General features: G+C 45.4%; 5 protein-coding genes across 15 annotated transcripts in view; 2 read left to right on the top strand and 3 right to left on the bottom strand.

Moving 5' to 3' along the window:
* INSYN1 (inhibitory synaptic factor 1) overlaps window positions 1–5,548 on the top strand; it is a 13,056-nt gene extending 7,508 nt beyond the window's left edge. For both annotated transcript variants that reach the window (XM_030016379.2, XM_030016380.2), the window contains exon 4: window positions 4,597–5,548. In XM_030016379.2, coding sequence (XP_029872239.1) covers window positions 4,597–5,277 — 681 coding nt within the window. In that variant the 3' untranslated portion in view covers window positions 5,278–5,548. The remainder of the gene's footprint in view (window positions 1–4,596) is intronic.
* A 13,158-nt stretch (window positions 5,549–18,706) lies between these two features.
* On the bottom strand, window positions 18,707–22,005 carry LOC115342285 (zona pellucida sperm-binding protein 3-like). The gene is made up of 9 exons (XM_041123987.1): window positions 21,598–22,005; window positions 20,655–20,773; window positions 20,467–20,570; window positions 20,082–20,259; window positions 19,886–20,006; window positions 19,691–19,782; window positions 19,476–19,621; window positions 19,074–19,193; window positions 18,707–18,837 (listed from the first exon to the last, which is right to left on the bottom strand). Exons 1-9 carry the CDS (start codon window positions 22,003–22,005, stop codon window positions 18,707–18,709), a joined length of 1,419 nt encoding a protein of 472 aa, XP_040979921.1.
* A 5,834-nt stretch (window positions 22,006–27,839) lies between these two features.
* CD276 (CD276 molecule) lies at window positions 27,840–38,754 on the bottom strand. Of its 6 annotated transcripts, none has more exons than XM_030016375.2 (8): window positions 38,705–38,754; window positions 36,016–36,163; window positions 34,273–34,623; window positions 33,581–33,877; window positions 32,586–32,726; window positions 30,885–30,926; window positions 30,369–30,404; window positions 27,840–28,978 (listed from the first exon to the last, which is right to left on the bottom strand). In XM_030016375.2, the coding sequence occupies exons 2-8, from the start codon at window positions 36,146–36,148 to the stop codon at window positions 28,956–28,958; spliced, it is 1,023 nt and encodes a 340-aa protein (XP_029872235.1). In that variant the 5' UTR covers window positions 36,149–36,163; window positions 38,705–38,754; the 3' UTR covers window positions 27,840–28,955. The 6 variants fall into 6 exon arrangements, with proteins under 6 accessions (XP_029872235.1, XP_029872233.1, XP_029872234.1 ...); XM_030016373.2 differs by lacking the exon at window positions 38,705–38,754 and adding an exon at window positions 38,568–38,644; XM_030016374.2 differs by lacking the exon at window positions 38,705–38,754 and adding an exon at window positions 38,613–38,637.
* Window positions 38,755–56,661: 17,907 nt separating this feature from the next.
* On the top strand, window positions 56,662–115,953 carry NPTN (neuroplastin). Of its 3 annotated transcripts, none has more exons than XM_030016369.2 (9): window positions 56,662–56,923; window positions 82,127–82,474; window positions 88,000–88,168; window positions 92,621–92,715; window positions 101,797–101,930; window positions 103,475–103,748; window positions 113,812–113,833; window positions 114,346–114,419; window positions 114,853–115,953. In XM_030016369.2, exons 1-8 carry the CDS (start codon window positions 56,836–56,838, stop codon window positions 114,404–114,406), a joined length of 1,191 nt encoding a protein of 396 aa, XP_029872229.1. In that variant the 5' UTR covers window positions 56,662–56,835; the 3' UTR covers window positions 114,407–114,419; window positions 114,853–115,953. The 3 variants fall into 3 exon arrangements, with proteins under 3 accessions (XP_029872229.1, XP_029872230.1, XP_029872231.1); XM_030016370.2 differs by having other exon boundaries at window positions 56,670–56,923; window positions 113,824–113,833; XM_030016371.2 differs by lacking the exon at window positions 82,127–82,474 and having other exon boundaries at window positions 56,675–56,923.
* Window positions 115,954–116,003: 50 nt separating this feature from the next.
* REC114 (REC114 meiotic recombination protein) lies at window positions 116,004–140,832 on the bottom strand. Of its 3 annotated transcripts, XM_030016382.2 has the most exons (6): window positions 140,425–140,832; window positions 139,810–139,899; window positions 125,397–125,480; window positions 121,078–121,290; window positions 119,141–119,209; window positions 116,015–116,224 (listed from the first exon to the last, which is right to left on the bottom strand). In XM_030016382.2, the coding sequence occupies exons 1-6, from the start codon at window positions 140,638–140,640 to the stop codon at window positions 116,063–116,065; spliced, it is 834 nt and encodes a 277-aa protein (XP_029872242.1). In that variant the 5' UTR covers window positions 140,641–140,832; the 3' UTR covers window positions 116,015–116,062. The 3 variants fall into 3 exon arrangements, with proteins under 3 accessions (XP_029872243.1, XP_029872242.1, XP_029872244.1); XM_030016383.2 differs by lacking the exon at window positions 119,141–119,209 and having other exon boundaries at window positions 116,004–116,224; window positions 140,425–140,829; XM_030016384.2 differs by lacking the exon at window positions 139,810–139,899 and having other exon boundaries at window positions 140,425–140,831.
* Window positions 140,833–141,548: the final 716 nt, after the last annotated feature.

Here is a 141,548-nt window from a genome sequence, read left to right as displayed (position 1 = left end):
GCCTTAGCTGGGGAGGTAAACACCCAATTTGGGGCACCCAGGCTTTTATCTGAAAAGCTTCTGGCTGCCGGCAACGGCCATGGGTGTGGGGGAACGTCCGCGAGGTGAGTAGAGCACCCAGCACTCCCAGTTGGGTTGAATGGTGCGAACTGGTTTTTTGGTGGGGGGATGAAATGGTCGTCGCCACGGTTTAGCGCATCACTGCTCGGTGCCCATCTCTGTGGGGTACCACAGGTACCTCAAAGCTCATCCCTTTGGGCGAGAGCTGAGCACCCTTGGCCACCCAGCACCTGCTTTCAGGGCACTTGGGCGCAGCAGGATGAGGCCCCTCAGTGACACCACACACGAGGTCAAGGGGAATTCTTTTTGCTCCTTATTTTCCCACTGCCAGGTATCCCTGGTTTGACCAGGGATGTTCTGCTGTCCCCAGAAAGGTGACCCTTTGCCACAAGGTGAAACTTAAAGGTGAGGGAGGATGGGGACACGTCCTCTCTCGGTCACCCCTCAGCACCTCCAGCACATGCCGGGGACACCTTGACCTTCATCGCCTGCTTGTAGGGAGACAGAGCCACCCTGGTTCCCGGGGGATGAGAGCATCACCAGGGTCTCACCCCAAACCACCCGATTCCAGGCAGCGGGATGGGATCTGGTCCATCCCTCCCTCCCCATTGCTCTCACCCTGGCTCCCGCTGCCAGCAGCGATGGCCTCAGCTAAAAAAGCTTTGACAACCTGTCTAAAGAAGGAGAAAAGGGGGGAGAAAACCCCAAATCCTACTTTACATTTAAATCCTTAGCGGGTACCAAGTGTCACATAGGTATTTAACATGTCCCCGCCCCGTGCCACCACCACCCGTTTAAAATAGAAAGCGTTCCTAAAAATAGCCCTGAGTGAGCCACTGCTGATGTGACACTAATCCCCATGTGCTGTGACGAGGACCGGGATGAGGACCAGGATGGGGATGTGCCTCCTCCTGGCACCGACCAAGCCCAAATCGCAGGAGGTGATGAGGATGAGCAGGGACCCTGGGTGACAGGGACCCAACTCAAAGCCCAGGGAGATGCTCGCCCTGAACCCAGTGTTGTAATCGCTGAGTCTTTGTGAAAACAGAGGTGATCTCATTTTAGCTGAGGCTTTCAGCAGAATCATTTGCTGCCTTATTAAAAAATAATAATAGCCGGGTGTTTCCCAAAGGCAGCTCTTTTCCTGCCCTTTTTCCTAATTCTTTCTTGTCACCGAGAAAGAAGAGGTCACATCATCTTTTTTTTTTTTTTCCTCTTTTCCTCAAGTTTCACCCTTTGTCCCCCAAAGAAAAGAGGAAAAAAAAAATGGTAAAAAAAGAAAAAAAAAAAGAAATGTGATGGTGCACTGGGAACAGAAGAAATCACCTTTTCTAATTTCAAGACACTCTTACAGATGCTGGTGCGGATGCTCCCAGCTTGCCCTCAGCACCTTTCAAAGCCAAAGCTTGAAGGATGGATGGGCCCCTACCCATCCTCCCTGGAGGTCTTGTGTGGGCAAGGAGGCAGGAAAAATAAGTCGGATATCACGGTTGAGGCGCTTAGGTAAAGCCCGTTGCCTTCTGCTGCCTGGGATGAGAACCATTCACCTCACTATCCCCGGCATTACCCTGCTTTGGGGACCCAAATTCCCCCCAGGGAGATGTAGGTCCGAGGTCCATCCCACAAGAAGGACCAGGGATGGGCTTCAAGAGCTCCATCCAGGAGAGAAACCATCTGTGGGGCCAGCATGTGGGGCTGGGGACAGGTGCTCATGCAGCACAGGAAAGCAGCTTATATTGGCTCCTGGGCCATGGGCAGAGTGGGGTGGGGGTCCCAGGTGGGGCTGATCAGGGCCATTAAGGTGTATTAGTGACCATCCCCATGGGCTCAGGTCCTTTTATTTCCAACCCACCCCTTTTTCTCTGGAAAGATGGTTTTTTTGGCGTCTTTCATTGCCAACGTGTCCAACGCGCTCCCAGGCAGCGCTCCCCAGCCCTTCAACCTGCGTTTTCCTGGTGGCATCAGCTGGTCCCATCAAGGAAAGGGTCTCCCCGTTCCCAGGTCTCCCCAGTTGCTCTGCTCTGTGTTTGCAGCAGGCAGCAAAAGCACACATCCAGCCCCATCAAACCCAAAAGCACACATCAAAGCCTTCACCCAAACCGTATCGGACCCCTATGCCCCTTGGGGCTGTGCCCCCGCACGGAGGTGACGCTATTTTGTCCTCTAGAGATGCTCATCCAGGTTGTCCCCAGGTTGTCACACAGGGTTTGGTAGCCCAAGAAATGGTCCTAGCTGAAGCCAGAGCCCGGAGATGTCCCATGGGGACCTGCAGCTGATTTAAAAGAGGGGGTGCTGCGTGCCCATGGCTGGATCCCCCCAACAAGCAACTGGGGGGTTGGGGTCCGTCATCCTTCGTGCCATCTCCTCAGGAGCTTGGCAGAGCGGGAGAGCTGCACGGGCAGGATTGTCAAAAAGTGAAATTTGGAGCTCGAATATGGGGATTTTATTAAAATTAGGTCAGCAGAATGTAATGGAGCCACTTCGGCTGCTGGCAGCGTAATCATCCCCCGGGCTCCTAGTTTCAGATGCCCACGCGTCCTCATCCACCGCGAGGCCTTTGCGAGGAGCCTGCCCTGCTGAGCTGTGGTTTATGGTGCATTTCTAGCGATTTACGGTGTTGACCCAAACCTCCGCGCGCCGGCATCTAACAAAGGGATGCAGAGACCGAGGGCAACCTGGCACCGTGACAGCAGCTTCGGGGTGCCCACCCTTGGCCACCCAACATGAGGGTGGGATGGGGTGTCTGAGCCCAAGGACTCAGTTTTCCCCACAAAAGCGCTCGAAAAAATGGAGTTATGGGATAACAGCAGCATAAAAATGTCAGAGAAATGTGCCATGGTTAATTACTCATTGTGGATGAGAGGTCCAACACCCATTGATGAACCTTGGGACCGGTGGAGATACGACAAGGTTTTTCAGTGGCGTGAGGAGAAGGAAAGGAAACATGTATTGCCCATTGATTTGTCTTCCCTCCCTTATTTTGGGAAATTTGGGGCTGATTTCCACCACGAAAGGGCATGCGGAAGGGCAGCGGACGGAAAAAGACGGGGAGAGAAAGGCAATAATGAAAAATAACCAGAAAAAAAAAACGTTTGTGCATGAAGAAACCACCTGGAAAAAGCCAAGCAAAGGGGGGGGGGGGTTTCGCTCCCAAATGCTCCATGTGCAGCACTGGGGGGGCCAGGGAGCAGCGGGAGGGACACAGCCCCGGGGTGCCGGGGGGCACCGATGCCCTCGGATGCCCGTGCTGGGGGCGGAGGGGGGGCACAAAATGCATCGACTAGATGCATAAAGAGGTACAAGGGGTATCGAGGGGTTCCCCCTAGCCCCCCCCCTTGTCTGCCGCTGCCCACCTCCTGCTTGGCAGCGCCGGGACCGGCCAGGCCCTCTGCCAGCTCCCCCGGAGAGGGGAGGGGAGGCGAGCCAGCAACCCTGCCAAAAATACGCACTTCCAACTGCTGCCGAGTTGAAATTTCACGTCGTGCTCTGCCTCCCACACAGACTAAAGCCACACACGCCCCCGCATGCGTATCTACGCGCAGAAACCACCAGCCGAGAAACACCACGATGCTCCTGCAGACGCGGCGATGGCTCCATCCGGATGCCACGGCAGCGGGCTGCTCGGCTGGGACTGGGGAGCCCTGGGCAGGATTAGCGCTGTGCTCAGCGCTGGGCAGCTCTTGAGCTGGATGGGATTAAGGACTCGAAGGTGGGTGGTGACCTTTTTGCTCCCAAAGGTCGTCAGATGGAGACCGTGGTCCATGGGAGCCATGGGAGCAAGGAGGTCTTCCCCTTCCACCCCTGCCAGTGGCTTGAACATCAGCTAGGACATTACATCTATTATTTTTAATCTTTTTAAGGGCTTGTTTTATTCATGCCCCATGTGGGGTCCGTCCCCTGGGGCGTGGCAGGGCTGTGACCCCATCCCTAAGCCACCACGGGTCTTGATATACTCAACACCTTGCAAGAGATGGAGGATTGGGGACCGAACCCATCAGCATCCCAGCCAGGGCAGGGGGTGACAGCACCGTCCCTGCAGCCCCCCCCCCCCCCCCACCTTCCCATGTATTTCATCACACCACCTTGGGACATTTTCCACCCTCTGCCTCAGTTTCCCCAACCACTGAGGTGCCTTTTCCAGGGGGAATAGGCGGCAGTCGCTGGTGGCTCCCCATGGTCAAGTGCGAGGGACCGAAGGGCACCACGTGCACGGGGATTTGGGGTGGTCCCAGGGGACAAGGCAGACCCCAGGGCCACCCTGGGAAGGGCCAACCCTGCTGCACCCAGCACCCAGGGGCACCCAAGGCTTCGCTGCCTGCCTGGGGCCCATGGGTGCTGTGCCACCGGGTGGGCTTTGGTCCCTGCTGAGGGGCTCCTGGAGCGGCTCCACTCGGGCTGAGACCTCCTAACTCATCACACCAGTGGTGCCGGGGGAAACGGCAGAGATTTCGGGACGTGCTGTTATTACGGAGCAAAAACGGGAGGGTCCCGTCCAGCAGCTCCTCTCCGCCCATCCGTCCGTCTGTCTGTCTCCAGGTGGTGAGCCAGATCGACCGACTGACGTCCGACTTCGAGTTCGAGCTGGAGCCGGACGACTGGACAACAGCAACGGCCAGCAGCACCTCCAGCAGCGAGAAGGGGGGAGGCGCCTTCGAGCTGGGACCCCTCGATTTTGTCGCCTCCGACATCCTCTCCGACAGCTGGGAATTCTGCTCCTTCCTGGATGCTTCCACCCCTTCCGACCCTGGCGACGGTCCCGAGCCCCCCCGTCCGCAGCCCCCGCCGGCTCGTCAGCCCGATTACCGGCTGATGAACGGGGGGATCCCCATCACCAACGGTCCCCGGGGTGGGGGGACCCCGGATTCATCCAGCGAGGAAGCCTTCGGCACAACGGCCGGCCAGAAGATCTCGCATCACCGGCCGGCTGGCACGCGGGAACGGGTCCGATTCAGCGACAAGGTGCTTTACCACGCTCTGTGCTGCGACGACGACCGGGACGGTGACAGCACGGTGTCTCCGGGGGATGATGGCACCGAGGAGCCCGGCCGTAAGGTGCTGGCGGGGCCACCCTCGAAGCATCCTTCCACCGGTGGTGGTGGTGGACCCCCGGCGCGGCGGCTGACGAGGAACAGCAGCACGCAGACCGTAGCCGATAAAAGCACCCAGACGGTGCTGCCTTATATCCCGGCCAAGCAGAAAATTAAAAATAAAAACTGACGCCGGCTCCGCCGCACGGATTTGGGGAGGGCGGGTGGACGGGGGGATTCCTGGGGAGGGACAGAAAAAAAAAAAATATATATATATATAAATATATATTTAAATAAATCAATACTAATAATAAAATCAACATGAAAAGGTGGCAAAGAAGACAAATGTCCCAACTACCTACCCGTCATTTTCGAGGCTCAGGGAATTTTCAAACTGTTTTTTTTGTGGACAGAAGCTTCAGATCAATAAACCGTCCATCATGGAGAAATAATAACAATAACATATATATATTATATGTATATATGTACCAAGAGAGGGAAGCCTATATGGCGGGGAAAGCCAGCACATCTGAGGTTGTGGCTGGGGGATGGATGGGGAGGTGGGGATGCTGGAGGGGGGAATGGCTGGACCAGGGAGGGCAAATGTCCCTCCCTGGGACATTTTATCCCTGTTTGGCTTAAGAAGAGCCCGTGTGATCTGCTTTGTCATATCCAATGTCTGAGTGGAGCGGGGATGTCCCCCCCCCCGGCCGGCACGTAGCCCAAGAGGGATGGAGAGGGGCTTGCGGAGAGCGAAACCACACCAGTGCTGAGGAGACAGGGTGGGGAACCACACACGCACCCCCCACACACAATTTCCATCCTTTCTACCAGGTGCAGGGGAAATATCAGTGACCTCCAAGTCTTGCGATCGTCTTAAAATGATGTGAGAAATGTCTCCAGCTTTCCTTTAGGTACCCGCTTCTAGTTTTGCATTTCAAAAGCCGCAGCCCTGATTTGGGAGGAAAAAAGCTGGATTTGCTCTAAAAAATGAAGGAATCTGGACCTCCAAATCCACCCTTGGCATTTTTTCCAGCTTCCAGGTTTTGCCGAAGAAAGGGGTCGGTGCAGCACCTGGTCCTGGCGACAAACACCCCGTGTCCTCCCCACCGGCTCTTCCTCCTGCAGAGATGCATTTGCATCGCCAGCCCTCGAGCATCCCCAGCATGACGGTGTTTTTTCCAAGCCTGGCAGCACAAAACCACCATCTTGACTCCTTGTTTTTAATCCAGGTCAGAGATGATCCGTTTCAAGCCTTTTCCCGGTGCCACCCTGAGTGTCACCCCAGAGCCAGTAGCATAGCTACTGCGGGCAAGGGACACTCATACAAAACACCCGTCAAAAGAGGAAGCGCCAGTGATCCAAACACTCTAAATCCAATCCAAATCGTAGCAGGAGAAAAGCCTTTCACCCAAATTATGTTGAATTACATGGGGTTTTTTTAGTTTTTAGGACCCAAGGGACATGGCATCACCTGGGGGATCAGCATATGTTCCCACCACGTGCAGAGCCTGGGAGGGTCCGGTGTCTCCCATCCATGGAGCATCCATCCAGGTTCCCACCAGGACATCCCAGCCCCTGGGAGAGGGAAGAGCCCTGTAGAGGGGACTATGGGGGGGAAGATAATGCTGATGATGCTGATGCATCATCTTCCTCCACGTCTGCCCCTACCCCCAAGGCTGGGACCCCGAGGGGAGCATCAGCTCCTGGTTTTTCACAACAAGGGATGGGATGTCCCCATCCCACGTCCCAGAGAGGGGACAGCCAGGCTCACCCAGCACCAGCACGGGAAGATGTGGGACTTTCCACTCCCTCCATTACTCGGCATGTCAACAGCTGGTTACTTATTTATTTTTATGAGCTTTTTACAGCCTGGCCCCATTGTAAAAGCATGATTAATAGATGTAGCTTTGTTCTTTAATAACTCCTCCCGAAGGATGCCAGGAAGAGCACGAGGCAAAAATTCAGAGCAGTCGGAGCTGCACGAGGAGATGCTTTCTGGCTGATCCGGATTTGGGGGCACCCGCATGGCCTGCAGCCCCAGAATGACCTGCAAAAGCAGCCAGAGGGGAAACTGAGGCACGACACAGGGATACAAAGCTCCAGCTCCTGCACAGCTCAGGGCAAAGCCGCTCACCTTGGGGCCGGGGATTTAAAGCCAATTGCTGCAGCCAGGGCCATACGGACAAGCGTAATAGCTTCTTCCCCCACATTTCTATTAGGAATGAATTTACAGCCGTGCAAGCTTTATTTCATGCTCTCTGATAAATCCAAGTGACGGCGGTGGTAAGCGCTGTATTAACCTTTCAGGCCCACAGATGGAAAACCTCCATAAAACAGGGGTAAACAGAGACGGGGGCAATTCCTCCGCTCCCCTTTGCTCGGTGTAAGGGGTAATAAAAGCCACCACTGATATATGGAGAACCACGGGCAATGTCCTTGCTGCTCCTCTGCACACCCAGAGGGGTTTTGCTATTATTATTATTTAGCTGGAAAACCTGCTGGGTTTGGGGTTTTTTAGGGTAAAATTCAAGAGGATGGGAATGATTATTAAGACGGATATGGAGAAACCATTCAAACTAGTAAAAATGGCTTTGTTACACCAGTAACAAGGTTATTAATGATGTTGTTAATTGCACCACCAACCTAGTTATTAATGATGTCGAATTAATGGACTTTGCTCTTGCTGGGACAACATCCAGCTCATCAGGGTTAGCCTGTGGCCACGAGGAGGGCGATGGGGGAACGCAGCCAGAGCCAGACTGGGAAAACACCTTGTCTTTCTCTTGACTTCATATATTAACAAATGAACGAACCTTTCCCCCACAGCATCCCGGCAATGTCCCTGTCCTCCATCCCCAACCTCTCCCTGGCCCCCAAAACCTGTTCAGGGACACCCAAAACAGCAACCAGAGAGTTGCCAGAGACGGCAAAGGAAGGGGCAAAGGGCTATGTTTCCTCCAAGAAGCAATAAAGAAACCATTAGCAAATAAAACGAGGACACAGACTGGCCAGCGATCCAGAATGGCGGATACCTCTGCCATGCATCCTGCTGATTTTTGGCTGGGAAGGATGCTCAGCGGCTGCTCTGGCCAGAGCCAGGGTTTGATAGGGTTTAAAGCAGAATTTCAGCTTCACGTTCGAATCCTCCAGTTCTGACCCTCCCCACGGCTCCTATTTATGTTGACCTGAATTACGAGAGGCTCTGCTGGGGCTTGTGTTTTGAAGAAACTCCTCCGAGCTCACCCAATCCCTCCGGCTCGTGAAATCCAGCTGAAAAGTTTCCTCCCAGAAGAAGACGTCTCGCTACGTCTCGCTTCGGCGAGGGCTGAAAATAGTCCCCAACTGCCTGGAGACTTCACTTCTGAGCTCGCTGACATGAAAGGCAACCATCAAAGTGGATAACAGGATATTTTCCAGCCTAAGGAAGAGCTCTGGCTTGGGGTCGGGCTTTGGGAAGGCCAGTTCTGCAGGGGATGGGAGCCCAAACTGCACCCACGGGCCCCTATACTCATCCCAACCACCGCTGGAAGCCCAAAACCCAAGCTCTCCCCATACCTAGGTGCAGCTTTTTTGCTCAAATCTATTACGATCCGCTCTCAGGGGACTGCAGCAACCTCTCCCCCCGCAGAGACGGGCTTTATTTCGCATAGCCCTGGCTCAGACCAGGCTAGAACCAGCCCCCTTGTAGCTCATCAGCTGGTAAAAGCATCCCTGGATTTTAGCTGGCCCCCACCCTGCACCGCTCGGGGCTGGTTGCTCGCTGCAGCTGGAAGACAAATGCTTTGTTTTCGAAGGAAGAGGCTTTGCCTCCTGCCTCTGCTAATGTACAGCATCTTGTCTTATTTGTTCCTCGCTGTTCTACAGCTGAATTACTACAAGTGATGTACCAGCGCTTCGTACAACGCTGCTTCTTTACAGCTGCAAGAGGAGCCCTCCTTCATCCTTGCTTTCCAGCTTTCAGGAGTTAAATCCGTCTTGTGCCCTGCGAGGAGATCATGAAGGCTCTTCCCTCCTCATCTTCACCTCTCCGGCCAGGGTGCTCCGCTCCCCGGGGAGAAAAGGAGCATCCCCCCAAAAGCTATGGTCCCCATGGGCCGGTGCAGCTCGGCTGCATCTTCCCAGCTTGATTTTGCTCCACGGTGCAGTGAGCCGGGGGTCGCATCCTCCCCACCTCTGCTTATCTCCAGCCTCAGAGCCAGATAACTGGCTGGCGGCTGTTATCTCCTCGCCAGAAAAGGCTGCATGGGGAGGAGGTAAGGAGCTCTGCACCGAGCAGAGCGTAACCACGCTGCTCACAGCACCCCGAAACTGTGCCCATCCCGAGCGCAAACCCAGCCTTCTCTCCCCGGGGCGTTATCGCAGCACCCTGCAGCATCCTGCCTCCCTTCACCTCCTCGCCCCCAGCCCAGGGCATCCCCATCGGAGGAGAAAGGCAGGTTCAAGGGCACCCCCAAGCCACGGATCAGGGCACCCAATGACTCAGCGCTGGGTTATGGATTCACCTCGATGCAGGTTGGCACGAAAACCCCAACCAGAGCAGCTCCCCTGCTCGCGCTCCCCCTCCGGGCTCTGCCAGCCAAGCCCTCCCGGCAGCTGCGGGATGGAGATGTATAAGCCGAGCCCGGCCAGACGTGGGCCTGAAATGGGTGCTCGTGGCCATGGCACACTAATTAATCCTCGTTTGCTCCTGGCGCTTGCCAGCCTGTAATTTCACAGCTTGCTGGAGGCCTCCATACCGCAGGACGGCTGCCAGTCACTTCGTGCCTGGGGGGGGGGGGGGCAGAACCTTCATCCCACCTTCAGCAAGAGACCGAGGGGAGATGAGGGGGAAACCGGTGTCACCAGGGAGCTCGGAGCATCAGGCAAGGCGGTGAGGATGAGGCAGGTCCAAGGCAAGGTGGGAATAAGTTTGTGGTCAATGGGCATGGCTGGAGAGCAGCATCCCTGCAGCACAGCTCAAGCAGGGACCGATAACCCCAGGCTGAGCTTAAATGGGCTCCTGAGCCCACGGGCAGGGTGCAGGGGTCCCTAGTTGAGCCTGCCCAGGCCATTTAATACCCTCAGGGTGGTGGGAGGCCAGACTCGAGGTGAGGGCTCCACCACCACCACCTCCAACCCAGCAAAACCCACTTCTCCAGTGGCCGCTGCTCCTGGAGCTCAACCCTCTGGTACCTGGATAGAGCCCTTACTACGTCAATGGGAACTGTATATTTATTTATGATGCTCTCTCGCCTTATAAAATGCGTTTTGCTGGGTGCTCTCCCACCACTGGGTGGCAGTGGGCACACACGCACACCCATGCACATGCACGCGTGTGCCCCCCACGCAGGGGCTGCCTCCATCCTCACCTCCCCTTCAGAGACCTGTGCCGGGTACCGACGCCGTGGTGGCCCCACATCACATCACCTCCGTGGGTGAATGTTGTCAGCACCCCACGCTTCGTCCCCGGTGGGGATGCGGGGAGCGGGCGGCTTCAGCCTGGCCGCATCCTGCTCTCAGGAGAAGAGCATCCTCCCCAAAGCGCAGCCAGAAAGGGCAAATTTGAGACCAAAAGTGCCTCTTACCTCCATATCCTGGAGGCAGCAGCAATGTAGGTCTTGTCTTGACCCTGGGACAAGGGGTGCTTGGCTGGGGCACCCCCCGTTTGCAGGGCAGCACCCCCCCAAAAGAGCCCCAGGCCGCCCAGAGCCATCGGGTCCAGCTGAGCCTGCCGAAATGCAGTCACGCCAGAGGAGCCCTGGAGGTACTTGTAAGACAAGGGATGACATGCTTGATGGGACTTCTTAATTAGATCTCGCTAAACCAAAATGTACCGGGGCTCCCCTGGCAGAACAACGTCAGACAAAACATTAATCACGCTCCAAATAAATAATTAAAACGCTGGGGCTCTTAGAAAGGAAAAAAAAAAAAACACAACAGGAAAAATCAAAGACGTCAGCGCCAGCCCATAATAAGGAGCACTGCTGCTGAGTCTGACGATGCCCTGGCCTCAGGGGGGAGCGGAGCTGTGTCCACAAGGCCACCTGAGCCAGGTGGGACCCACCGTGTTCATCAAAATCTGTGCCCAAAGTCCCAAGAGGTGTCAGGAGGAGGTTTGGAACCTCATAACCTCGTACGCGGAGTCATGGGATTACATCCCTATCTCAGCTTTACATTAAAGCGCGTCTTTTCACAACTAGCACCCATGGGCTCAAACGATAGATTAAAAAAATTATTTCCCCACTGGTTGGCTCATGCAAAGCCCCGGGACGTCATCCATGGTTCACCTCTGGGACATCATCCACGGTCACCTTTGGGATGCTGGACGATGCCCGGATCTCAGGCTCTGGCACGTGCCTGATGCAGCATGGGAAAATCTGTTCACCCAGCACTTAGGAAACACTTTGGGGAGAAAATAACAACAAAAAGGCTTGAAAAAAGAAAGCTCTCCCTCCCCATCCCCTCTTAGCCAGAGCAGAGATGATTACTCAGTGTAAGCAACACAGAGCTTAAATTATGCATGCAGCCGTTGCCATCAAAGAACATGATTGAGACGGAGCCGGTCCTGTCCCTCCCGGCTCCCCGGCCACGCAGGCGGGATGGTGGGAAGGCTCCTCAGGACCACGCATCCCCCATCCCGGCATCAGCCTCGGCCAAAGCCTCTGGTGCAAGTTTGGGGGGGAAGAAAATGCAAAAAGAAGGACGAGGGGCTGCAGAGTGATGTTTTCGCCTGCGTGGCCATCAAAGCCACTTGGGTACCAGGCTTCAGAAATAAATGTCACCTGGGCTCTGCTTTCTTCTTTTTTATCTTTCCTAGAATGTATTTATTAAAAAGCAAGCTATATTTAGTAAAAAGCAAAGCCAGGGCTGTGGTGGGATGGAGCTGCTCCCCTTGCTCCACCAATGAGCCCACAGTTGATGATGGGTTTAATGCAATAATCATATTTTTAGCTCTGGTTTTCCTCCCTGTAAGGTTGCGATGCTGCAGGGAAATGGGATGTTTTCCGCCAAAGGATTGGGCAACCCCATGCCCCTTGGATGTGGCCACCAAGAGATGATGCTGCTCACCCAGAAGCTGGTGGGCACCCATAAAGCCTCACTGGTGGGCAGCATCCCTGACCTTCCTCCTCCCAGCCCTTCCCCAACACGCCACCTGGGTACAAAGCTCGCTGGGAATGAAGGACTCCACCAAAACCCAGTTTACTACATTAATATTTGCCGGTAATGAAGCTAGCTAGCACTTAGAGCTCCAATCAAATTAGGAAAGCTATAATGAACAAGAAGTGGTGCATTAATTCATTAGCAGGGAATTACGCTAAATTATCTCAGCAAATACGGCAAAACTTTAATTTACCAGCGGTGTTTTCAAATAGCTTTTGCTCCTTTGTCTCCATTTACACCGCGGCACATTTTTTCTAGCAGCAAAAACACGAGAAGTGAATTAACTCTAGTTCCTTGGGGAAATGCTTTTGTCTCTGATGGGAATAAATACCTGCAATAGAGACCAGAAATTTTCCTTTTTGGCTTCTTCTCCAGGTCTGCACAGGGAAAATGGATATTATTTACAATAAACAACTTCAGTGCTTAGGAAACACCGTTGCAAAGGTCACTGCCTGTAAAAGCTCCACCAGCAGCATCTCAGGGCTTAGAATAACATTCTGCTTTGCCGATCATCACAGATAGGGAAAAAGGAGGAATAAAAAATGTGTAGCAATTTCCTTGAACATGTGCAGGCAGGGCATTAATAATGTACATCGTTGGGAAATTAGCCCTGTTACTCAGCTGTCAGTTTGTACATGCTTAATGCATAAATTTGGGCAGCAAAGTTTAATGGCTTCTTTAATGTCTGGACGCAGGGGGCTGAGAAAGGACACAACTCACGTCATGTCATGTCCTCCGCCTGACATGGCTCAGGAAATAAATCCCCGGACCCTTCGCATCCAAGCACATTGCATCTGGGCTGGTGCAAGAGCCAGCCCCACGTAACATCAGTGATGGAAAAACCCTTCTCACAGGTGCCCTCTCCCCAAACCTCTTAGCTTTAAAAAGAAAAAATAGAAGATAACTTTTAAAAACACCAGAGGGTATTTTTCCTGCTTTTTTTCAGTACAGGGAATATTTCTTTATTTTTAATGAACTTCCCATGTGTTTACAGGACTCCAGTTGCTGGTGATGCAGGGACACCTCTGCAGTAGGAGAGCATGGCTAAAGCCCCTGAGTTGGGGTCAAAGTGCAGCTAAAAAAGCAGGGAGAGATCCAGAAGACATTTGGGGCAGAAATAGGATCCTTGGGACATCAGGGAGCTTATTCACAGGGGTAAAACGAGGGTGGAAAGGAGCCCCTTGCACCACAGGGCGTGGGTGCCTGCAGCCTCCTATTTAAATGACCAGGTCTGCAGCGATAACACATGCAGCTTTTAAGACAAGAGGATTCTTGGCTTGGGGGGGGGGGGGCAGGAAAAAAGGCAATAAATAAGGCTGGGAAGTCCTTGGGCTGGGCAGATGTACCTCCCTGCAGCTGCAGGGCTCCACAAAAACGGCTTCGTTTGTGTTTAACTGCAAGGCAGACAGCTCAGGGATAACAGGGGAGGCTCCTTCCTTTTGAAACTGGAAAATAAACCCCTGAAATGACAGCCTGGCTGCAGCAACCTGGAGGTTTCAGTCAGATTTGGAAGTTTTGGTTGCTTTTTTTTTTTTTAAGCTACAGACCAGGAATCCTTTGCAGAAAGGTCCCTTCTGCTGTAGGACGGATGGCAGTGCCATGAAGGGGATAGTCCCATGGGATGAAGTGAAGCACCTCAAGTCTTGCCATGTCAAATATTCTGCTTAAAAATAAACTGCAACCCCTTGAGTTGGAGGATAAGGGTGAACTACAGTCAGAAAGAATGATGTCTGTCTATGCAAACTCTTTGGGTGCTGTAACAAGCCATTAAGGAATGGCTAAAATGAACATTTCCTCCTTTCCCCTCAATTTTCCCTTTTCCTGGTTGCTGCTGCATCCCCAAGGAGCTTGCCTCCAGCCTGCCCGCAGATGCCACAGAGGTGCAAAAAGCTCATGCACCCTTCCCTGGTTGTCCACATGCCTGTGTCCAGGCTGGTCCAGGGCTGCTGGCATCTCTCCAAGATCAATCCCACGGGGATATGGCCAGGCGACCCACCAAGGCACAGGCAACAGGACCTCCAAATCCACCCAGACTCCCTGTAGGCTTGCAAAAGCGAGTTGCTACAAGCCCCAACTCACTTCTTGGGAAAGCCTTCCATTAATTATTTGACCCTATCTTTAATTGTTCTTGCTGTCTGATACCAGATGGGCTATGCCCAGAGAGGAACAGGGCAGAGCAGCTTCTCCTGTGCAGAAGGGCACAGAGCATTGATGTTCACACCACTTCCACTGGACAGTGCAAATTTGCAAGTGAACATACCAAGCAGCTCACTTTTACCCTGAAATTCCTGTAAGTACCACTTGATTGTTCTCCTACATGGTAAATTATTTTTCTTTTAATTAATTGCCTTGAAGGCCACTTATGGGGCCTATCACCAACATCTCCGTATAACAGGGCACTTACAGCAAGCTGGAGACACACGTGAATAACCACGATGCACCCTTGTTCACATTATTAATTCCCACAAATTGATTGTTCTGCCAGCATCTTACAGCTTCCTAATTAAGTCTTTACTCAGATGCTCACATGTGCAAGGGAAACAAATGCTAATAAAGTCCAGGAGCAACAGTTATAGGACTGGGGTTGATGGGGCTCACAGGTGGGTTGGGCATCACCACCAGCACGTGCCATGCACTTTCTCTCTTCACCAAGCAATTGCACAGGGCTATGTTAAACCAGACAAGAAAAGTGGACCAGCAATGTCACCTACTACAGCTCCAGCAAGAGGTGTCGGTGCCTTCGGGGACAGCGGAGCAGCACCTGACACTGCCCAACTCTTAAGAGCATCCAGTGGCAAATTCCTGCCTGGTCCCTTAATCAGATAAACACTCTGTCATCCCCCATGAGACACCTTTCCCTCCCCAGCTCCTTAATCCACCTACAGCAATCCCAGCTTTGGGAGCCTTAGCTCAGGTCTGGATTTCTGGGAGCCGTTTCTCCACTGAGCCCTTCTCCTCCTCAGCACTCCTATCAGGTTTTTTTTCCTGGTAAATAGGGGGGAAAAAAAAAATATTGGTTTGGGATAAATAATTTATTAAAGAATTCATAGCTGTGTTAAATTATAAAACTAAAATCCACCGATGTGCTGGCTATCACAGGGGAAGCCAACAGCGTTATAAGCAATAGCAGCTGATGTGCAACCCCCTCCAGGGCTGGGAAGGGGAGGACAGCAGCTCCCAGCACAAGTCCTTCCTGCTAAAGACAGGCTTCAAAAGATGATCTGAGCACAGGCTGAGGGATTAGTGCTAATAGGATCAGATCCAACAGGGCTCAGAGCCCAAAAATCAGGCTCTTCTGCCCACACGATGCCCAGCCACTTTGGGTGCTGCCAGCATCATGGGCACAGGTCAAAAGGGAAAGAGGGTTCAGGCTTTGGGCATGGGTTACCTGCCAGCTCACTAATAAAGGTTTCTCTCCATCACAGCTAAAGGGGTAACTCAAGAAGGCATTTCCAAGAATAAGCAAATTGAATGTACGGGTCAACAAGCAACACGTGCAGCCCCACACTTGGCACAGCTCGGAGCAATCCCTTTCCCCACTGGCATCAGCCCAGCAGCTCCTCGAGTGCTCCCTGCACACAGCATTTCTGGGAGAGCACCATAGCAAAGGAGGACTCCCATGCCATAACTCAAAAAACCCAGCCACGTTTCCTCCCCATTTTCTAGCCTGGATGCTGAAACCCTTAGAGAGGAGAAGTCCCATGGTGATAGCTGCCTCCTTAGAGCCTGTACCAGAGAAGATCACAAGTCCACAGCTTGAATTAAGAAGAAATAACCACAAAGCTTGGTTTGTTTATTAAACTCCTCATGGGTCTGGGCAGGGAAGCAGTGCTGGCAGCACCTGCCCAGCATGAGACTGGGCTTTCACAGCTGGAAGAGCTTGCAGGAGAGATGGGACATCCGGAGGAGCACAGGTCTCCATCAAAGCCCTATGGCACAGGGCAACAGTAGCAGGTGCCACCCAGTGGCAAATGTCTTTGGAAGGTGGGAAGAAAGTGCCTTTATAGATGAACAAAGAGCCTTAAGACAGCTGGTTAGAAAAGGACCACGCACATGGCACCACATGTAAAGGACAACCTCCAGCTCTCACCCAGAGGGCATGGCTGGGTCTCCATGCCCTTGGCAGGAGCACCAAAACCATTTTGGAAGGGTAGCATCACAGCCCAGCCACACATTCAGCCCAGGCTCACAGTGCATGTCACCCTGTCAAGGTAAAAATTAAGAAAAAAAAGGTGGGTTTAATCTTCTGTAACTCCTTCAGGAAGGAGCTTGTGCATAAAACATGAAGGCTGACAGCCTGATCTGGAAAGATTTCAGCCAAAAAAGCTTACATGGCTGCCTCATTTTTCCACCTGATTATTTCAGCTCAGCTGCTTAATTCATTGAAAACAGAAGCAGGAAACATTCCCCCTAAGCACATCATCCCTGGGCTTTCAAAACAAGCTTGTCTGGGGAGGGGATTCCTGCTCCACACCCTGCAGAGCCCATGGACTGCAAGTGCCAAGCTGATTTCTCAGTGTTAGGGAAGGCTCATTTGCAGAGCTGTAGCTGCACCCAGGCTTTGTTGGAGTACATTGAAAGGAGAATCAGCATCACTAGATTGCAGCCTAATGGTTAGGGGATTGCAGCCCAAGAGCTTCAGGGCAGAAGCGCTGTTTCCAGCCTTCAGCTGCCAAATTTCGGCAATGCCTTTAACAGCAGCAGTTTTCAGAAGGCGCTAGCGGAAGCAAAGGACCAAACATCTGAGAACTGAGGCTGCTGGCATTGCTCGGAGTCAGCCTTGCTGCTTTGCCCCTTTTTACTCTTTATCCAGGGCCAAAAGCAGTTTCCTCAGCTCAGAAAAGGCTGTTGCAAGCATCAGGTCATTGACTCCTCCTAGGATATAGAAAGGAAGAACATGAGGCATAAAGTCATTCAGACCAGAAGGATGGAGTCAACAGGCTTGGGGATTCTCCCTGCTAAGCACACAAGGGTCACCAGCACTAACCAAGGCACATTCACGCTTCAAGGAATCCGACCCCATCACTGTGCTCACCCGGGAGCACCGGGTCCCATGTTACATAAAACAAGGCGATTAGTTCACCCAATCGATTAGTTCGCCAAATGCAGAGCTACAATCTTTATACCAGGTAGCACCTCAAAGCACATGGCCTTCCAGCCATGGGATAACAAAACCCTGCAGCCTCCAGGTTGGACTGGAGGTGATCACTGCTTCCTGGGGCACGCGGCAAGTGGCACACAGCCCAGGGTAAGCAAACCACTTTTGAGAAGTATTTGTTAGTTAGTCAAGCTCCTAAGCGCAACTGGTGTACAACTCACCACGTTAGGAGCCAAGACACCAAAAGCTCATACCCGGCTTGAATTCCACCAGGCAGAAGACATCTCAAGCCTCCAGCAGCCTAAGCCAAGAGGTCAGGATAGGCCTATGCTGTATAGGAGGAACAAGCCACAGAGCAAGGAGAGCAATTTAACAGAGCTTTAAGGCCTGTCTTGTGCATATTACTCCATTTAAGTGCGATGAGTACTCCTGTGCCCTATAGCACAGCTCTTCCAGCACAGCAGGGACAGAATCCCCAAGGCTGCTGAAAGGAGACTTAATGATAACCTAAGCAGACCTACTGGCTGAGGGCTTCCCCCACCTTTATATTTAAAAACTTATCTGTTTAGAGTGGGTGGACCAGCAGCTTTCCCCATTTGTCCCCTTTCTCTTAATTACAAAGTCACCAGTTCCACCTCCCCATCCAGCCTTTGCTCCCTGCTCTCCATGCAGCTGAGGCCATACCAACTAGAAGCAAGACCCATCTTCAGCCCTCAGCCATCTCTAACACCAAGTTTTTCCCAGTTTTCCTGGCAGCAGAAGCCATACTGAGCCCCAGCACCCATAAATTTGCAGAGTTAGAGCTACTGTTGTGTCCTTCAAGAGTTAGTGCCTCCTCACCGAGGCTGCAACAACTCACACCAACAAGCCCAAGACAGAGCTGCTGTTACCACATCCTCCAGTATCGCCCCTGCTAAGGAGGAGCAAACAGGACTTCTAGAGTCAAGAATCCATTTAGCAACTGTTAGCAGCATCAATTCTTCCCTCTGTTGCCTGAAAATAGGAGCCATACCTTGTTTGCAGCCAGCGTTTAGGATTCCTCGCTGTCAGGCACAGCATTGCACGCCAAGCATACAATATACATGGAGCCTCAACAGCAGCGCTGGACATTTGGAAGGTCCTCCTGCAAAGAGGTACCTTCGGGAGATGCTCTCAGACAGCGACAGCTCTCTTTACGTCTTTGGTCTCACCACTGGTTCATGGTGGCTTCCCAAGAGCTTGTGGCCACCCCAGGAGATGGCTTACCTGGAGGATGGTGTATGAGAACAACCCCAACTCCCATCCAAGCAGACCAGAGCAAAGGCTGACTGCTGTCCCTCCTCCCCACCGAGGACACAAGGGGAGGACAGAAACATTTCTCTTTATTAGGCCTGGGGAGTTACAATGACACTCCAGGAGGGCAGCTACGTTTTCTGAACACAAGAAACAGTCCAAGAGCAGTTAAGCTCAGCACAGTGGCTGCTGTGAGCATGGCAACTTGGACCAGCATAGGAAGTCCTTCAGCAGCACCTGGAAGAGACAAGAGCCAATTACTACATATTTAATGGCTTTCCACCATCTGTCAGTGGGTGAACTTGCAGGTACCTTTGGGAAGAAGTTCCCCCAGACTGTCTTTTGGTGATTATACTAGAAAGTCCCTGTCCAGGTGTGAAATCATGGGGGATTCATGACTAGATCAACCTGGAGTCACCTTCAATTGAGACCTGAAGACACAGTCAAACAAATGGCCAAAAAAACCCACATACCAGGTGGGGTCTTCCCTGCTGGTGCAAGCCCTCCTGAGGAACTCCATAATCCCCGAGCTGAATCAAGGATTAATAGTGGTCCAACTGAGACTTCAGCCTCTGCTGCCTTTGAGAACCCACCTAAGAGGAGATGACATGAATGAGTTCACACAGGGGAGGTGGTAATTCCTGCTTAGTCTGGATTTCAGGGCTTACAGAAAGATGGACCCTGCAAGAGCAGCTTTCTAGTAGTTTTAGATAAGAGGACACACAGATACAGTTACTTGCCCAAGGACATTGGAGAAGAGCTGGGTTTGTCCTTAAGATGAGATGCATTTGCTAAAAATATTCCAGCATCTTGGCCATCCCAACCTGGAGGGTCACCCTGCCTTGGGGGTACATTTTGGACACACAGAGCCCTACCTTGCTTGGAAGAGATGTCTCTCTTCAAGCGCCTCCCTGGCCACCTGGCCAGAGGGTTAATTCTCCAGGAGTATCCTCCATGCAATGGACAGTTGCCAGTCTCACAGCAGCTGCAGATGTCTCCAGTACCCTCCACAGGAGCCCAGCTGAAACAGAATTACCTGTAAGCCCTCTTCTCCAGGCTGGTCCCCTCCCTACGCACACCAGTTACTCACAGGCTGCTGGCTTTGTTGAAGGAACAGGCCTTGTTCAACGGATTTGGGGCTTGGTCAGTTGGGGAGACCTTCAGGTGGCAGGTGATGTAGATCTGGAAGGGAAAATTGAACCAACATCCAAGGTTAAATTCGTTCACATGGAACAGCACAGCTTCTGAACACGCTGAGGGAGGAGGGCTGGGCACCACATCTCACCAAGTTTCTGTCATCTCCTGCAAACTTGAAGGCATCAACCACAAACTGCAGCGTTTCCTGCCTCGGCCTTGGAGAGATGAAGGCTGAAGTGGTGTCATCTGATCTCCCATCCACCAAGCACCTGGACAAGGGTCAGAAGTCAGGGACATCCCAGGCAGCTACAGCAGTACCACCCAGAGAGCACTGCACCCCTTACCCGCTGAGGTCAATCAAGGCATATCGGGGAGAGGAGCTCCTGTCTGGACTCAGAGTAGCAACACAGTCATCCACGAAGAGCCTTAGAGGTACATGGCCCCCAGAAACAACATCAGCCTGGAGGTGCAGGCTTTCCCCCAGCTGGAAGCCATTGGACAGTCTCTCAGTGCTCCAGTCATCTGGAAGGTAGAGTCAAGGTTACAGGTCAGTTTGGAGAGAAGCACATTGACCTCCCTTGCGCACGGGACCTCTTAACTGAGCAGCGACGTCACGTGTCACTTCTGCAGGATTTGATTTTAGCCCCGGTTATAGCTCTGTTTGGGCTCTCTGCATGTGGCCAAGAGCTGGCAGGAGCAGGGACCCGAGGGAAACAGGGCTGCACCCACCATTCATGAGGCGTAGGGAGAACATCAGCCTCTCCTCCACTGACAGGGTAGAGCGGAAGGGAGCCCATGTGGGCCAGATGGCATTGCTGCTGACGTTGCTCTTCCTAAATGGAAGATATGTGCGTTAACTAAAATGCCAACGTCACCTCGGGTCCATAGGAGCAAAGACACAGCCCCCATTTGCTCACCTGGGATAGTGACACTCAATAGGAACCACAGCTGCATTGGTCCTTATGATGACCAGATTCCCAGAAGGAGTAGGTTTGTAGGACAAACTTGTTTTATAGATCAAGGAGTCTGGGGTTATCTAGAAAGGACATGTGGGAGAGCTGATAAGTCAGTAAAACAAACTAGTCAACTAGAAGCTCAGCATCATCGGGTACCCAGCACTGACTGTGCTAGGACACACAGGTCCATCAGCTGTAAAGGCACAGGCTGTCCTCCACATCCCCGGGCCAGTACATATAGGATGCCACAGAGCTTTGTATTGGCATGCAAACACAGGAGAACAAGGGTGCCAGCCCTGCAGGAGGTCAGTCTCAAGGAATTCGGCACTCTGGCAAGTACCCACATCAGGTGGGCAGGAGCTGTAGGACAGTAGGTCTGCAAACCTGCTGCCCCCGGGTTGACTGGGGCACACCAGCTCCAGGCAGCCCTTCTCCTCTCCTGCTGAGAAGGTCAGCAAGCCCCTTGCCCTAATTCCCCAGTGACAGTCACTGCAGTTTCAAGCTATGCCCATAGACTCATGCATCCAGTTGGATCCGAGTCATAAAACCACTACAAGCCTTGCTTGCTGTTGAGCGTGCACCTCATCTAGGGCTTGAGGATGGTACCCATACTCTGAAAACTAGCTCTGCTATGGTCATACCACCCCTCACCGGAGAGCTGCTGCTACCAGATGACGCCCTCCTCACCCAAACCCTGACATCACCTTTACCAGGTCATTTCTAGGACCGAGACCTTTGCCAAGATGAATTCGACAGCATCACAGCCCATTACTCTTTAGCAGTTAAGCTGTCCACAATAATTCTCATTTACCCACCCAGTGCTGGTCAAAGCCCAGCGAAGGTCCATTCCCTACGCAGCATTACCAGGGATGGAGCAACCCCTCACCCCAGCATCCCACCTCACCTGCAGGGTGCTGCCACACTCGTGCAGCCCAGCCACGAAGGTCACCGTGCTCTCAGCAGCGCTCTGGGCGACAGGCAGGCAGGCATCCGAGCCCAGCGTCAGGTCCGCAGCCCTGACCGGGCGCCCCGTGCCAAAGAGGTCCCTGTGCACCGTGACCACCATCTGCGCCTCTTGGCACCGCACGGCCACGGGGTGCAGCGGGGCAGCAGCCTGGAGCTGGGAGACATCCACCCATGCCCAGGGAGAGGGCTGGGAGAGGGAAGGCACACGAGGCCGGCTCCAAGAGGAGTCCCCCCGGACCCTCAAGACCCCTGAGTCCCTTTGAGGGAAAGCCCAGGGGCTGTAAGATGCTGCTTCAGCCAGCACCCAGCATAAGAGAGCAACCCCCAAGCTGCCTCCAGACCCCATCCTGACTCCAGGAAAACCAGCTCATGGAGGAGATGCTGCTCAGGAGCCTTTTATACCAGCACTCCCAGCAGCCCAGCCCAGCCCAGCCACACACCTGGGGGCTGCAGGCAGGCCCCCACCCAGCCAGGAGCAGCCCAGGGCAATGGGAACCAGCTGGGACCATCCCTCCCTCTCAGGGCATGGAGGGTGATTTCCCCGGACTTGCCACTGGGAATTGCCCTGGGGCAGTTTGTCCTGTGTCCCTCCATCTTGCCTGTTTGGGCAAGCTGCTGTCACCTCAGTGGCCAACTGGCCATAAGCCCTCTGCCCATGTCCTTCTCGCTATATGAGGTGGAGCCAATTTTGGCCACCAACTTGGCAAGGGCTTGGTCAGAGTCCCACAAACATTTCTCCTCTGGTCTCCCCCACATCATCAGCATCAGCAATTCCCCAAAACCCAGGTCCTGAAGCACCACTCAGGGTGGCACGTTCGGAAACGGAGAGGACTTTAGCTGCAAAATCCACCTGGGCTCTGGCCCGTGTGTGTTGGCAATCTGTCCGTGCTCGATTTCATGGGTATCTGCGCTGGGTAATTGTATATCAAGTAATGAAGGCGTCATAACCGGCTTATTTGCATAGAAAGCAGAGGTACAAAAGCCGATCTTCCCATAATAGCAGCTGATAAGTGAATGGCAGGCATAATCAAGAGATTAATTGGCCCTCATGTGTTAATTATGCTAATTGGCACAGCTGCTCGTGTGTACAGTACGATGACTAATGGCTCTACATCGCTGAGCTGGATGAAGAGGTTGGGGGGTCACTCAAAGCTGCTTGCTGCAGGGGCAGAGCCTGGTGAGCGGGGTCCCCTTGACATGGGGGTGATGCCCTGTGCACACCCGCTCTTGAACAGTGCAGCTGAACAAGCCGGGAGGGTTTTTTTAGCCTGAGTGGTTGTATTCGTGTTGAATTCCTAATGGTGCTTTACATGGGTGCCCGGGGAAATGGGGTTTATTGGCTGAAGCATCTTCCTCCTGGTCTGCTAGGATCTGTGGGATGGGTTTGGGGTGGGGGTGACCTGCACCGTTTGCTTGCAGGGGAGATCGCAGCGATGAGCTGGATGAGCAAAGCTCCCACCAGGACCGCGGGGGTGCACCCAAATTCCTGGCGGGAACCCCTTCCCTTGCTGGCCCATGCATTAGGCATTGGCTGTCATCTCCCTGAAGCGTGAATAATGCCACACACACGCACGCCATCCTTTTCTGGCATGATCTCCATGTCCCAGCCTTGCCCCTGATATTTTTATGAGTGATGAATAAATGATACAACAAGAAAAACCTCTCCGGCGGCTCAAGACCTCTTTATTAATTCAGCAAGCAGTGGGTTAGCTCCAAACCCAGCTCATCCCTGTGCTAGGCTGGTGTCTTTTACCTCACAAGCTGGGTTTGCTCAAGGCGGCTCCTGCAGCTGAAGGCATCCAGGAGAACGGGAGGTGATGCTCATGCTGCCCGCAGCCCCGTCACCCAGCCCGGCAGCAGGACACAGCACTGAAGGTCCAGGGATTGATTCACCCAACCTCCTGCAAACCATCTCTATGGGGAACCAGGTCTACGTGGATGGGTGCCTGCACCCACGCGCCTTTGCTCCTGTTCCAAAGGGAGAGATGCAGCTCATCTAGAAACCCAAGGAGCCACATTCAGCCCATGCCCCGTGTCTCATGCTAACACAGCCCAAAGTTTCTCTGCTCAAAGATGGGTTTCTCGCACCTTGCAATAGCTCCAGCCAAAGGTTGACAGGTCAAAGCAGCGGGAGCAGGATGGTGGAAAATAAATTCAGGCATGTGGGACCAAACACGGATGGGAGATTCACTGGCCTTAAAAGCCTGAACCTGTTGGGTAAGGAACAGCTTTTATTCTCATTTGGGTGCAAAAGAGATCACTAAGCAGCAAAAAAAAAAAACAAAACAAAACATCCACCACATCCCAGCCCTCGTGCCGCAGCAAGTGCCGCATCCATCACTGTAATCTGTATTTAATAGCTCTGAAGGAATAGCCCTTTCCATCTGCAAAGTCCTCTGACTATAGATTTCCTCCAGCAATGAAGCACACTGGGGGCCATCTCCTTTTTGCTGCAGTAGTCTGTCCTTCCCTGGGCTAACAGGAGCTCGGGGTCTTTACTGAGTCCCTGCTAGAAGGGGAAGGTCAACGGTTGCGTGCACCCCATCCACACTCATTGGAAAGCCTTCGGTTGAGCAGGATGAGTCCCACAGTGGAAGTCTTTGATCCATGCTGTAGGAAGCAATATCACACTGTCTCTTTGGGATGGGCCTTCTGTTGAATTTTTCACTTTTGTACACAACTTCACCAACTGAGAGAAGAAAAAGCATTTCTTTGTCGGGCACGGAAAAGAACTGCACCATCAGTACTTTTTCTCTAGATGGCTCATCTGAAGGCATCCATTTATTTGCCAGGGTGCTTTTTCACTGGAGTGTTAAATACTGTATTAATAGGGGAATTGAATACTTCTCTGGCACTGTTTAAGCAACATCTCCTTACCTGAGCTACCACATGCTTCTCTAAGGCTCATTAAGCAACACCAACCTCTCCTCGATGGTCCCAGAGAAAATGATGCTACCGTTGAGCCTGCAGCGCGCCGGCTCAGATCCCGCTTGCAAAAGCATTGCCGGGGGGCTTTGTCTCACCCACCGTGAGTAATGATCGTAAAATGACATTGAAATGCCACCCGATCGTAAAATGACATTGAAACATCACCCCAATTCCCTCATCCCCATGCCACGCTTCGGCTGCGCATCCCAAAGAGAAACAAACCCTGCTTGGCTAACGCAGGAAAAGAGGTGAATTGGAGTTTGAAAATTATATCGCTCATTAATTTTCCTGGCTGGAGACAACTTCTTAATGCCAGGTAGGGTTTTTTTAAGCAACACCACTGTTTCGTTTCAAATCTCTCTTAAACGACTTCTGAGTCGCCGCGATAAATAGTCCCTGCACTTTCTTTCTGCTTCAGATCCCTTATAACTGCTGATGGATAAATTGCTTGAGTTACCTGGGATAAATCATGCAGGATAGCCGAATCTGTAATTAAAATGTCTCTCAACCCTTTCATTAACTCTGACTTAGCGGGACCAGATGCATTGTGGCTGCAGGGAATAACCCGCTTGGGATTGGGCTCCCAAAAATGGGTCCTGGAAGGAAGAAACTGGCTCTGAAAGTGCCGACTCCATGCGGTTCCCTCGGGAATACCACGGCACTCTTCATCCCCCGTCAAAAGGACTTGGGAACCAGGATCGATGGCACAAGTGGAGAGTTTTTCAAGGCCTTTCTTTGCCGAAAAGGAGCTTTTGAGCGTGCCAGCGCTTTGCATTGGCTCCTGCTTGCCCGTGGAAAGCAGATTCCCCGAGCAGAGCTGGCACAGAGCTGGGTGGTTTCTCCATCCCAGTTGTTGCACTGGGAGGAAACAGAAGGCAAATAAAATGAAAACTAGTTGTTCACAACAAATCCTGAATTTTTAGACAATTTAAATCTTTTGGGGGATGTTGCTTCCCAGGAAAAGCTACAAGCAGAGGTAGAAAGTGATTTTTAAAATTCCTTCTCCCTAAGATGAGCTCCCCCCCAGGCTCACAGCCTTGGCCTCGGGGCTTTGCTCCTTGCCTTCATCAGCTGAGCTGCAGGAAGACCCAGCCCCAGGGCTGTTTCTGGGCTCTGCTTTCCCTGGGAAAGTCAGATGCTACGTTTGTAGTGGCCTTAAAATCAGAAAGCAGCTCAGCCAGGTTGCTCTGAGCTTTCCAGCTGAATTTGGGTCTAGCCTGGCAATTTTGAGGCCAAGAATTGGGTATTTGGAGGCAGTGTCGGAGCCGGATCCTGCTCATCCTGATGAAAGGCACATCACCCCACAGAAACAAGCCCGTGTAGAAAATGGTGCTTCTTGCAAATCCTTCATCTCTGGAAAACAATGCTGACACACACTGCAGGACAGGGGCACCCATGGGTGCAGGGCAGCTCTTGGGTCCAACCCACCTCGCAGGGTTTCCAGAGCATCCCTGCTGTCTGCAGGGACACGGCCCCATCCGTAAAAACCGGGGCAGGACAAGGGGAGAACAGGGACAGGCAGCAATGCTGGCCCAGCGCTGCAGGGGCATCATCCATCCCATCCCATCCCATCCCATCCCATCCCATCCCATCCCATCCCATCCCATCCCATCCCATCATCCATCCCATGCGGTCCTCAGAGGGGGAGGCAGCAACAAAGCTCAGCATCTCTATCCTGCCCTCCCTCCGGAATTAGGTCAATAGAAGAAGCAGGAGCCTTTTATTTATTATTGATGGGGAAACCAAGCCACCATCGATCAGTGCCAGGGAGAGAATCATCCCAGCATTTTCTGAAATAACCTGCCAAATGTGATTTTCTTGTTGTTTTTTACCCGTCGAGGGTGTTCGGATGAACTCACAGCCTCGCCTGCTCCCGGGAGGGATGAGAGCAAACATGAGCGAGCTCCGGCAGCTGAGCTGCTGCCAGCTCTCAGTACCGGATCCTTTGCACTCTGCATCCCTGTTAAATCCCATTTTCCCAGCTGCCAGGTTCGCCGTTATCCGGGAGCAGGTGGAGGAGGAAGTTGGGGATTTGGGGGAACGGAAAAAAACCCTCAGAACTGCGACATCACGGCCAACCAGCCTCATCCCTGCCTGGGTCTCATCCACAGCACCCATAAACCAGCGTGTTGGATTAAGGAGACATCGAAGAAGAGGGTGGATGTTTTTCTCCCCTAAAAAGACCCATCACCTGGACAGCCCCAGGATGGTACCTGGGGGCAAGGGGGACAACTAAGCTCCTCCTGGGGTGCTTTATCCCATCCCAAAGCACAGCGCATCCTCTCAGGGACAGCAGTGAGCAGAAGCTCACAGTTTGGGATGGCTCATCAGCCTGAGCCACCTAAGCAGTATTTTCCCTGGGCTGCCAGAGCTTAATTATGATTTTCTCCTTCGCCACCCTCAAGATCTCCCTTCCCTGCATGGCCCAGGCTGCATTTTGCCAAAAAAACCCTCAAATCTGCCCAGAGAAATGCCCCCGAAAGCTCCTAGCTGGAGAAGACATCCCCAGGGCTGCTGGTACCACCTCAGGATCTTTAAGGATGTCCTGGACGTGGGGACAACTCATCCCACTGCCCGCCAAGGAGCTGGAGGTGGTTAATGGCTCCATTCCCCCAGCCCAGCGCCTGGGTGCTAAATAATATTAATGGAGGTACCTCCTGGCACCTCGTTAAAAATTGCACCAGTGCTTAATTCAGGCTGTACACTAAAGCCCCTAAATGAAATCACCATCCATCCCCTCCCTAATCTGTGTTTGATACCAGCACGCTTTCCCTTGTCTCACTTTTAGAAATATTTTTCTATCGAAATGCAGAGCCTGGCTTCTTGCCCAGGGAAGGACAGCTAAAAATAATCCTCCATGGGTGATTTAGGAAGGTCCCTTCCCCGCCGGCCCCCGTCAGACCCCGCTTGCATCCCATCGATGGGATTAACCAGCCCGAATTTTGGAGCGATCTCAGACAGATGACGACGTCCCTTGGGGATTTTGCTCTTTGTTCTGCTGCTCAAGGTATTAAAATAAAGAAGAGGGATGAGGGCAGGCATCGCTCCATCGCTGGAGCGGTTTTCTCCCCGCGCTGGGTGATGGATGAGGGCAGCATGGTGCAAGGTGCTGTGGTGGCAGCAGGGGACCGAGGGACAGATGGGGCTGGGCTGAAAGGGGGACATAAAGGTTATGCTCTGGGAATTTTAATATCTAAACTAATTACAGCTAAAGCTGCATCCCAGAGACCACACTGAGCCCAGAAAGCATTGTCCAAAACAACCCCCAAATTTATTTGTTCAAGGCACAAAAATCCCCTTTAGATTCTGGATTTTAAATAACGACGAAAACCAGCAGAAGAGCCAGAGGGGCATAGCGGGAACTTCTCCACCCACTGGAACGGGACCAGGGACATGCCACCCTCTTCACCCCGGTGGCTTGGGTGCCCCCATGCACCCTGCAGGTACCCAGCAGCAGAGGAAGGACCCCCAGGACACGCACAGGGGCAAAGACCCCCGATCCCATGCAAAACATGAGGGCTCGATCCCACGCACCAGCCAGGTTCATCCCCACCAGTGCTTTAGCCCTCAAAGCATCAGCTTTGTCACCATGGGGAGGACAGGCAGGGCTTCACCTGTCCGGCAGGTCCCCCCCCCAAGCCCTGCCTTTCAACCCCCCCTGGAAAAAAAAAAAAACAAACGGGTTAATTCGAGGCAGGGGATAACCGCCCCAATGGGATTTTGCATTTAAGGCAAAAATAAAAGTCCAGCGGGAACCACAGTGGTGCAACGTGAAAAAATAATCGTCCCCACACGTCCCCGGAGAGGTGCATCCATCGGGGCTGAGAGCACCGGCTCTGTCCCCCCCGTGCCTAGGGGTTCCGCAGGTCCCATCCATCTTCCCGGAGCCTCCAGGGCTCCATCGGTCGCTCCCATGGACCTCGCTGAGCCCATCACCCCTCTCAAGGCCTCTGGGCTTGGAAAGGGCACCGAAATTTGCCCTGGAAGGCACCTGGAAGGCGGCTGGCTCAGCTGTGGCCACACATGAGCAGGCACAGAGGCTGCCGGGGGGAACGGTTGACCCCGGTTGCTCTCAGCCCCACGTGGGGACGGACAGACGGACAGGGAAGAGCCTCCACCCCACGCACGCCATCCCTGGGAAGGATGGACCGGTCTTTGGGACTCACCGGGGATAAAGAGACGCAGCCTCTCTCCAACCCCAGGGCGCCCCGAAGACACGGCCGGGGAAGGAGGAGGGTGATGGGGCCCCGGGATGAAGGGTGGCAGCAGGTCTGTGCCCTCCCCAGGGGACCCGGAGCTCGTCCCCACTGGGGACATCTCGGCTGGTCCAGGGCACAGGGTGCTGTTTGGGGGGTGTCCCAGCTCCCATCAATCAATTTCTTGCTCGTTATCTGGGGAGAAAGCAAAAGACTAAATACAAATTGGCAAAGACATTAAAAAAGAATAATAATTCCCAGGTCTAAATTAATGAGTTAATTTGGTCACCGGCAGCTCTGGGCTCTCCCTGCCCTGGAAAACTGAGAACCCCACTCCCAGGGCTGATGCCAGCCTCAGGCAAATACAACCAGGCACACGTAGGTGTGTTTTTATCCCTCCATCCATCCTCCCGGCTAGAAACGCCCCCGCAGCTGGCAAACCCTGGGAGATGTTATTATTCAAGCTTTGTTTCTGCTGAAAAAGTGGTCGAGGAGCAAGCGGGAGGTGTCTCGCACATCGGGTTAAGCAAACAGGCTGCATCAGGGGATGAAAAGCCAAGGGGCCGGGAAGCTGAGCACGGGCTGTGGCGGCTTGCGAGGGGGAGATAAGGGCAGGGAGGAGGAAAAAAAAAAAGAGGAAAAGCTGAGTCGGTTGATGCTTCACTAAAGGTGTGAAGGGGAAGGGAGAAAAGGCTTTTATAAACCTATTGGGGTGGGGGGGAAAACGGCATTAGAGAAAAAACAGGGCTGTTAAGAAAAGAGGAAGGGAGGGTTAAATTAGCAGTGATTCACCAGCAGCGGAGGCCAAGCCTCTGCCTTTAATAAGAAAGGAAATAAATTAAAAGATTGAGATCTTGGGACAAGGATGAGTCGGGGAGGAGCAGGGCTGACCAGGCACGGAAAGTGCTGGAGCCCATCACAGGGCTGGGCTGGGTGATGGGCTGTTGGCAGCATCGAGCTGGGAGGTTGGAAGAAGATACTGAAAGGCAGAAACAGGAGCTGGGACTCCAATTCTCATGAACTTCCACCAGAAATTTGGTACCAGGCTGCTGGTGGGGAATTCTGCATGGGGAGGGATGAAGCTCATGCCTCCCTCTCCGCAAGGTGAGGATGGACCCCAGCAATTCCCCTCCTCTCAGCAAACTGATGGCAATGCTCAAAAAAAAGACCCAAATTCCTCGCAATGACCCAGGTTGGTGGCATGAGGCTTTTCTCGGCCCCGAGCTGCCCAAGAAAAGGAAGGATAACAGAAGAAATGCCACGTCAGAGCTGTTGGTTGCATCGCTCCATCACTGCTGAGAGATACGAGTGACGGCCAGGGCAAGCGCAGCCCAAATTGGAGTGGAAACGGGTCTTGGGAAATAATTGATCTGGGAAAATTTGATTGAAAACTGGGGAAAAATAATGAAAAAAATTGAAAAAAATGGAGGGGAAAAAAACCAACCCCAAAACCCAATGATGGATGATGGAGATGCTCAGACCTTAATGTAAAGCATCTATTGCATCATCTCCAGTGTGCTTAGGAAGAAACTTTCATCATGAGGCAGCTCATGGTCCTACGCCACTGCCTGGCAAACGCACTCACCGTCTTTGCTCTCCGCGCTCTTTAGCGGCTGCAGAGCTACGAAAAGCAAAACAGCACATGGTCAGTCCCCACCATGCGGGATGGGGGGCTTGCAAGGGAACGGCTCCCCAGAGGAAACAGCCAAAAGCCCCATTTTGGGGAACCCACCCCAATAATTGCACCCGCCAATTTCCATCGCAAACAAACCCCCGGTCCCTAAATTTCCCCGGCAGTGAAGGAGCCGGCATTCCAAGCGGGCTTGCTCCTGCACCAGCAGATAAAGGCAATCACTGGGCGTATAATTAACCCGTTTGATGACAGCAGAGCACCACGAGTGCTTTTTTATTAAGAGATAGGATGGCTTATCAGGGAGCTGCCAGCCTGAGGGGGTACGTCGAAGAACGGGCGAGCACGGGAGGGCTGAGCACCGATGGAGGGTGCAAAGCACACCGGGGTGCTTGCTTGCGTAGGGCACAGTGGCACAAGCACACGCTATAATGCACTCACATATATAATAAGCAACCATCATGCACCCACCTGTCTTGGGTTCTTCCCCCTCCTCATCCTGCTCCTCTGTCCCTGCAGAAGAGCAAGCCAGAGTGTGTGAAGCATCTGCCGGGTTCCACCCCAGCGCCCACCCTGAATCCCACCTCCCCGAGCAGCCGGGATTGATGAATCCCCCTTGGATCGCCACCATCCCTGGCTGCTCGGAGTGCCCCCCGCGATCACCCCATATCCCGGGGTCTGCTCGGGACCAGTCGCTGCCGAGCTGCTGGTGATGCTCGGGGAGGAGGTGACTGGTACCCACCTGCACCCCCCTCTAGCACCCCACGGCGGGCATTTCCCCCAGCACAAGGCTGTGGCAGGGTGGCACATCCCCTACAAACAAAGCCGAAAAAGCCACAGCTCCGGGTGACGCAGCGCAGCCGCTCGCCTCCCTATTTATAGCGCAGCTGCCATCTGGAGCGGCGCTCGGTGAGGGGCTTAGCCAGGAGACCACGGATCCCCCAGTGCCTCCGGGACACCCCATCGGCACCGAGAGATGAGCATCCCCTTCTCCATCCCGCAGCACCCACCAGGCTGCCACCCTGTCTTGGAGCCCAGGAGCTTTGCAACCCAAGGGTAAGACCTGCCACAATGCAGTTCCCGGCCAGAAAGACCAGCAAAAATCGCTGCTCCTGCCTCCCGCGGCTGCCAGGCTCACGGGCAGGGTCCCTGCCTGGTTTCTGGCTGACCAAGAGCCACAGCAAAAGGTTATTGCTAAGGGCGTGCAGCCGCCGGTGCAAAACATCACAGGCTGGGAGCTGTGTCTTGATGCTAAAGGACTGAGGTCAGCTGGCGCGGGGCCACTGCTGAGTGTCACGGCACTGCATATGCCCTGGCCAAGGCGAAAATACTGTGTTACAGAGGGGAAGAAAAAATAAAAAAATATGGTTTTGTTTTTATGTATCTCCTGCAGATGATTCCCTGGGATCTGCCAGGGGAAAACCCTCTCGGTCCCCACCGCTGAGGACACCCGACAGCCAGGCATCGTGGTGGCATCTGCACCGACATCCTCCCTGGCAGAGAAAGGAGCAGCAAAGCGGGAGCCCCTGGGGCTGGAGCCTGCGGGTCCCGGCCCCGCAGCACAATGCTGGCAGGGAAAGGCTTTGGCAGAGCGGAGGCAGTGAGAGAAAACAAAAGGGGAACGCCAGCAAAGCTGCTTCTGCAGCCATTTTCAGAGCACGGCAGCTTTTTTAAAGCAACAAAGCCCCCCTTTTTGTGCAAACACCTCTCCATAATAAAAAAACCCAAAAAACAGGAGACGGATGCAGAAAACAAGAGCACGGAGCATCTCTCTCACGCTATTTCCCTGTGTCAAAGCACTTGTGGCACAGTGGCAAGTGCTAGAGGCACCTTCTCAGAGATGCTCCATGCACGCCCGGTTGTGGGTACCAGACATGCAGAGGATGCTCAGAGGAGGAAGGTGAAAGGCAGGGACACGCTGGGTGGCAGGAAAACCAGATGTATGTTTGAAATAGCCGCCTGGAGCGATGCACGAGCACGGGCTCTCTGGCACGGATCTACTGGTGCCTGCCAACCCCAGCAGCTCCAAGTATCCCTTCATCCTTTAAAAGATGCCACTACCAAGGCAAATCCATGCCGGTTAAAATTTGCCCCAGCTCCCCCCATCCATCACCCTCCGTCACACCCCCTGCAAACCCCATCCCCTTTGGGGAGAGGTAGCTGCCATATTACCTGCATTCTCCTCCTCTTCCTCGCAGCTCTGGCGGATTTTCTTCTGGCACACGTACGCCAGGACGGCGAGCAGCCCCACGACGCAGATGGCAAGTCCCACCGTCACCCAGAGAGCCACGGCGGGGAAGGCGAGGTGTTGGCCTTGCAGGGGGAGGAAAGAGAAATACCACCACAGTGAGCACCGCTGCCCGACCTGGCGGGGACCACCAGGGCTTGGGGGCTATCTCCCTGAGTGCTGGGAATCGGATTTTTTTCCCATAATATTGCTCTTTCTTCAAATAAAGTCTTGACCCAAACCCTGTCCCCCCCCCCCAGACATCACCCCAAGGCTGACCATTTGCTTGCATGCTTGGGAGCCCATCCAAAAGCCACCCCTCTGTCCCCAACCAGCAGCATCCACACAAGTTTTCCTGCAAGAGTTTGGTGCATCCAGCCAAAAAGTTTATGCTCCACCAGGGACCCACCTTCCCAACCCAGCAAGTGCTGTACCAAGGGTAATTAAACACTAATTAATGCTACTGGGGAGCGCACAAGGTTATAAAGAACTCCGGGCGAGCAGCGGGAGGAGCTCAGAGCGAAGCGGCGAGGCTGAATGTGTTTGATGAGCTCCTCCAGCCTGTATTTCCGAAGTAGAATTGTTGCAGCTGGGATGGAGAACCCCGAATCAAGAGCATCCCGTGGCCACGTGCTGAGAAGACAACTACCATGCCCTGTGCTGGCTTTCTGGGGTGGTTTAGACTGGAACGGGGCAACTAGCAAAGCTAGAGACTAAGAACTAAGGATGCTGGTTCTAGCTGGCATGGGGTGACAGGGGAGGACAGCACAGCCTCAAGTCACCCTTGTAGGTCCATGGGGAGAGAGGTAGAGCGGAGGTATGGCGTAGCAACCCCCAGGGTGGCTCTGGGCCACAGGAGGGAACCCAGTGCCACCACGGTCACCTTCTTCAGACAGATCCCATCCCTCGCTTCCCCCAATTTTGGCCCTCACTGGCTCACCCGTGATGGTGACGGAAGCTTGGGTCTCTTGCTGCAGCACCGGGTTTCGCACCAGGCAGGAGTAGGTGCTGCTGGGCTCCACCAGCACCTGGAGGACACTGTGCACGTCAAAGAGACCTTCTTCATTGGCCACCTGGGACGTGGTGACGTTTTCTGTGATGTTACCACCCTGGCTGTCCTGCCAGAGGACGCTGGCCTCAGGGTAGCCGCGGGAAGCGTGGCAAGTCACAGCTGCCAGATCTCCTGGCTTCAAGTCCTTGTTGGGCTCCAGGTTCATATTGGGCTTGGAGTAGGGAGCTGCAAGGGAGAGGACAGCCGGCATGACGCAATGGAGAAGACCAAAGGAACAGGATCTGGAGCAACCCAATGAGGCTGGACAAGCCCCAGGACAGACTCTTCCAGCTGATAAGGCCAACCAGCTGAAGCCTCCCCAGCTTTGGTTCATTTATGGCCATGCTTCCAGGTGGCCTCTCAACTGAGCGCCTCTCCGTCATGGGAGGGAAGGGACCGCACCCCCCACCAGCAATATTTTGGGGAGATGCGGCTGGTTGGTCTCTAATAGAGACCTGACTTCATGGGGAAACCACGGCAAGGGTGGAGAGAGAAAGAGGCTCCACAAAGGAGCAAAGCATGATGGAGAACCCTTCTCTTTGGGGAGACGCGTAGGGACACCCCAACTCTCCATCTCTCACCTGCCACCTGCAACGTCACAGCCGCGCTGCTGTAGTCCCGGACCCGGACGAAGCAGGTGAAGCTGCCCTCATCCGAGATCTCCACGCGTCGGAGGAGCAGTGAGACATTGCCCTGGGCCAGCTGGTCATAGAAGAGGGCCGTACGGTTGGCGTAGCCCCCACCCTGGTCTGCCAGCTGGTCCCGGCCACCGGAGAAGCTGTGGACCAAGCGCTTGGTGTCTGTCAGCTGCCAGATGAGGCTCAGGTCATCGAGGCTGAAGTTGGCCTCGGGGGAGAAGGAGCAGCGCAGGGTGGCATCTCGGCCAAAAAGAGCCACCACGGGCTCATCCGGGACCTGGATCTCCATAGCACCTGCAGGAGGGTGGCAAGGGCAAAGGCACGTGGTGGTGAGACCCTGCAGAAGCATCTCCTTACTTCTCCATCTGGATAACATCGAAGCAAATCGAGGGAGGGACCACTTGGCAGGTGGCATCTCAGGACCCTCCCCAGCACCAACGCCCAGCCAAGCCCACCCTTCTGTGGGGCAGTGAGACAGCCCCACATCCAGCACCAAACCTGGGGAATCCCTGCCCTCAGCTGCCAGCTGCACCCACGGGCACCCAAACCTGCACCCACCCAGGACACGCAGCCTGGTTTCTCCCCACGGGGAGAGGAGGTTGGTGGGTGACAGCAGCAGGGACACGGGACGCGGGACGAGCCAGCTCTAGATGGCACCAGTGCTCCAGCACGATGCCAACCGGCATGCCACGGCAAGATGCCAACCTCGCCCCAGTACCACAGCGCGATGCCGACCACGTCGCCCAGCCACGGCGGGATGCCAACCCTGCCGTTCCGTCAGGGAGCAATGCCAATCGTGCCAGGGCTGCCGGACCCTCCGCACGCGGAGCTGGTCCTGGGGTGCCTGTTGGCAGCGAGCAGCGACGTCCCCCAAACCAGACCTGGGGCACCATCAGCGCTTCATTCACCGATTCCCCCCAACCCCAAAATGGGGAGGAAAAGGGGAAAAAAATCTCGCCTTGGACCATTTGCTTTATATTCTGACCTCAACACCGTCGCAGAACACAGCAAAGCCATTACCTGCAGCAATTACCTCCCTGGGGACGAGGGCGGCAACGTGACATTAAATTTTAAGCAAGAGCCCGAATGGGGAGGATGAGGAGCGGCGGGAAGGAGCCGGGCTGGAGGAGACCTGCCAGGGGCTGCAGACGGGCAGACAGGCAGGAGAAGAGCGCTCGGACAGCCTGCCCGGCTCTTGGCAGACTCGAGAGCGTCACGTCTCCCTCCGGCTAATAATAAATGCCAGCGGGTTTTGGGAACGCTACCCAGCCTGGCCGAAACTGCTGCTAGCTGCTGGGCGTCCCGAGAGGATTCAGTCCCAACGTCTCTCCCAGGTTGAGGTGCTGCAACCTGGGGCCCCAGGAGCTGCAGCCCATGGGGACAGACCCAGGTAAGTCAGAAACCTTCAGGATTTAATCATCCCATGGTTTCGCCATTCAGCTGTAGCACACGGGACGTGGCGTCCCCTGCTACAAGGGTGGCCTGCGTGCACCAGAAGCCATCACACCCACGGGGTGATGCCCTGGGTAGCTGGAGGACCACGAAAACAGGAGAAACACCTTGTGGGCGCTGCCGCCAGGAACCACGGCTGAAAGGCAGCTTTGTTGGGATGAACGTGGCATTCAGGACATCTCCTTCAGGGTGGTGACGCGCAGACCACCCAAAACCCCCTCCAGCCCCGCTCACCTGCCAGGCTGAGCGCCAGCGCTCCCAGGGCAAGCAGCAGGCAGAGCATCCTTGGGGTGAGCAAAGCCTGGGTAAGAAAGCAGAAGCGAGCACGGCCCCGGGCGTCCTTCTCACGGGGAGTCTTTTCTCTCATATCAAGTGCCCTGAGCTGGGGAAAAAATGTAAGAAAACACTAAGATGGTGTTGGGAACCAGCGGCAGAGAGCCGGAGAGGGCAAGAGACCGGCATCCCCCAGATATCAGGATCCCATGCCAGCCGTCCCCTCCGGCTGCCACGCGGCAACCAGAGCACCCACCCCATCGTAAAACACAGGAGGGGGTTTGCCTCCAGCCTGGCACTGGCCAAGGGACGGGTGTATCCCCTGCATCAGGGACGTGAGGGACCCGGAGGCAGCTCTTGTGCCGGCAGCGCTGGCTGGTGCTCAGGGAAGCCACGTGAGCCTCTTCCCCTCCTCACTGCTTCTCCTCCCCTTTTGTTCCTTTCTTTCCCAGCTTTTCCCCACAGGGTTGGGCTGTTACATCCCTGTCCTCCAAGAGGAGGCAACTTGCTCCCTGCATCCAAAATGGCTAAAAACCAAACATAAGAGGTTTGCGGATTCCCAGCTCCGCCAGCGGCTTGAGGGCTGGGAGGTTCATCCCTGCTTGTGGCAGGAAAGTCTCCGGCACAAGGCTGCCCCGAAAAATGGGGAATAAAACCAGAGCATCTTAAAGCTGGATGGGGGGGAGAGGCAATGGCAAGCTGCCCGGCACCTCTGGCTACCGTGGCTCGCTTCCCAAACATCCCTCCCCAGCCATGCCAAGAGCTCGCCAGGCCCCTCGTGACCCACGTTCCTCCCTCGTAGCACAAACGAGACACAGATATCACAGCCAGTATCGCCGCTGCCGTGTCCCGTCCCTGTCCCAGCACATCCCAGAGCCCCACTGCTCCACACGGAGCCTTTAGCACCGACGGTTTTCGGTGCAATGGTCGTATTCACAATAAATCAGTGTTGCGGCACCCATTTCCCGGGGTGCAGCGGGAACAACTTCAGCCGTCAGCACTTTCCTCCTTAAATCCCCATTGATCAGGGAAATGGCAGCCCCGAAGCTCCGCTCAGCTCAGCTCCCACAGGGAAAACTGAGGCATAGCGGGGAAGCTGAGGCACAGGGGTGGGGGGGGGAAACTGAGGCACAGCTCTGCCCCAAGAGCTCTGAGGGACCATCCCCTCTCCTTCCCTCCCAAGCGTGAGGCTCCTTTGGGGAAAACAAATAATCCATCTTTTTTTCTTAAACCATATCCCCGACTCTTGCCTTTTCCCAAGCAGACGAGCCTGGAGCCAGTCCTGTGCCAAACCCCAGGCAGCCGGGAAGGGAGGGAGCTGTGGTGGGAGAGGGTGACGGGGCATCGCTCAGCTGCCTGGGCAAGGGAAACCGTGACTCATCTCCCTCACGCTCGCCCTTGGAGCTCTTTCCTTTTCCTGGTGATGCTAAAATAAATTATATTTTGTAGGTTTCGTGACCTACAAGTCCTGCCGGACCGTCTCAGAGGTGTCGCAGGAAGGGGACACCCATGTCCCCAACCCTCCTTCTGCAGTCGGGAGTCTTTTGGTGGGTCTCTTGCCTTTCCGTGACTCAGTTTCTCCATCCCTGCGGTGTAAGCCCCGGCCGAAGGATGGGCTCTGCCCCAGACCTGAGCTTTCGTTGCAAGTCGGGATATAAGGAACCCCACAAACACATCCCTTGGAAGAAGGACACTCTCGTGCACGGCAAGCCAGGATGGCTGAATCCTCCAGAAACCCAAGGAATAATTAAATCCCTTGTTGCAGCCGGACCCCAGGGACCATACATCACCCATTCCCCATTTCATATTTACTATCACGCAGCCAAAACACTGCATTTTTATAATACCCAGATTATCAGCTGCCAAATTATCACCCTGAGATGGCTGGAGGTGTAAACAAAACATCTGCTGGTCCAAGAAGTCCTCACCCACCGGTCCGGGTTGGTCCCAGCTTTTGCGGGTGCCTGGGCTGAGCCCCCTGCTTTGCTCCTCTTCTACACCAGGCTTTGTGATAGCAGAGAGCCCGGCTCCACTCCAGACTATTTTTAGTCCTCGCTTAACTTCTCGGCGTGCAGCAGAAGCTCCCCGCTTGCAAGGCAGGACCCTGCGGGGAAGCGGGGCATGGCCTGCGAAGGAGCGGTGGAAAAATGGGGTGCCGGGCAGGGATTTGGGGTGTGATATTTGGCAGTAGAAAGGAAGGGATGGGTTATCCTTTTGCTCAACCCGGGGAAAAGGGAAACAATCACTTCCTCTCGGAGCCGGGTTTTTTTTTTTGTCCCACGCGTGGAGTGGGTTTTAGCTCTATACATTAAATATGGCATTTTAAATCGGGTGGATTTATAAGCAGCCGGGGACGCTGCCTTCCCTGCATCCGCACGGGGAACGGCGGGGGACACCGCCTGCCCCCCGAGAGCCCCCCGCAACGAGAGTGACGGGGATCCCCCCCTCCCCAACACCCGCCGGGGCTCTCCGAACCCCACCCTCCCGCCCTCCGCCTCGGGCACCGGCTCTACCCGGCTGTTCCACGCCGCCCCGGTGGATCCCGGCTCGGTAAAAACCTCATTCATTTCGCCTTCCACGGAACAACGCCCGGATTACCGAACACACACACGCCACGCCGAGAGCCGCGGGCGCGGGCGCGGGAACTTACCGGGAAGGCGGCGCGGGACGGGCGGGAACGCGCGCGCTCCGCCGCGGGCGGGCCGGGGCGGGGACGGCGACCCCGGGCCCTGATTGGCTGAGGCCGCTTCCTGCCGGGTTCCCGCCGGCGCCGGAGGAGGAGGAGGAGGAGGAGGAGCGGCGGGGCCGGCCCGGGTGGGGTTGGGGTACACGGGGCCGGGGAGCAGCAAGGCGGGGAGATTGGGGTGCCCGGAGCCTGGGAGGAACCAGGAGGACCGAGCCATCTCCTGTGGGAAAACCAAAAAAGCAGCTGGAGTTTCCCCTGTGGAGACGAAGGCCGCTTTCCCAGGGGAAAGCCCTGGGGAATGTTGCAAATATTTTGGTAAAGAGATCAAAACGTAATCGCTTAGAAGAGTGAGGTTTGATTAAGAAGTAAAATTGTGGAGCATAATGTATAGGATTGTTAAGTTTGAAATGTAGCCAGAGAAACTTTAGGAACCGTGTTACGTGTGGCTATAGGAACCTTAATATTGTTGAAGTTTGAAATAGCTAACCATAGAAACCTCACCAGGAAGTTACTGGTTTTTTTGTTTTGTTTCAAGAAACTAAGGAAACTGTCATGGACACCAGTTATGCTGCTTGGAAACCCCTTACCCTTCCCATCTCGATTTGAGTATCAAAGATTCCAATCAGTAGAGCTAAGTGAAATTGATCAATGATTGTTTTTAAATAAGAATATTGATAAGATTGTATAATCAAAGGACCGATCATTATAAAGGTTAAATTTAAGAGCGAGCATAGTATGCATTTTTATGTAAAGAGCTTATGTAACAATGACCTGACAGAAAAAGTCTATAACAACTGATGGATTTTGATATTAAGTTGGACACGCCTTTGGAGGAGCGATCCCCCATGTCCCCAGCGCTGCAATAAACGAAGTGCCTGCTTCTTAACTTCACATTGGTGTTAAGGAGTTTTATTCCAGATTTCGGTAACACTAATGGTTTAGCCACACCAGCGGCCTGGAGGCATCAGCAACCCTCCCCATGATGTGCTCGGCGGAAAACGCTGCTGGGGGCTAGAGGGGACCCCCCAAATAGTTGGGAGTCATGGTGCTGGAAGGGGACACTCATGATTGTCCCCCATCTAGAAGAGCAAGACTTCAGGCACACAAGGCATCAGGGCCCTCCTCCGTCAACCACCCAAAGTGACTGCAGTTTCCTTGGAAAACCCATCTCGCTGCCTTTTGGAGTTTGGTTTCCCAGGGGTGAAGCCCAGCTGGGCTCCGGGGGGGGGGGCAGGACGCCACCATCGCTCCCACCACAACCCCATCGGGTCGCTTTTAGCAGGGGCAGGGCTGCAGCAAGGAGCTTCCTCCCACGCTCCCACACACAACGTCTCCTTTTATACAGCCTCAGGCAGGCAGGCACCCAGCACCACTCCCCGACACGCATGGCGGGGAATGCATCAGGATTGAGACCAGGAAAGGGAGCGCAGCAGGAAAGGAGGAAGAGGAGGAGGAAGAGCAGGGCACTGGGAAGGAGTCAGGCTGGGTTTTTTTGCAAGGGCGATTTTTCAGCAGCACACACACAACAGATGTTTCCCCCAAAGGAAGCAGCTTCTTGTTTTTAACCTGGTTTTCACAGAGGGCCTCTCAGCACCAGCAGCTCTCGCCGTGTCCCTGAGGCTCCGGTGGCAGTGGCTGCAGGCTGTGCCCCACAGCCAGGTACCCACGTGGGAGTTTTGGGTCTTTCATTGCTCCAGAGCAAAGGAAGCTCCTCACCCTTTTGATTACAGAGGAGAGCTGGAACAACGAAACCTGCAGGGCTTAAATTAAAAAGCAAATAAAAATAACCCAAAACATGCTATATTTAAAACCATTTGATTTTTTTTTTCCTCCCTTGCAGGCAAGGAAGGATTTTGCAGTGACAGAGCTGGTATGCCTTGACCCAGGCACCGTGGGTGACAGCAGCAAGAACAAGAAAGGATGAAGCCAATATACTTCAAAAGCCTGCAACTAAATCAGGAGCCCTGTGCTTGATTCGCAGATGTGCCCTGCAAATCAAGAGGATTTCTCTTTCTGTGCCCAGCCTAGCGTGGGTATTGCTGGATGTGCAGAGCAGCTGCTTGATCCCAGCCTGTGCTGGCTCTGGCTGAGGAACTCCTGCAGACCAGACATGAGCCATGTCAACGCCATTGTCCCCAACCTTTTTGGGGGCTGAATGGAAAAGATCCAGCCATCAGCCCCCAATGCTGCAGCAGGGAGACAAGTGGGTTGCAGGGACCTTCTGCATGCAATTATTCCCTCTCCCGGGAACAATAGGTCCATGGGCATCTCCAGCATCAAAGCTCAGCAACCTAAAACTGCAGGTGGAACCCAAGGGTTTCACAAAGACACAAAAAAAGACGCAAAATCCCAGCACTCCCAGCCCAGGGCAGGGCTTCACACCATCACAGCTTCATCACTTTGTCCTTTCTCCCAACAGTTCACATGATAAAAGCAGCATCACAGCTTTGATATCTTAACTGCAAGTGCAACTGCACTCCTGTTAGTCTTTGAAGATACAAAGTGAGCATCTGAGCACCAGGAGCTTTCTTAGTGTTAAAACACAGGAAAAAAGTAAAAACTAAGGAGCTTGGAAACAAAGGCACAAAACATGTTTTCAACATCAAAACTAGCTAAAAATTAAAATCCATGCTGCTTGCAAGTCTGCTTATAATTAACAATGAAAGGGCTTCTGGGGAGGAATTTAAATAGTAGATGATCTCCATCGCAAATGATTATTTTTGGCTAATTTTCCTTCCTCAAACCCTGCAGTACCCAAGGTATGTGCATAAGAAATGTGCATAATAATGACCCCCCAAAAATATAGAAAAGCAAAGAAGAGGGCTGCAATTTGCAAGTTTAATTTCATGCTCAGCCAGAATTTGATCAAGAGGAGAAGGATAGCCAGAGAGGATGGATGGAGGTGCCAGGGGAAATCTGGAGCCTCCCAACAAGGTGTCTGCAGCGTGCAGGTCAGCTCTGCACATCCGAGGGAGGCTCGCATGGCTGCTTCTCCTCCCATCAATAGCACGGAAATACTGCACAGCACCAGTAGTTTCCAGCTGCTAACAACGTAGAAATCAAATATGCAATGCCCAGGAGGATCTGCTGTATTTCCTTCCAGCACAGGGCATCTGGCACACATCATCTTCATGACCGATTCAGTAAAAGGCAGGGGGTGGAGGGTAAATCCCACCTTGGCTACGTGCAGATTTCCATCCCCCAAAAGTTGCCACGATGATCCATTTTGGAGCACCTTGGAACTGAACATCAGCCACATCCACACAGTGGTGTGTTGTATCTATGGGTGAGCGGCCGCAGCTACTCCACTGCAGGATCCTCAGACATACAGAAAAAAGCTCCAGGTCCTCTCGCTGCAGCCTCAAATGCGTGCAAGGAACATCACAGTGGCAAAAAGCAAAGGATCTGGAGGAGGAGGAAGGGGGTTTTGAAGCTGCTTTGAACCAAGAGGCAGAGCAGTGAGCCAGTCCCAAGAGAAAACAATCACCACAACGCTAACCTGGGACTCCCGAGCCTTTTTTGATGAGGCTGCATCTGGATAACCTCAATCCTGCTCACTCAGGAGAAGCAGGTCTGAAACACTTTGGATGTGGCCATCCCGAGATGCAGGGTCAGGGCTGGGGACGGTGAGTCACTTGCCACCGCCCAAGCACAGATGTTTTAGGTCAGTGCATGTGGCAGGAGGCTGCTTTGGAGAAAGCTCAGCATTTTTTGCAGCACACAAGGGTCATTCATAAGCAGAGAGCCCAGCAATGGACTCCAGATGCAGAACCACCCCAGTGGGATGCTAGCAAGATCAGGATGGGTTCCCAGATGCCTGGCCAAGCCCTGATCCTGCACCTCGGTGGCACCCAGGTACGTACCAGCCCTTTCCCCTCTCCTTCCCAAGCACAGACGCAGCAAGTCCTCACCACCAGAAGATGCTCAAAATGGGGTCTTGGAGCCTTCATCTGTCCTTCAGTTCAGACCAGCTATCGCAAATGGTTGCCCCCTAAATTCAGGGGGGCTTTATCTGTCCTAAAATCTGGATGGGACCCAGGATGGCAATAGCTGAAAGTGCTAGAGGTCTGAGTTGCCAGTGCTGGTGCTCCCACAACTGCACATGAACCAATCTTGCCAAGTTTTATTTGAAAAGTTAACAATTTATTGGGATCAGCACCCCAAATTCACACTGGGGAGCCCCAGTGCAAGGGAAGGGGTGGGAGCATGCACTGTGGAGTAGGGAAAAGGGGCCAGCACTGCAACAACTTTTACTTAGTTTTGCCCAAACTGTTGTGAAATTGCCCTGAGGGGTTTGCAAGGCATAACGAGGGAGAGCGAGCACAGGATTACCCCACGACACGGGGGTCTGCACCCCCTGGAAAATGCTTACGAAAGCCCATGTCAGGAAAGCCCTCCCAACACACATGCGTGCCAAGGGCAGGTATCTGCCTGCTGTGCCCGACAGTCAGCCAAGCCCACGCAGCCTTCCCAGTCACAGACCCAAGGGCATTTATTTTTTAAAATGCTATTAAATTTGCAACAGTGGTGAAGTAATCCTTGCACTGGATCCCTTCACTAGACCTTGCCTCTGCACTGCTGGGCACAGTTCAGGCAAAACCCTCGGTGGGACCGGCCAATCCCCAGAGCAGAGCTGGAGGACATTAAGGGGGTTTTGCCCAGATCTGGGCTCCAGGGATGTCTGTCTGCCATTGACACCCCAAAACCACGTCACTCCCTGCCTCCTCACTTCACACAGGACCTCTCAGGAGCAGGAAGATGAAGCTACCTTGTTTGCAGAGGTTTTTCTGCAGCCTGCCTTAGAGCAGACACCACAGGATGAAAAGGCTCCTCTTTGTTTCAGCTGCATTGCCTTTCAGGCACACAGGGACAGAGTAAGCTGTTAGACTGAGCTGTGCACCAGGCCCTTGGAGAGGACTTCCCCTCCCCCCGACATAGAAAATTAGGCTTTTTTTCCTCCTCCTTTCCTCACCCTTTCTTTCCACATCCCTCCCAGGCATCCCCCAGTCCTTACACCCAGCCCTGTAGCCATCAGCATCTACAGCATGAAGCACCTCTCCTGCAGCCCAGCCACCACATCTGCTCTCCAGCAACCCCACTGGACTAAGGGAAGCTGGGACTCAGCATCACCAAACAGCCAGCAAGGACAGTATGAAGAAGGAAAAAAAAAAAGGGCTTTTTCCCAAATCTAAGAAATATGAGAACTGCCCCCCCCCCAAAGGCATCACTCCTCTGGGCTCAACTCCAGGCATCACCAGAGCCTTCATCTGTCCCCCACAGTATCCTCTGCTGTGCCAGAGCCACCCTCTTAGTGGGATAGCCAGGGCCTGTCCCCCTCATCCTCCTCCAGCCTGGAAGGGAGCAGGCAGGAGCATTGCACCTGCAAAACCTGAGGTCAGAGAAACACCCCAAGTCCAGCACCAATGTATTGGTTTTGCTGGCAAGGTTTTGGTAGCGGGGGGGGGTTACAGGGGTGGCTTCTGTAAGAAGTTGCTGGAAGTTTCCCCTGTGTTCGAGAGAGAGCCAATACCAGCCGGCTCTAAGATGGACCTGCCGCCGGCCAAGGCCGAGCCAATCAGCGATAGTGGTAACGCCTCTGTGATAACATTTTTAAGAAGGAAAAAAAAAAGTTGGGACAGGCAGATTCGGCAGCCGGAGAGAGGAGTGAGAACATGTAAGAGAAACAACTCTGCGGACACCAAGGTCAGTGAAGAAGGAGGGGGAGGAGATGCTCCAGGCGCCGGAGCAGAGATTCCCCTGCGGCCCGTGGTGAAGACCATGGTGAGGCAGGCTGTCCCCCTGCAGTCCATGGAGGTCCACGGTGGAGCAGATATCCACCTGTAGCCCGTGGAGGACCCCACGCCGGAGCAGGTGGGTTTCCCGAAGGAGGCTGTGACACCGTGGGAACCCTGCGCTGGAGCAGGTTCCTGGCAGGACCTGCGGATCTGTGGAGAGAGGAGCCCACGGAGCAGGTTTTCTGGCAGGACTTGTGACCCCGTGGGGGACCCACGCTGGAGCAGTCTGTGCCTGAAGGACTGCACACCGTGGAAAGGACCCATGCTGGAGCAGTTCGTGAAGAACTGCAGCCCGTGGGAAGGGCCCACGTTGGAGAAGTTCGTGGAGGACTGTCTCCCGTGGGTGGGACCCCACGTTGGAGCAGGGAAGAGTGTGATGAGTCCTCCCCCTGAGGAGGATGAAGCGGCAGAAAACAACGTGTGATGAACTGACCGTAAACCCCATCCCCGTCCCCCTGTGCCGCTGGGGGGGGGTTGGTAAAGAAGCCGGGAGTGAAGTTGTGCCCGGGAAGAAGGGAGGGGTGGAGGGAAGGTGTTCTGAGATTCGGTTTTATTTCTCATTACCCTACTCTGGTTGATTTGTAATAAAGTGAGTTAATTTCCCTAAGTTGAGTCTGTTTTGCCCGTGACGGTAAGTGATGAGTGATATCTCTCCTGTCCTTATCTCGACCCACAAGCTCTTTGTTATATTTTCTCTCCCCTGTCCAGCTGAGGAGGGGGAGTGATAGAACGGCTTTGGTGGGCACCTGGCAATCAGCCAGGGTCAACCCATCACAACCGACAGCTTTGCAAAAGGCATCTCTCTGTCCTGCAAGTGACTGGGACCACTGGACACCCCAGCTCTGGTCCTGCCATGCGTCCTCTTTAATGTAGACTGAGCCAGAGGTGGGGGCAGAAATGGGAAGCTGCAGAGTCCACCCTAACTTGGGGTGAAGGTCCCATAGCACTGGCAGCTCCCTCCCCAATTTCACATGGAAGAGGCAGGAGGAATTTCACAGCAGGGATGTCTCAAAGGTCACATCCATGCATTTCCCCGACTTACCTGATGGATATATTAACCCCCACAGCTTTCATTGCTTTCCAATGACAACAACCAGATGCAGCTTTCCAAACACTGCCACATGGCCACCTCCTACCTGCTTGCCATCATCGCTAGCAAGCAGTTTACCCAGTGTCCCAAGACGCATCATCGCTGCGTCATGGGCTCCATCTCCTGACCACACCAGACAAATTGCCTGTTCATAGAAAAGCAGACAGGAGTGCAGGGTTTTCTGGTTCAGTTACAAAGCATGTACTGCATTTTGATTTCCCAGGAAATTAATTCAGTTCAGAGCAGGCTAGCTATCTGTAAATATTAGCAAGGTATTTTCTTACCAGAGAAAAGTCACAAGGCTTTTCTCTTCCCCAGTAACACCCCTGTAAGATTACTTTCACTATGGCTTTCATCAAGTCACTATTTAAAAAAAAAGTTTTATCTCTAAAGCCTTTGCTTAAGGTGTTTTCTTCAATAAATTCAAAACCCCACGTTGCAACAATAAGCAAACTCCATGTAGGCAGCACAGCAGCAACAGCACAGCCAACCTCTAGTGCACGCGCAAAGGAAATCAAGCAGAATAAATACCTGGGCAGTGCCAAAGTGGAGCCACAGCACTGCAGGACGGGATCACCACATCCCTAGGAAAGCAGTGACACCACAGTCCAGCCATGCAGAAGTTCAAAAGATCTCGCTCCGCTGAAAAACAAACCATGCCTGGCCCATTAGGTACTTGACCCGCTTACATACAAGGTAAGCTGCAAAGGATACATGCTGCTCCCAATTTGTGTGCAGAAATACCAGGTTTGCCTAAAAGCTGCACAGACTCTTAATGCAAACTCTTAATGGTTGATTCAACACTTCTATTTACAATTACAAGGTATGTGAAGTTGGCCAAACCTTATTGTAGAGCACGACTGAGCTAATGCCAAGCTTTATGCTATTCCCCCCAAAAATATAACCTTAACCATCCATGGGGCTGACTTGATGTAAACAGTGGGGAGTCTGAGGCTGCATTACAACCTAATACTCTTCGGACCTCAGCTCCTGCCTGGGAGATGCCCACCAGAGACCATGCAGGACCTGGCAGAGCCATGGGTGGCAGGTCTCGTTTGGCAGCCTCCACCACCCAGTCGTTGCTCACCATCTGCTGTGTGAGCTCCTAAGGCAGAGCCTGCTGTCAGCCTGCAGACGGACACACAGCCCGGACCTCTCCTGCACAGCACCCCACTGCTCCAGCAAAAACCTCTACAGCACAGCAGCATCCCTAAAGTAAAGGGACCACGATTCCATTAGCGTCCCTGCTGTTGGACACAACAAATACCCCTTTTAAGCTCAGTTTCCTAGGGAAACTAAGTGCTGATCGCATTGCTGGCTGTCCCTCTTCTCCCCAGGAATGCACTAGCAAACTTTACCTAAGTCTGAAATGAGGTCAAAGCCTAAGGGGTGGTTTGGTTTCTACCAGCTTGGGTAGAAATTCAGCAGAAGGAGTCAGAGCAACGCACACAGCCCAAGGTGGCAGCCAGCTGGCACAGCAGCACATGCCCCGGCTGCCCATCAGCTGCTCCATCCTAGCCATAATCTGTGCCATAGCTGTCCCAAGAGGTCACAGAGGAGAAGGAGTTATTACAGCAGTGGGAAAGGGATGATCTGAAGGAAAATGAAGCCTTGAGAGGGAATAACCCCCACGCTGCTGCTCCCAGAGCAGCTGATTTCAGGAAGCCGAGCGCTAGTGCACCACATTTCCAGACTCACCCACACATTTTTGGAGCCCACCCTGTACTGCACAGAGCAGAGCTTTTTCCAAGAAAAGCCCTTCCCAAAGCAGCTCCTCCATCTCAGCACCACCATCATCATCCTCCTCCTCCTCCTCATTCTCCTCTTCCTCCAAGGCAGCTGCCAGCAAGGAAGGGAATATGGCAACTGCAGAAGTCACTACGAAGCTTGTCTGCAGCTGATGCTTTAGGCTTATAAATTGCAGCTGTCCCATGGCAACTTGTCAAACATATCATGCACAAGATGCCACGTTCACACCATTATCCCTAACGCAGTCCTCCCCACTGCCATCTGTTTGGAGCTGGGCCCCCTCGACAGGTGGCTGGTGGGACAGCAAGAGGAACCATCAGCTTTTTAGGGGATCTTGCAGCACAGGATACACCAACTTTTTCCCAAATATCCTGCCGCCTGCTTAGGAACAGTCCCACAAGGAGATTCCCACTCACAAAGCCAAGCAAAGATGTTGTCACGACAAACTGAAGATCAGCTGTTCATTCCCCCACGCTTTTGCAGCAGCTTGATGAGCCTCAGGGGAGGTTTGCAGCACAGACCCCCTCGACCCACAGCAGGACCCACCTGGGGACGTGGCTACAGGTCCTACCTGCCCTGCCTCACCCAAGCAAACTGCCCAGGCAAAGCCACATCAGGAACACGGGTAGCTTCAGGACAGTTATTTGAGCTCATGCAAGCACACTCCTCTAGCAGCTTTTTTGTTTGGGTTTTTTTTTTTTTTAACCTTTAGCCTGTGGTTTGTTTGCACTGTACTCAAACCTAGCCCAAAGAAGGGCAGATGTCAGCAGAAACCTGAAATAACCACATACCTCTGCACCCTCCTCATCTGCTTTTTCTGGAGACCACATGGCCTCAGGACTGAGGTTTATCTGAAGTTTGAGAACCATTCTCAAAGCCCACCAGCATCATGGGGTACAATGCCCCATGCTGGAGCCTGGAGACCTTGGGCAGGGGATGGAGGGTGAAGAGATGCTCTTGGTCGCAGCTGCACAAGCACCCACCTCTGCTTCTAGCACCCCAGCCTTTCCGGAGCACAGCCGTCCTCCGCCACCCACCCAACCACAGGCTTTGAGAGGCAAAGCAGCCAGGACTGCTGGCAAGGACCTCCGGAGATGAGATTTCCAGCCTTCCTGCCACTCTTCAGCCTTTCCCAGACTCGCCTCTTACTCCTGGCAAGCTCGGAGCTGGTTCCCTTTCCATGCATACATCACCTAGGCTCAGCATCTCTCTATAAGATTCCTTTTAACACATCCTTTGCTCTTCTTTAAGGGTTGCCCTGCCCAGTTTATCATCTTTTTTTCCAAAACTAGTTCTACTTTCTAAAAGCACATGGGAAGGAGGTTTCAGACTTTCCACTGAAACTGGCTTTTTCCTCCACCAGTGCTTCCCTAAAACTGTAATTCAAACAACTTTAATTGTACGTTATTTTCTTTCTGAATCGCCCCTATGGATAATTTATCTTCTTTTGGTGTAGCTGTAGGGAGTACAATCTTATCTTTCAGCTCCAGCAATACTGACGATTTCCTATCTTCTGATGCCCTCTGCTCTTTCCTATGTTGGGGCTTTGTTATAGAGTTGATTAAAGCAAAATTACTTTTTGCTGCAATTTTACTGCAATCTAACCCAGAAATGCCCAAAGAATCATAGTCATCTTTCATAACGCTCATCTGTTCACTGCTGTAAAAGTCCTCCCTGCTCAGTCTGGAGCGCCTCTAATTCTGTACCAGCAATAACATTTGCCATCAATTAAACCTCCCCTATTGACACTCCTCCAAGCATTTGTAGGTGAGATACTGAAGATATTCAGCTGAGCCCATGGTCACTCACTGCTATCCCCCATTGTTCATTTTCTTCTCTTGATAAAAAATTCTTCTGCTCAGAAGCTGCTTTTCTTTTTGCATTTGCATCCAGAAGCTCTTCCCAAGCCCTCTCCACCACAGCTTCCTCAGTAGCTTTTGTTTCTCAAAGGTGCAAAAAGGTCTGAAGCCTAAATATTATGCCCAACACACACACAGCCTAAAGCCTCCACAAGAAACCCCCAATTCTCCCAGTTTAGCTCATTTCCAGGCCTCAGCACTGACCAACACAGCCCCAGCCCTGAATCCCGTTCTTGGGGGTTATAAACAGATGCTTTTTGGCTATTCCAGTTTACTCAAGCACTTCAGCTATCCTCAGTCACCTGCAAGGAAGTTTCTGGATCTAGATTGCACATCACAGGTAATGTTCTAGAAGGTTTTCAGCTGCACCATGCACCATCCCTCCTCTTCCAGCAGGAGAAAAGTTGGCCTTTAATGACATCAAACCCACTGCCATCTCTAAGTGCCAGGGAGCATCAGCAGTAGGATTGAACGAAGAGACAAAGGTGACCACAGCACAGGCAGGAACCTCACCAACACAAAGCATCCTGCACGACCCAAGCAGCCCCAGGGAAGATGCTTGTGTTGGGGGTCCATCCTGGAGCAGCAAGACAGAAGATAGGGCTAACTACAAGAGATATGTAGATCCCACCCCAGAAAGGCCAGTCCAAGAGCCCAAGCTAGGATAGACTCACCCACACTCCAGCTTAAACCAAGAGGAACTACCTGGCTCTGAGCTTATATGGAGCAATGGGAAGAGGGAGGTGTGTGGGTGAGGGTCCCAGGTGAAGCTGCTCAAGGCCATTAAAGCCTATTAGTGCCTGCATAGCTTTATGCAATTCTTTCTCATGACTGGTATTTATTTTAGGTGTCATACTCTCAAGGGAGAAAGGAGCCTCAGGTTTCATCAAATCATTTTTATTAAGCCATTGCATCATTGGCTAAAATAAAAGTGCCGCAGGCCAGCACCGACAGCCCCACCTCAGAAAGCCTGACCAGAGAAAGCCAAGAGAGCCATTAAGGCTAGAAAAACCCACCTGTCTAATCTGACCTGCATCACACAGGATTAGGAAAATTGTATCTAATTGTTTCACTTACCATACTTTAAAGGCCGGCTAATACCTTTAATTTTGATTTAGCTGGTAAAGGATGACCTGCAGGGGATGCTGAAAATAAGCATGACGTACAATAGATACGATAACCAGCACCTGCGACACGCGTGACCCCCCCACTGCCCACCATCACGAGCAACCTGTGCTGCCGTAGGCTGTTGTTTGTCAGCTCGGTAACGAACTCCTAGCTGGGCTGTTCCCTCTGTTGTCACCACAACGATCCAAGCCTGATCGTCTTCATTTCATTTTAATCATCGGTGTTTAGTCAAACGTATTGGCGTTTCTGCCTGGTTGGCCGCACGCGGCTGGGACCCAGGGGGAGGCAGCGGGAGGACTGCGGTCGATGCGAAGCCATGATAGCACAGCTGTCATCAACGTTTGGGTCACTGGGCTGCCTCCAGCCCCCCCAAAACCAGGCTTGAGCACCCCCACAGCGATGGCTGTATGTGGGTGCTCCTTCAGGAAGAGACGCACGTCGCAGGGGAGCGGGGACCTGGAATCATGAGCCCAGGAGGGAAGAGCAGAGAGCCAGATGGCACGGCCAAATACAGGCCTGACAAGCAGAGGAGGGACCATGTGGCTCACTGAGGTGTCCCTTGATGTAAAAAACAGCGTGCAGCGCCTTGGGGATGGCACAAGCTCTTCTACCTCTTGAGCAACCTACGCCTGCAGGCCGGGTGACAGGTCCTGGGGGCACTAACGTCCCTGAACATCCCCACCTGGGACTCCCACCCACACCTGCCCATGGGCTTGGGAGCCCATTTAAGCTGAGCCCAGAGCCCTCAGTCCTCATTTGAGCTGTGCTTCTGGGGTGCTGGTCTCTAGTTCAACTTGTATCTAACTGTGGGTCCTGTTGATCTGAATCCTGATCCAGATTGATTGCCCAGCTTGAACTCAGGTCTGTTTTGTTACCTTGGACCTGCCTAGGGATCACCTGGCTGCGTCTGACCCTGGTTGCTCTCACCAGGATCAATCCTGACCTGTGGATTAATTTCTCAGCTTGATCTCAAGCCTACCTTATTGCTGTGAACATACCTGATGATTGGGACTCCTAGCTGACCCTGGCTGCCTCCTGCTCTCCTTACTCAGGTATCTTGGGGCCCGTCCTTCCTGGCCAGCCGTGGTGTCTCCATTGCTTCCCCATCCCTTTGGGAGCAGTGCCCTTGCTGCTTCGTGGCACAATACCCCTGCTTGCTGTGGGCACCACTTGACCAAAGCCAAGCCTGATCCCTAGGCTAACAAAATGTGATGGGAACAGCCTGAGTGTTAAAGTGCCCCAGGCCACCCCACACAGGACACAGAAATGTCCCTGCACGCAATCAAAAGAGCCCACTTCCCTGCTCTTCTACCTTTTCAACAAGATGAAGCTAAACCCTAGATGCAGGCATTGCCCAGCCTGGCTCGTGCTCACCCTGAGCAAGCCCTGCGCTAATCCATGGGTGCCACCTGCCGTCTACTTCTGATGGCATCATCCACGACTTCACCTTTGTGTCATGCAAATTGCTCCAGATGTTCAGGTTTTCCCCTGTGCCTTCTTGGAGGCCTCTTGCTGGGGCCCACAGTGTGTGAGAGCGAGTTGGGGTGCAGCGTGGCTGTCCCCGTGCATCCTGCCTGTGGCTGCTCCCAATGAGAGCAGGATAACATAATCCCTTTCCTTGGGATAAAGAGGTCAGAGAATAGCTCTTGTGCATCTGTAACTGGAAACTAAGCTATTGGACCCAGTTGTCTAAAAAAAAAAAAAATGGGTGGAGAAAAACATTACTGCATGGCTGAGCTGGATGAAAAACTTTCAGTTAAGAGAAATAACTTTAGGGTTGGGTCAGAGAGGGAAAAAAACACTTTTTTGTCCTTCTTTCTCCTTTTCTGCAGAAAATAAGGTTAGACGAACTTCAGATTTCTGTCATAACAAAGATGAAATCAAATATGCTGGTATTTCTCATTGGACTCTTTGTTTACATTATAAATCATTCTGACCAAAATTACCCTTTCTGTCACAATGTTTGTTTTGTGTGAAAAGACATTTCTTCTCGGCAGAAAAAAAAAAAAAAAAAATCTGTTAAAACATTTTGACCAGTTCTGACAAGAACATTTGAACATGTAGGAGGATGGGAGATTGCTTGAAATAACCAAACTGCCATTACCCAGTGGGGTTGAGATGTGTAAGGCCAGCTTTCTGCAAAATAAGAAAGCACATCTATAGTCTTTTCTTATTACTACCCTGGGAAGTTTCCTCTTTTTTTCAGAAAGCCCATTTCTCTATGATTTTAGAAGCTTTTCCTTTGCCTCTCATTCCTCAGAGTGCTACTTTTTCAGTTCAATATTTCTCTGGCTATGTAGGATGAAAGTTTGTAAGGATTCCCCTGTGCAGCACACCACTGTCTGTGAGAAGAGCCAGTGAGCCTTTCTGGTGACTCACTGGGATGGGTGTCACCTCTGTCTGGTGGCTCCATTCTGTTATCTGATTAGGTTAATGGTGTTCCCCGCCTGCCGTTGTGCCTTTGGGGAGATAAATGTACATTAATCATACGTATAACCCAAAGGGCAGAGCTACCTCTTGGGATGCTTTACTTCCAGCAGTATCGATTGCTGCAGAGCTGCACACCTCTGCCACGCTGCAAGGCAGGCAAGGACCGCCAAGGGCCAACAGGTTTGAGTTTGGGAGTTTGAGTCTGGCTGGCCTTATATAATGTATATAAATGCACACATGTATTGTTTTGTGTTGGCTCATTCATCTCTCCCCTGCACACACAAAACAAACACAGCACGTTATCTTGATCATGCACTTAATGCAGTCTTACAGTGCCGAGGCATCCTGGTTTGCAAATACACTGCGTGCCTGTGTCTGTCTAGAAGCTGATTTGAGCCTGTTGGATATAGATCTGTGTTTTCCCTAGCATATCGCCCTCAAAGTATTAACTGACATTATTCAGCGTTTCTCAGCCCTGAGAACAGCTGCAATAGCTCAGTTGCACTGCCAGACATCAGCGAGCGTTTCATGCTCTACCCTACATTTTCAACTTGCCAATAATAGATTTAAAAGAAGGTGACTGCAAGTGAGACTTCTAGAGGCAAAGCTTCAAGTGCCAAAGCGTATCAATAAATACATTGAAATAACAGCTCTCTTAAACATTTCCAGTTGCAAGAAGACAGGCTCAAAGATCATACAGAAAAAAGGATGATGCCTCTTTACTGCTCTGCAATGAGAGAACTGAAACTCTTTCCTAAATTTGCTGCTGATTATGGGGTTTTTTTCTTCCTCTTTGCTTGTTTTGAATCCAAGATTTTCTGTCCTGCTTTTGCCAAAGTCCTAAGGAATAATCAGAGAATAATCAAAACTGAGACATCCCAGGTGAAAAGAAGATGGGTCTTGATTGAAGGGAAAATGCAGGGGGGTTGAGTTACTGTATTTGGAAACTTTGACGCGTCTGAGTTCCCCTTGCCACTCATGAGGTCAGGAATTGCCGTACCCCTGTAAGCATAGCACATCACCTGTAAGGCTGTAAAGACTCAGTCTGGTGGAATACCAGCCTTTGTAAGAAACCTGTTTCCTCACTACCAAGCCACTATGTTGAATCCATTGCTGGTAAATCCTCTTTTTCTCCACAGCTCCACAATGAGTGCAACCTGTTGCAAGAGGATGCACTCATGCATGGTAAAATAACAGGTTTTTACCCCCTACCAGCCATGGCTGGATACCTGAGTATGGCAGCAAGAGATCTCACTATATGTATTAGGGATCTGTAGGAATCCTGTTTATGTTCCCCAAAAGGCTCTTGAAGGCAACAGCAAGCTTCAGATCAGGCCCGCCAGCATAGTCCTCTTCTGGCCATGGCAATCTTCTGCTTTGGTTTCTTGTGTTGCATGTTCACAGCACCTCTGCGACAACCACAAACCCACAGGTTAGCTCAGTCTGTGCAGTGCCTTTGTTAACCGTTCTGGGTAACCATCTCCGATCAGAGCCTTTGAGGGAAACCCCAGCAGCCGCGGCTCCACGCTCTGGCAGAGCGAAGCTCACGGTGAGCACCTGCACCAGGGTGAAACCAGTGGTAAGCAGGGCAGTGTGTCCCAGGGTTGTCCCCAGGATAGAGCCAGAGGAATGCGAATGTGATGGGTGAGTTATGCAATTATAGGGAGAAGATCTAGCAAAACAACAGTGTGCTGAGCTGGTTACAGAGGAGAAAAAAAAAAAAAAAAGCCTTCTGCTAACTTCGGCCCAGGCCTCTGGCAGCATGAGTCACTGTGAGCTGCCATGGTTACGAAACAAGTATTACTGTGCAGATACAAACCATGCTGAGAGGCAAGTACAGCGCTAACTAGTTCCAAACTTGGAAAACAGTCGAGTGTAGGTAAGGCCTACTACCGAGTGGGTGTTTGCAAAAAGGAGAGTTACAGCAAAATCCTCTGGAGCTAATATTCAGCAGGCAAAACAGCATGCAAAAAGCAGAAAGGAGGACACCACCGTGTGAAACCCTAATTTCTGGATCTTTTTGCCCATTCCTTCTGGTTTGCAAGGGCTACTGTCAGAACTGTCCCACAGAGAGGGAAAAAGAGGATGTTTCTGCACCACGGCAAGAAAACAAAAAGTAGTGTCACAGATAATTCAGCTGGCATGAATAGTGAGTCATGGAAATGCACCATGGAAATTCTCCAGCGCAGGATACACGGCGCAGTGGAATATCTGATGCACATCAAATCTAGCACCACGGCATCCTTGGAGAGTTAGGGGCAGCCAGGATTATTACAGCACTAGCACGTGCCCAAATGCTTCTCACATGTGACCTCATCCCTGTGAAGCTGCAGTCGTTAAGCTCAGGATCATCCTGGAAATCCTGAAGTGCTCGATCAGCAATTTCACTGGCTTCAAGCGAGCAGCAGGGTCTTCGTGAAAAAGGTGTGTCTGATCCTCCTTTTCAGTGTTTTGAGTCACAACAACAGTAAAAGGACTCTGAGTCTGTTTGCTTATGATCAGCTGAGAATTACCAGGCCAGGGTAAAGGATGTGGGATGCAAAGTCAAGCGGCTGCTTTGAGGGAAGAGGGGGAGCAAGGGCACAATCTGTGCAGCCGCTGCAGGCTGTGCCCTGGTCAAACAAGCTCTCACTGCAGTGGTAGTGTGGTGCGAGGAATTACGACTGTTTTGGATGTTACCACCACAAGGCAAGCAGGTGCTGCGCCCACTCCTCCAGTCCGCCCCGTTGTGGGTTCACGAATGCCTGCAGAAGATTGGAAAGAGAGGACTTGGCAGAAAGCAGAATATCTGTTTTTGAGAGATTTTCTGCTTTTTTTTTTTTTTCTGGCATCCTTCTCTGCTGGTCTGTCCCACGGTCTCCTGCAACTCTTGTATCTCCCTGCTTTGGATGCGCGTCAGAGCGACAAGCATTCAGCAGCAGGCTCCAGCCAGTTGTGCCATCCCATGAGGGAGAGCAGTCAGAAATCCAGCTTAAATAGCGACACTGGGCTTACCATCAGCTCAGGTCACCAGCGCAGCACAAAGCAACCAGAGTGTAAGGAGTAGATCTGACCTGGTATCTGTGTTTTACAGACAGGAAAATAAAGAGAAAACCTGCCCAAAGCTCATCAGCCGTCATTTTTGGAGATGCTTGACAGGTCTGGTGAACTGCAAGTGAGCTTTTTGCTTTTTCTGCCCGCAACTCCACCACTAACCTGGGGCAAACACCTTCCTTGGTTTCCGACCTGTGCAAAAAGGGTAGGGCCCTTGAAAAAAACCACATTAACGATTTTATTTTTTTATATAAACGAGTAGCAGTGATTGATAAAATGGCGTTTAAAGTAATTTCAGTCTGTCATGGGTGTGTGGACCTAAAGCTGAGCCCTTTGGGGTGGATTTTGCATTCTTCCAACGCCCCCAGCCCCTGCAGACGGGCACGTAAAACTCCTTAACTACCCCTGCAACTCTGACTGGAGCCAAAGTACTGGCCCTTGGCCTGCCTTCCCCTCCATCTGCCGGCATTTTAAGCCCACGAAGAACAGAAGCGAAGAGGCGTGCGGTGCTCCTCACACCGCACCTTTCCCGCCAGCGGGATGGACTCCCCCCCCCCCCCCCCCTTCCGCCATGCCACCCCCAGCCCCCCTGAGGGGACCACCGCCTCAGGCGAAACCCTCAGCGCCGGTGCGAGGCCCGGGCAGCCCGCCGCCGCCCCGGGGAGCTCAGCGCCTCAGGAAAGGAGACCGCGGGGCCTCAGGGAACGGCGACAACATGGCGGCTGAGGGGAGGGGAGGGAAAGGGGGGGGGGGGCGGGCTGCTTGACGCGTGACACCCCCCCCCGCCTCGCCACACACACCCCCGGCGCCCCCGGCCAAATCTCGCGAGAGGCGGCGGCGGCGGCGGCGTCGCGAGAGCGGGTGGTGCGCTGCGGTAGGAGGTCGGCGGAGAAGGACGGAGCCGGAGCCGGTTCGCTCCCGCCGCCCGCCTCACCCCCCCCTCCCCTCCCCTCTCTCCTCCGCCGCTCCCTTCCTCCTCCTGCTTCCCCTCCCCGGCCGCGGAACAGGAGGATGCCGCGCTCCGGGCCGCTCCCCGCTGCCCTCTCGTTGCTGCTGGTGACGGCCGCGCTTCTACCGGGACCCGCCGCGGCGCAGAACGGTGAGAGCGGCGGGGGGGGGGCGCGTTGCTGTGGGGGCGGCTACGGCGGGGGACGACGACGACCCTGGGCTTCGCGGCCGTCCCCTCAGCCCGGGGGGGGGGGGGGGGGGGTGTTGTCCCCGACCCTGGGTTTGGGGGGACACCCCCCCCCCCCGTGTTTTCGGATCCCTGAGGGGAAGAAGGGGGGGGCTGACAGGGCCGCACCGCGGCGGTTTCTCCTCCCCCCCCCCCCCCCCCCGCGCGCTTCTCCTGAGGCGTCTCGTGCTGCCGGTAAAATGGAACATCTCCTCCCGCCTACTAAACCTGCATCTGCCGGGCTGCCTTAAATCATTTATAATGCAATAAAACCGTAGTTCCTTAGCAACTAAAGAGGTCCTCTGATAGGAGCGTAAAAGGAGGAGGAAAAAAAAAAAAAAAAACACCCTTCTCTCTTCCTTGTAGGATAGCATGAGCTAAATCTAGCGCGGCATGCCTCCTCCCTGATGAGTTTGCAGCCAAGTGCATGACAATTAGTGGCAGAATGAAGCAGGGCCAAGAGGCTGGCCTAACCGAGTGCGAGCCTTCTGCTTGAAGGAAGGTCCTGCAGCGCTTATAAAAATGCGTGTCTTATCGTGCCATCTGAAGAGGAGAGCGAGCCACGAAGGCGGGTTTTGTCTGCTCCAGAAGTGCCCGAGCACAGTCTTTCTGGAGCAGCTTCTTATGCAGCATCATGGTGAAACGAATGTCAGGGATGCTTTGGCCTGTAAATGCTGTGAAGGGCAGGGATCTTGGCTCACAAGAGACTCCCATCTATGTGCGTTGGGAAAATTTACCTAGAAGGAAGGGATACCTTACTAATATACCAATCCCACGCAAGTTTTCATTGTTTCATCCTTCTTTCTCTCTCCTTCCTTTCTGTTCTGCAGATATTCAGTCCTAGCGTTTTCCTTCTGTTGAGGTGCATTTTCCCTTGCAGCATGAGGTCAGCTTCATTGGCTGTTTGCTCTAGAAGAGACATTGAGGCTTTCAGCATATTTGATGATAGGAGAGATGTAGGTGAAAGAAATAATGTCCCAAAGATCCCAGATCAGAATTATTGCCTTAGTATGTGCAGATTTTGCAGTCTGAAACCAGAACTGAGCCTCATGCCTGTCTCTGTTAACCAAACAGAAGAAGCTTTGGCATCCACGCTACATGAGTGAAAACTGTAGGCTTTCTGCAATATAAGGGACTACTTGTGGAACCTAAAAGAGTCTGGCAAATCCCACTGGAGTTCAGTGAGAATTAAGGACCTGACTTCCATGAGCTCCCAGGACCATGCTACTTGGGCCAAGTTGTGGATAAAGTCTGGTTCTCTGTTGCAGAGATGCTGTCTGCTTCCTGTGATAGCTGTGCCATCTGAGCATCGTTGTGGCAGGGTTAATCTGCCGATGCTGTGTTTCCCCTTGTATTTAGGTGGAGCGAGGTGAGAGGTCTTCTGACATGACATGCAAGTTAAATGGGTCGTGTGCCTGAAGCTGTTCCTGTGCAGAGTTAGCAGGCAAGGTGTCAAATGCCAGCAGCTGGTATAACAATTCCAAATAGCTGGTAGGCAGTGCAAACGTTTGGTGTTTGACTGTAGTTACATGTCTGGAGGTCAACAATGAAATAAGTTTTTTGGGATAGATGGAAAGCTTTAGCCTTTCAATGTCTTAATTATGACTTCCATTCCTGACATGAAGCTAACCAAGCAGTAGCAGATCTTGGCATGAAGTAAGACTGCAGACCCCAGGTGTATCCTGAAAGCTCATTAATTTTTATTTGGTTAAGTAGGGTCATCCAAGCAATTAAGTGGTAAGGGAGACTCTGAGTATCTGTACTGCTGTAGGAGTTTACACAGATGAGTGAAAATCTTCTTGGAAAGGAGTAGAGCACTTTCAAGCCAAGTGAAAGATAGAGATCCTTCTGAATAAGGTTTATTGCTGCTGTTGAATTTTTACCCCAATTTGAATGCTCTTGTAACAGAGGGAAACATTTCAAGATTGTAGGCCCTGCCACAGAGGAGCTGTTTTCTTTCAGCAAATAATGGCCAGTGAGTTGCTTCATGAAACGGAACAATTCCTCTTTTGCTTTGGCATGAAGAATAGGTGTAGCCATTTCCTGAATTATGTAAACTCCTTGTCAGTCATTAGAAAAATTATTTTCGTGGTTTGAACAGGCACATGCAAGTATGTCGGTGACAGCTCTTTTAAAAACAAAAGTGTATCTAACACACAGATGTGTGCTTTGAAGGTATATGGAAGGATCCCAAAGCGTATATGCAAGAATCGCATTATCTGTTATTGATATGGAGCTGTCAGTGTAGTGAAAAGTGATAGTCAAAGTGCTGTTGAACGTACAGTAACACCACGTGAGTTTAGGATGATAAAGGAATGGTAATGTACTTTTGAAACTGCAGGGCAGGTCACCATTCGCCTGGCACAGAAAATGCCAAGTGGAATCCTGAATGTCTGTGGGAAGCAGCCTTTTTTTCTACTTCTGACAGGAGATCACTGTTGAATTGCCAGTGATTTTTCCAGAGTGAATGTAATTCAGAAAGTTTTGAATCAGAGTCACCTACAGATTTAAGCTTACGAAAACTGGAAGTAGGTTTTTGACACTTGTATGGATTATTTTTAAAGCTCTTGCATAAACACCTAAAGATCACAGAAAAATTTGTGTGTCAGAAATTTAACTTTTCCTGAACATTCTTCTGAGAAACCTGTCGGGTTCTTCGAGGCTGCATTTCTGATGCACACTAGCTTGTCACTTGTATCCAGAGCATAGTTTAGATGAAGTGACAGAAAGGAGGGTTGGAAGAGAGATGAGGAAGCATGAGGAGGAACAGCTGGAAAAAGCCAGTCTGTCAAGAAGATCTGTGTTAAACCTGTAGTTTCCAACTGGTATTTGTTGGAAAATCGCTTTAGCGCTTCAAAACAGACAGTGTCCTCCTTATGGAATGGTGCTTGAGTTACTGTTTGGTGACGAATAACATGTTGCTTGTTTTTTAACCTTTGCAATATCTCTGTTTCTCCAGCTGCTTGTTTAAAAATAAAGACTTCAGTGTGTTAATACTTTCACCTTAGAGTGTTTGGATTTAAAGGAGCATGGCTGTATTTTTACTGTTGTCTAAAATAGATGCTTGGACTGCCCCCATGAAATCCGCAGTGTTTCTACAGCACACCAGCATGTGAGTTGAATTGCTAGCAATTTTTCAAGTTCTTCCCTTTTCAGAGCTTTGGTCTGGCAAACCGCTTAAAACCAGACTTTATCACATATTGTATAGAGGAGGGAATTCTTAAACTTCATCACATTTTTAAAACGGAAAGCTGACTTAATAAAATTGCTTGGGTTATTCAAAGCTAGACATAAGTGGAAATAAAACCAAACTAAGTTAGGTGGTACTTGTTTAGCTCTGCTCTCTTCTTCCTCTGTTTGGATGAGTGAGAAGGAGATAACTAGCTGGCTGAAAATAGAACGTGGCTTTTCTGTTGGCAGAAACCAGTATAGAAATGACCATAAAATGAGGAAGAGTAGCTTCTTAAAATGAGTTTCTTCTTAAAAGAGCAAGTGAAAAACCTTCCTTTTATCCTTGTAATGCTATTTCTGACTGCTGATTCTCATCCATTTTGCACTGATTGTATTTTGGTATGATTTTAATGATTTTTGGTATGATTTTAACCCGATAAAACTAAGAAACAGTTTCATACAGCATTTATAGAGTATGAGTGTGGGCTGAGTATCGAGGAAAATGTTCAAAGTTCTGTTCTCTTTCCTACCGTTGCTATTCTCCTTCCTCCTACAACTCCCGCATAGGAAACTTAAATACAAGCAATATGACTATACACTTGAAAATTGCACCGAATTCTGACAGATCTCAGCTAACAGGTAAAAATGCAATAACTGCTGGTACTGACATTTCAAACAATAGTTTTAGTTATGTTGAGAAGCAGTTCGAATCGAGGGACTCAGTGGAACTACTTTTCAATGATGAAATACACTGAGAGTGTTAACTGTCCTCACAACACACTACTGTATGAAGACTCCTTCTTGTTAAATTCATGAATGAGGTGCATTCTCTCCTTCACAATGAGCTGTTTCTTTTGCTGCAAGTACTACTTTAGAGGAGGCAATTGTAAAAACTTGTATTGTAAAGGACAATGCTAGCCTTGTGACTCATCCTTGGCTTGTAAAGCCAGTGTTCAAACTCTTTTTAACTTCAAATGCTGGAGGTGCTGCAGCTCCCACAGTTAAGACTGAAAATTAGATAAACTGTTTCTGCTTATCTATTAGCAGTGAAGTTCTTCTCTAAACCTGCTTTCTTATCATTTTAGGCTTTTTATTCTTTTTATCCGTGCAATTTAGAGTGGGGAAGAGGGTGTTACTTTCTCATCAGCAAATTACTTTCTGTACTTCTCCAGGTTAATTGTCATGGTCGTTCTTGGTAAGTTGTATTTTCCTGGCTGTTCTGGTGCTTTTCTGTGGATTTTCTTCAGTCACGTTTTCTGGAGTGTGGTGTGTAAAACTGGACACACTTCCAGTTGGGACCAGACCGAGATTCAGTGGAGTGGAAGGATCACTCAATGTGTCTTGCATATGGCATTCCTGTTTGCATCACGGGACAAATGGTTTCTTACAGTAAAACATGATTGACTCGGGTCCAGTGGGGTCCTTTATGGTGGTTGGATCTTGCATTGCAGGACTGTTACTTTGCATTCCTTTACTGCCTAAACCAAGTAGTTCTTAGATGTTCTTATTAAGTGGTGTCTCACCTACTTCTGATGTCATCCTCCAGTTGTCAAAAGTCCTATTTTACCTGCTCGAGCATGTACCCCTACTTTAGCTTGCTTTGGTTTTATCAGCTTAAGTGACCCTCTAGCCCATCATCAGTCTTACTTCATTCTGTTTTCCATCTACTTGTTCATGTACTTTATCTCATAAAAATCATACACATGGTACACCAAGCTACATTAATGAGATTTTATTTTTGGTTATGAGGTGCTTGTATAGGGCAGTATTAAAAGCTTTACTAAAATTAGGAAAACTGCGTCTGTTCTTTCTCCTCTAGAGTCACCTTTGGTTTTTATTATCTTTACAGTAGGAGGTCAGATTGTCGTGGGCAAGCTGTCTCAAACCTCAGGTAGGCAATACAGCTCGGTTCCTCCCTCCCCCGAGCCCTTCTCCATTTTTGAGCACTTCCAAGAAGATTTCTTTTGTTCTTTCTGGAGGCTGAAATTGGATTTCAGGATTGACTGGTCTGTGATTCCACGGTCTTTCCATTTTAATGTTTTAAACATGGGCACTGTCTGCCCTTTTCCGTTCACCCATCTTCCACAAGTACTGCAGAAGGAGTTGAATTAAACCCAGCAGCTTGACACCCCCAAACTTTCCAAAGCAACCTGTAATCTGGTTGTAGAGCTCTTCCCTGAGACTGTTTATCACTATGATCGTACTTTGTTTTGAATGACATATGTGATGATAGTATCTCCTTCCAGTCTTTTCTGTGTACCTGAGCTTTCTGCCCACGCCAAAGTTGTGCTGAGGTTGTTTGCAGAAACCCATCAGTGGCTAAGGTGCTGCCCCTGCTGCCAGAGCTGGGGCCTGAACGTGCAGATTTAGTATCTGATCCTGCACACCGTCCATTGGATGCTTGAGGACAGCCTTTATGTGTTCAGTCAAACTTCTTAAAACAAGCTGCTTACCAGTATTTCATAATGATTGTAGCTTGTCATTTTTCCCTGATAATTCTAGAATATGAAACTGACTTGTATAAAGTTGGAGGAGGGAGAATGGCTGTTAAAACATAACTCAGGAGTTATCAAAGCTCTGTATCAAATATAACATCCAGTTGTTCAAATCGTGATAATTGTCTGAAACATTATTTGTGTGCCTTTAAAAATATGACTTGGTATGTTAAATCTGTTTTCACTCTAAATTAAACACTTTTTTTTGATGTCTTGTACTGCATGGTCTTTTTTTGATGTTGAAGGAGATTGAGTTTAAATATAATTCCAACCTGGATTGAATGTCTGTATCTGTGTCAAAACTTGGAGGTATTTATCCCCTAGTAGGATAACTACTGTAGGCCTTTAAAAATTCATGCCCTGTTGATAAGCTTGAAGCTTATTTGGGTCAGCTGTGTGGTTGAAGTCACTACTCACGCACTGACGCAAACTCATTCAAGAAAAAAGACAATAACTTTTGAAGCTGTGAAGGGTTCTTCATCATGTGGTGTCAGAAGCTGTAGATCTGCTATAATTAAGAATGAGAAGTTTTTTGGGAGCAAGATGGGATTATTTTTTTTTTTCCCCCCACCATTCCTGTTCAGAATGCAGTAAAAAACAGCACCATCATATCAGCATAGTATTTTGGCTGCTGGAAGGTGTGTATGCGTGGGGTAAAGTGTGAACAATGGGCTCTGATTCTGGGAAGCAGATGTTGAGTAAATATGACCCCAAATGGCACACTGTTGAAGAGCTGTAGGATAGGAGAGCCTTTATCCTCTTCTTAATGGCTTTGATCTTGAAATGGGGTAGGATAGGAGAGATCTCTGCTTTGCAGCTGCTTTTGAAGGAGGGAGGAAGAGGCATCGTGTCTGTCTTCTGCTCTTTGGAGGTGTAATTGGAACTTCAGTATGTAAGATGGAGTCTCAGGGACACAATGTTTATATCAACTGAGTTAGCTTTTGATATCAGGTTGGAAGCATTTCGATATATCAAAGAAAAAGCAGGAGCAGGGATGTTTTGAAAGAACAAATTTTCCAGATGAGGAGGAAGAAAGTGCCCAAGACTGTAGGTGACTAGCTAAATGGATTTGCATTGTGAGACCTTTTTGTAGAGGAAAATTAGATCATAATGTCCTGTTCTGGTTTGAATAAAGAAAAAAAGAAGGTCTTAGATTGCTCTAATTAGCATAGGCTTGTTTAACATTAAATGTTTTAAAATGCCACATTAACGAATCTATTGAACCGAAGTGCTACTTAGTGTAGCAAAATAGTGCAGCTACTTACTACTTCCCACGCTTGGTGAATTATTGCTAGCTTTCAGTACACAGAGGGATCATGGTGGCTATCTCTATAGCCTGTGCGTTTGTTTGGAAACCTAAACTAAATGCATTTTCTAACAGTCATATTGAAGACATGAGAAAATAAGAGGAAGGGGAATATAATGGACTAGAAAAGGGAAGGTGTGAAAAGATGCAATCAGTCCAAAACTTCAGCAGTAGAAGTGGGTGAAGAAGGATTTAATTCTGGGGGGTTGGTAAAACTGACAAAGAATATATTTTAAATTAAAAAAGAGAAAATTGAACTTAAATGCCTAGAAAAGAGCTTGACAAGGATTTTGGCAATGCAGTAGGCTCCCAACAGACATCATGGCAGACCAAAGGCAGACTGAAATAATTCGGTGAAGGCGTACAGCAGGAGTTTGAAAAAGCAGATGCTTGAGTGCATTTTTAAAAAGCAAGTAGATACCATATTGACTGATCACTCTTGGATTTTTCTTTTCTTTTTTTTTTTTTTTTGGCCTAGTTTTCTAGAAAAGCTTTGTGGTAGTTAACTAGGATAATCTACCTTAGAAGGTTCAAGTTGTGAATGTAGAAGTATTTTAATGCCTGTCATACTCATTCAAAACTCCTAATAATGAATTAAGTGATGCTAAACCACTTTAAATGCAGTTATAAATAGGAGTTCAGCTGCACTGTTTCTGTTAGTCTCGTTAAATTCATGCAAGTGTTGTAATGTTAAGAAGCTCTTGTCTTTCTGTGATGCTAAACATAGTATGTAATGACTGACATAAGTGTTCAAAATATTATGTGATACCTTCTTGCTTGAGGAACATCTGAAATTAATATTACAGTCCAGAGCTTAAAAGAGCAATTGCTCCAGAGGTGGTTTTGTAAGTTAGGGTTGCTTGGCTTGGAAAGGAAAGGAAGGTGCCTTGATACAGCATCTGAAGATTTTGAAAGATGCCATGAGAATTGGATATGAGTGTGTTTGTTTTCTGTTTGTTTTTTTATTTCTCAGTACAGTAAAGAATAATTAATAGAACTGTAGTAGAGGACAAAATAAACGCTACATGGGGGTTACTTTGATCTGTGATACATAGCTTTTCATGGCACCGTGAAAGCTGGTCTCTTGTCTTGGGCACAAGACTGACAAGATTAGCCAGGCTACTGTGTGTGCAAGGATTATCTTTTCCCCTGAATTATTGGTGGGGTGAGGGTAGCCTGGTGCTAAAAATCCATAGTGTTACAGAAGATGGACCGATTTTAATTCCCTGTTTGAGCAGGTTAGAATCATTGTTACCAGGAGGTGACGCAGGCTGATGGAACAAGGAATTAGAAGATCCATAACATACAGTTTTGCAGTACGTTGTTGATCTTGTCTTTATGTATCTTCAAGCAAGGGCAGTAGATTTCTGTTTGTTACACTTTGGTTGTTGATTTCTGCTTGAGGTATTCTAACCTGTATATACAGAAAGTTTACCTAAAGCAGTCTTTCTCAGGGAACTTAGTATTATTTTGTCCTCTCTCCTTTTCTTTAAGCATCCAAGGTTGCAAGCAGCTGACTCCCACTCTCACACTTTATAGTATTACGTGTCTGTATGATTTTTCTAGAAGTGCGATAATTCACATTTTGGGGGTCTAGTTTGAAGTGGGAAAAACTTATATCACAGTATGTAACTTGAAATATTTCTTAGTTCTGCACTGATTCTTACTCTGTGCAGTCCTGTGTAATCTTTATTTAGAAAGGGGAGGGTATAGCAGAAAATATTGAAAACTATTTCAGTGAGGTTTGAGGATAGGGTTAAGAGGTTGAGATCAAACAAAGCCAGGAATAAATGACATGGAGAAAATAAATAAATATAAAGCAAGTCAGTTGGATTTAGTATAGTAAGAAATGTAACAGGATGTACAAGTTGCAGTTTTAAGCCAGATAGTCACCAAATAAGCAGACTTTTATTCTGAGTGAGGCATTATCCTGTTTCTCAAGTTTGTAGCTGAAGACTTGCAGTGTAGGCTCTATCAGGCAGCTTAGTTTACACTTGTGACAAACTACCTTAATGACTCTAGGAAATAAATAGGAAGCTCATTATTTGGAGATATCATTTTATTTGGTGTTTGCATATGGTAAGACAAATTCTGCAGCTAACTTCTTCCTCTTGGTATGACTGCCAGGCTACATAAACAGTGAGTTCAGCGGTTAGTTGCTGTTGAGGCTTACCACTTCACTAGAAGAGAGTTGCCTTGGGGAAGTGTTTTCAAAATCCCAAAGCAGCTGAACACCTTGGTTTTGTGACTCGGAGCCAGTCTGCCCCTGGTCTTCGGAAGTCTCCTCTGGATGGACTCCTCCCTATTTATGTATATTTGGAAGGCTAGGGCTTGCCTTGCCTGGTCAGGCTTCCTCCCCCCCGCCTCACTGCATGTTCATTGTTGGGGGGTCGGGGGGGAGTCTGACAAAGTGAGCAGAGTTGTTACTGTCTGCTATGCTGTATGTGACCCATCCCATTAGAAACAAGTGATTTTTGTTTAACCTAATGGTAAAATCTGAGTATGTCTCAGGCATACTGGAGGACTTGGTGCACATACTTCCAAATTGCAGGTGAAAGGATTGTCTTTGGCAGTTTTTTGAACAAATAGACATTTTAGTTTTACTTGGAGAGCTTTTCTTTTGTATAATCGTTCTACATCTGCACTAAGAAAAATACGTTCAGGTTGCCGCTCTCTTTATGCTTCATTTTGCTTTAAGAAGTGCTGTACTTTGTGCCTGTTCGGTCCCCGTAATCTAGAAACTAACACTGCAAGTTCTGTTTTTCTTGTTTCATTTGGGTTACTTGCCCTTTTGCTCTTATAAGCTTCACCCCTTTGTGCAGGCCTGGGGGTGACCATCAGTCTCTGGCCTGACACCAGTGTTTTCAGAACTGCCAAAAAAAGTTGTGTTTCACAAAATTGTCTTCTCTCCCTTCTAAATTTGGGTTTGTGTTTATGTTGATGACTGGCACCCATCGTATAATGCTTTTTTAGGTCACATTCACCTTTGGATTTCCCCTTCCAGTGTAAGTGCTATCACCTCTAACCCTTGTATTTTTGGAATTATTTGAGCTTTACCATATTTGTGCCAATTCTTTCTTTATGCACAATGGTTGGGAATGATGCTTGAGTACCTGGCTGTAACCATTTGGTACTGTGAGACCTTTTCTGCTTGTTGTCAAACATGACAGTAGTATAAATATTTTCATTTCCTTCTATTGTGTTATTTGTGTTTAGATTGGTTACAGTGCAACTCTCCCCATTTTTTCCCCTGTAACTTTGGCAGAGAGGACAGCATGTGGTAATGCAGCATTCCCTTCCTGGCTGTTTGCTTCCAGAAACAAACTGCTTGATGTAGATGGGACAGTTCGCATCTCTCCCCAGTTTTGAGGGTACTGAACCTAATATGAGACTTAGATGTACAGTATAGATGGTTGACTTTCAGACTTAATTTGTTAAATTTTTAACTGACAGGTTTTTCAACGCTTTGTTGCAAGTTCTGTGTTCCTCAGTAGCAGCTTATGGTCTCACTTAGGGGTATAAGATAGCTTTAAGCAAAGCTGCATGTTTTGGGTCTCAGACTCCTGAAGCTCCTATTTTTAGCAATACCAGGATCAATTTAGTGACCCCAATCTTGAGCCATATGGAGTAAGGGTGGGGGGGGAGTCAGTTTGGTTTCTAGGAAGGGAATTAGTTGGGAGAATGGAGCAAAAATGACAGGACAGAGAAAAATAGCTTTTAATGAGCTATAAATAACGGCCAAGGCAGGAACTTTAAGAGGCTATGGATGAATACAGTACTTGTTAGAGTATTCTCTTTTCCCTGTACCTCCATCTTCATCTTCTCAAATCTTGCTTTAAGTAGATACAATAAGTTATGTGGCTTTTTAGTACACAGTAAGTGTCTGGGAGTTATAGTTGTTTGTCAGTGGCCTGCATTAATGGTTTTCAGCTAAGCATTATCACATTCTTTTTTGTTGCCTCTATTTATGCCTCTTCTAGGCAGCAAATTAACTGCAGAGATGATTTATGCTTTTAACAGCACCTACCAAATGTTAATCTGGCATTGGCTGCCCGGTCAGTACCAGTATGAGCATGCCTTGTCCTGAATTGCTGCTCTCCTGTTTTGGGGCCTCAGTGTGACAAAATGAAGTGGATTTATAATTCCCAAAGGGTTTTCCAAATATTACACTGTCGTCCTCTTTTTGCAAACTGCAACAGAGTTCTTGCCTCTCAGAGATGGAAAATTACTATATAAAGCTTTTTTGGTTTCTTTGTGGAAACGTAAGCTTGCTCTAAGATGGCAATGAAAACAACGCCTTTAGTTTAGGAAAACCCTCAGCAGCAAACTTTTGACGGCTGGCGGAAGATCACTACATGCTTGCCCTGTTCTTACATTCTTGCCACGACCACCGCTGTTAAAGGCCTGCTACAGGATAAATTCTTTCAGTGCTTTTGTCTGGTCTCTAGTAAGATATATAAACAATATCTTTTAATGCTGTTGTAAAATGACTGCACAATTTAATGTGGTCTTTGGTTCAAGAGCATGTGAAAGACTTTTTAGTGTTGTCGTCATGTTAAGTACAACAGCTCTTTAACAGTGCTGTAATAGAAAATAGAAGTACTACCTTTTTTACTTGAGTATAGGCAGATGATTCAAAGTAGATTTTAACCAAATTGTTTAGGTCACCATTTATACTCTTCTCAAACACCAAAAAAATCTCTAAAATGTAGTTGAACACTTATTTAAATATATCTCAGCTGTGGGTCTGGATTCCCTGGTGTCTTGAGTAGGCTGGACTTGTGTTCTCTTAATGGTTGGGGCATGCTGGATCTTGCCACTGACTTCTGTATGGTACTTTTTTTCTTTCCTTTCTCATCAGTTTTGTAGTGAAGCCATCTCAGACCTTTGCCTTTCAAGCTTCTGGTTTTTACTCCCATCAAGCTATCTGCGTAAATGCATTGTATCAGTGATGTGGTGGTACTGCTGCTGAGTTGAAAAAAATCAGAAGAATTTCTGAATTAATGTTTAAAGACTGCTTAGTGAACTGTTAGGGGGCTTCACCTGTTTTATTCTTGCAGAAGCTTTACAACAGATACAGTTTTGGGTTCCCTCCCCCCCGCCCCATCCCATAATTAGTACTGGTAGCATGGTGGTGGTGTTTTGTAAATTTTCTTCTTTATTCCGAACAAAGGAACAGGTTTCTCTCAGTATTTTATGTCAGCTCCCTTTTATGCTGCCTACTTGAAGAGTCAAAATCTGCTTGGCCCTTAATTGGATTGCTGCTTTTGCTGCAAAAGAAGTAGGAGTAGCGGAGTCTAGTAAAGAGGGCTGTAGGCTGTGTTTAAAGCTGGAAGGCTGACTCTCTTAGCTAGAAAACCCAGAAGCTCAAAAATGGACCCCTTTAACCATGACTGGCAGTTTGGGGGGTTTTGTTGCCCTTCAGCATGTAATTTGTGTGAGGTGTGAGGACAAAGTCAGGAGATCTGAGTGGCTCAGTCCCCTGTGATGAGCAGCCTTTGGCTGCAGGAAGGTGATTTCTGTGTGTGGATTAGGATGCCCAGTGTGGGTAATCACCAGTTAGGCTTGCGTTAATCTTGGCTGATACGGAACTTGAATTTCATCTCAAATAGCGATATTTGATGCTATAGAAGAGCTGCCCTCAGAAGTTTATTTTTGTACTAATAATCTAAGCGGTGTCAGTAGGCCATGTGAGATCAAACCCCGGTCCAAGTTAGGATCCGATTTATGACATAACCCTGATGCAGCCACATGTACTGGCACAAAGCAGTGAGAAGGGCAAGGCTATTTCTATTGGCATGTCCTATATACAAGTGGTAAGTGTTGGTAGACAGCTTGATGTGGATGTCCGAGTTAGCAAAGCCTTCCTCTGGTCAAAGGCATGTTTTTAGAGTAATAGATGTGTCAAAACAGGGAGAAGCTGAACTGCTCTGTAGAAATGGCTCGGGGAAAAAATATTATTCAAAAATGCAACTTGGAACAAGTATCTCTCAATTTGCAAAGGAGTGTAAATCTGGCAAACAAATAGTGGCATCTCTGCTACTTCTTAATACGTTTCCTTCCTGCTGCCTTCTTTCCTGTAACTGGAATGCCATAAAGATGTTCTCCTGGAGAATAGCCTGTCTTTGGGCTGTCCACTGTTGGATGTATACGCTGCATAGCTTGTCTGACGAGGGAGATCAAGACCTGACCTGCTAGAGATGTTACTCTGAAGTTAGAAGTTAGTAGGCAGTAATTCTGTCCAGCTACGGGGAGCATAAACTTTTGAAGTAAATAAAGCATCCCTGCTCTAACCCCATCTCCTGCAGTGGGGCCAGTATTTTAAATATTGTTATTAGGCAGATCTTGGTCTGTTAAAAGTTGAACTCTGATTTACATTTAAAAATGTATTGTACCTAAAATGTATTATAGCTTCTGCTAATAGCATTTCTTGTGTGCATAGAGGATTTTTTTTTTTTTTTTCCTTCCTGAATGACTTGTTCTCAGCCCTGCCTCGGATTGTGTGACCTGTTACATAATCCAACAATTCTGCAAAGGGCATTTCTTTTAAAAGGTTGGTGTATTAAAATGTCCTGCTTCTTCATCATGGATGAGATGGAGCAGCTTGTACTTCTGCAGAATGCATAAAAGCAGAAAAAAAAAGGTTTGCCATTCAGTATGTGCTTCCTTCATGCTAAAGAGAAATGTGATCAGTCTCCTTTCAAACACACATTTGTTGTATCACGAAAGGTCAAAGCAAAATTGAGGAGTACTTTAAACCTTTAGCTCTGTAATGGCATAGTCTGAGGATTTTAAATAATTAATCTGAACACAAGATATTTTTTGTTATCCTCACCAGCATTTTATAGCGTTTTTAATATCTTTAAGATGCAAATCTAGTGGTATTAAAAATTTTTGAGATCTTTAGCATGCAGGCTTCAGTTGCTGTGTTACATGTAAGCACTGGACAAATTTAAATTGCTGTCTACTGTAACTCTGCTTTTGTGTTGTGAAGCTGAATTCCTTCCCACTTATTTCAAGGGAGTGGGTTCCTAGTTGTCAACAATTATTTTTTGGCAATCTACAGGAGCGTTTTTGCTCCTGTATCTTTCTGCTTTAGAGAAACTCTTGCATATTCCTTAGCTGCAATGATAATATTTCTGTAGTGACTTAAAAGGAATTAAAACCAACAAATGCTGGATTATTTAATTTTTTTTTTTCCTCCCTGCGTGGATGATTGTAAGTTGTCTTGTTCCCAAGTTGTGCCAGGGAAAAGCATAAATGGAAATAACAGGAGAATAATGCCTGCCTTTTCTGAGAATGATGCAAGCTTAATCTTTGGAAAAACCTTTGAGAAACTAGTCTACAGATTCTCCGTGGAAGGAAATCTCTTGTGATAAATGCTTCTTGATGCGTTTGAACCAGCTTCCCGACAGCGTACACTCTTTAGAACAACCAGGCATGCAAAAGCAGTGTTTGCTACACAATTACATAGTTTTAAAAAGGCTTGGCATAGCATCCTGTGCTATGCCAGCATCAGGCAAGCAACAGTCCCAGCTCCTTAAGGTGATTAGGTTGGGTGCCTGATACCAGCAGCCAGTTCGTTTGTTCTGTAAGTGTCTGTAGATAAGGGGATTTTTTTGCCTTCAGATTAGAATAGTTTATAGCTCAAGGTCTTACTAAAGGGAGAGCGTAGATACTTAGTGAACCTGATTACCACTTATATGTCTGCTTTGAATCCCTAATCAGTTGACTAGAGAATGAAAACTGCCTTAAGTCACTTGACTCTTGCATCAATCCTCCAACGCAGAGCCCTTCAGTTTGCAGTCAGCCCAGGGGAACGTTTTCTAGTCATGCGTGTAGCATTCAGGAACGTGATGATGACAAGCCTCTTTAGGATTTTAAGATATTTTAATATTAGGCCTGGCTTGTGTTCTGCTGGTGCTGGCCAGAATTGAGATGTGTGTCCTCTGTGAGGAACAACTTGCCATTTTCCTGGAATTGCTCAAATGGCTTTGTCATCCACATTTGTTTAATTGGTGTTGGGCAAGTTGTTGGTCTACATGAACAGCTGAATGAAGTTACCCAGACTTGCCTTTTTTAAAGCATGTGATTGAAATGTCACATAGCTCAATATCATTCTGTTTAGGATGTTGTCTTCTGTGCTACTTGGGGTGTACGTGAGCTACTTCAGAGATGGCTAGAAGCAGTTCTTCGCTGATGTTCTTTTAATATTTTCTTTGAAATATGAAGGTATGCGCTTTTTAAGGCACTGAACAAATGCATGGACTTGCTGTTGATCCGGATGCCATTAACTGTTTCACAGGCAAGTTAACGCGTGCTTCATAGTGATCAGAGCTGGCTTCATAATTTCTCTGTCGATCTGTTGTTTATTGGGAGAGCATTGGTCCGAGCGTTATAAGCAAATGAGAGATTTTTCTATACTTACTATAGAAGTGAATGCTTTAATATCACGTCTGCAGTGATATTTAAAAATGTCTCTCCAACCAGGATGTCCAAAGCAGAGAGAATCACTTTAATACATAAACTCACAGGGCAGAGAGGCTTGGAGCTTTTTAGTTTATACTCCTTCAACACCTCTTAAGCGGATGGGCTTAAAAGAAAAAGCAGACTTCGATAAAGAAGAAGCTATAAATTGAAAACAGAGTTTGCACTCAGTAGAAAATGAGCTATGGTAGTGACTGCAGAACACACTTTAGGGACAAGCTTGTGCAAAAATAGCATCTTTTTACCCCATGTCTGCTCCTCATGTGTCATCTGAATAGTTAGTTTATACACGTAAACCACTGCTTTAGTTATCAGCACTTTTAAGTCCTTTGCAGAAAAAATATGGGAATTGGCGAGTTAGAGGTCCTTAACAAAGAGAGCAATGAAATGTTGATATCAGGCTTTGCTTACTGTTTTACAGTGGAATATATTTCAGTTTTCCATCATTTTTCTAGTAACTCAGTGAAATACCAAGTTTCCCAGTTGTTTGTAAAAGACTTAAGTCGGTGTTCCAGTTACCTCTTTAGACTATGCTCTTCTTCTGGTTCTCTGGTACTATAAGGCTTTGTTCTTTTCAGCTAGAGAACTAGGAAAAAAGATCTGCGAACATCTACACTTCAACACGTGACTATAGCTAGCAGGCTGACATCAATATGGAGCCAAAATGAGGGAGTAGATACTAATTTCTTGTTCTGACTGTTCTTCTCTTGCTGGATATTCCAGACTTGAATCTATTTTCACATCTTCTACCTTATGGTATCAAACATACAGGTATGGGGTTGTTGCAAAAGTAGAAGAACTGTAAACACTGTCCACAACTCATGAAATTATGTGTGAATATGAGAAGGATGTCCAGAGAAGGTTTCTGAACCCAAACAGTTTATATAATGAGAATGTATTCGGGATGAAAGTACTTTCCTGAAATTGGATGTGTGTAGCTGTAATTGCTATGACACGCCAGTGTCTTTTCTACCCTGTAGTGTTTCTATGAACTGTGCTTTGATGTGTTTTTTCAGTGAATTATGGTTACTGAGATCAGTTTTTGCACAATAGAAGTGACCATAAAATAATAGTTGCACTTGAAAGTCATTGTGGTGTGAAGTTAAGCACTGCTTTTTTTATTCCGAGGAAACTCTTGAATGAAAGCATCCACGGTGTGAATGTATATGGGAGAAGATGAATGGGCAGCTTGAGGGCCTCAACCTGATCTAAGGGTTTTACATTTGGTGTAGGTGGTTGGACCAGAGGACCTTCAGAAACCCTGAATCCTCTGACTTATAACCTAGAAGCTGATCCCTGTGTCCTTTCTCTATCCATCTGTGCAGAGAAGTGTCTGTTGGCTAAGTGGGGCATATTCCCAGGATGGCCTCGCAGCAGAGCAGAAGGCTCTGAATCCATTTATTTAAGGACTCTCTGAATTTTCCTTCAGCAAACAAAGTAGTTTGTCCATAAATCTTTTTGCATGTCAAACTAAGCAGGGTTTTCTAATGCACAGAGAAATGAGGAATGTTGGTCTGAATCCAGAAAATGTTAATCCTTATGTCTATGGACCTAGAGAAAGTAATCCTCAGGTTTCCGTCACTGTGAAATGAATCTAATGCTACATCATGGGCCCATGCGTTTTATATGATGCTCTCTGGGTACTGTTTCTCTGTAGTAAGTCATAACCTACCTTCAGCTATATAAAGCTGCAAAATGAGATTGCAGTAATTAATTTCATGTATTGCTCCAGTTCTTGGTATGCTTATAGGCAGTATAGACTCATCTGGGTACCCGATACGCATGTCAAAGTGCTGTTTATAAAGCTGCTTCTGTAGTTGGCTAAAGAATAGGGCAAAATAGACCAAGAAAATTAATGCCGATTTTTTTAGTTTGTGGAACTGGTGGAGTGCATTTAGGAGATTATAGCCAAAGGTTGAGGTAGCACATAATTTGTACCGGTGCTGTGGCAGCTGGTGAGTCATACTCAGCAAAGACGACAGGGAGTGTACTGTAAAACTTAAACCCATCTCTTATCAGTGAAGTGATTAAGACCAAACCCATTTCTTATCAGTGGTATGATTAAAAACGATGTTCTCTGGTGATAAAAGAATGGGAAACCATCAAACCTGCTAGATAATAGGCGAAAACAGGCAGGATACTTCAGTGTTTTCCATGGATTTGAGGTATCTTCTCCTCCAGCTGGTGTGCTGGCTGTTACTGTTTTGTAGATTTTACTAATTTCAAATACTTTGGTTTAGTAAAGGTGAGCATTGGAGAGAAACTAAACATTAATTAGGCTGCCTTTTTTCCATCCCAAATGAATTAAAAATGCAGTACTTTGACAAAGTGATGGTGGTTTTTTCTGCCCTCAAAAATTTATCACTTAATTAACACCCTTCAGTGAAGAAGAAAAAGGTGTTAATTAGACAGAATACCAGTTTAAGTAGCAAACACCTGGTGCTCCGGTTTTCAAAGCCCAGATGATGGGTGCAGTAGGAAAATGGAGAGGGGAGAGGAGGAGGGTGGCTTCTTATTGTGGTTTTCTTGGATATTCTGATGCAAGTTATAAGTGAGACTGTTGCCATGCAATAAAGGTGAAAGTAAGCTAAAGAGAGGGCAGAGAAAAGCCAGCTGAGAAGCACTTTGTGGACTGCCCAAGATCATCTATGGTTTCATATTTTAATGAAGTCTTTACAGCTAGCACTTAGTTTTATCCTCTTGCCTGAAACTGCAATCTGTGTGGTTGTTCCCTGGAGCTCCAGCCACACTTTGAACCCCTGAGTCCTGGTGTCAGGACCAGACTTCCCTTGGAAGGAGGTAGTTGTCTCTGAGACAGTACAAATGCAGCGTTTCAGGAGCATGTGAACTGTTTGCATCTGGTTGTATTATTTTCCCTTTTGAATCCTCATAACTGCAGGTTTTTTCTTAATTCCACTACAGAAGATCAAGTGATTTATCTAGTCAGTCTGAAGCATGTGCCAGTGGTGGTAAAGCTTTGTTTCATTTTACCTGTGTATAGCCTAGGGTACTTGGAAAAGCTGGAAGAAATTTTTTTTTTTTTTTTTTTTTTTTTAGATTAAAAAATCAGACTGCACAATCCAGGATGCCAATTAGGAAAAAGGTGTGAAAACAGTTTAATGAAGAGACCTCGATGAAAGCTTCAACCCTTAATGCCTGTTTTTGGTGGCAGAACTTTGATACCAAGGGTAGTGGCATTTGCTGGAGTAACATACCAATATCTCACCCGAAGCATTTTGGATAACGCTGGTCTATAGAACATAAAAAACTTCACCTTGGCAAAGATATTTGGCTTTTTTATATTCCATTTAGGAAAGGCATTCCTGAAAGCATGTATTTACAAAAATGAATTACTTTATATCAATAGGAAATTTTTAAATGGATTTTCAGAGACAAAGGGAAACCAAATGGGCTAGTTTAGCTTTACTTTATTCAGTCCATAAATAAGTGGAATTGCAGGCTAAACTCTCAACCAGTGCACAGAAATAAAGTCTCCAGAACTCTGCTAAACACCTGAGAGCAGTGGAGAAGCAGTGAAATACAGACTTATGGTGGTATAATAGGACAAATAGGAAACATCAGCCTCTTGCTGTTTACATGACAGTTTTCACTGTAAATATAGACAATCAGTAAAGCATTCAGTCCCTAAGCAGTCTAGATTTTATCTGTGTATTGTGGGTTCATACTGAAAATCAGGTTTATTTTTGCACTAGCTTTGCAAACTCTCTTTTTTTGAGCTTTGAACCATGTTTTCTTTCTTCGTGTAAGTGGAATTCCCCACAAGATAAAGACAGGATCGCGATAGGATAGGAGCATTGTCTTGCTTGATGGAGAGGTGCGCTGCTTTGCCCCCGAATATAAAATTGCTTGGTTACAGCTATATTCCTTGTGGTTGAAAACATCCTTGGAAATACATTGCATTTCCTTCGTTTAGGTCACCTTTGTGTGTTCATGTGTGTGTGTCCTGCTTTGAACCTCTCCGAACAGCCTGTTGTGCTCTTGGAGCTTCATAGCTGCTTGTTTCCTGATCTTTGCAGACTCTTTTCAAGACTGTCTCCTCTTGCTATTTGATGTTGATGGTCTTGTGCTTGTTTTCAGCTTTAGTCTTCATGCTTGATAAACGTAAACCCAAGAGAAATTAGTTTGTTCTACATTGTTAGGGCTTTTTGCAATACCTGCATTTCATTTAAACTTGGTTCTTTCTGTCTTTGCTAGGACTGGTTTAACATTTCCTTTCCTCAGCTAGCACTTACCTACTTTTTCTTAAGGCAAAATGTAGCTTTATTTTTTAAAACCCTTTCTTTAGACCGGACTTTAACTTGGGGAGATCAATATTCTTCTTGCTTTCCTTCTCCAGTGCTGTTGTCATTGATTCTTTCACAACCTAGTGCACCTGCTGTTAAATTTCAGTAACATAGGATATTTAAATCAATAGTGCAATCATTTCTGCAACTCAAGGATAATTTTGTCAGGTGCTGCTTTCTGTATATTCTTAGACTGGTAGATCACTGTTAGCATATGCTATAATAATTGTTGATCTCTATCAAGATCCTATTTTGTGTGTTCATTCTAGCAGGCGAGGAAGTTGGGAAGCTCTTTGGTCATTGCAATACTGTTTTTAAGCTATTCAGGGGGGTTCCAGCCAAGGTAGAACAGTAGCTGCTCTACAGGCTTCAGAAGCTGGTCAAAATTACAGTTAAATATTTCCACACACTTCTAATGTGTATAAATTTCTAGTCATATGCATATTTAATCCTACAGTTACATGATCACGTCAGCAAGATGATGAGCCTTGTCCTTCTCCCACCTGCACCTCTTCCAGAGGTACTTGGTTATTGACTCTTCTCTGGCTTCTGTCGATTAGGGAAATAGCTGCAGTTGGAAAAGGTGCTGCTGCCGTGTGAAGTTGGAAGGGGTATTGCTAGTATGTAAAGCTGTGATTTATTTATATGCCAAAGCTGGAATGTAGCTTGGCTTGGCCTTGCTTGCTTTTGGCCAACAGGTAGCTCATAAATATTGGCAGAACAAAAATTAATCTGAAAAGGTGTCTTTCATTGATAAAGCCTCATTAATGAAAACAGGTTGCTTAGGAGTGGTAAAGCTAAGCTTTTACGCTTATTTAAACTCTCCATCTTTAGGCTTCTCGTCCACTCTCCTCTTCTGAACTCTGCATTTGTTGAATATGGAGCTTTTCCAGCTTTCTGGCTCTGGGAGTCTGCTGTACATGTTTTTCTTACTGCATATGGAAATTTTTGGCTGCCATTTTGAATAGCTCAGCTTCTCGCTCGCTCCCAGTTCAAGTGCACCTGTCTTTCAAAATGCATTTTTTCTTAATCTGGATTTAGTGGTTCTTCACTACAATACAAATTTTAACATACAGGGTTTGTAAACATGAAGAGCCCTGCTGTGCACTGGATTTCATTAGTCTTTGGCAGAATTGTATGTGGAGACTAATTTGCTTCTCTAGTTTTAGAGCGTTAGTCCATTGCTTTCCTCACCTTCATCCTCACAATTGGTGGATGAGATCAAATCTTCGATCAACAAACATCACTTCAGAAGTGATTTAATGTTATTGCCACTAGTTTTTCATTCTGTCCTTCAGGCAGATAACCATCAATTAATTAAAAAAAAATTGGTTGGAAACATAATAGCATACTTGAATAGCTATGCCTTATGGACCATTGTGCGTTATTTTTCTTACATTCTGGTATATCATGAAGACCTGTAAGGGGTATTTAACAATAGGTTTCCCTTGTTCTATGCATGATAGCCATTAGCTTTAAAAATATCCAAAACCTGAACAACCCTCCCCTTCAAACGTGGTTTTATTTTAATGAGGAAAACAGACTGTGTAACAGAATAACTCATTTATGACTATAATGAAATAAATACAGCTGTCAATGTAATGAAAATTTACAGTATCAAAACTTCGTAAGAATATTTTCTTGTAAGCACTTAAAAGCGCTTATTCCTATTGTAGTTGGTATTAAGGATTCACTTAAGATTTGGGCTATTCTGCTGCTTCCCATGGGTCTATGTGATCTTAAGGTGTGATCTATGGATTATTGCCTCCTTCCTCCACCCTCCCAAGAGACCTGACCTTTGTGAGCTTTTGAATATTGGCAGCAGTTTTGCTCTGCTATTCTGTAGAGGGCTGACACTTGCAAGCTGAGGCTGAAAATTATTCTTGCAACCAGTGCTTCCTACAGTTTACACTTTGGAAAGAAGACGGCTATAAATTTCAAAGAAGGGCAGGTTTTCAGTTTTAAACAGATATAGTATAATCACTTTAACAAAACCTTGACCTCTTGGCTTGATCTGTTTGTATTTTGGTACGTATTTGTTCTTTTGCTGCTCCTGTGTCTAGAATTATGCAGAACATGGTAGTAACAAAGCAGCAAGTACTATGCTTGGAGAAGACCAAGTAAGGAAACTGTTGGGCTCTGAAAGCCTCTTATGTAAGCAGTGAAATCTGTATGGTATCATTTTCTGTTTGGTTTTGAACAATTATGGAAATCACTGGCAATTGCCAAAAAGCAGGAGTACTTCAGTTTCCAGACTCCTGTTGTGTGACAGGGAGCATTCATTCTCTGTAATATTTAGCCTTTTTCTTTCTTTCCTTTTTTTTTTTTTTTTTTTAAATGTCTGCTTGGTACTGGCAGATTTCAGCTCTTTTTGCAGCTTCTGGCTAGATATCTTAATCGGAACTGGCCTTCTGGCAGATATACTGTAGCTGGAAGCATCTCCTCAACTTACCAATGCTGTTTGATGTATTGCCTTTGCTGTTTCTGAACGACTGGAGATGCAAAACATTAATCTGAGGCTCTTGTGTAGGGTTTTTAATAGCACTGCCACTCCTTTGTAATGCAAAGTTTTTATTAATTTGTATATGGAGGCTTTTCTACCACCTTCATTCCCATTTGTCCTTCCAGGATTTTATTCTAACCTGGAATACCTTTTTAAAGAGCACTTTTTGGTGGGGAGGGCCACCAAATCCAGTTTGTTTTTTCTTTGCCGTCATTATGGAGTTATCTGTGCTGATGACATGGTTACTCAGATAAAGAGAGAGTGTTGCATTGAAATATATCATAATCTGAGACATTGTTTTTCAAGAGGATTTGAAACTGATGGAAATGGTAGGGTTTAAAACTTAAACTGGGAGAATATTTACTAAAGAGACCTTTTGATGCAGTTGTCCAGTTTAATCTTTTTAAATTATTTTTATGCTTTGTGCGAAAGTTATAATACTTTTAACAGCTTAGCAAATACAGAATCAGATTCAAAACCAAAAGCTTTTGACAGCCTGTTTTATTCAAATTACTGATACTGCTTTTAATAAGAGGATTTACAGTACTCTTTCATACCACATATGTCTATTGTGTAGCTCCAGCAACAGTGCAGCTCACAGTTATTTTAAAATATACAATTACACCCGTTTATCCCTGCCACAAAGGCTAGGTAAGAAGCCTTTTCTTGCAGAAATGGTTGCTTAATAGCCAGGACAGCTAGAGAAGTAGGATTGAATTGCAGCTTTAGGGGGTTGGGTCACTTGGCCTTTGACTTCAGGGGTGCATTTCACAACAGGAGAGTTCATCATCTTTGTACATCAGTGTTTAGTGGAAACTGGGAACCTATAGAAGGGGGATCGCTTTCTGAGCAGTCTTCCCTGAGCTAGTCATCTCTTCAGCTGTGAGTGGCATTTCAATATTATGGTGGAAGGTAGGAGGAAAAAAAAGGCTATAGTATAGGAGAGAGAACCCCTAAGATTTGGAAAGAAGCTAGCCTGTGCCATATGCTACTGCTTTAGCCTATTGCATTTAGTAAACCACATTGAGATAGATGCCAGTCTCGCTGTTTGATTTATGCCTTTATGGGAATACAAAGCATTCCTCATTCAGAATCCCTTGAAATGGGGACAGTCCAGCAGAGCAAGATCATAACCTGGTCTCTTGTGTTACCTCAAGCAGCAGCGTGAAAACAGTGTGATCCTTGTTAACCTCAAGAAACAACAACGGTGGTCTTAATGCAGTTTGTAACTGCTAGTAATTAGGGCACTTCTAGAGCAATAGCTTTTCCTCTCTCTCCCTGCAGCAATGGATTATTTGCTGTAGTATTTGTACTGAGCGTAGAGCTCATCTCCTTTAGCGCTGGAGTACAAAGCTGGAGAAACCTTGTCAAATAAGTTTGTAATTGAAACAATTTCTGAGGTTAGTATTTTTTATTTTTGAGTGTTTGTTCTTGTAGCTGTTAGTCACAGCTGCGGCACAGTTGGTCTTCAAACAGGACTGTGCTGGCAAGGAACAGTTTGTGTGTGTGCTCTAGAGACTCTTGGTCTTTTCTTGCCCAAATGATTCTTTAGAGATGCATCTATAGCGCAAACTTCCCATGTCATTGTCTGTCAGTGTACAACTGTTTGTTTCACTGTTTCATCAGTGTGTGTGGTCAAATGATGAGGGGGGAATGAATGCTATTTAATGAGTGTGCATCAGAACAAGGCTTTAAGTCCACCTTTCCATTTTCTAAAATCCTTTGAATTGTCTTTCAATCCTCTTCCTGAAAATAAGCTGTGAATTTGAGGAAAGGGATGAAACAATCTGAGTTTTATCAGCTGTGTGGCACTCTTAACTCTGCTTGCTGATGAGAAGTCCTGCTGCCCAGGGAACACAGCAATATGACGGGTTTTGCTGCATAATCTGTCTGGCCAGCTGTATTCTAATCTTTTAGTTTTAGGGGGGGCCTGACGGGGGAAGAGACTAGCTTTAAGGCAACACTGTTTTCAACAGATACCTTTGAAAATAGGATTGAAGGACAATTTAGTGTGTCTGTGCTCTTAACACAGCTCTGAAGCTGGTAAGTATTGAAGGATTTTACGCCATAATAAGGATATTTTGGCCTGATCACAAATGTCAGCATGGCATCTCATTTCAGAAGGCAAAAATCATGTGGTTTGTTGAAGTACCTTTGCTGTCCGTTTCGTAACTGATGAAGTGATCTCTGTGTATATATATCACTGAAATTCCCCTCACCTTAGAAGGTTATGAGACTCCTGGAGCTGTGGTGATCCAGCTACTTCAGGAAAGTAGGTTGCTTGTATCTTGGGGAATTCCCTGCCTCGGAAGTCCAAAATAGATGGAAGAAGAGGTCAAAGCAGAGTTCACAATTGTGAGCTGCGTAGGGCAGAAGGTTAGGGTTTTACCCTTTTCCCCCCTGTAAATAGGTCATATAAAGCAAGAAAACTCTTCAGAGAAAAGACATCTGGTCATGAACACTTAACACTTGCCAATTACAAGGTCCATGTGACTGAAAAAGGCTTGAAAACCCATCAGTCTGCTCTGCGGCTTGGAGGTACCTCCTAGCTGGTGTGCGTTGCAGCCCATGGCTTCCCAAGTACAGCTGCCATGGATAGATCCCCCGGAGTGGCGAGGATAAGCACTTCATGCCGTGAAGCTGTGCTTCCCGTGAATACTCTGAGTGGGAGCACGCTGCTCTCAAACTATTGACCTCCATCCGCACGTGTTCCGTGTTGTGCTTTTTCTATGCAAGTTGTGTTATTGTAGATGCTAATGTCTTATCTAACTCTTTGTTTTCTGCACCTCATTGCTTTGTTCTTTATAAGATCTTTTGTTTTCTGCCACTCTGTCACTGCATTTCTGCTGCCCCTCCCTCTAGCTGGGTTTGTCAAGTCGCCCATGTCAGAAACTAAACTCACGGGGGACGCCTTTGAACTGTACTGTGATGTGGTTGGGAACCCCACTCCAGAGATCCAGTGGTGGTATGCTGAAGTCAACCGGGCTGAGTCTTTCAAACAGCTGTGGGATGGCGCTCGGAAGCGCCGTGTCACCATTAACACTGCCTACGGGGCGAATGGGGTGAGTGTGCTGAGAATAACCCGCCTTACCTTGGAAGACTCTGGGACTTACGAGTGCAGGGCCAGCAACGATCCCAGGAGGAATGACTTGAGGCAAAATCCCTCCATAACGTGGATTCGAGCCCAGGCTACTATAAGCGTCCTTCAGAGTGAGTCCGGCACCCTACAGTAGTGGTACTGTAGTATCTAGAGGCAGTCTAGTGACGCTTACCCTCCCGTTACCCCAATAAAAACCCTCTGCTACCCTGTCCTGTTGTTTTGAACCTGAGACTGCTCCTCTGCCTGTAGTGCTGACGTTGTCTGCCATCTGTGTCTCTTCTCCTTAGGATCAAAGGACTTGGGAAAATCTATGGATCTGTTTTATAGCTTCTGTGTGAAAACAAGCTTGGTGTTGAATTTGTGTTTCTTCCCTACCCCCTTTAGTTTTGTAGTAGGTTTCCAGCCACGCTGATGCTGGCTTCTCCATGAGTGCCTTTGTATTTGATTTCGGTGTTCTTCCCAGGTCTAACCGTTTTATTTCTTCCATTCTCTTGGAATTTCTCTGAATGCCTTCTCACATGGTTTTGGTTGCGTATGTGCTTCTGTACAAATCCTTCCCTTTCAGTTACCTGTGACTGTTAATGTTTGGATTTTTCCATGAAGTGGTGGTGTTTCTTTTCCTTTCTATGCAGCAGCACTGAACTGATGCAGTTATTCTTAATCTAGCCTATGAAGAGGGGGGGGGGGAATATCCTCCCCCAGTGTTGAACTAATAACTTTAGCTAAATGACTTTCATCTGAGAATGCAACTTTTGGCAGCAGTAAAGCTTTCAAAAGCAGAGAATATGGTTGACCCAGAATTGCTTTTTGTTCTTTTTTGTTACAAGGCTTTTCTGCATTCAGCTTGCTTTTAAAGCAGTCCAAAATGAGTTTGGAAGTTTATATCAGAGTCAGTAGAGAAGAACTGTGTTTCATTTTGTGTAAGATGCAAAACTTGCATTTGCTAGCAAGATGAAGCAAATGTCTAATGAGTTATAGGTCGAGTGAATTAAATCTGCAACATGAGCCTGCTGCATGGAGGTACTGAACTTGCTTTCTCAGTGCTTTCTCAATGACCTAAGATGGCAAAGAATAGAGCACAGGTGTTGTCTAGCACAGAGCACAATAGCGTAAATAAACCTTTTCTGTACCACTTTGAGTTTTGTCTGGGTACAAAAATGTCAAACTCTGTAATTATGTCTCATTTATGGTTTTGGATACCTTTTAAAAAACAAAACAAAACAAAAAACCAACAAAACCAACCCCCAAACTCTCCCTAAAGTGTGGTGCTGCAGTTGGCACTGCTGGATCAGAGACCTTCCCTCTGGAAAATGGAAACAACATCGATATATGTGGAAAAATAGAGAGTGAACCCAGTGATGTGGATTGACTTGAAAACTTAAGTGGCATTGGGTCATTCAGCTCAAACCTGCTCAGCTTTCAGTCCTAATGCTTGATTTCTCCTTTGTCCTTTGAGGTCCCAAAGGACTCAGATGGGTACATTGCTTGCATGACCTATCACAGCAAGAGCCATGTAATTTTAGGAAATTATACTACCTTAAGACAAACCTAAAAAAATTTGTCTTCTAGGAAGTAATGTCTCCTGCAAATGTTCCTCTGCCCCTGTTGAGACCTTTAGTTTTTCTCGCGTGTGGCAAGTCTGTGGTGGTCCTGTGTTCTTCTCTTTGTGTCCAGTCAGTTTTAGTAACCTACTGAGGGAGAAAATCCTTTTCATATGAAAAGTCACCATTTGGGAATGAATTGTTGTGAAAATGTCTCCATATGGAAAGGGGGTTTTTCTTCTCTCAGGCCATTGATACTAACCTGCTCCAGGGATTGAAGTTTAACCTTTCGTCTTCCTCCGCAGTTAACATTGTCTTGTTGCATCTGGTGCTACTAATTCTGGAGTGTGTGTATTGTGGCTTTATTGCTAAGTGCCTTGTGCCTGGGATAATTCTTCTGCTTTTGTGTTTTATTCATGGTGCGGGGAAATGTTGAACCAAATACTTTAATGCTTTTACTCTGTAATACTGTGTATGTTAAGAGATCCGACCAGCTACTGCTTGGGAAACAGACCACTTGGACATCAAACTCCTGCGTGACCATGCTGGAAACGGAGATAAGGGGGGAGGCAGGTTTCTAAGCTGTCCCTGGAAGGTGGAGACCATCTTATCTGAGCTGCCCAAAACGTCTCAGCTGCTGTACTGTGTGTGTGAACACAATTTGTCTTTGAAATGGGCATTTCCTGACTAAACAGTGTTGGAGTTTCCAGCTAATGGTGGACATTTTGCTGCTGGCCTTATTCGACATCAACATCACTGAAAGGAAACATCAAATGTATCAAAAGAGCACAACCTCGTTCACTGGCCTTTAAATCACATCTTGTCTCAAATACCAGAACTTGAATGCAGAGAGTTAAAGTGCAACTTGATTTTTAAAAGTTAGCATCCAAGAACTAGCATCTGGCTTCTATCTTATTCCTAATTTGGATAAAGAATTTCACTTACTGTTGGTAGGGGTTTTTTTGGTTGGTTCGTTCGTTTTTTAACTTTACAACCTGATCTTACATAAAATGGGCAGTTTAAGTGATATTTTAAAAAAAGACTCTTTAGCATCTTGCTCTTTCAAGTGGACATCCTTCTTTGGATGTCGCTGTCCCAGTAGTATTCCATTTGCAGTTTGTCTTCTAGAATTAAATCACGCTAGGACTGCCTGATTGCTGCTTTTTTTTTTTTTTTTTTTTTTTTTTAAATAAACTACAGTAACATAAATGCAGGTAAAAGATGTAAATGAGACTGCAGTTGACTTTAATTTTCTTACCCTGAAACTTAAAAAGTTGCAAGTCAGAAACAAAAGGCCCCAGCAAACTCCAGCAAAGCAAGCTTGAGACAGCTGTAAATATACTCTGGACATTGCAGCTTAGCAGAGATGTAGGTAGGAATAGGTATGAATTGGCAGAAGTAGTCATTGGAGCTCCAGGCAGGTTTTTCTTCTATGTTCTGGTTCATCAGTGTTAGAGGCTGAAGAGTCCATTATCAACAGAATATGAAAGCCAGAAGATTACTACTGTCAAAACCCTTCTGGATTAAGTCTTGTAACTTTCCAGTTTCTCTAGGGACTTGATTCAGATTTTTTTTTCTTCTGACTTTTTCCTGTTGCTAGCATTTGTGTAATGCTTTCTGATGGTAGCATTCTGCATGTATGCTTTCTGTTTCCAGGATCGCTGCAGGCTGATCAGCACTTTAGGTTGCGTCTCAGCACAGCACAGACAGCATCAGCATCTGTTGTAACAATGCTCGCTAGATGCGTTGCAGTCTGTTACAGCGGCCTGAAGCCTGTCCTGCCAGCATCCTCCTTCTGAAAGGAAACCACTGCATTTATTTTGCAGGCTACGGACTTGAAGACACTGCTTTCATCATCAAGGAAAAACTTTTAAAACAAAACCCAGTATGATCAGTGAATTCTACCAAAAGTTATTTCTCTAGATAAGTGTTCTGACACTGAATCACTATTCCAAATACATTACTAAAAATATTTCCAGAACTCTGTTAGTGTTTTTCTGAGAATGGACACAAGCTTTTTGTTGGGTATGGAGAAGCATTTAGGGCAGTCCAGTAATGGTACGGCTTAATTTAACAAAACAATTTTGTACCCCATAGGACCCAAACAGATCCTTGCATGGTTAAAATTCCCAGTATGGGAACAATGAGGCAGAAACACCGTTGAAAATGTGTGACAATAGCAAAGTGTCTATGAGAAGTGTCAAAACCCACTCCATTACTACAGTTATCTGTGTTTTTCTGCAGTTAAATGATAGTCCTACTTTTAAATAGCTGTGAAAAGAAGCTATGTAGCCAGCCTGCTGAAGAAAGGGGGAAAGGATATATAGGGGTCGAATGGCTTTGTCAGGTTATTAGTAGGTAGACAATTTTTCTCCCTGCCTCTCTGGGCAATAATCTAAGTACTGTACTATTGGATAGGTGAATGTTTTATGTGATGAAAAATGCAGTGTTTCTGACGGTACTGGTATTTTCCACTTCCCCTCGTTCCGTTTCATAATTTGTGTTCCAAGTGCTTTGCAGATGAATATCCAAAAGACTGCATGGATGTGACTAAATTTATATTCCAAATATGTTACCACAAGGCATAACAAAATTTACAGAATTAAAAATCCTTTGCTGACTTGCAAAAATCATGAAGACGTTCATTACTGACCGACTTCCTCACCCTCCTGCCCTTTGCTGCCAACCAGAATGCAGAGGAGGCGGCCCTTACATTCAGAGAGGTTGGTGCTGCAGGAGTGTGGTCCTGAAATAAGCAGCTGGCAACAGCTACCTCCTTGGAATTCATTTCACCCTTTAAAGTAAGGAAATACATCAGAGAGAGGACACACAGCAGCATTTACATGGTAGAGACTGCTATAGCAGTGGTCTTTAGTTCAAGCTGTAACTATAGCCAATACTAAATCTAGATATTTTTGGAAGACAAATAGCAAGAATTCTTAAATTTCCTTTTAAGCTCTGTCATCCTGTCTTAGGGGTTTGGTTTGGGGTTTGTTTTTTTTTTTTTTTTTTTTTTTTTTCAGAATACTTGAAACCAGCTGTGAGCCATGAGACCTTCAATAGAAAGGTCTTTTTTCCAAGTTTGGGAAGAAGTGTGTCTCCAACTATTCTAAAAATTCATCAGCCTTATTTATTGGAGAGTAATATCTGTCTGCATCATCTTAAGAAAACGTGGTTATCAAATGTAAGGACAGTGCCCTCGTACTAATCTTCTCACTACTGAAAGGCTTTCCCCTAAAAAATGTGAATTTGATGTTACCATCAAATGTAATGTAAAACAGCCTGGGTTCAGTTCCTGATGCAACCAGCAAAGTGTGTAAATCTTGTGGTCTGTTTATGCAATGAGGCTCACTTTTTTTTTTTCCCTTAATAAATGTTTATGATTAAGGTTACTTTAGAAATGAAATTGTTCCCGACTCTAACATGGTGTATATTCTTACTTTTTATTGTTAAGCATTAAGGGCTGCTTTCAGCCATTCTTCATCAGACTTGTGCCTTATTCACACTGGGTGCTTGCTTGAATTTCAGACATCAGAAAAGTCGTGCTATTTGAAATATCCTGTGTGCACAGGATGTTTTCCTTAGGTAGACATTAGTCTTTTTGCAAGGGGATGTCCAGAAATATTATTCAGAAGACTGTCTAATTTTGAGGGTTATTCTATATAGAAAATGGGTTTGTTTTAAACCTCAAAGTAAGTAGAGGAACCAAGTAATAGCCAGAAAGAAGTTGCTTCCAGCAGCTGAGACCAGCTGATCTCCTATGTATAGTCACAGGACAAGTGTTTTCCCATGTTATGGTCAGTAGTGTGTAAAAAATGATTAATGGTGTTACACAGAAATCTGTAGTGATGTTAAATATTAAGATAAACAATCTAAACAAATTTCTTTTTTCCATATAGGGGTGCTGATCCATAAGGTGTTGCCTTCACTAGTGGTCAGCTGTTTTCTTGTGACTTTCTTGATGTCTCCCAAATTAGTGCAGTGACATTCCTTGTGTAGTCTTTTTCCCTTCCCGATTTCCCTTTGAATTTTAGACTAGTGTGGCACAATTGCCAGTGAAGATTTGTTGCTATTTAATGTGTCCTTTGTTTCAGAGCCCAGGATCAATGCCAGCGAGGATGTAGTCATTCATCTGTATGGTCCGGCTGTCACATTGCAGTGTAACCTCACCACAAGTCCCAGCCCCCTTTCTGCCAGTTACTGGGTGAAGAACGGAGAGGAGATCCCTGGCACTAGAAAATCTTCAAACACTACAGAATACAAGTAAGTCTCTTTGGAATAACCTCCATGTTACACTGGAGAGCAACAAGCCTGCTAGACATACGGCTTTAGAATAGACAACAGGAAGTTGGGACTCCAAGGTCCCTGGTTCATCTTCACAGTGCTCAGACAAATTGAGTTGATCTGCATGAGAGGCTCCACAAAAAGTACATCTGTGAATAGCGTTAGAAGAACAATTCTGGAAAAATTGCTGTCTACAGCTGTCCCAGTTAGCTCATGTAAACATACTATCAACAAAAACATACTGTAAATTTCTCTTTTCAATCTAAACTCATTTAGTTCTTTTCTAGAGTATACATAATGTGTGGACATAGGCACAGACGTATAGCCTAGTTTTCTTTTCCTCTGAGTATCTTGTGCAGTCTTAGTCTTGCTTATGTCTACATCAAGATGGATCTGCAGCTGTGCATTTTTAGTGTGCAGGGAAATGCAGCACATAAATCACTGCTGAAATAAGCTGTTTTAGTAATTTTCTGGCTTTGGGAGATGAAAGATGGTGTTGTCTGAGTTGTGACTGATGAGTTGTCAGACCACTACTATGAAATGATACCAAATCTTGATTAAACCAGTACAGCTGTATCACTTGTGCTTCTTATTTGTCAGCACATCCACATTTTCAGCATTAATCTGTTCCATGTGCACATGCTCTGGCTTTGTTTCTACCTTCCATCTAAGGGTGTGAAGGAGAACCGAACATGTGCAGCCACCTCTTTTGTTTCACTGTAGCTTGCATCAAGCAGAAATCCTTTGACGGTTTCTGTATTCCTGAAATGGGGCTTGCTTGCCATGGAGTTGATGACAGCATATGAAGCTTGCTCAGTGATGCTATCAGAGATCTGTTTTGTATGTGTAATTTTATTGCTTTTTTTTTTCTTTTTTCCCCTTCCATTTTCTTCTCTTGATGCCAGCATGGATAGCAAATAGAACTTTCTGTTCAGTGTTAAGCTAGGATGAAGATCACTTAAGGAGTGTCTTAACCACTGGTGATAACTTACTCTTTGGAGACATGAGACCACTTCAGATGCTCTTACTCAGCTGTTATGTCAGAAAGAGGTGGTTATGTCTGGGTAAGACCCACTGTGTTATAGTGCATCTTGTTTACTGTGCCTTGTCTGCACTAAAGCAAGGAAACGTGCCTACACACTGAACTGGCTTTTTTCTGTCTCTGGCAGAGTACTGTGGGTTCTTTACCATGCTGATGTTGCTTACTGGCACAGGATTAAGAAATATTCAAGGCTTTCAGTGCCTTAGCAAAGCATCCTTTCATCCACAGGATTATGGAAGTTGTGTTTGATTCTGATAAAGATGTGTTCAAGTTTTTCCTTTTGTTTTCCACTTTAGCTCACTTTGCATCATCTATTCAGCTTTGCAGTTAAAAAAAAAAGTCTCATTTAGTTCCATAATTACATCCTGTTATTTCCTCAGTACAATGTTTAACACTGGGTCTGAGTTTTAAAGGCTCTGCTTTCTTATCTGGCAATTAACTTGATGAGCAGTCCTGTTCAAAAGCATGAGCTTGAGTGCTACTAAAGGTACATTGCATCAAGATTACTGAAATTTGCACATTATTATTCAGGAAACTAAGTATCAAGGCTGACTTCTCTAATCTATTCCAAGCTAGGGTGGATTTTTCCTTTCAAATTTCTCAGTCAAGGAAGAATTAAACTTGCCTTCAGTTTTAATGTCCTGGAGAAGGAGGAAGTAAGGTGGGCAGACTGTAAGACAGTCACTTTGTTCCCAATGAATAAAGAGTTGGTAGAGCATGCTGCAATCACAGGACAGCTTGAGAATTTGGGAAAATTTGCATTTGCAATGTAGACCTCAAATTCCTGCTCATTTATAAGCTGCTTTGTTGTTTGTTGTGGTTTCAGGCTTTCTGTGGCATTTCTTCATTGCACGTGGTCACACTGCATTTGATTTGTTCCTTAACTTCTAGCTTGATTTGGTTACTTTTTTTTTTTTGATCCAGAAATACCAAATTCATGCAAGCATTGTCAACATAGTAATAGTTAAAAGAGATTATTTAACTTAGCATTTTTTTTTACATGATTGATTAGTCTTTTGCATTCTACTTATTTTTCTTAAAAAATAAAAAATATTTCAGGTTCTTGGTGTTTCAGTCATTAAGATGTGTTGTTTCGCTATGAAATATAGTTAGTTCATTGAAGTTCAGTGTTGTTTACCATTCAGAAAGCTTCAGAATTTGTAAGTGAAACTATGTATTTTAAAAAACCTGCATCATACAACATTAAAAATTGAACACATCTTTCAGAATTCTTCATTCAAACTTGATGTAGCTGCTCGTGCTGGTAGGCAGCTATAGTCAGAAAGCTCAGAGCTAAGTACAGCTTTTTAGTTCACCATTTTAATTAAAAATGAGGAAGAATTATTTGTAGTGTATTCTTTTACAAGCAGAAAGTACCTGGAAGTGGTTCTGGCCATCCTGTGCTTTCATTCTGGAGACCTGTCCCCTAGTCTATGTTCATAGTTCGGGGGAGAAAAGTAGTGATTTCTTTCCAAATTCCTCATCAGTTAATTCAGAGTGAAGTAGCAGGTTACTGAGCTAAATTGAAGAAAATGGGGTTTTGGGTGGTTTTGAATCTGCTGAAAAGTCTACACCTACAAAAAGCTGGGCTTTTCCTAAAACCACAGGACTGAGGGAAGTTGTTGGCTAAGCAAACTTGTTTCAGGTGCTTGTTTGTCTATAAAACTTTACAGCTATATCAACTTACACTTGCTTTAATGGTTTACAGTAATAATACTCTACTAGAGGCTGCCATAGTTTCACACTTTAAGAAGCTTATGTAGAACTGAAAGAATACAATGTCTTACTCCCCTCCCCCCTGCTTTAAGCATTGACTGTAGTGCATAAAAAGCAGTGGTCAGACTATGATTATTTAACTATTAAGGTCCTAAATGCTATTACAGAAAGCCAGGTATTTTCTCTGCCTTCCCTCACTATTGCAGAGTTGTAGGATAGCTTAGTGATGGAAATAGTTGGGTGGAGTTGCCCCATTGCAGCTGGGTGAGGACTGCAATTTTTTCCAGTGTCGGCAGGCACTAAGGTTCAGGGTTGCTGTGTACTTTCTAAGGATACTGTACCTGCCTACAGTTTAAACACAGTTAACTGCTTTGATGTTTGATACTAAATGATCATTCTTTCTGTCATTAAGATAATCTTTAACTCTGTGAAAAGTGGTAATATTACTGTTTATCTGAAAGGCATATTAACTTTATAACTAACTTCAAAGTTTCACTGGCGACTCTGTAACATAAGTGCTGTAAACACAGTGAAGACTTGAGTCAAAGTATTGTGTTAAACTGAGCAGCTTTTTCCACGTGTCTACGCAGTTTCCATGTGTAATTAAATAATTTTATTACAATGCTCTTCTGCAGGGTTTCTGTTCGTCTCCATGCTATTTACTTAATGTGTTTTAAAAAATTAATAATTAAAAAAGAGAGCCAAGAAGCCTTTCAGTAACGGGAGGGAGAGGTGGGGAGAACTCTGCCTTATTCTGTGCTGTGTGGAGATGTAAACTGCGTCACATCATCGTATGCGTCTGTAGTCTAAGATATCTTTTGTAGGTAAATCTGAAGAACATATGCATAGAGCTTTTAAGTCATTTGTATCCGAAAGCTTTTCAAAGGACAGCAAAAGCTGGTGGACTTGAAGTTAGCACCATCTCAAGTGTAAATTCATCTTGATTTTTTTTTTTTTTTTTTTTTTTTTTTTTTGCATTTGTTGCAGCTCTGATTTTTCTTCTGGCTGGGTTGCATCTGTTTTTTCCTCTACTAGTTGTTATTGTATTAGTCTTTCCTAATTTTAAGTGGCATCAGGTTCCTGTGTGGTGCCTTCCTTCATGAGTTGACCAGCTTTTGCAGTTTTTCCGCATCTGTTCTGAGTCAGAGAAAACTATTAATGGACCAGTTTAATTTTGATTATGAAAAAAAAAGAAAACAGCTTATGAGATGACAGTGTAAGCCTTGATTGTATTTGTAGTCTGTCGATTTCCAGTTGGCCACGTATGATTTTTTTTCAAAGCAGGTAGTACATACAAATCACATTTCTCCCTCAATGGAGGTGATACCTGCCTAATAGGCTAGTGACTTGAGGATGACTTGTATCAAGCTAACTGTAGTGCATAATTAACAGGTGTCAGGCTCCTTCTTTGCTTTTCAGTTAAATGCAGCTTTTCCAGCTAAATTGATACTGACTTTCCAGACTAGAGCTCACCCTTTTTCTGGGTAAACATCATCCTTTATTTCAAGTAGTTACGTCTGTACAACATCCCTTGAATTAACAAGTAATAGCTGTGAAATTCAGTTAAAAGATTAAAGTGGAGGGTGGGGGGGAGGAATAAATTCCTAGCCTGCTCATTTTTGGTTGCTAACACAGTACTTAACATGGCTCATGTGTTCTCTCCCTGTCTGCAGGATTTTGAAGCCCAGAGCAGAAGAGTCAGGGGAATACTTGTGCGTGTTTGTGTTTTCAAACTCTCCTATAGCCAACGCCACTATAGAAGTGAGAGGTACTCTTGTTTTGTTTTGTTTTGTTTCCTCTCCCTGAAAGTGAAGTGCTTTCACTGCCTCTGCCACCTCGCTCGGTGTCCGTACAAGAGAGCTAACTCAGGAGGCCTTTCCTCATTATATAGAGCCTGTGTCCAATCCTTGGTTATAATTTCAAGGGGAGGTCTTGCACGCAGTCGTAGGGGTGCATTTGTGGTCCACACAGGGGATACTACAGCACCTTCTAGCGCGCACTTCTGCACTCCTTTGATCTGGCTATCACAAGAGAGTGTGCCTGTCCAGCAGGACCAAGGTTGCTGTAGAATACGTCTGTGCTCATGCAAAGACAGCTGTGGATTCCTCCCTGTTTCACAGTAAATGAGGCCATCTGAATGTTTTCAATGTACTTCGAATTTGTCTGTTCTGAATAGGAAAAAAAGAACCAGTATCTCGCATGTGGTAGCTTGGAACTGTTTTTTGTCTGCAGAGACTATTTCAGTTGCTGGGAAAGCCTGGGTTCTGGTTAGGACAGGTGCCCTGTACCAGGTTGGGGTTTTCTATTTTCATGCAGCTTTTTCTGTCTTGTGCACGTTAGTAGTCTTCTGACATCTTTAGGACCCTAAAATAGTGGATAGAAACTGCAAAATGTGAAAGGTTTCCACAGAGTTTTACTGTAATTATTGAACAAAAGAACAGTGTTTCTGTTAGACATAAAACATAGAGGTAACGTGGAGATGATGGTGTCTTATACGGTGTTAAACTGCTGCCACAATACAGTGGTTTGTTCATTCAATAACTGTGGAAATTACTGGCCCACTGCTCTGCAGTAGCTGTGGTTTGGCCCTTAGGTGCTGCAGTAAGATGGAATTGATGCATTATGGCAGCTTTGTTAGTCAAAGGCAGATGAGTTCATGTAAAAAAGTCTTGCAACCAGCCTGTGCGTGCCTGGGACTATACTGATGCTTGTTTTATGAAGGTGTGCTGTAAACTTGCTTGAAATATAAGTTAACATTACCTACCATCTTCCTTATATCCGCAGCTTAAATGTAGAGCTTCATCTGCTGCTGTTTGAAAATAGTGAATGGGAAGGAGGGTGCTTTACACTATTTCTTAGCATCCCTGTAGCAGTGATGCAGCCTATCCTGATCTATATTGTCATCATTACTGTTTAAATTAGGTACCACAGATCTGCAGCAAAAGCTGAAAGCTGACCTCTTTCCTGGGAATTTCTGGTGCCTCACTGAAGACTGCATGGTCAGGTTCCTGAAGCCGAAGTGAGGAAGTGGGAGTAATACAGCAGTCTGTGTGAAATGACAAATGCACAGTATTATGCTGAATACATCTTTCCTCTCTAGAGAACAGCATCTTTTGAACCATACAAACAGTTTCCTGGGGAAGAGAAATATTGTCATATAAATAAGCATTCTGAGTGATACTGTACCAAGAAAAGCTTTCTGCTTTCCTGTGTTGATTTAAAAAGGGTTTGTTTTTTTTTTTTTTTTCCAACGATCTTGCATAAAACAACCTATCAAAATATATCTAGTGTTTAACCAAATCTGGTGCAGAAGCTATCTCTGCAAGGAAAAAGGAAATCTAAAATATGTGCTCATGCAAATGCACCAGAAGTTCCTGTTGGCCTAGGATTAAAAAAGACTCCAACTGCACCTCTAAAAATAATAATTGCCTTGCTTACAGCAAATTGAATTCAAACTTATGTTGTATTTCTGGTGAACTTATCTTCTGGGTGTTCAAGGTACACAGGCATGCATTTTTTTCTTGTATTGGGGGGATTTTTTTGCATTCTGCTTTTACACTCTAATTGCTATATCTTTCAATATTATCTTAATTAAGATCTTAAGTACTTTCTGCCTTCTCTAGTCTGCTTTGGGTGTCAAACCACTTCCAGAGACAGGAAATTTAACTTTGGTAATAGATTAAGACCTTTTTTAGCTTTGTATAATCTCTTAAAAGACCTTTTGGAAACGTTTGGCTTAGGGCTTCTCTGCTGTCTGGTGCCAGGCAGGGACACCAAGAGAACTTGGCAGAGAGCTTTACAGGGACATAGGATTTAACATTGTAGAAAGAAAAGCCAATATATCTGATTGAAGTACTGGCACAAAGGGCAGAGGGAGAAAAATAACTAATCCTACTAACAACTTTTCACAGGTAATTTATATATAAATACAAATGAGTAGTCATCAGTTAAAAGTTAATGACTCCAGCACTGCTCTTGGGAGGTATTACACCTGCAGCTTGCTCAGCAGTCGCAATTTCAGGACTCAGTAACCCTACGCTCCAGCTCCTCCTTACAGCATCACAAGAGTGGCTGATGGGCCTCGAATTCCTTCTCGGCAGACAGAAGTACCAGGGGTTGTCTAGAGTGGGAAGTACCTTGTCAAGTCTTCCGCAAAGAAAATTGGAAGTTGGAAAGCATGTATACTTTTAAACTGAAAAGATCTATCCTATCTAATTCCTGTTACTTGGAAACTTACATAGTGGCAAATTGGGACTGCATTTAAAGCACAAGTTAGAGAGCTTTGCAGTCTCCTTGCAGTCCTAGCACTGTACGTAAATTCATTCTGATCAGAGAGTACTCATTTGAGTTACTGCTCCTGGAAGAGCCATACAGCTAAACTTGTATGGTATTGCACATATTTTCTTGGATGTAAATGTCTCTGAATAATATCCATGCTAGTTGCAAGGGATACACAGGCTTTTTTTTACTTTGCAAAGGAAGGCATTCTCTGTGATTCCTGCAGTTTGGTGTAAATATTCTACACGTTCTGCCAAAACAGTTCTAGTTCTCAAAGCAAACAGATTTTTGATACTACTTCATGTGTAGAGATGTTACCTAGTTGTTAATCAAGGCATATGTGATGTATCAGTGATGCACGAATCTTGTTTGACCATGCAGATGCCATAATTTAATGCTTACCTGCATGTGTGGCCTGTCACAGTATTTATGGTTAAACAATTGTACACAAATTTAATTGCTAATTGTAATTATATTGCAATTTTTAACTGCTGATGCACATAGAAAAGATGGTTCTGAATATGAAAGTGCTTGTGGACCAAAATAGTGACTTTCTGACAACTTGTGAACAACTTTAACAAATGCCTCGCAGCAGATGTAATCCAGGATATACCAGTGCCATTTGCCTTTTATGTAATGTTGCCTATTTTCTTCCTGAATCTCTGCATGTGCTATGTAAGAAGATAAAAATGCAGAAACACGAGCGTTGCTGTTAGAATTGCTAGGTATGCTTGCATACTTAAAGCAGATTTTCTTGGTAAAAAAATTACTAGGGCAGCACTAGTATAACAGCAGTTGAAAATACTGGGGTTTAATGTCAGTCTGTCGGAATTCCCAGGAATGGCATAAGTCTGGTTTCCCTCATACAGTTGGCTTTTGGATGAAGTGTCTGGTGGAGACTCTGAGTATTCTTGCTCAAATTCTCAGAGCTGTTAGGGGCATTGTGTGAGTGCAGCTCTAAGCCTGAAACAACAGCAAATATCAGCAAATGCTGATATTGGGAAGATTCTGCCTTGAAATAGGGATCTTTTCCTACCCTTTGCTTTTGCAGTGAAGTCTTCTGGCTGAGAGCGTTGCAGGTAAGCAGGCTGTGATGTATGATGTGGTTATTTTCAGCAGGAACAGTGATGTTGATCGCGCCAGGCAGTAGCCAAAATGCAGTGTGCTGTCTACTCCCCATCTGGAAGTAGGCTTTTATAATTGCTCCGTTGCCACATGGTGGAAATACCTGCAGTGCTTTTGCTGTGTTGTTGTGATGCTACAGCTCTGAAAACTTGAGGATTAAAATTAAAAATAAAACAACAACAACAAAAAAACCAAACAAACCCCAAAATGCAACCCTGAAGAATTCTGCCTCTGCAATCTTTCTGCTCTTACGAAGATCTTGGGAGAAGGAGGAGGAAACAAGTTTGTCTTTCTGTCTTTTGGTAGTCCAAACTGTCGTCCGGTGCAGAGAAGCAGCAGTGAGAACCAGATAGGGGGGGAACATGCTTCCAGTTCCCCCTGGCTGGCCAGAAGTAGTGCAAGCATCAAGAAAGATACTGATGGAGGGCATCTGTTCTCTCTGCCCTGCCTTCCCATGAAAGGCTCCCTTCTTTCTATGCACCTGGACAGGTAGAGCTTTTTAATGCCTCTTCCTATAAGGCCTTTCTGCCATTATCTCATCAAGGGGATTCCTTCGACTTCCCTCCTCAGCCCTTGCTTGTTTTGCACCTTTCTCTTCTATCCTCCCCAGTTGCTATTGATTTCTCAATGGCAAGTGCTCAGACCAGTCCTGTTCGCTCCTTCTGAGAGACATAAAACTTACCACTTTTGAAAAATGCTTATTATACCCCCTAACTTCAGCTGAGCCGGGGGCTCTTGTTTCACAAACAATGCCTGCACTCAGAATGTTACTCTTCCACTTTTGCTCTGGCTCCAGCCCAAGCAGCATGCTGGAAAATGAGTGGTTATTTCAGCAGCCTTGGAAGATCTTGGTTTCTTGAATCCTGGCTGTATTACGAAAACTCTGCTGCAGTTTCACCATGCTGTACCAGAAATTAATTAAGAAATCAGGCATTCTCTTAGCACAACAGCATCTTAGAGTGATCTTAAGCATTACACAGAAAATGCATGTCACGTTCTCCCTTCTTGCAGTACCTTTGCTGTCTTAGCTCTCCACCCAGGCTATAAAGGTAGACATGGATTAGAATTCCAATGCAGAAAAATAAATCTTCCAGAGCCCTTTTACTAGGTCACCCATAAGACATAATAGTTTTTACATGCAAGAATATTTTTAGGTGCTTTTGCCCTTGCTTTAATTTTGTCTGTTAATGGGAAAACTTGAAGGGGTTTTGTGAACTGGGACATGGTTTGGAGGTGTTATGCAAGTTAGTGCTCCTCTCCTTTTTAGCAATGCTAGTAAAATATCTTGAAAATACCTGGAAATTAAGGGCTGAATACCTCCTATATATCAAGAAAAGACATTGCATGCCCTCTAACAAGAAAAAACTCCCTCTTTTCAGGGCTGTATTAAAAGCATACCATTCAGAAAGTTGCTGTACAGTGTATTTTATGCCTGTTGGGTACTTGAAACATGGAGGTCCAATGTTTGCTCTGGCACAAACCCCCTTTCTGTTGTGATTCAGTTTAAGCCTATCAAAAGAATGATGCTTATCAGAAGTTTACTCTTGTGTCAAGAATGGCTAAATCTGTATTTTGATTTTTTTTTTTTATTGGTAGCAATTAATTTAAACTAGCCCTACCTCTCTTTGTTCTTCCTTATGCTGTTTCAAACAAACCTTCAGTATGTAGTTTTCCTGTTTCACAATGTAAGAATAAAAAACTTGCTTTCTTTTATCAGGGGCATTATCTTGGTTTTGTTGTTGTCGGAGCTGACAGCATTTTGTGCCCACGTCTCCACAGCCAACTGTATCTTAACAGAGATGTGGATTCTGCTGCTTAAAAGCTGAAGTGAAATCTAAATCCTTTCTGAACAAAACCTGCTTCATTCTGTGCTTTATCTGTTACTGGCACTGGAGCAGAATGGTGTTAAGAAAAATGTTGACTTGAAAAGCTTCACAAGCAAACATTGCTCTGTTGCTAAATCTGTGACTGAGGTCAGTTGCAACGATATTTTAATTGTAGTTTGTACAGCAAAACACAATTAGCCAAATAGGTTGGTAGAATAAGTACTGAATCAGCCATAGCTTGAAACTGTCTAGCATCGTGCCCTGAAATATTAATATTTCATGTAGTGCTCCCCTCAGACTGCGTACAAAAATAGTCCCTGTCCTAGTAGAGCTGGAAATGGCGGCTGTGTTACTGTGCTTGGCAAGGAAAGAGCAGAATGTATTCTTGTCACTTATGCTTTTATTGGGATAACGCGGTGAAGATGTCCTCTTAAAGAAATATAATTATCTCTTGGCTGTAGGAGAACACTAGGTCACCCTGCAGTAGAAGTTAAGGTGTCCTAGAAAGCTTTCCCTCTTTCTTTCTTTTCTTTCTTTCTCTATCAGCAGCCGTATAGAAAAAGTGGGCCAGCTGCAGAGTGCTGACTTACTGTACCCTTTTCCTCTGCAAGGTTCTGCTTTGACTCGCTGTCTGCTGGTAGATGGCAGTGAAAACCAAAGTGCTGACAGATGGAGGCTCCATGGGGCTTCAACTTGAAGCTGATGAATCTTATTTCTTCTTTTCCTAATGGGGGTAATTTGCAATTGCTTTTGACAACCCATCAGTGCCAGTTTTGGGACCATCACCTTGCCACCTTAAGTCTGTCTCTTGTGCTATGCTTCTGCTGGCCTTTCATTTTCACTATGTTGGATGAGATCTCTGCATATCATCCTCAAGTAAGCAAAAACCGCAGGGAAGTCACTGGGCTTACCTACCTAGCTTCTGCTTAAAAGAGAACTTTGCGAGCCTAGCAAGGAAGAGATGACGCCTTTCAGTAGATAACAAGATGAAACTCACTTGTTGAACCACCATCTTTTGGAATAAATGTTATATTCCTCTTTGAGGCTGCAGATGGTGGTTTGAAAGGACATTGCAGGTGCATATTGGTGCTTAGTATCCTGAAGATGTAATGCTGCACCTTCAATGCTAAAGCTGATTTATTTTCTGCTTGGAGACCTTCAGCTTGAAAACTTAATTTCCTCCAAGTATTATTGCCCCCTGTAGGAATAGGTAGTGTGTGATCACTCAGCAAGTATGGAATGTCCTTTCCTGTCCAGCTTGCTTCAGTTTCTATACCTGACAGCTTCTTTTTGCAGAAGACCAGAGAATTATTATGATCTGGTGTCTTCATTCAGTTCGTGTCTAATGTATCGCAAAGTATTTTCATGTTTGGTGTGTAAAGATAGATTTTAGGTGTCAGTTTTCTTAAAGATAATTAAAACTCGTAGTACCTTGTTCTTGTATATCATGGTTATGGTTAGCATCACCTTGCAATTAGTCAGCATTTGTCTAGCTTCATCCATTGGTCTTGCTATATGATCATGTATATTGACTATTGTTAGCAAAGCCATTTTTTGCCTGTGTGGATGCTTACAGACTTTGATCAAGTACTTCCTTTACCTTCTTAGGTATTCTATCATCCTTATGGGATGATAATATCATAGTATTTTTCTTAGGTAATGAGCTCTTTTTCAGCTCCCTGCTGAAGAGATGTTTACTTAAAAATCAGAAAAAAAAAGAGAAGATGCTTAACATATTAAAATATTTTAAAGTGGCATAACTTCCTTAAGGGTTCTACCAGAAGGCCTGGAGTTAGTTTTAATTTCCAGTGGGCAGTATCTCTGCTAAGGAAACTGGCCTCTGCATCCTCTGCAGCAGCATCCAGCGTGGAGGATCTGTTCAGCTTGTCAGTGCATACTGACAGCTCTGGCTGTTCCTGAGTTGGAGCAAAATCATGCCTTAGAAAATGCAGCTAAGAGTTAATAATTCTGTAAGCAGCAAATGCATGTTTCTTTATATGGCAAATGGTCAGAACTTCTGCAAAGCTCACGCGTATGTTGGAAATCCTGTTTGAATTTTCACAGGCATTTTGAGAAAAGCCTGGGTTGATCAGCCTCTCCTGATGGTGTCTTTTCAGATGAATACACACATACTAAGGAAGGCTGTAGCTTAAGTATTCTTACAACCATGATTTTTCTGTTGTTCAGAAGCTTATTTTAATTCTGCCTCTAACAACATTATTAATCAGCTGCATTACTGTCCAAAAAGAATCTTGCAGGAGTAAGGTGTGGGATGCTTTCTGCATTTGAAAAGCCCTTGCCTTTGAAATAGGATAATTCCTTTAGCACTTAAACTTGCCGAACACTTTCCCAAAGAGTTGTCATGTAATTTGGGGGAAGAGCAGGTTCAGCTGATGCTGTCTGGTTGCACAAGATGTTTTACTTGCTTTTGTTTGCTGCGACTGATCAGAACTGTGAAATTTGCTTAATTCTTTTAGCTTGCAGCTCCAGATAAGCTGTCACAAACCTGTGTTCCCTCTCTATATCTGTCTGTAGGGGTTGCTGGTGGTAAAGGGAACTTTCCTTCAATAGACCCTTGTAATAAATTCCAGTGTCTGGGGGTCTTTTCCTGGAGCACTCAGATAGGACTTTGACTGGATTAACAGATCAGTGTCCTGCAATCACACAGCAGGCCACGTGTGACATAATTAGCAAGCTAGAAAGCGAATGGGCTTTAAAGGTGATCACTACCGCACCAGAGCCATCTGCTTAAGCCAAGGTTCAGCTCAGGCAGTCCATTGATCCATTGTAATCTCTCGTGAGGTATTAGGCTGCAGCGGGCTGCTGTGACAAATGTGGCAAAGAGCAGGGACATTATTTATAGAGAAATTAATTCAGAAGACCCTCTGTTGGTATTCAGGGCTGTGTTTTGCTTGCGGTTGCCCAGCTTCACCTGCAACCCTCCTTAGAATGTATGTATTTGTGTATAGGCTAAATTAAATTATTATGTGTTGGAGGGATTTTGACTTCTGCTGCATTACAGATACCCAACAGTACCCAGGAGTAGTGTCACTGTAAGGTATAACAAGCATAAAGTGTAACAAGTCACAGCACGTGTGCAGACCAAATGTAAAATCTTGCTGCAAGGAAGAATACCTTGATTCAGCTTTCAGAAATTCCTGTTAAGACAGTATCAGTTCAGAGTCCTGATGCCATGGGCAAGTTGTAACCAGAATCTCTGACAGCTCTCTTTTAAAGCTGAAGGTACTGCAGAGCCGCAGGGACCTCCTGAGCAGTGGGGAGCAAGACATGGATGTTTCTCAGCTTCCCACACTGGGGAACGGCTGGGCTGTCTTAGTTTTGTAGGTTTTTGGTAGATAAGTCTGATGTTGAGATTTCTCCCTTGTCCATCAATTTGTCTGGCAAACCAAGCCTGAAGGACATTCTTGCAGATCTTCAGTTGAGATGCTGCTTGGAGAGACACGGGAATCACAATTTTTCTTCTCTAAGATAGGCTCAATGTGGGAAAGGAACAGCTTCCAGGGAGCTTGGCACTTATTTTCTGTTCAAATTCTCAGAGCTTGTAATAACTCTCTCTTTAACAAGCAGCTTGTAAACACAGTTTTTCTTTTGTTTCGTAGCTACTCCTGACATCACTGGCCATAAGCGAAGTGAAAATAAAAATGAGGGGCAGGAGGCCCTCATGTACTGCAAGTCTGTGGGCTTCCCACATCCCGAGTGGGTGTGGCGCAAGAAGGTCAATGGAGTATTTGAGGTAAGAAAACTGGGGTATCGGGCATGTATTAACCTGCCAAAACCCCCAGTAAGGAAGGAAATGAGCACCTTGGGTTTAGGGGTATATTATTTAGGGTGCCTTATAACTTCTCAAAATGCAGTTCCTCAAAAGTCTGATACATTAGTGAGTGAAGCTGAAATTTTTCAGCAGCAGCGAGTGTAAAATGGGTATTTATATTGTTGTGTTAACAGAGTTGCTCATTGCGTTGCTGCTGGGCAAAGTTATGAACTGTCCAGAAAGATATGATGTTCAGGGTATCTGCTACAAATTGCAAGATGTGAGTTATGAAATGTGATTTAAAAATGCATTTGGTTATAAATTTCTCAAACTGTTTTTCAGTTTTACTGGTTGAGCTTACAACACTTACTATGAGGATGCGGTAGTGATACCTACTAGTGTTTTAAGCGATCGTATTTTTTCCATGTAGCAACTGATCTAGCGAGCAAGAAAATTTGACCAGCAATTGGAATAGCAGAAGAGAAGCTGGAAGTTGCTAAGTCCTTCAGCCCACCTATTTTTACGTTGCTGTACGATCTGCCAGAGAGGTAGCAATTTGATTGATAGATGAAGAAAAAATGTTAAGCAAATAACAGTATGGGTGGGTTGATCACTGTTAAGTGCGAGCTTAAATTTTTATGGGACAGTGCTATATGAGTGACTTACCAAGTGCTGTAAGTCATCAGAGTCCTCTGTGGTGGTGTGCAGATTTCCCTTCACACTTTTTCTGGTGAAGTTATTTGATAAGTTATCCAAGATTAACTTTCAGGAAGGTCAAACATCCATATTTTGTCAAAGTTTTGCCCCTTTTTGATTCTTTAAATGTAAGCAACTCTGGAATTCTCTTTTTCAAATGTAGAAAGAATGTGGTGCCTTGAATTCCAGCTTTTATAAATATTCCTAAAGTCAGTGGCTTAGGCTGCCCTGCCCACAAATCTGTGAGCAGTGCGTGTTTCTTTTTAAAAACATAGCAAAGGCAAAATTTTATTAGGGCCATCGTACCTCAGATAGTTAGAAAATGCTATCTAATGCGGTGTAGAATAATCTTAACTGGTACTGCTTTTTCTCTTTTCCCCCCCTCTACACTGAAATTGTTTTGTCCCCTGCTGGGGAATGTATCTTCTCTCCTGTACTTGTCTCATCTGTTTAGGTCAACCTGTGTCATCTTACTGCTGTTCACTGGTGAATCGAGTGTAATGGTTTCTCTTGAAGCAAAAGGGTGGGAACATAACATGGTAGCTTACATGATCACAAGCACTGGCATTTCATGGCTCATACTGTTAAAGTAGGATGAAAATACAGGTTGTCAGTTAAGTTGGCATTTTTTGTTGTTTTGAAGCACAGTTCACTTTAGTGAGAGATACAGAATAAACACTAGTAGTGGGCTTTTCTGTTGCGTTAAGGAACCAGCCTCTTTGCAAGAATCCCTCAAAACTCTTCTAGTTGCCGTGACACAGAAATGAAAAGGCACCAGAACTTATAAAAATTCTTGCTCTTGTCCTTTTCCACCTTTCTCCTTTTATCAGGACATCAACAACTCCTCCGGCAGATTCTTTATTTCAAATAAAGACAACTACACTGAGCTCAGCATCACAAACCTACAGATAAACGAGGATCCTGGCGAGTACCAATGCAACGCAACCAACCAGGTCGGCTCTGTCTCGGTCACAACCATCCTCCGTGTCCGCAGCCACTTGGCTCCCCTCTGGCCCTTTTTGGGGATCTTGGCAGAAATCGTTATCCTCGTTGTCATCATAGTTGTTTATGAGAAAAGGAAGCGGCCGGATGAAGTCCCAGACGGTAAGTGTGCTCAAAGCCACTTGTAAGGAGGAAGAAAAAAAAAAAAAAAAAAAGGCAAAGCGAACTTATGGAAGCAGAACGGAGTGGGGCTTTGTGGCAGGAAGGATCAGCAGCCCAGTTAATTCAGCTCTGAGCTCTTTGCTTTCTCATCTGTTCCCTCTCCAGACATTAAGCCCAGAAAGCACAGAGGGTCCAAGTGTTGTCCAAAGTCCTAACACTGGATTTCCCACAGATCTCAGACTATGGGGTGGGAGGGCGGTTATTTCACTATCTTTAAAGCTTTTGTTGCACAGGGGGTGTAGCGCTCCCATCTCTTTCCTGCTGTAGTAACCCTGAGAAATGCTGTGTGTCAGCCCTAAGGAGCATGGGGCAGCACAGGGGGAGAGCTGGAAACACTCTTCCATGTGGCATCTGGATTGGACACTGGGCAGGTTTTGTAAGGAGGCATTATACTTAAAGGGATTGGGACTGCAAAGGTGCTTCAAAAATAAAACATGTTTTCAATGAGTGGGGGTAGGGCTCTTATTTTGGTGTGTAACTGAATTTTACTTAAGAAATCCTCTGGAAACTGTATCTAATTGTAGTAGCCACTGACATATGTTTTCTAAAGATTAGGTTTTCATTATCAGGTTTGATGGTAGAACTAATTAGTTAAACTGTCATACACAAAAAAAGTAGTAAGTGTTTCATCTTTGAGCTTCTTCTGCATATCTTCCTCTTTAAAAGATGGGGGAAGGGACAGTTTGAGGCTACAACGAGTATTTGAAAGAACCACATCAAGAAACAGTCTTTAATGTGACACCTAGCTGCTTACTACAGTGTTCCTCAAGAAAACCAAGGAATCTTTGTGAGAAGCAGCTGGTATGCCATCGTGCTGTAGCAACATGACGTGTCCAAGTAACATAGCAGGTGCTTTAGAGTACGTGGAGGGCAACACGCTGAATCAGTACGGGAAGCATTGAATCATTAGCATCTTCCTGGGTTGAACAAGCCCTGTAGCATGGTAGGTAGCTTCCAAAGGCAGCTGTGTTGTAGCTTGTGCAGCAACGATGTTGTTGTCGAGCTGCACAAGGGTTTGATAACAATGCAGCATGACTTTTGCCTTTTGGGATGAAAATATAGGTGCTGAAACAGTGATCTGTTTGTGAAGTTTGGGCAAAACCAACTTCATGGTTCCTGAGCTATGTTTCAGAGAATGAAAAGAAATAATCTTACAAAACAAGTAATAAATGTTAATACTTTGAGAATGGCTGAGGCTTGGGTCACTTCTGTAGCAGATCAAAACTGTCTTAAATACTGCATACCTAGAGGAAACTAGCTTTTGATCTTAACCACTTGAGTAGCATTTACTAACTGCTTATAGAGCATGCATTGAGACTGGTCTAGGTTTGTAGACAACAAAATATAAACTGTGCATGTTCCTCTGCATAACTAACAGCTTCACAGTTGCTAAGGGGTTTATACTGCCAGCAGTTTGTCCTCAAAGTGGCTCTCAACCAGCCCAGAAAACTTCGAAAAAGACCATTTAAATGTTCTCTTGCACATCTCCCATATTGCTATGCCACGTTGGCCTAATTTTGATGTCGGGATGGCCGGGGAGACACTCGCCTCTTTGGTGGCTGTTCATAGTTCCCTGCTTTCAGAATTTCATTTGATGAAGTTTCACAAGGACCGAAACAAGATATGAGATTGTAATTTGATGTGTAAGTATTTGTTGAAAGCAGCCTCTAATGGACTTAATCCAATAGAAATTGGCTTTGACTTGACCAGATTGCAGCGCAACCACCATGTTAGTGCGATTAAGCACACATTGGAGGTGAAGAGTTCACTACCTGTTTGTTTCAAGGGCTGAAGTTTTCCTGGCTAGTCTGGCTGCTCTTCAGATGCCTGAGGGATCCAGGCTCATCATCTCTGATGGAGGTGTCCAAGATGATGAGCCAAGTAACTGAGGTTACTAAATTTGCTTGCTTGGTCTGCTGTTACTTTAAAGGCAGCTAAGCTTGAGTCCTGGAGAGTGATGCAACTCTGTGGTGGACAAATGTTTTCCCTGTCCACTTTCTTGGAGGACAAAATCCAGCACTGAATATCACAGTCAATATCTGCATATTGGGTTTGCCTGGATGAAGAGCCACAGTTGGCATAACGTCTTCTCAACTGAAGGCCGACTTGAGTCCTACATTCCCTTGGATACTCCTGCATTTTCTGTAATGGCATTTGAAGCTTTCCGTGATATCGTGGTGGGAAACACCCTAGAAGCAGGGGCAGTTGACAAATGCATATGTGAGAAATCAGTAGTCTGCTGATTTCCACACTTGGATGTTTTACTCTAGGTTATTCTTAATTTTATTATTTTAAATACATTGTTACGAAATGCCAAAGTTAATGTTTTAATGCAACAGTGTGCTTATTTGGAATTTAAACTCTCTGCTTCCAAAATCATACGTCCGCCTCCACATGCTGCAGTGAGCTGTAGCGGGTAACATCAGTGAGCCTAGAGCTGAGCCAGCAACTCATGCAGATATTAGTCTAAACACCATATTACTTAATATAAATATTATTTGGCAACAACTGTGATCTCTCAACTATCAGCTGGTTTTCTGAATATTTTTTTTTAGTATAGGTTTTAATGTATTAAGCTTTAAGGACAAGGGTTGCGGTTATGCCAGATCTTCATGTGAAGCTGCTGCAGCAAAAATGATTGAGCTGTTAGTGCCTCCTTGCTAACGGGAAAAAACTGGTAGTCTCATCAGCAGAGTAAATTCACTGATGGCCCTTCTTGCTGGGGTGTGAATCTTGCCCTTGGACTACTCCAAATTTTTCCTTAGACACTGAGATTCTTTCATATTCCCCACCATCACCCCAGTCCCCGTCTTCCCATGGTGGAATAACTCTGGACATTCCTTAGTCACCAGATTTCTCTGATGTTCTTCCTTTGCTCTGGAGTAGCAGGTAAAAGCAGCCAAAAAAACCCCCAGCCACATTTGAGGATGGATAGCCATTTTGCATCTTTCTTTGGACCGCTGCCTAGTGGATTGTTATCATTTGGCTTGGCATGTCCTCCTGCTGCCGGCTGTCTATTCCTGCAGATAAGGTGTCTCCTACCAGTAAACAGCCTAAATGTTGGGGTGCAAGCTTTGTACCTGTAGTCTTGCCCCTCTGCAATGCTTCGGGGCACCATAGATCCCACCTTAGGAAGAGGTGTCTCCTGTGTTCAGTCAAGCTTTTTTTCCCCTTGAGAATCCTCTGATGTAGTGGCTAATGTCTGCCCTGTTGAAGGGATCTCAGGAGTGAGGATTTCTGCATAGAGCTAGCGTAAAGAGGACTTATTCAGGACACTTCAAGGATTTCTTAAAGTTTTGGAGAAAACCAGTGATGCTAAACATGGTAGCTTCCCCTGTATACAGAAAAATCAAAGCCTTTCTGGAGCTGAAGGAACTGTTAAATCGACAGTCTGGAAGTACACCTGCAGCCCGTGCAGAGCCTGACTGGTAACAGTGTAGGATGAAATGCAGTTGAGCTGCATTTATCTTGTGTCTTGCTGGGAGATGCTGGTGCCCACGCTGAGCTCTCACCTCATGCAGTACCCAGGTGACATAGTTTCTAGGGCTGGCTTAGTTAAGCCTACACAAGTTACAGGCAGCCCTTTGGAGTGTGCTGACTTCATCCCCTCAGACAGAACCGGCCCAAGCTGAAAGCTGGAGCAGGGTTGCTCCAGACTCCACTAATAACAGGCACACTTAATTGGAGTCCTTTAGCCTTTCGCAGCTGTACTAGCTTGCCTTCACTGAGGTGCCACCTTCCAGAAACTGCTTATCTTGCTCTTCTTTTTTGAGAACTGTATTGAACTATTTAGTTAGCACTTCCACATCTCCAGAGAATCCTCCAATTCAATGCAGCATAAGGTACTGAGGCAGAAAATCCTGAGGGTCCCCCCACTCCACCCTGACTGAAGAAGAACTGTTTTTACAGGAATATGATGTTTCTCAGGCAAACCTCAGAAGTATATATAACCCTTTGACAAACCAGATCAGTAATTTCGGTGTTTGTGTTTGCAGTGCACTTGTATACGCACAAGAGGATATTTGTAAGAACTTCATGGAAAAGTCAGTGGTCTTACAGCTGCATCAGCCTTAAAAAACCAAGGCTTGAGGGCCGTACCATTTTGGTGAGGCCAAACAAAGAAGTGCCAAAAAGGGCTTTTGATAACTGATGCTAAACAAAAGCACCCAGTTGCTAGTGGGGAGTGTGACTGTTTGGAGGGAAACATTATCTCTGTCCTGGAAGGTGTCTGGGATGCTTTCCAGAGCACTTGGGAACTCTACCTGGCCAGGCAAAACAAAGCCAATTGAATTAATTCCCTTTCTCTCATCTCTGTGTTCCACAGGCTAAAAATTACCTGTCTCAGCGTGCCAACTACCTCATCTCTTGGCAGATGGGTAGAGTGACAGATACCTGGTTAAATTTGGAGCAGTTCTTCTCAGTTTACTGTTTAGCTGTGGAGTGAGGGCACTTAGGTTTCAGAGTTCGGGGGGGATAAAGGGCTGTGTGTTACAAGACATTTATCCAATGTGTTCACTGGCCTTATGAAAGGTGTTACCTCTGTCTAGAAGCGCTGCCATGCTGGAAGAGCAAGGACACTCCTTTAACTTTGGCATTTCCTGACTGCAATTTTTTTTGCATGGACCTTGCTTTTTGTGTTTAGTTGAATTGCTTTTTATGCCACGGAACAGGGCTGCTCAGTAGCAACTTTGCTAGTATTTCCTCCTTCACATAATTCAGATTTGTGATTTAATTTGTTTTTTTGGTGTTTTTTTTTTTCCTGCTGCTGTATAGCAGAAAAAGGAACTTGGCACCCATGAAATTTGTATTTCCACCAGAAATGGTGCAAGGATGGCATTAGCGGATCCCCACTGTGGGTTCTTGCTGTCGTGCCTGTGGATTAGGGGCATTCTCGCCCTCCTGGGAAGGCGAGGTGACTGCAGTGAGTACCTCCAGTAACCTGCCTGCAGGTGTGATCCCTATTGCATCCAAATTATGTGCTGGAAGGCGGAAGGGAGGGCAGATTGCACTTGAATTTCTTCATCCTTTCAAAATGAGAGTTTTGACTTGCTTTACACGTGGTAAAGCAATACACGGATCGCATACCCTTTCCAGAGAGTGGCTACGTTTTGTAAAATCAAGAGTGGGTGAATAACGTGCAGTTTCCAGTGGCTTTTGGTGATGAAAGCTGCATGTACGTGGCATGTTGAGGCCAGAGACGCTGGCACATCGCTGCATGTACAATGGGAAACAGTTTCAGCAGGGGACTGCTGATGCATTTTGCTCAGAATGCAAGTTGCTCGGACTTCCCTTGACAATAAAAGGAAGCAAATAGCTTTATATTCCTCTGTGGTATAGCTTAAGCTGCTTATTTTTGACAGACGTAGCGATCAGCCATTGTGACCTGAATGTAGTATATCAAAGATTCCTAAAGAAAGTGTCTATTCTGTTGTTGTTGGATCATATAGCCTAAAATTAGTAAAGATGCCGTTTTAAAGGGTGTGTGCTGGGGTAAGTAGAAAGTAAAAACTTCTTGGCTACATTCCCCCGTAGGAATGTAAACAGTTTTTACTTTAAAATCCGTATTCTACATGATCTTTAGTTCAAAACCCTGAGGTGACTGGGTTATATATAACATGTCCTTTTTCATTCTTCCTTCTCATTTCTCAGCTTAATACAAAGACTTTCCATAAATGTTTTTCTGCTCTGGCTCTGCAGAAGCTCCATCCATATCCCCACATTCTTTCTAATACTCTTTTTTTTTTTTCTTGACTTTCCCTGTTCCTGCTGTTACTGTAAGTAATTTAAAGAACAAAATGTTTTCACTGAAACGGTTTACCTTGTACCAACTTAATTTTTGGATTTTTTTTTTTTCGATTACCCACACCTTTCTCTCCCACACTTAAAATTCATCAAGGGGAGAAGATTGTCAGACAGGCGCATTGCGAAACCATGTAGTTATCAACTATACCCAACAGCAAGCATCGCTGTATCACAGTGGTAATCAAATAGCCTGGCTCCTCCGGGCCTTTATATACTAATTTGTTAGATGCTATTATAGGATCAGAATTCCTCCAGTCTGATGTAAGTAATGTTTGCCAGAGAGTCTCTGTTGCCGATACACTTGTGCCTTCCTTCCATTTCAGAGCAACTGCTTTATTTTTATTGGTTTGCTTCATGGAGCGAGATTAGTGTCTCCATTCACCTATTCTTCCCCCTCCTCCCACAATATACAATATATTCCTGTTAATGAAGCCAAAGAGAAGAGCATTGCTCCAAACCCGACGTGCATGGTGGTGGTAAATGCCACCTTTGAGTCTTTGCATGCAACCAAAGCCATAAGTGGTTAATGCAGGTTGTAACGCTTGTGTCCCTGCGAACGGCTACCTTGTGAGAAAGCGTCACGGTCCTGCGTGGCTGTGGACTGCTTTGAGTGCTCAATGTGGAGCCTTCCAAATGTATTATGAGTTAAGAACTGAAAAATTTTGAAAAAAAAATTTATTTTTTCCAACTTGGGCAAACATCTAAATTCTTATAAATGTTCTTCTCAAAAGTTTTCAAGCTACTGTCAAATTTTCTCGTCCCAGAAAGCAAACTCTTAACCTAGCTTTTCAATATAAAAATTCCCTAGCCGTCTCTGTAATAGTTCCAACAAATCGCTTTGCAGACCTTAGAAGATTTAAGACAGGACCCCAAAGCTGCCACAGACGCTGGCTTTTCCTTTTGAGCATTTGAACAGAAACCGAACATGAGTTTCGTTTTAATAATGCTCCCATTCACTGTTGATCTGTAAAGGCAGGTCTGAGGGTTGCCACGTGCCAGTGTAAGAACCATTGTTGAAGCTGCTGGTGTCGACTCCTCTCTGTGTAGATTTCTTTGCAATTTTTAAAGCACAAGCAGAAATGTAGAGTCCCTTCACATGCAAAAATTTGAAACTTAGTGCTGGAAGTACCCATTAGTGTTTCATTTTTAACTTCCAGCAGTCGTAAGAGGCTACACAAGATTAATTTGACGTTAAAAATAAATACTGTAGCTTTCCAAAGGAGGTACAAGAAACTGAGTAACATCTAAAATGCCTAAATTTATAAGGCTGAAAGGGGGAGAGGGGGCACAAAACACCACCACCACCACCCTTCTCAGACTGCCAAAGCATGGGTTACATTCCCAGACAGTTAATACAAGTGGAGGAGCTAAAGCAAATCCATTTGTCATCATCTTACAATTTTAATGTCCATATATTTTTGCCTGGAAGAATTGATTACACGTGTTACACGATGCATTAAGGACAGCAGCAATTCTAACCTCTCAGTTCAGAAATGTGCTGTTTCAGGGCAACACTAAGCAGATGATCACTATACCCACAAGAAAGGCTTGGCTGGTTGGGTTTTTGGGTTTTTTTAAATCTTGTATTATATAAACAATGGGGGTTTTGGAGTCTGCAGATCCTCTCCAAATTCAAAAGGAAGTTCCTGCAAAAGGAGGGGTTTAGTGTGGTCAGTTATAAAATTACAGCTCACATGGCAGCATTTCGGGAGCCCCATGGGTGCAGAATGGAATGAAGCAGTATACTGGGAGGATGTTCTCTATGGCCATAGGTTGTACATACTATTAGAGACAATCAGTTACTAGAGCAGGTCTTCTGGCATAAAGGTTTTGAGTTATATTGATATTTGTCAGTTACTATGACTTTTTTTTTTTTTCCCCTTCAATTGCATCATACCCTTAAAAAAATGGTGGTAAGTGAGAGATCTGCATGCTTTGGAGTTTGTTTAATCTCCGCTTCAGTCTATACAATGCACAAGTCATAATGTTAACACTTTTTCTTAAAACTTCTTCATTCACGTTCACAACTAATTTGGATTTCAGTTTGCTGTTTTTAATCTTTATTTAGTCTAATTTTGTACTTATTTTTCTGTTGTTCTGTTGCCCCCTGATTTCACTGAGGTTTCGGTCTTTGTCTGTACTGTACTGGGGATGCTTTTCCAGCAGTTAAATGGCTGACCAGGATAGTAACGCACAGAGAAATTTTCCTCAGTCTTATTTTATCTCCGTTTAGGTTATAGATGGGAAAGGGGCGAGTGGTGGTGATCCACCATATAAGCTTAAGTATTCTAATAGGCATTTTTGTTGGATCTTTGTTAGGAAAACACCCGATGGCAGCCTTTATAAATGTGAAGCTTTGTTGGGTTTTTTATTTTTTTTTAAAAACACAAAACTACTTATCTGAAATAGGCATCTAAATATTTTAACAGAGAAAGAAAAATGGTTCTTTTATAGCGAGAGAGAGCTTGTATCTTAACGGTGCAGTCTGATATTTCTGAAGTCCAGCCAAACAAACTCTCAAAGATGTCAGTTATGCTTGTTAGAAAGCTGAGATAACAGAGTCTTAAAGCAGAATGGCATCGGTAGCAGTACTGATCTGGGGTTGGGGGAACGAAGGGCTTGCTGTCTGTCCGAGGCTCTTCCCAGCCAGCGTGTGGAGTGCGAAGCGCAGCCTGCTTTAAGATCTTTTGTGAATCAAAAGATGTTTGTGGAAGGAAGTTCTAGATTTACTGTGCTTTGTGTTTCAGTACCTGGTGTGTCTCTGTATATCTCCACTGTATATACAACAGCACATTGATGTCTGGTTGTCCTTACTAGTCCTAGTTCTCTCTGTATCTTGTCCGATAGTGTACTGTTGCTGGTAATGGACTTCTGTGGACACTGGTGTGTCGCTAGTGTGTTATTTTGGCTGTAAAGCTCTTGGTTTGTGGTTAGTTCTTTATTTTTTTGAAGTATTTTTTTGTTCCGGTCACTGTCTGTGCTAGCGGTGGCTTTGCCTATCCGTTGCCTTCAAGGTACAGGTGGAGTAATGTCCCCTTTGACCGACATTACTCCTAGCGTGTGCTCATGCGGATGCCTACACTGTTAAGACTGTAATTTCCATAACTGCTTCATGTGCACTAAGCACCCTTGTGGAATCCTGCTGAGAGTTTCTTAAAGACTTCAGTGAAAAATCCCTCCAGCGCGAGGTGGGAATGGCAACTGTCAAGTGCCAAAAACATCAGGTACTGAATTGGTTCCCCCAAAATACTTCTACAGGAGCATTAACTTTCTGGATTGATTTTTGTAGTGCTGTTTAAATGCAATTCTGTCTTCTGTACTGCAGCTTGGGAGCAAAATAAGGTGTTTCATAATTAAAAAAAAAATATGTTCAATTGGTCACGGAAGAGCGAATGCAAAACATTACTCATTGGCAGATTTTTTTCCAATTCTTAAAAGAGAATAGTTTTGCCAAGAGACACAGGCAGAACAATGCTGTCAGTCTTCTGTAGCTGAAGTCTGTTGTGTCTGGAGGTATTACAACACCCCGAACTTTCCCTGGCGTTTTGAGCCCTGGGCTCTATCAGGCACACACACAATGCCTGCTGCTGCCCAAGGACTACGTTTGGGTACTTCATTCAAGTATTGCACCTTCAACCTCCTCCTAACCTGGTCTATTCTAATCAGACATGGAGAAAAATGGAATATGTAGAGGTCGTATCATCCATGGGGGAAGATGAGTATATGGTGTATATACTCTGTTGTGTATATACCAGTAATTACCCATCAGCAGCTGAAGAACAGCTTAAAAAATATATGTATATTAAAAAAAAAAAATCAATGCAAGAAAACAACCAGCAGGATTTTACAACTGAAACGTTGGTTTGTCTTCTCATCTATTTTTTATGAGATTGAACCACTGGAACTTGGGGACAAGATGAGTCTGACCATATTGCAACAATCTGTCCGCTACAGTTGCAGTTCTTCATGACAAGCATTCAAAGTGTTAACTAAAACCATCGAAGCAACATACCTGCCATTAAAACTTGAATCCAGAAAAATAACTCCATGAATCTTTGCACTACCAAGTGGAATGGCCTTTAACGCTGTAGATAGATTGGTTTGCTGTTTGCAGTTCAGCCGGTGTACGGTGCAAAGACTGACTCTCTTTTTCTTTCCTTTCCTTGTCTTTCCCTGGATTGCATCGGAATTCTTGCTGCAGATGATGAACCAGCTGGGCCAATGTAAGTGCATTTTAAGAAAAAAAAAAATTACTGCGCTTAATCTGAGGGTTTATGAGAGGTTGCAGTACATCAGGTTGATATTACGTGCGACATTACTAATGGTAATGGAGCCTTTGGTTTGTTGTTTGTTAGCGTTGGTATCTGTGAGGTCCTTGCTAGAAAAACAAATAATGCTGGAGGAGTTCGAAACAAATACTTGTGCTGAAGCCACACGTGGTCTTCCCGACTGCCTGGTGTAGCCAATTTGATACACTTTTTACAAATACCATAAGCAAAAAAAAAAAAGCTGCTTCAGTTGTAAAAAGGAAGCAGTAAAACTAGGAAGCAAACTGACAGATGTAGGAGGTGAACTGCACTGGGCAAGAAGGTGGCAAGATACAAAGTCTAGAAGTTGTGTTGCCCGTAGCCACTTAGGAGGAGGAAGAATGAAATGCTGTTTGTTATGTACAAAGACATTTTTTCCTATGCTTGTGACTGATTTTGGTGCATTTCTTAATTCTTTCTTTCTCCAGGAAAACCAATTCTACAAACAATCACAAAGATAAAAACTTACGCCAGAGAAACACAAATTAAAAATGCTTATCATGTAAGTATGACTCACACACATCTCAAATGGTCAGGCTAAAGTCCTCCTTTTTCTGTAGTGGTTGGGGTGCGTAAGTGTAACTCGTTCCATGTATTAAAAAGTTACCAGCTGCTCAGAGGATGGCGCTAGCCTTCCTGCCACGCTTCGGAGAGCACTGGGGGTTAGCACAAGATTTTTTTCATAAAATATGCAGGTAGTTAATGATCCAGTAGCTGTCGAACTCCACATAATCACTACTCTTGCTAATAAAAAAAACCCCAAACCTTTCCTCATTCAATCTTAAAATCTGGAAGCTAACCTTGGTTGGGAAGCCTTTATCTTCATTTAAGACAAAAAACAGATGTTAAGCGCTTTGATTGCACGTTGTTATGGCACGTGATGTTGAAAAATGCTGCCAGGCATTGACTAGCACCTTTTCTCATTTCTTTTTTAGAGCTTTAAGTTTCTGAGAGACTGATGGCAATATGACCTGCTAAATTTAAGGGTTGGAACTCTTGGTTCTAGAACTCCAGTTCTGTCTGATTTTTATTTTTTTTTTTTTTTCTTCCTCCTTTTCAAGTGAGCAACAATATGACTGTCTAAAGCATGCCTTATTTAGCCTCTCCTGCAAGGATGACCTAGCCAGATAAATTTTAATAATGCTTCAGTGTAGAAGGTGTAAACTATTTTGGGCTTGATGTGCTGTGAATGTTGCTTTTTTTTTTTTTTCCTTACTCTATTTAAACATTAGAAGTAGTAAGTCGATTCACGCATGCGCCATTTTTTACTTCCTGTAGCTGTTAAATTGGCAAAGCTCTAAAACGCACTGCTGCCATCTAGTGATACTTTTTGTAAAGTACAGCAAAACTTAAAAATATATACAGTATATATTTATATTTGGGGGGGAGGGGGAAAACCAAAATACAGTAATTGTGTTTCATTTTTAAGCTGCTGATATTCATTCCTTACTGTATGTCTGAAAGATGAGAGAATTATACTGTTCTGGTACTTAAAGAAGTAATATAAATTGAAATTATCTTAAGGGCTTAACCTATATAGAGAGACTCGGGTGTCCTATAATCAGACTTCAAAAGCTGGAATGGCCTGACATGGTGGTGGTGGAATGCAGTTTGAAAACAAAAACAAAACTTCAGTTTATAAATATATATATATGATTGCTTTTTAAGTGATTTTTTTTTTTTTTTTTTTTTGGTTAACTCATGTAAATTCTCAAATCCTTTTGCACTGATGTGTTCAACATATTCTTGTACATTCAATTCAGGCAAACTTTTATAATTTTCTTTTTTTTTTTGTTTTTTTTTGTTTAAATGATGAAATGTTACAGCATGGTGATATTCTATGCAACTAGTTATACTCTTTAGTTTGACACTGTAATTTCTCATGATTTAAAGATTGTAGAAATAGACCTAACAGGGTTCTCATGATGTGCGTAACTGTAGATGCATGAACTTGTGTTCTGTGTATTTGTTGAAGTGCAATGATGTATAAAAAGTGGATTCACCTGTTTTTAAAAATAAAACACTGACAAAAAACAGTGTGAGCCTTCTTCAAATATTTAATCACACTTAAGCTTGTGTATCCTGAGTGGTGGGTATCTCCTGGAGTGTGTATTCCGGTGGTAATAAGCTGGTGTTTGGTATTTCTCAACCTTCCACAAGTTTTTTCAATTCCTTCTCCACATCTTCCACAAAAGCTGGGAAATTCTGATCCATAAGGCATAAGCGAATGAAGGGCCTCAGCTCTTGTGCACGCCACGCCGAATGCTGATACACAAGGGGGAGCTCAGACTTCTTTTTCAGCACAGACTACGAAAGTAAAAAAATCAAAGGTGTTGCACTAGTCCTGGACATAAAAGGTAACGTTACAGTGTTTTTGTAACAATGCAGCAACATCAAAGTTTTCCTTTGGTATTTAATAAAGATGCATCTGCCTCATTATTAATGCTATTCAAATACTTCCATCAGATAAGATTTCTGCAATCATGTCTGTAATTTTTTTTTCTCTGACACCTAGCTTCAATTCCAATATAGATTTTATGCAACTTTGAATTCCTTTGCAATTATTTAAATCAGAAATGCCAACTGCCTGGGTAACATGGCTTCGTTGTCAATATCCATTCTGTGTAAGAGAAAAGGATCCTGTAGGAAGCGTATGTATGGCCACTTGAATTGTGCCGGAATAACCAAGTATGCAGTTCTAAGCTCTTGATTTAGCAAGATGTCTTTTAGAAGTTAATTATGGGGCTTTTAAAGAGTTAAAACATCCTTTTCATGCCCATTTAAGCCCCTCCCCCAGGTTTTTCCCTTGGTGGGCGAGCTGTGTGCATCATGCCACTTTTTGGTGTAAAACTAGCGGCAGCAGAGCAGAAGATGCACAACATCATGTCCTGAGGAAGCCCTGACCGCCTCCCAGCATCCATACGTGGCCGCTGCTCGTCGTCCATTAGGTACGCTAGAGAAATGCGCAAGTCTAATGGACCGGCAGGTTATTGGGCAATTCCATGCTGCTGTTCCTATGACAACAAGCTGGAAGCAGCTCGACTAAAACTTCATTGTGGCCGGCTGCCAGCTTTCCTGCTGGATGTAAGCCACCGTAAAGAAATAGTAACTTCACAGTTCAAAGGCCCTACTGCAGCCAGGGCTGCTGCTCGCTCTAAACCACGTTGTTGGTAGTGTGTGTTAATGACTGAGTGTTTGTACCAAAATGTTTCCATGTTCAGGCTGCAACTGTTCTACAGACCTCACCCCCCAACTCAGCCTTTAACTTTCTTTACCCGTCTGTGCTGAAGTCATTAAAACTGCAGCGTCAGTTACAGATGCTTTGCATGGGAGAGCAGAAGCAAAGAAAATCACCAAAGTGTTAACTTTTGTGGTGAGGTAAGTATGATGTCCACAGGCGGCTGGTGATCAAGGTGGATGGTTCTGTTATTGGGGGGAAACGCCTAATGCTAGTTAGTCTGTATCTGGCTTTAAAAAACTTCAGATGCCTACTTTAGCCTCTTTTTTCGACATGCCGATACGAGCAGCACAGGCTAAACCAAGCTCTCTGTCTGGGAAGGGCGGAATTGCTGTTAACTTCAATCAGGCCCTAGCTTCTGCTGCTTGAACCTGAATCAGTGCGAGACAACTGGCAGATGGAGAGGCACGCTGACAGCTGGGAGTGTAGCTGTGTTTGACTTGTAGGGAGCAAAAAAAAAAAAAAACAACCAGAAAAAAAACCCAACAAAAACCCACCTTAATATTTTTGCTAATCTCGTTGGTTCACTGTGCACTATTGCTCTTTTCCTGGTGGAGGAAAAGATCTTTAAAGGTAATGTTGAGTATCTTTTTAAAAAAATCTGCAAGAGAGTGCTTAAAACCAATGCTTCTGCTAGTGTCCTGAAGTGGTGGCAATGGAGAAATTTAGTTCCAGAGTACCAGCTGAAAGGGTGTTTCTAAAGTTGAAGTGGGGAAAAGAAGTTCAGCCCTGAGCAAACTTTGCATGGCAAGCGTGTGGGCTGGGGCATGGGAGATCCCAGTTGGGTTAAGCTGACTAAGTAGAGGGGCAAGTAGAGGAGGATGTGGGAAACTACTACATCAAGGAGTTGTCTTGTGCTGGGGAATTTGTTAGTAATTCAAGTGAGGGACGGATAAATGTGTACGGCAAATACGGGCCTCACTGGCAGAAAGCTTTGTTTGTTTGAAGTGGGTATCATGCTCCCATCTTACACAGGGACCACAGAATAGCACATTTTAGAAGCTAAGCTGTTTATAATGTTGGTTTTAACTTGCATTTCCTAGTATTACCTCTTAAAGCAGAGACTGGTCACGAAAAATACAGTTGCTGAAGGCAAACTGCCCCTTGTTTGACTACTCGTGCTCATTGATGCACTCTCGCTGTGTTGTACAAGGACAGCAACAAAACTGTTGGGAACCAACCAGCAGCACACGTAATACAGCACTCACCACTGAGAGTATAGGGAACTCTGCTTTCTGAAAAGAGGTGTTTAAAAGGCTTTTTTGGGTTTAAGAGATGACAAGATTTGTAACAGGGAGGATAGGAATTGTCCTTTGTACCACTGATGTGAAGAAACATTGACTTGATCATCCTGTGAATATGGAAGAAGGGTAAGGAAGACCCCTAGAAGCAACTGCACAGCAACAGAGGTGGGCAAGAGTAGAGTTTTCTCCTCAGTCATCTGATTCTGCACTGTCCCAAATTCACAGTACACAAGCAACAATTAACTTCCAGTTACTTTTAAATACGGCTCTACCCTGGACATCACAGGGAAGCTGTCAGTTGCATTAGGGAATCTTTTGCTGTGGGTCAAGGACGATTGATAGTTTCAGACTTAAGCTATGACGGCAGAAGTAATTTCTTCAGAGTCAAAAGAGTGACAAAGCCGTTTATTTGGATGTGACCTCTGGGTATTTGTTTGCTCTCAATGTGTGGTTTGTTCTTATGCAAATGGAGTAATTACACCATGAAATACCTGGTTTTGCAGCTTATTTCCTAGCTCCAGATCATTACACAAGATCCTGTGGTTTTGTTGGTATAGATGATGGCATCCTGATGTTCAGGGAAGTCATTTACCAGATGTTTACTGAATATGAGATAGCTTGCTTTCTCTCTGTGCCCAAGAGATCAGTTACAGGATCTGAATAATAGATTTTTAGTTTGGGGTTGGTTTTGGTTTTTTTTTTCTGTTTGTTTTGTCTTGTTTTGGTTTGGTTTTTTTTTACCTGCGCTAGCTGTGTTAGAGATCTTCTTTCTCCAAGGCTTGTACAGGAATCTGATAGAGGCTCATCTGGCTACAAAATACCAAATGCAAATAAGGGCTTGTTACCAAGCAGAGTGTGGGTATGTGCAAGAAGGGAAGTAGTTCCATTTTTAGAGATAACGGGAAGAGAATGTGCTCAGCTACCTTATGCAGTAAAAAGGCATCTTTTTATGGAACGTGAATGCACATCTGCTCAAGTCTTTAAAAATGAAAGACATGAAATAATGGGCCTGTAGTTAAACTGCCATGTCTAAACTCAGATAACTTTTAAACTACTTACTGGAAGTAACTAGAAAATGCTGTGTATGAGTGCTCCCTACGAGCATGCTTTTTTCCTTCCCATGGGTCACATCACTGAAAAGATGGTTTAAGCTGTCAGTTCTATTTTCTGAGTGAAGTTTTCAGTCTAACTTCTGGAGCAAGAGCATTTTTAATACCAACAGTATGACTGTTGGTGTTCAATAGCATTCTGCCATGAAATATTTTCTTTGCCTTTCATTCTTTAGCTTATGAGGGAATGAGCAAAGCCCAAAGTATAGGTAATTGCTTAAAGAATAAACAATAAATCTTGAATATCAGCTGTTGAAGGTCTCCCATATGCCTCCCTGGAAATGGTGTCAGTCAGTCAAATTAGCAATATATTCCCCCCGCACTTTCTCTACCAAATATGATTCCACTGTCCAGTAGAGTAGGACCTGCCTAGATTATATCATGAAAATGATGTAGCTGAAAGCTTTGACATTGCTTTTTCAGGGCTCAGTCTTGGTCCTGATATTTTTATCACGTACCGAAGAGCTTTACTGGCTAAGTTAGCTGCAGGGATGTTTTTTGGAGCTGGTAAATGTGATCCTCTGGATACCCAAGAGAGCATACGTTTAAGAATTAGTCACCCTCAGAAACACTATCTGCCTCTGCCTTTTCCATTTACCTTAGGTCTTCGTTTTGGAGAGGGGAAACATTCTGTTCCTACCCTGAAATCGCTTTTAAATGTGTCACGTGAAGCTCAAATTAATAATTGTAAATATGCAATTCTATCAACACTAAAACAGGAGTAGGTAAACCCAAAAGGGAGGACACAATTCATGGTTACTTAAACAGCTCTAATTCTTTTTCTTGCCCTGTATAATTTATGTGAAAGTCTGCCAGGTTGTTCCCAGCAGTCTTAGCTGAAATCCACACTGATGAAATTGTAGACATGGTTTTTTGGTAACTATTCAGCTCTTGTCTTCTGCCCCGTTTTTGTTCGTTTACCTCAGCAGAAACCATCTAAGTCTTCCATCAAACCACACCACCATCTGATTGGGAACTGGTAAATAACACTTGGCTGTAGCATTTGCTGCAGTTTCTTTTAATGGTTAGTAACTTCCTATGTTTGCCTGAGCCCTGCAAAAATTGTTCTCTTGTTTCCAGGCTCCCTAGTTAAGGAGAAGTTCAAATCCCAGAGCAAAGCTTTTTTTCCCCACCTATAAATCTCATTCCATATGCTTGCTAATATTCTTCCTATGATCACATGAAATGTATATATTAATTTTGGTTATTAGTGACCTCTTGGAGGCCAAAACGAAGGCATCTCATTGCTCTGAGGTATGTTACAATAAGCTTGAGGAGCTAGAACCACTTTTTTGAGCATTTTTCTGTTAACTTTCTTGAGGTACACCAAGAAATTGGGAAGATGATAGCCAGCTTCAGCAGTTGACTTCCTGAATAACTCTAGCCCTGTTCACTAACTAGGTTTCCCTGCATGTAAACTGAATTTTGGGTTTCCCAAATTGTGTTTCATATAGATGGTCTCATAGTTGCAAAAAACTTTCTTCAGAAGTAAAGCTTGGTATTTACAGATCTAACACGAATAGCTGATTATTTTTCTATTTTTCTGTCTGTACGTTCTTGCTTACTTACTGTATGTAGTACTGATGCATTTTGTTCAGTGTCCTTTGCTTGATTTTCACTGTTAGCCAGCTGATTGAGACTGTGATAGAGCTTCTGGCTTTGTTCATCAGTTACTTGAACCGGTACGTACTCTGCAAGTTTCTGAACGCAACTGCAGCAGTGTTCCAGCATCTGCTCTTTTGAATCTCCACCAAACTGAACACGAAACATGCGGCATTCATTCTGCTCAAAAACCAAAAAGAGAAATTAAACTAACTGTGAATCCCCTCAAACTATTTTGATTTAATTAAATTCCTATTTGTTAAAGTTAGGAAGAAGGTGATAAATTTTCACATCACTGCACCAACTTAAAAACAAACAAGTTTTCCCTGCTGTATCTTCGTTTTTTTTCCCAGCAGCTAAACCAGAACACTATGATTCCCAGTTTGAAAATCAGTTCAAAACAACCCCAAGAAAATGGTAAGTGAGCAGGGCCACTTGTCAACTAATTAAAGGTCTAGCCAAGTAAACAAACCTTGCCATGATGACAGAGTTTTTACACATATAGCAGGGAAATTAACTTCTTACTGTTGCTGCAGGTAGTATCCTCTAAGGACATGCCAACTCTGAACAGTTACTTGTGACAAAAAATGAAATGACACTAAAGTAAGCAAGAGTTAACTTTGGAATCTAAACTAAAAGCTCTGGGAACTGAATGTTCCATTTAGGATTTTTGTTCCTGTCTGCATCAAACCCAGCCTTACCTACCTACCTCGTCTGCCTCTGTAAACATACAAATTCAGTTTGGCACTCCAACTGAATGCTGCTGTTCCTTGAATAGATGCTAACGCAGTTGATTAGGAGTGCAAGAAACTCAGATGCATTACTTTAAATAGTGAAATAATGCTAAAAATAAAACTGGATAGCTCTGACCCCCAAGTATAGGTTGTCAGGCTGTACCATAATAGATATTTTAAGTACACGAGGTCTAGCAAACTGCACTGAAGAGTCTGTCATGCATGATAAGCTTGCCCTAAGCCCGTTCAACTGGTGTAAGGCAGATATTGAAGGCTCTTGTTTAGAGAGTGACTTAATGGGACTTTCAGTTTGATCTTGAAATTTCAAATTTAAAACCCAGTTGAAGTACTAGAAAAGTTTTCCTTAGACCGACCTAGCTTATTTGAGTCTTCATCTTTCTGGGGTTTCAACATCAAAACCATTTTTTTAATGACTAGACACGCTGCTAGCCTGCTGATTACACAAATACAAGGACATCTTTCACTTTAAAGATTTTTTGTCTCAAAGATGAGCCAGCTCTTATGACAGCCTGTATGTTTACATACATGTTATTTTAAGATGCTTGTATTGCATAAAATGATTTTTAGGGCATTGTAAGCATAAAAGCTTGTCTCAGTGCCTTTTAAAGGGAAAAATGTCAAAATAATTCAAACTATAGCACTCATTTTACCAGTGCCCAGTTACATTTCCTCTAATTAACTAAGATGTCAGCTTAACTGGGTCAGCTTCACATAACTGAGAAATGATTTGTGGATATGCCAGAAAGGTGACTTCTCATTAAAATGACAGAAAGGTAACTTGCATCTTAATTTGAATTCCTTTTGGACACTTTCAAAGAACACTTGTTTTAGTTATCCCTACAATCCCCAAATCAAGTTTCAGTCTGAGCTATTTGTATTGCCCTCTGCTTTTTCACAAGGACTGGTACGTACTTAAGACTGCAGTTTATAACCAACAATAGACTTTGTAAATTAAACATTTTTCCTTTATGGAAAGAGAGAGAGCGCTCAAATTCAGCTAAGATGATGTCAAGTTTTAGCATAAACTGAGTACTGGGCAGTAACACCTGAACCATACAAGAGCTGAAGTATTAGAGAACCTTGAGGTCACTTGGATCATCAAATTTGCACCTCTTCCCATGCTGGGGCAGAGGGCCAAGCTCAATGAAAATAGTGTGAAGGAAAATGACTTAGTACAAGAATATTAAGAACATTTGTCTTCCTACTGTTTACAGATAGTTTCATATAAAAATTTTTATGCATAGAGGCACATCAAAGACTAACGTGAGATAAGTGATAACTAGAGATGGAGCTGTATAAAGGGCAGTCACAGCCACACAGCTGTTTCTTTCAGCTAAGTTTAAGACAGAAATGTGCATCTGACAGGTACGGGTTCAGAATCAGACACTCGTGTGCTTCACAGAATAAAATTTCCGCTAGTACAGCTGAGTTTCAACAGTGATCTGCAACAGGTATCTTCTCTATGTTTCTTGTTCCTTTAAGTATATTAACACTAAGCTTCTCAAAATAGAGTTTAGAAACTCATTCTGCTAGCTAAGAGTCCACAGTGCCCTATTAAAATCAGATTTCTTAAGAAATGAGTTTCACTATAAATGCAATATTAATGACTTTCAAAAAAACAAGTACAAAATAAATCAGAAATAATAGTGTAATATTTAGTTGCCCATGTTCCTTATTTGCCCTGTGCACTCATATAGGAGCTGGTTTCTGAAAACCTAGCTTGCTTTCCTCTGCTTAAATGGCTTCTGCTTGACTCTTTCCTTACTTAGGTCTAGCAGGGTTGAGATGCAACCCCTTACACGGTGTGGCTGGCTTCCTGAATTTAAGTATTTTTGAAGATTAGCATGGAAGCTATATACACTGACCGCATTTACAGAATCACTTCAGCTACAATTTAGGGTATAAAGTAGAGAAACTGTACGATAGGACCACTGCAGTGCCACTAAATCCAGTTTAAGTAAGTCATGTGAATTTACGGTAAGTAAACATTTAGATGCACTAAATTCATTTAAGACTATGTTAATATTCCTCCTTTTCTTAACTGGCCCTCAGAGCTTTGTTCAAGCCTCAAAGTGATTGTGATGTTGATTTTGTGTTTCTTGTGAGATGCAGCAGAATCCCTTAACACTCTGCTGGGGAACTAGTTCTATTAACTGTAAAGGAAACTGATGGTCTGATTCATCAGAACTAATTACTGCAACAGCTTGATAGTCGTCTTCAGTGATACTCCACATTTTATAAGAATCTGACAAATAAAATCAGAGAGCAAAGGTGTTTTGGTTTCAGGCAAGCATAACCCATGAATTTAAAACAGTTTAAGATACTTATTTATGCAGTTCCTAGTGCCACCATTAGGCTAGGCTTACTCTGAAACAAGATGAGTCCTTATATTTAAACAATGTTTATTAGGCCTCACATCTGCTTTCATCTTGCAATTAGCAAGGCATTCTCCCCTCTGCAAACTGTAGTGTTTGGTTTGCAACATCCTATAAAGAAATATTTATGTGTCTTTCATTTTAAAAAAATCAAATAAAAGATCAAAATACAACTAAACAGGAATTTTTAGACTTTCCAGCTATTCTGGATATTGCCATTACCTGCAGTTACAATAACCTAATCTGTACCAGAGTTCCTGTCAGGGGAATGCTAGAACATCTCTGAATACTTGAGATGTTCTTATGCCTTTATAGTTCTGTGAACGGGGCAGAGTTAAAATTGGTCTCTAGCAGCTACTGAACAAGGGACTCATATTTTTCCAGAATTCCTGTTTCTAACTTAGAGATGAATTCTCTTTTCAAGTAGAGATAGTTAAACTAGAGGCAGCTGTTTCTGCTGAAAAAAGCCTAGAAACTATCAGGGGAGAAGGAAGAGCTCTTCTCATTTTGAAACAGGTTTTGTTTCTGAAAAACCTGGTGAGTGCTCAGTGTAGATGAGTAAGAAACTTCTTAGAGTTCATCTAAGAACCAAGAAAACTGAGATTTATACATAAGCTGGTAACAAGCAAGTGCCATTTAATTACTTAAAGGCTAATCAACCACTTCTCATGAGATCCCGAGATGAAGACCAGAAACCTAGGTCCCTTTCATTGCCTTGAATACCAAATGCTGAATCACCAGCCTGCCACTACTGTGCCAGGTGTCAGGGGCCACAAAATGGCTAATTGTTTGTTTAGATGCTTTGTTTGCCAAAGTGAAGTATGACTCATAGGTAGCATGCTTCTGTACATGTAAGAGAATCACTTCATCTTTTTAATCGTTAGCCATGGCAGATAAATTCTAAAATAAATACTGGTCTAGCTGTTTTAGTAGCTAACTCTCAGAAAGCAGTCTAAAAGACCTGAATAGTAGCAGTTACAAAAGATATTAAAGATGATTCAATCCATTCTTGTTTAATATCTAGAGTAAAAGCAAATCTTTTAATTTATGTAGATAATTTACAGTATCTCAGAACTTCTGGTTTAATTTATCCAATATTAAGAAATCTTATACAGAACTGTTAGCTATTAGAAATATTAAAAGCAACTCAACTTACCTTTGACTGTGCACAAAGCAGCAGGCAGTCTGCTCTTCTTACTATCTTTAGCCATTTGTGGGAATCAATTAATGAAAAGCCTTCCTGAAATAAAGCAGAACACATACTACTTGCACAGCAAACATGTAACACTCAGAAGCACACACTTAACTTATGTGATGTAATCTAAACCCTAATGAAGATTAGTCATGTGCATATGTGGAACTTTTGTATCTGAACAATTGCCAATATGTAGTTTTTACCAAACTAGGCATTAAATCTAAATCTGTAGCTCCAGTAAAAACACTATGTCAAGGTACGTTCTAATTTCCATATACATTTTACATTTATATTTGTGCATGTTACAAAAGTCTCCATAAAATGCATAATAAAACAGCTGCAACACTGAGAGCTTTAAATTCTTCTGCATCCCATGAAGTTGCCCGAGAGGGCAGCAGAGGGCAGGCAAACCTGAAAAATGGGACAGCAGTTGGTTTATCTAGGGCCCAGAGAGGCATTTTCTCCAGATGGAATTCAGGTAAACAAGAAGCAGCTTTGATAACTCGATAAAGATGTTTTTATACTCCAGTTGCATTAACTGCCAGTCTCTTCAAACAAGACAGACTGCTCAGCATTCTGTAAAAATACCACAGGAAGCTGAAAACATCATATAAATATTGCAAGGCAATGGACTGTGTCTCCCAGGGTGCTTTCTGCAGACTGCCACATAGGCATTAGTTAGCAAGTCAGGGAGCGGGGGAAGGGCAGGGAGGAAATTACCTACCTGTTTTATCTGAACTCATAATGCTTTCAATGACCACGGCTTTTCACATAGGCTGCTTTTCATAGGTGTCCTGAGGGTCAAGATCCACAAGTCATGTCCACCCTGGACCACCAGCAGTGTGGTTTTGCCAGAGTTACTATCCATCTTACACAGGTCCACGCTGGGAAGCCACCTGCCATTCTATTTTGGTACAAGAAGTCACCTCAGTAAGACACTGCTCTTTTAATGTGCTGGCACTGGCTTTATAGTCTCATGCACCAGTTGCATGTAGATTTTTAACTGAACTTTTACAAGAGGAACGTCTAGAAAGCATTGAAGAGTTGAACCAAAGGCAAACTGGATCACAGACACATAACTGAGCAGATACATGCTATGATAGACTCCAGAATGGTGAGACAGCATGCAAGTATCATTACCAAAAGATTTGAGATAAGAGGGAGACAAGAATTTCCCTCTACACTGTAAAAATGGATGCCGACAGCAGGTACGATGGGCCAGCCACTTGCAGCACGTCTGTTTGCACTGAGCGCTCTCAAAAGGTCTCAACATCAGACTTGCTAAGGTGTGAAGGGCCTCAAGGTCAAAATAGGAAGACCTCACTTTGCAACTGATGGGAAGTACCAAGCTATCCTCTACTCTTACAGGAATTAGTAAAAGAATCTGGATACTAAGAGGGACAAACTGCAAATGATAGGCCTCGCAACAGAAAGGTAAGAAAGATATTTCTTTGAAAGGTAACAGAAAGGTATTTGTAAGTCAGTGTTCTCCAGCCATACTACAATGGTGGAATTAGACTGCTGAAGCAGTGGAGCAGGAGGCCGTGTCCAGCATGCTGAGAGCACCCTCCTTCCACATGCAGACAAAATCCTCTCTGATGTCAAATATTAGGAAGTCTCTGAAGAAGGTCAGTTTGTCATGTCGTCTGAATGTATGCCTGACGTAGTAAAGGAAGCTTGTGAAATACCCTTACTCATCTGTACGCCTGGCATTTTAGGACGCCTGCCTTTGGGGTGTGCAGTTTTAGCCTCTCAATAGACCTGCCCAATGAGAGCTTGGTATGTGGACATTAAAGTTGGGGCGGGGTGGGGGAGAAAAGATACTGAGCAGAATACCCGAGGAATGAGATGAGATTAATAAGCTAAGAAAAGAGCGGAGCACTAGTAGAACACTTCTAGAATCATCAGTAGCACTTCACATGTCCTATTTTCAAATGCACCATAGAGTATGTTACTTTGAAATTTGGCTAAGGACCTTCATGGCTGTGCAGTTTGGCCCCAAAATATTGTTTAATGCTGAAAATGGAAAAGCATCAGCAAGTTAAGCTAGTGACTGTGTACAGAAGAAAGTTATGTCAAAAGTCAAGAATTTCAGTCATGCCAACATCACAGAAATGGAGAGCAGCATCTGTGACAGCAAAAAATCAGCATTAATTGTGCATATGCATTGCAAAGAGGTCTTGGTACATGGCTGTACAAAATACAAAAATGCAGATTTGTTTTGCGTACATGAGAAGTACTTTAGAGGTGACATGGAGTGACATCCATCTATGATGCTTATCAGCTTGTGCTGTGCTCGTGCTGCCATAGTTGCCAGAAGGGATCTACTAAGGAAGCAAACAAGGAAAACAGAATTGAAGTTAGAGGAGTAAGGTACAGCTGACAGCACATTCAAGAAGAGAAGCAAGGGGCTGCAGAAAACATACATAGTGCAGAAGAGTTTGAATGGGGCAGGGGATAGGCTCTCAAGTCCGAACAGAGAGAAAGATGGGATATGTAGAACTGGAATATATAAAGCAGAAAAAAATATTTTAAACTGCCCCTTCCAGAAAGGGTATATTCTTGATGTTTATACAAATACCCTGAAAGTAAAGGTTCTCACTGTTTGGAATGCAGTAGATGAAGTAGACCAAGTCCATTTATATTTATTTTTGTGAAACAAACTAACATGAGATGAATTTCATCTCGGCACAAGGACTTATTTCTCTCATTTAAACCTATAAATGTTGAATATCTTTTAACTTAACTTGTATCGAGGGTAATATCCATACCTTCTCAAAACACACAGGCCAGTTCAGAACTGCTCACTCTTGATAAGCAGCCAGGCTGAGTCCTGGACAACCAACCAGCCTAGGAAGTGATTTTGTGTTAGAGTATGACAGCTGCTTGTGCTTATACGCTTAGTGCTTCCTGCCATAGGCAATTTCTCCACTGCCACTTGGTCTTCCTCCGATTCCACTACCAAGCCCCAAAATGCCGTTAGTGAAGCAATTCTAATATCCCATTCTTTCACTAGGCCACTTTAACTTGTGGCCACTTGTGCTTACTCTATTCATTTCAAACAGTTACTGTTTTTGATACACACCAACTGTGTTTGTTTAAATATAGCTGTTCCCACATTAAGTCTATTTTTATAGTGTTTTTCCTTTCACTGTAAGACATAAGTTGAACAACTGTTGTCTCCTTAAAATAATGTCTTCAAAAAAATCATAAAAGGCAGCCAATGTTTAACTTCCCTACCAATTATTTAGTGTTTCCCAGGTTGTTGTCCTTTTATATGTCCTGTTTCTGAGGTAAAGCAAGCTGGAAAAAAACAGCATTTGGGATTTTTATTTATGTACTCCTAACATTCAACTCCAACCCCAGAATTTGATTAACTGAAATTTAATTTACTTCAAGTTTAATTAACTGAAGAACAAAGCACAAAGTATTTCCTTTCCTCTTGCACCTTTGGTTGATTGTTTATTGCCAAGCTGAAACAAATAACTAAGAACAGTTAAACCAAATAGAATAACTCAGTGCAGTACTCGAGCAATACAACAGACCCGATTTGGCACAAGCAAGCTACCTGAAAAAGGAGAGTGAATGTTTTAGATAAAACTTGGATCTGCAGAACTACTCAGACTGAACTTCATCGTTAAATTCTTTCATCAGTAACTGTCATTACAGTCAGGATCCTCTAGATGTTCTTCAGTTCTAAGCAGCAAATAAGCCCGATTTTGCACCATGTTAAGGTCTGTTCTGTTCCTCATGGCTTTTTCCATGTTACCTCAATCCACATAGGCTGTATTTGAGGCTGCCTGAATTAAGACAAAATACAATTCTTCTTAACAGTGACAATTCTCTCTTTTGTCAACAATGAAATAGTTATGAATCTGCATATGAAGTTAGGTGAACGAATTCAATGCAATAAGAATGAAGACCACAATAAATCTGTCCCTTGTTCCATCACTCGAAGTCGGCAGGATCTCTGCCAACATCAGGAGCTAGGCGTGGGGTAGATCCTGGAAACTGCATGGCAATATATAGAGATTATAATCCATTTGTGCCTTTCTAGAGATAATGAATTGACTCTAAATCTGCTCTGGACATATGTACTGACAAAAAAAATGTATTAGTCCCTCCAGATTGCTGCTGCCACCAGGCTGACAGAAATACAGAGAACAAAGCAGCTGTGGTCACTGTTCTCCTTGAGCAGGCAACATCCATAGCTGCTTTACATTCAGAGCTGGGTGTAGCTGAGCAGCATTGGGCATGAGCAAAGACAGATGGCAGTATAAGATTAATCAGCAATATAGACAAAAAGGCAGCCTAGAACTGGGCGGGAATGCAAGACCTCAAATGTTTACAATTTGAAGAGGTAAACAGCACTTTTCTAAGTTTGATCATTAACGTTCAGTCATGCATATACTCATGTCATTCTCAGGATTGTACTTGTAAGAACACTGTATTAAAAGAAAACAGTTTCATACAGCTCTGACAAAAATCTAAGTCTCTCAGAGGGAGGACCCTGAGAGGAATTAAGCTGAAGCAGAAAACAAAGGAAGACATTTCCTAAATGTTTTGGAAGCAGGCTATATATGACCACCTTACATGAGGCAGAAAAGCTAATAATGCTGGTCCAGTCTTATACCCGTCTAGTCCATCATTAATTGGGAAATACTTTTGTTCTGATTTTACATTTCAGCATTCAAAAAGCTGCTGGATAATGAGGCCTGTGATCTATGTTGGGAGGTATTGCATGTTATTTATGAATATTTTTATTATTGTATCATCTAGAAACATTGTGGTGCTAAGCAACACAGGAACAGATTATCCATTTTAAGTTAGATTGTAAGGTCTTTAGGCAACCCTATCTTCACTAAAAATTAATATATATTTAAGAAATGTTTTTTGTGTAACAGTTCAGCTATGCTGGCTTGCATCAATTAGTTTGGATTCACTCATTCATGAGACAGATGTTTTCAAATGAAACTGAACTATGTGTAAACAATAGCTTAGGAAAAAAACTTTCTTTTCGCCACAAACTTTACTCTGCCCTTAAATTACAACTGATTCTAAAAAAGACAAACAAAAACCCAGAATGCCACACAAAGCCACACATACTCCAGTTTTGGCTGCCACTTATAATAGGCTCATGAAATGCAAATAAAACAGTTTGTGCTCAGAGTTCACAGTTCAGAATGAATCTATACATTGTATAATGTAATGGATTAAGGAGTCAGCTGGATATGCCACAAACTGGGAATGTGCATTTGCAAGAAATGATGAGTTCAGCATGAGATCAAAGGAATTTTAATGTATTAATTAATATCCCTGTGCATAGCTGCCAGAGTGGTCCTGACTGAAAACAGAGGCAAGGAGACAGAAGAGAAAAGCTAAAGACCTCAGACAACATCCCGCTTGCACCATTCTGATTCAGGCTGGGCAGCACCCATGGTACACAATTCCCCAGAAAACAATCTTCTACTTGCAAAGGCTATGCTCAGTTTCCAGGGAGGCACCTGTGACAGTTCCTTAATCCGTTCATTTCCCAAGGTAAGCTACCAAGACACAACTGGGCACCCAAACTAGCACAGTATCCCTCACAGTGCTTTTGTAGGGTGAAAGAAGAGATTTGGGGAAAGCACTTTTCTGGGGAAGGGTAAGATGCTCTGCTGCTCTTAGCACCGCACCTGCAAGCTCGTGCAACACTGCACCAAACCAGTAGGGATGGCTTAACCTGCCATTTTCCCCAGACGGGGAGAGGCACTGCCCTGTTACTGTGTCATCCTATCCAGAACTCCACACCATGGGTCTACTCACCACAGTGAGGATATAAGGTACAGTGAGAAAACTTTTCAGAAATAATACTATCTAGGTTTGAAGTGGGATTTGTTAAGTTACAAATACCAATATTTTTGACCTCTAATATTCTAGGTACTATTATTATTTAACATTCATACTAAGTAACACCTTGCTTATTCTTAGAAGTGACTAATTTGACAACAAAGGAATGGTAATGTTATTTTCACGTATCTATACAATGTGGTTAATACATCTGGTAAAAGTCTGCAACAGAATAGAAATATTGTAGTTGAAAAGACTGTTATTAAGCATTATCTTATCTGAAAAAGCTTGTAAATTCTGTTCAAGTATTATACTGAACACTAGAGACAAACTGAGATGCTTTCAGAAAACTTAAGTAAAATTGGAAAATGTTGTTCGCAAGGAAGTGTGTGCTTTAAACTTGATATATAGATTATAAATCAAATGCTTGCATAATATCTGAAAAATACCAATTTTTAACTCATTGCCTTCCCAAAAGAGAATGAGTTGCCATTTTACACTTTTTAAATTAGAAAACTGCTTGCTCTATAAAAAATTGAAAATTCTTCCTTTCATTAATGGCTGCAGAATAAAAATGTAATTCTAAAGTCAGAAGTTGTGAAAATTAAACTTTGAGCATATTTCCAATCAAATCTTCATTATTACCTTGCAACACACCTAGAAGTAGAAATTTTCCTTACTTTTATCTTTTTCTGAGACCAAAATAAGGCCAAATACATTAGTTTTTATTCCTGCAGTATGAGTTGTCTTGAAAACTAAGTTGAGAGTAGGAGTGTCAACAAAACAACAACAAACAAAATCCCCAAACATGACAACTTGTAGAGTGGGGGAAGCAGAAATTTGTCCCTGTAAAAATTTCCAAGCTACATGTCAGTATCCAAATTCATCATGTATAGCATCGTTGAAAAGATGAGAGCACGGCAGAAATCATGTGCTTCACAGGCTGTATGTAACTTAGATCTTAGTGTAAGCATTAGCTGTCTCAAACAGATCTGCAGAATATAGAATAGGAAGCGGAAGGAGGTGAGAGGCCAAAAAATACCGCAACCAAGGCAGACAGACAGCAAGATAACTGGAATAGGGAATAAAAGGATGTTAGGCTCTGCATTATTTTTTTGCATGCAATTTTTTTTAACCCCCAATCTCTTAGAAGCCACACCTTAAATCTCGCTATTAAGTTTGATTGTGGAAAAGAACACATCAGGGTTGAACTCATTAAACAAGAGTGCTCTGTCTCTACAGAGGCAGGAAAGCTAAATGAAGTAGCAAATACAGGACACACACAGCCACCCTTGAGACAACCATGCCCAGGGGACTCCGCATCTGATGAATGTCTTTTGCCAAAGTGCAAAGTGTTGGGTGCAGGAGCACATGCTGCCAGGCGTCAGCTTTCTAGAAAGAGTTCCCCCAGATGGGTACAAACTACAGCACCTTGAAGGAGTGAATAGCCCCTAACTCAGGACAAACCTCGATATTTCATAGTGAGAGCCTGCAATATTTTTTTTTCCCTAAACTACACTTTAGAACAGTGACACTTGACCAGGGTCCTAGAGAAGTGAACTGGATGCTCATGGGTTTAGCTGGCTAAAGCTCTTCGGGACATCCCATTAGTAAGTCAAGTTAAGCAATTTCTTCTTTAATTCCTGATACAAAATATATACTTCCCTAGATCAATACCATACGTTAAACTCTAACTTTAGGGTAAATACATTTCATTAATAGACACCGCTACTCTTTAAAAACTATTCTAATAGTTGGGTTTAGAAGAATTGGGGCGAGAGAAAAGTAAAGATCAGAACTCCTTAAAACTCTTTACTGCTGCCAATCACCAATACATAATCATTATACAACAGGAATGTATCATTATATCAAGCATAAATGGGGAAGCTAGTGCAGAAAGATATTTGGCTTGTCCAAAACAATCATGTCAACAGCACATGTTGAAATAGACAAACTAGAATTGAAATTTTTGAACTACGATTGTGGTACTGCATAAGTCAATAAAGCTAAGTAGATTCCTTCTACTCTTTAAAATAGCAATCACAGGACCTTTAATAAAAAAAACAACCTTCCACTAGCTTTGCAATGTACTACCACTAAGCAGCATTAGCAACCTGCTCGCTTCTCTATGTTTCCATCAGATGTCCTCATTTATTGCACAGGGACCTTCATCTATCCAGGGCACTGCTGTGAATATCATCTCAAAAATTTGGTGCATAACTTTCAGGCACTGCTAAGAGAGCATCAAGAACATCAGAATGTCTGCTGAATGCTTGCCTAATTAATGAGTTAGAATCTACTGTATCCTAAGCACTGTTAGCTTATTAGAAGTCATGAGGGGACCAGGAGGGCACTGAGGACATTTAGTCTACACCTTAAAAGATCGGGTCACAAATCAATTACTCTGGATTAATTTTATCCTTTTAAATAAATCCTCTTCACAATTTCAATTTGTTTAATTTGTAGGATATTAAGAATTCTAGCACCAGAATCAATTGCGTTGAATAAAACACCAAAATACAATTTTCATGATATACCGATTTGAAGGAGGGAAAGGAAATAAGAGTTGTGGTAAACAGAATATGATGTATCTTGACAGTATAGCCAGAAATTGAGAGATGCTGTTGAGATATTCCTGTTAAGATTCCATTATCTACAGTATGTAAGAATGAGATTTTTTCTACTGTAAAATACACAGTCTGTTAGGCAACACTGCAGCAAAAAGAGGTCCTAAAAATGTTATGTAATTTAATTCCAAATGAAGAACTTTGGTTTAAAACAAAACCAAAACATATCAAAACACTCTTTGAATTGCATTACACATCAGGGATTTTTATGTTCCATGCTCTGAAGTTCCATTTACCCTCCTCTTCATTCCATTTGGCTGATCACAAGAAGTAGATTGTATTTTTAAAGGAAAGCAGTTGTTAAAATAGTTTCAAATATGTCACTGGCAGCGTCATTAAAGAATGTTTGAAGTGATCCTGAACATATACCCATTACCCAAAAGTTTATCCATTAAAATAAATAATTTGTTCTCTTTGAGCAGCTGATGGAAACACTGAATGTGTCCACAATTACTTGGTACAGTAGCGTGGAAGTACTTTAATGACCAGTTCTGGAGCATTCTCAGATACTGTAATCAATTATTTCAAATCTACAGCACCTCACCACATAGCAGCATATGCAGCACAACGTATTTACTAATCTGCCTGGTTTAGAAGTGTGGAGACTTGGTGCATACATTGTAGCATTCTTTTTAGCAAGAAAATAGTATTTCAGCTTCCAGTAGTAAAGAGACTACTAAAAGGGAATTAATGAAATATTCTACTATTTTATTGCTCACAAAAATAATTCTGTAGTCTTCTGTATGTATTAAAAAAATCAGTTGTTAGGATATGTGACTATTTTATTACTATTTTATAAATGTTGTTCTTGGATCATAGAAGAGTCATAGTCTCACTTGGTTCTAAATAGCTACAATTCTTTACGAAAAAGAAAAGGTTTCTTAACACTCCTGCTTTAAGAAAATAAAAAGGACTAAGAGAATACATAAATACATCCATTGTAGAGAAAATATTTTGATATCAAGTCAGGAACACTTGAATATTCTTCCTAGAATGGTGTCATGGTTTAACCACAGCCAGCAACTGAGCACCACGCCGCTGCTCACTCACTCCCCCCCCACTCCGCCCCGCAGTGGGATGGGGAGAAAATCAGGGAAAAAAAAAAGTAAAACTTGAGGATTGAGATAAGAACGGTTTAATCAAATATAAAAAGAAGAAACTAAGAATGATAGTGATAACACTAATAAAGTGACAGCAGTAATGATAAAAGGATTGGAATATACAAATGATGCACAGTGCAATTGCTCACCACCCACCGATCGATGCCCAGTTAGTCCCTGAGCAGCGATCTTCCCACCCCTACTCCCCCCAGTTTATATACTAGATGTGACGTCCCATGGTATGGAATACCCCGCTGGCCAGTTTGGGTCAGCTGTCCTGGCTGTGTCCTGTGCCAACTTCTTGCGCCCCTCCAGTTTTCTCGCTGGCTGGGCATGAGAGGCTGAAAAATCCTTGACTTTAGATTAAACATTACGTAGCAACAACTGAAAACATCAGTGTTATCAACATTCTTCTCATACTGAACTCAAAACATAGTACTGTACCAGCTACTAGGAAGACAATTAACTCTATCCCAGCTGAAACCAGGACAAATGGATCGTGTTAATCCAACTGCCAATGAAATAAAGATTTCCATTTCTACACCACTTCCATTTTGTGCAAATGGAGTTGTAGTGAAAGTTGTATGTAGATGAAAGGTAGACACCTAAGAAGAGGATTCACTAAGTAAATAATTTACATAAAAGCTATCTCCTCTTGTTTTCACACTGACAGGAGAGTACATTACAGAAAATAGTTTATGTACTTTAGTATTATTTCAAATGATAATCATTTCAAATGCTTACTTGACATGAAAGAAGTTTGATGAAAGAATCACTAAGCAACAGAACAAAATATGTCTTCATCCAAAAAAGGTATTTGGAAGGCCCACACTCACTGAGAGCGCAAACACTGGGAGCTATCACTAGCATGTTGGCCAACTGAGATTAGTTTAGCAGAAAACTAACTATGACGCTGATCAGCACTGAGTTCAGGCAAGCATTAGTTCAGTTAACATCACAGTTTACTGCAGAAGAATGAACAAAGAAAAGTTCTATGTGAAATACAAAACAGCCGAAGTCTGGAAGTTCACACTTTTCAGTATGTGACTGATTTTTATTTTGCTTGACTTTGTAATAGCATCCATCCGTAGTATTATCAGCATAACACAGAGCTTGCTGGCAGCTAAAAAGGTTCATTTTGACTTTTGTAAAACGTACACACCACTGAAGAACAGATGCTCTCTGACTTTTATCGTCCTAAAGAAAATGGAAGGTACAAACCAAGATAGTTTGCATCTATTAATGCACTGTTTTTACTACATTGCTTGCCAATTTTGAACTAGAAGAGATAAGAACATATCATACTATAGTATTGCCCATTTAAAAGAATCCAATTAATAAGTTTTCTTTGTTACAGATGTTGGGTGAAAACTTTCTTTTTTTAAAACTCTTACTTAGGATGGTTCATGTTAAAATTCTTGGGGTGGGGCAAGAATTCCTGCTCTATCATTCTGCTGCAGTTAAAAAAAAAAAAAAAATTAGGAACATTCACCACTGAATGAATTCTTGAATTTAATGAGCTGTTCAGTTCATTCTTGGATTATTGTTAGAGGGAAAAAAATCCCTTTATTATTCATCCATGGAAATTTTACAAAAATACAATATAGTTATTCAAGTTGTGAAGGAAATGGTGTCCCTGTGACACAGATCTTGTACATCACTGTGTTCCTACTCAGAGGTACAAGGTACAAAGCTACAATAATTGTTATCCAGTTCCCTCAAAACCAGGAGCTTGTAGTACATCAAAAGGTCTGAAAAGTAGGGATTAGAAGATAGATCAAAAGACTAGACATCAACAACTTAAAGGGTGCAGTTACTACATAGCAAGAAACAGTTCTGTTAGTACATCAGAGGGAATTTCAATGCAAGTAAGGCAGCACGTACGTGTTGGAGAACACCTTGGCAATAAAAAGGAAATATTCAGTAGCCCAGGCCAGCAAATAGAAATGAGTGTACACAGTAAAACCACGAGCTGAATAATTCCAACAATTGCAGCATTCTATCAAACTTGATACATTCCCTCTGGAGCAGAAACTTGTGCATTATCCTCTGTGACAAAATGTCCATTATAATGGACCCACAGTGAGAGGATTTGGTCTGTGACAGATTCAAAAGAACTGTATGTACCTAGTTGTGCAAAGCCCGTTTAAATATTGTGACAGGTTTCTGACAGCTCCTGAGAGCTGGAGACTAGAGGGAGATAGAACCAGTGAGATTAACCATTTCTACAGTCTGATTATTTCTACAGCAATAACACAGACTGCACAGTATTGCAACTTTTTTGTTGCAATCTCAATAAGGAGTTTGCAAAATTTCAGCAGTGGCCTGTGCAGTTCTGGCTAGCTTGAATCTACTGCATTGTAAGCTGTTATCGGCTGCTGGCCAACAGCATCACTGCCTGTGCTGTCGTCTTCAGCACAACCCCTGTGCATAATCTTTCTGTTTGATGATACTGGCTGCTTTACTAAAGAGATTCCACTGACTGTTCTTCAAAGACTGAAAAGACACCTGTAGATTTAGATTGTCCAGGAAGAAGAATTTTATCACTGCATATCCGTCTTGCATAGTGTTGGGAAAAGGGACATGTTTCTGAGAGGGCATGTGCCTAAGGAACAAGCCTAAGCAGTAAAACTAAGCCAGATGTGCTGGACCAAATCCCTTGTAAACAGGAAACCTAACATAGTTCTGAAGATGCCTGCCCAGCTTCAGAACTAGTGGATTGGGTATTTCCTAGGTCTTTCAGCAAGTCAAGTGTGTTTAAGAGGAACGGTGGCAAGACTGCAACTGCTCTGAGAAATATGAATAGGTATAGGGCATATTGTACCAGCGCATTTCACACTAGTTTAGTTCTTTATGCACAGAACACACCTGCAGCATGATCCCAATTACATGTACTCAAAGAAATGCACCCAAAGGAATTGACAGTCAGGTTTTAAAATGCATATGACACCAGTTTTGTATAACTTCTCTAACACTTAATAAAATGTTGTCAGTGTTATCCTTAAGGTTGGTATAGAAGCATTGCCAAAATAAATGTTTTTAAAAAAACAACACAAAAACAACTTTTTTTTTTTTTTCCCAACTCTTGGTATTATATTTTGGTCACATTTACCAAGCATGTCTGTTCCACCTCTATTCTGCACTATTCTTAGGCTGTGGTTATTATTGCAGTATCTTGATGTCTCTTAGAAGCTGAAACAGACCTGATAGAGCTCAGAAATTCCTCATCTGGCACTTCAAGCAAGACAGCTAACTGAAAGCTTCACTAGCCACCAAACCTAAGAGCTGCAAGAAAGTGCTTTTCTCAGCCAAGTCTTTTTATAAACCTTTTTTAATACTTCCTGTACTCATCACTTACGACGGCACACTTTTATCTGCCCATTGTTACTTGCCAGATTCAGCCTTTGCCAGACACAGTATTTGAAGGGCTACAGCTTTTGTCTGTGCCTTCTTTGCTCTTTAGTTAGTTATTAAAACTTACTTTCAGCTAGCCTTTATATGGTTATTTCAAGGACATTCTATAGAGTGATGTAAGTCTACTAGTTACTAAACAGTTACAGCTGTCTCATCAGGGTACTGAAAACAGGACCAGCCCCAGGAGAGGTGCATTCTGCACTCATTCATTCCAAGCAGAAGTTGGCAAGAGGTGGCAGCAAGTCTCATTTCAGTTGCGTTTCTTTTAACTATCTGGACTTTCAATTACTCCATCCCTTTTTCTTATTCAACACAACTGCTAAAATACTTGCCATGTCCCATTTTTACCTCGTCCAAGAACATTCAACTTGTTCTCACTAAATATGTGAGCCAAATACCATGTCTTGTATGAGGGGTATCCAGACTGACAGCTCTCTGTTAGCTCTATCATTGTCTATTCAATATTCTTAACACACTCACAGGCCAAAAAAACTCAAGGGTATCCTTAGTTCTCCCCCTATACTTACAGGATATTTCTGTAAGTTTAAGACCTTTTAAGAGGCACAGTAAAAAGTAATTTATAAGCTTATACATATTTAAAGCTACAATATACTCTTTTACACATTCTGTATTTTAAAAAAAAAGTCTGTGTTATCTTAATACTGCAGCATCTTCCAGTGGTTTGTAATAGCTTTCTAATACACTTATCAGCCAATTCCTACTTGTTACCATCACTGAGTATTGGTGATATGCACTGAACACACCTGATTCCACTTTCCAGCACAGGCCTTCTCTGTCATGAGTATCAAACCAACTCCTTCTAGATGGAGTGTTTCTTTTAACCTCTTCAGTGTCACTGTGAAATCTTTACAGTTTACTAGCTGGTCATGCTTAAGTAGAGGCTACAAGAAAATCAGTTGACACAACTTTGAAGTTGGTATTTTCTCTCCATGAATGCAAGTTGTATGTTAGATCACATTACCCAACATAGAAAAAAAACATACCCTTTGATGAACCAAATTATCAAAACCAAAATACTAACACATCATTGGCAAGAAAGTAGCTGGATCATATCGCAAATCTTAACAGAGTATTTTTTCTGTTTTCTTAGGCAGAAGAATCATAAAAAAACCCATGTATCTTTCAACATCAGCAGCACTTAGTCTTACATCTTAATCTAGATTTTGAGAGCCACAGAAGAAACACTGTTCCTCAGTATGAAATAATGCATTCAGAATTATTCTGATAAATGTAGAGAGAAAGCAGCACATGAGAATTTCCATCAGCAAAATAAAATCGGCAGCTTCCTTTCAGTGGGACAGAACATGAAGCTGAGAAGGGAAACAAAGTTACTACTGATGCTAACCTGAGAGGAAAAGTGTTCTTCATACCTGAGAAACTTACCAGTACTGTTCGCCCTTGGGAAATAAAGAAATGGCCAGATACCACAATGGTAAGGATAAGATGGCCTGATTCTTCATTTGATTCAAAAACCTTTAAAACGATAGAAAAAAAACAAAAATCTATCCCTGTAAGCACAGAACCTACATTTTCCATTTCTAGTGCAAAATAAAAGGTTTCAAAGGTCGGTGCTAGAAGTCAGGTGTTTAATTTACCTCTCAGTAATACAACTTGCCCTGCACTCTCACAGACAAGAGGCACATTTAAGAATTTTTTACTAATTGTAAGTCTCATACAGATTTAACTACTTTAAACAACTACCTGGACTCTTCCAACTTGATCTATAGTTCCTAATATTACAGGTCACTGCTGAAGGAAGGAATAAAAAAAAAAGCAGGCCACAAACTATCATATCACTGATGTGTTTACGTTAATAATTCATGAAGCAAAATCTCTCCCGATTCCTGCATTAGCTCTGGACTTGCAAAAAGATACCCGCAAAGGCCTCGGTTATTATTGCTTGCTACACAGCTGCCTCCTAGACCCCACTGGAGGCAGTTACAGCAAAACCAAGCACCACCACCACCACCACCCCCCCCCCCCCGCCTCGCCCGTCACCTTCCAAGAGGAGGTGTTTTGCCCTTCGTCGTCGCCGTCCGTCGGGGGTAGGAAGCGGCCGTAGCGTTTCAGGGGCCACGTTGTGGCGCTGCCGAGGAGGGAGGTGTCGCCGGTGCCTCCCGGCACAGAGGCCTTCCCCGGGTCGGAGCTGCGACCTCCGCCAGCCACCGCCATCCCCGCACTGAGGGGACGGCGCTGCACAGGAGGGAGAAGCATCGCGCCGGCGGCTGGCGAGCAGGAGTTGAGCGGGAAGCGGGAGCCAATAGGAGGGAAGAGGGAGCGCGTGGGGGGGAATTGTTCGCCAATCAGCTGGAGGCAGAGAAACGAGAGCCAATGAGGTAGCGCGCTGGGGCGGGCGGTGGTCTTTCTCTAGGGATCGGCCGCATGAGCCGCGGTGCTGTTAACTACGCTCTCCTCAGCGGTGTTTCGTCCCGTCACCTCCCATCCCATCCCCATCCCCTTCCATTTTGAGGGTGCTACTTCTCCGAGGGGAGCGCGGCTACTGGCTTCCCCCTTCTCCGAACAGCCTCCGGGTGTACCGATGTCGCTGGACCGCCCGGCGGTGCCGAGGGAGAGAGAAGCGCGGACCCCGGGGCACGCGCGGCCGCCATTTTGTGGGGGGTGAGGGAGCGCCATCAGGGCTGCGCTGCGAGAAGGGGGCGACGGTGTAGCCGCCCGTGGTCCGTTGCTGCGCGCAATGAAATGCCTGTGGAAGCCGGCCACGATGTCAGCATGCGTCTTTCCTCAGGTGAAATACGTCGAAGTCACTGTAGAAAAGCTCTCCTAAACTCTAAATTGCCTTTTCATTTCTTGGTGCAAGGTGCTGTGCTCACTTCACTGAACTTCAACAGTGCTTTTGTGGTATCTGAAGTGGGATCTGTGTTAAAAAGCAGCTCTCTTTTCAGTGTGTGTTGCATGTTGTTAGCCAGCCCAGGTTTGTACAGCTGGATTAATAAAATTGCCCTTGTCTCCCTTCCCATTTTGCTTCCGCTCTGCTATTAGGTTGCTCCTAGAATTATGTAACACTACACTTTCTCTAGAAAAAGAGTGATGGATGGTGAAATGACTCATAATAAGACTGCACTTAGGTATTCCATTTATAGTACATATCTTGGCCCATTAAG

The sequence above is a fragment of the Aquila chrysaetos genome, chromosome 5 (genome assembly GCF_900496995.4).
Source record: "Aquila chrysaetos chrysaetos chromosome 5, bAquChr1.4, whole genome shotgun sequence".
Lineage (NCBI taxonomy): Eukaryota > Metazoa > Chordata > Aves > Accipitriformes > Accipitridae > Aquila > Aquila chrysaetos.
Note: the sequence above shows the minus strand (reverse complement) of the source record. Positions and strands in the feature narration are given on the sequence as shown.

Bases quoted from the DNA above. Each gene is read 5' to 3' on its own strand.
- LOC115342285 (XM_041123987.1), bottom strand. From the start codon at position 22,005: ATGGGGTCTGGAGGCAGCTTGGGGGTTGCTCTCTTATGCTGGGTGCTG. The intron at 20,571-20,654 runs GTGAGCAAATGG...TCTTCCATTTAG, and splicing joins ATTGAGTGTCACTATCCCAG to GAAGAGCAACGTCAGCAGCA. The intron at 20,260-20,466 runs GTGGGTGCAGCC...TCTACCTTCCAG, and splicing joins CTCCCTACGCCTCATGAATG to ATGACTGGAGCACTGAGAGA.
- CD276 (XM_030016372.2), bottom strand. From the start codon at position 36,382: ATGCAGGGGATACACCCGTCCCTTGGCCAGTGCCAGGCTGGAGGCAAA. The intron at 32,727-33,580 runs GTGAGCCAGTGA...TCCCCCTGCAAG, and splicing joins AGCTTCCGTCACCATCACGG to GCCAACACCTCGCCTTCCCC. The intron at 28,979-30,368 runs GTGAGTGCGTTT...CTTTCTCCCCAG, and splicing joins GAGCGCGGAGAGCAAAGACG to ATAACGAGCAAGAAATTGAT.
- NPTN (XM_030016369.2), top strand. From the start codon at position 56,836: ATGCCGCGCTCCGGGCCGCTCCCCGCTGCCCTCTCGTTGCTGCTGGTG. The intron at 82,475-87,999 runs GTGAGTCCGGCA...CCTTTGTTTCAG, and splicing joins TACTATAAGCGTCCTTCAGA to AGCCCAGGATCAATGCCAGC. The intron at 101,931-103,474 runs GTAAGAAAACTG...TCCTTTTATCAG, and splicing joins AGGTCAATGGAGTATTTGAG to GACATCAACAACTCCTCCGG.
- REC114 (XM_030016382.2), bottom strand. From the start codon at position 140,640: ATGCTTCTCCCTCCTGTGCAGCGCCGTCCCCTCAGTGCGGGGATGGCG. The intron at 121,291-125,396 runs GTAAGTTGAGTT...GTTTTTGAGCAG, and splicing joins TGCTTTGTGCACAGTCAAAG to AATGAATGCCGCATGTTTCG. The intron at 119,210-121,077 runs GTAAGTAAGCAA...GGTATTTTGTAG, and splicing joins ATGCATCAGTACTACATACA to CCAGATGAGCCTCTATCAGA.